The sequence below is a fragment of the Rutilus rutilus genome, assembly GCF_951802725.1.
Source record: "Rutilus rutilus genome assembly, chromosome: 25".
Lineage (NCBI taxonomy): Eukaryota > Metazoa > Chordata > Actinopteri > Cypriniformes > Leuciscidae > Rutilus > Rutilus rutilus.
This window is the reverse complement of record NC_140229.1, coordinates 2009590-2128320: the sequence shown is the minus strand read 5'-3', so window position 1 is coordinate 2128320 and position 118731 is coordinate 2009590. Positions and strand designations below refer to the sequence as shown.

Below are 118731 nucleotides of genomic sequence, written 5' to 3'. Positions count from 1 at the left end.
CGCACAAATGTACATAAAACTAATCAATGTTATATAGCTCAACATGATGAAATGTTAGAATATGATCAGTATGTTATTGTAATGTTGATCTAGCTTACTGCTAGTCTCATATAGCCAACAAACTAACACGTAGAATAACATAACTTTCAACACACTCAAATGCAGTTTAGTGTGATAGTGTATCGGGTTGGGCGATGTCTACCAATTTGTCATCAGACGATGTCTACAGTGAAACATCGCGATGGACGATGACTTCGCGAAGGAGGGGGGGAACGTAACATTCTCATTTTCCACTAGATATTTTCCTCTACATCTCATCAGAAATTTCGATGTTGGCACGCTCTGCATCAGCTGACCACTAAGGAGCGAATGTACAGTGACGTGACATGACTGCCAGATTCAAACTGTGCTTTCGCACTATGACTGGCGTTGAGCCAAAGACGGACACAGGAATCTGATCGATACGGTACGCAGCACATCGCCTGAAACAACGATCATAGTGTCAGGACCGCTTCCCACGTACCGACTAGGACATGAAAAGTTTAGCAGATTATTTGCGCTAAATGAATGGTTAATGTCATGGTGCAATGAGCAGAAACTGCTCTTTGTGAATAATTGGAATCTGTTTTGGGAGCGTCCTAGGCTTTTCCGTGCCGATGGCTTACACCCAAGCAGATTCGGAGCAGATCTTCTGTCGGATAACATCTCCAAAATGTTAAATACCTTTTGACTAGTAACCAAAAGTCCAAATCATAGTCTCTGCTGCACCAATTTAAGTGATATAAATACTAGTGTAGAATATTGCATAGAAACCGTGTCTATTCCTCGTTTAGTGAGATCAAATAATAAATCTACTGCAGGATCTAGGAAAAATCTAATTGTTATTAAAACAGAAAATGTTGCTATTAGTAAACAAAAACAATTTCTAAAGCTAGGTCTTCTAAACATTAGATCACTCACACCTAAGGCAGTTATTGTAAATGAAATAGTCACAGATAATAGCTTCGATGTACTTTGCCTAACTGAAACCTGGCTTAAACCAAATGATTATTTCGGTCTAAATGAGTCTGCTCCTCCTGGATACTCCTATAAGCATGAGCCCCGTCTGATTGGTCGTGGCGGTGGTGTTGCGACAATTTATAGAGATATTCTCAATGTTACTCAGAAAGCGGGTTATAAGGTTATTTCGTTTGAAGTACTTGTACTAAATGTTACGCTCTTAGATGTAAGAAAAACATCCCTATTATCTCTAGCCTTGGCTACCGTATATAGACCGCCTGGGCCTTACGCTGATTTCCTAAAAGAGTTTGCAGATTTTCTCTCAGACCTATTAGTCAATGTCGATAAAGCATTAATTGTTGGAGATTTTAACATACACGTAGATAATCCAAATGATGCGTTAGGGGCTGCGTTTACAGATTTATTAAATTCATTTGGGGTCAAGCAAAACGTCACCGGACCAACTCATCGTCTTAATCATACACTCGATTTAATTATATCACATGGAACCGATCCAACCGATATAGATATTATACCGCAAAGTGATGAAGTCACTGACCATTACATGGTAACTTGCATATTACGTACTGCTGTAATATGTCATGCGGCGCCGCGTTATCAACCAGGCAGAACAATCCTTCCATCCACCATAGATAATTTCTCAAATTGCTTATCTGATCTGTCTCAGCTGCTGCCTGAACCCAAACAAACAGATGAACTAGAAGAACTAACTAGCACTATGAGCACTATTCTCTCTAGAACATTGGATGTTGTTGCACCTATTAGATTAAAAAAGGTCAGAGAGAAAATTAAAGCACCGTGGTACAACAATACTACGCATGTTCTAAAGAGAGAAACCCGTATTTTAGAGCGTAAATGGAAACAAACTAATTTAGAGGTCTTTAGAATCGCGTGGAAAGACAGTATGTCACGTTATAAAAAGGCCCTAAAAGCAGCCAGGGCTGAGCATCTCCGCAAACTAATAGAAAATAACCAAAATAATCCAAGGTTTTTATTTAACACCGTGGCTAGACTAACAAATAAACAGACATCACCCGAACAAAATATCCCGTTACAGTTTAGTAGTAATGATTTTATGAAGTTCTTCACTGAGAAAATAGAAAACATCAGAACCACAATTGTAAACGTTCAATCTTCAGTTGCGCCTTATAATTCAGCCTTAATTATCACCCCGCAAGAACAATTACAGTGCTTTACAACTATAGAACAAATAGAGTTAAATAAACTTATCACTTCCTCTAAAACAACAACATGTTTATTAGATCCGATACCAACTAAACTACTGAAAGAAGTGTTACCTGTAGTGGAAGAGCCTCTCCTTAATATTATTAACTCATCTTTATCTTTAGGTCATGTTCCAAGAACATTTAAACTGGCAGTTATAAAACCTCTCATTAAGAAACCACAATTAGATCATAATAACCTAGCAAATTATAGACCCATTTCAAATCTTCCATTTATGTCTAAAATATTAGAAAAAGTGGTGTCCGCTCAATTGTGTTCTTTCTTGCAAGAAAATGATATCTATGAAAAGTTTCAGTCAGGATTCAGACCGCACCATAGCACTGAAACTGCGCTCGTTAAAATCACAAATGATTTACTTTTAGCTTCTGACCAAGGCTGCATCTCAATACTAGTTTTACTTGATCTTAGTGCTGCGTTCGATACTATAGATCACACAATACTCTTAGATCGACTACAAAATTATACTGGTGTTCAAGGACAAGCATTAAGCTGGTTTAGATCATACTTATCTGACCGCTACCATTTTGTCTATTTAAATGGAGAAAAATCGATCATAACTCCAGTAAACTATGGAGTGCCGCAGGGATCTGTGTTAGGCCCTCTATTATTCTCAGTATATATGATGCCACTTGGAAATATTATAAGGAAACATGGAATTAGTTTCCATTGTTATGCTGATGACACTCAAATATATATTTCATCACGGCCAGATGAAAACGCTAAATTATCCAAATTGACAGAGTGTGTTAAAGATATAAAAGATTGGATGACGCGTAATTTTCTTTTATTAAATCCAGACAAAACAGAGGTACTACTTATCGGTTCAAAAAACCGCCCACAAAACCTCTCGCAATACAACTTTAATATAGTAGGATGTCCTGTTACTTTATCCTCTACAGTAAAAGACCTGGGTGTTATACTCGATTGCAACCTGTCTTTCAAAAATCATATTTCATATGTTACAAAAACCGCCTTTTTCCACCTTAGAAACATTGCTAAGCTACGTAATATGCTATCAGTTTCTGATGCAGAAAAGTTAGTTCATGCATTCATGACCTCGAGACTAGATTACTGTAATGCTTTATTAGCCGGTTGTCCTGCATCCTCAATTAACAAGCTACAGTTAGTCCAAAATGCCGCCGCTAGAGTTCTTACTAGATCAAGAAAATATGATCATATAACACCGATTTTATCATCACTGCATTGGTTACCTATAAAGTTCCGTATTAATTACAAGGTATTGCTACTGACTTATAAAGCCCTAAACGGCTTAGCTCCAGTCTATTTAACGGATCTTCTATCGCCCTATAATCCATCGCGCTCTTTAAGATCACTTAATTCAAGGCTTTTGGTCATACCTAGGATATCTAGAACCACCAAAGGAGGGAGAGCATTTTCACATTTAGCTCCAAAACTCTGGAATAGCCTTCCTGATACTGTTCGTTGCTCAGACTCGCTCTCCCAGTTTAAAACTAGATTAAAGTCGCATCTCTTCAGCCAGGCATTCATATAATATTTTTAATCTTACAGTTCAAATTACAATCCGGCCTCTAGTTAATAAACGCCAGAGGAGAACTGGCCCCCGACTGAGCCTGGGTTCTCCCAAGGTTTTTTTTTCTCCATTGGGTCACCTGATGGAGTTTTAGGACACTATTAGGTCACTTGATGGAGTTTTTCGGTTCCTTGCCACTGTTGCCTTTGGCTTGCTCAGTTGGGGATATTCTGGGGATATCTAATTTGATTTTATCAATAAATTCCACTAGAAACAAACCTTGTTGTATTATTTTAATTTAATACTGTGAAGCTGCTTTGATACAATCTGTATTGTGAAAAGCGCTATACAAATATACTTGACTTGACTTGACGCTCAGCGCTTGTCATATATCACAACTATTCAGTGTTTTTAACCACATAATGTTTATTTTAGGTTTCAGACATTTAAATACATTTTAATGGGGGCGTGTATCGCGATGCCGGCTCAACATCGTGATGTCTGTCAGCCATTGCGATGAACGATGGCATCGTCTATCGCCCCAACCCTAATTTCTATTTCAAATAAACGTTCTTCTTTTTAAGGACTAATGAGAGTTTATTTGACAATAAATAGATCTGAGACTGACACTGAAATAGAATAAATAAATCTATCATAAATAGAGTCATTCACCCATTCAGAGTCACGTGATCCTTCTGAAATGAGTCTCTCTTTTTCTGTCAGGTGTATGAAAGGTGAAGGGTCAGATGATCAGATGACGCTCTGAGCTGCTCGACACGTCCTCAGACAGACACACACAGGTGAGAGTTTCTCCAGCTCAGAGAGACGCCCGTATCCGACTCTCGTGCGCCGTAAATCTGCTGTGAGGACTGTGATGAATTGGTCACAGAAATATCCGGCTGTCTGAGAAACCCGAGAGACGCTTTGTTCCCTGTGACCCCTTTAATGAAATACATACAGTACATGAAAAAATATACATAGAAATAAATACATATACACATATATATATATATATATATATATATATATATATATATATATATATATATATATATATAACAAGTATATTTAAAATAAATACTTTGTATTTATATAATACTGAGGGGTTTGGGGTTGCAACAGGAGAGGCTACAGAGGTATTGGCCGTGTCTGAGGCGGTGTCTGGACTGCTGGGCTACCAAAGAAATAAGGTAATGGTGAATCATTAATAACAATATCACATTACTATGTACATTACAATTCTCATATCAAGTGATCAATAATCAATAACACTTCAGGCTACATAGTGTTGTTAAAATAATTACAAATGCAATTGCAGCTAACCTTTAAACCTTACCATAAGAATTATTATCGGATCAGCATCAGGACCAAACGATGCAACCACAACAGGAGGGTCCATTGAAGGCCTGGCACCCAACACCTCGTGCATGTCCTCAAACAACTGCCATGTGGGAGTAGGGTTGTGCCGATGGACGATATCATCGTCCATCGTGATGGCTGACCGACATCACGATGGTGAGCCACCATCGTGATGCCACGCCCCCCACCCTGTGAGACCAGCCCAGTCTCACGGCAGTTCGTGTTCGTGTGTACACCAGTGGTTGGGAACCTGGCTCGCGAGCCACACCTGGCTCTTAGGCAAAAATCATGTGGCTCGCAAGGTCTCTCACCCTTTACCAACGAACGATAAAAAAATTAAGACGTGCGTGTTCAGTGCTGTTCGCGAGTGTCATGAGTCACCACAGCAATCAACTAACCACTTACGTTTCTGTGGTAACCTAACAGTTACAGCTCCTGCACTGGGATTCAAGCAGCTGCTGCTTGTTTAAGGTGATGGCGAAAATCATCTTAGAACAGCAGAGAAAATGTAAAAGTAGGCTATATAAACTTTAATATATCCTTTTATTGAAATGGGTGCTTTACTGTTCAAAGAGACATTTAGAAACATTTCACCCGCTGGCCGCTGGTACTTTCACTTTTGCCGCAGAGACCCTTTATGTCCTATAAATGTATCGTATTGTTGATAATCCGCGCGGATTTCAGTTGACGATTCTGTTTAAAGTTATTAATAATAAAACATGAATGAATGAGAAAGAAAAGAGCAGGATGTGCTTTATATTGAAAAGAAATATTAAAAGCGCGATAAGTCGCGAAAGAGACCTGAACAGGATGCTGTGCGTGCGCTCTGAGCGCAACACAGACAAGCATATAGTCTTTGTCTTCGGTTGCGAGCCTAAACGGCCAAATAAACATAAATATTTCAAAATGCCAAGCCGAGTATTCCCGTGGCGTAAACACAGTAGAAGTAGCTACTCTCTTTCTCTCTTCGTGATGGTCAGCGCGATTCCGTAGCACTCTGTGACGAGTGAGAACAATTTTTCCTGCTAAAACCAGTGAAGTGAACCTAGGACTTTGCATTTACATTAAACTTATATCACACATCAAACTATTTAACAACTCACCAATTAAAAATTAAAAACATAGCTTCATTAACGTTACCAGGTAACTAACATTAGAAGCGAACAAGCCTGTCGGCCTGGCTACCGAGACAACATGCTAGCGGCTGAATTAACAATCTCTTTTTTTTTTATGATTGTTTTGAAGAAAATCACCATATTAGGCTACAATGACCATAGCATTACAACCATGGTTATCGTACATTTTACGAAGAAAACACTTACATTTGTGACTTTCTTTAGCCGTTTGTGAAGCCATGTCGCCGGAGCTTCGCTATGCATTCTGGGAACTTTCTCGTAGCCCTCCGTTTGGAGTGTGCCTCTGAAAAATCTCCGTTTCGAGGGCTATGTAGCCCTACCCCTTCGCCCTATCCCTCTATCGCAACAAGAACGCGCAAAACAGAGGGGTAGGGGGGCAAGGGGTAGGGGCAAGGGGTGGGGCCAAGGGGTAGGGGCAAGGGGTGGGGCCAAGGGGTAGGGCCAAGGGGTGGGGCAAGGGGTAGGGCCAAGGGATGATTTGGGATTGAGCTTTAGAGGCAGTGTCAGTCTCAGAGGCAGTCTCAGTCTCAGAGGCGGTGGGAATCTCAGAGGCGGTGGACGTGGGAGTCTCCAACACTGGCAAGAGAAGGCAGAATCTATTTATTTTTATCAGTATAATGGTTACTGGGATTAAAGAGGTTCATACTTAGTAGTTGATTTCTATGTTGGGAAAAATAGTAATTCAGTTCATCTTTAAATGACAAGAATATAATAGTATATAATATAATAGTATATAAGTATATAATAATGCCCTTTCATCATTAAATCATAAACCAGAAATTAGTGGTGGGTTCAAGTCCACCTTAGTCGAGTCCTAGTCAATCAAGTTCGAGTCAAGTCTGAGTAAAAGAGGGCCAAGTCCAAATACAACTAAATACTACTATATGTCATTAAGTCAATATCTTAGACCTGTTTTAATCTTAAAAGCTTTTTAAAAGTAAAGTCAATTTAAAAGTAACAAAAATAAACCTCTATTGCATCTTGCCTTTTTGATTTTACATAATAGTATCCTGCTGAACAAATTACAAGGGGAAATTATGACTTTAGTGACAAATTCTAAAAAATTTTACTTTTAAACTTTACGTGGCTGAAAACATGGCTGTGAGAGATAGACTTGCAGTCTTTAAAATAGGATGCAGAGTGTATAAAGGTCATAGATCACATAGCTTTCAAAACTCACAACTTTCAAAACTGTTTTACAGGGTTTTTGTCTACTAAAATGTTTTGGGAAAGATGTTTTGTCTGCTGAGCAATCCATGCTTTTATCCCTATACAGCCTCATTTTAACTCCTGTCAAAAATTAAATATGAATGTAGGCCTATTTATGTTTAACAAATCACATTATTGATAGTTTATTGTATGGATCTATTCTTTCAAATGGGATTTTTTTTTTTGTTAGGACTCTTCCCTGCCTGCCTACATACTAGTGCTTGCAGACTAGTCGAGTAGTCGAGAGATTGCCTACTTCACAGGGCTCGCAAAATTTCTAAATCGCTGGTAGTAGCCCTTCGGCCAGGCACACTTCAGATTTTGGTATCAATTTTTAATGTAGAAAATTGGTTAGGAGTTAAACCATGAATCAAAAACTTTTTCAAAACACAAATATCAGCAATTGGATATAAAATAATCAAATTAGAATCATCAATACAAATATGCATCTGGTTCTAACTGAACTGAAATGTGTGTGACCAGTATGAACATGAATCAGTCTGTGTCTGCTGCTCAGCCCCCAATGAGGGTATGATAAATAAAAATATAAAAAAAGGTAACACTTTAGTTTAGGGTCTAATGCTCACTATTAACTAGTTAACATTAAGATTACATTATTAACATGCAGATGGCAGGTTTTTATCATCACTGAGGTCCAAATGTATAACAATTGGATAACAATAGCTTTAAAACCATATCACGCAGCTGATTTATTTTTCTCTCCTCATCAGCATCACACTCTTTTTCTCTTTGTTTTTCTCTTGCTGTCTCTTCCCCTCCTAAAGCTGAGCTTTGACTGAAATAGGCTTTTCATTTTTGTCTGTCAGTGAAGAAAGTAAACATAGGGAAAGTAAACTGACAGGTTGATTATGAATCATTTTCTCAGACGCGTTCATTTACTGAAAGCTACTAGGAAAGCTAGGTAGCCTAACTAAGTTTATTAAATTCATTCACAATATGTACACATTCATTATTGATCTTATTCCTAATTCAGGGCCATAGACAGGGCTTTATAATCAAATAGGCTAGGTCCTACATTTAAGGTTGTTAGGGGGTTCACATTTTTTATTTCTCTGATATGTGCATTTCAAGACGTTTGAAGGCCATAAAAAGGATAAGAAATAGCTTTATAACCATGTCAGCGGGCAGTAGATGATACCTGCTCTCACTTCTTATCCATCACTCTTTCTTTTTCTCTCAGTCTCCTCATCTTGCCCTGTCTCTTCCCCTCCTAAAGCTGAGCTTTTTTTAATTTACCGAAGGCTACAAATTGTATTATATTAATTCTCAACATGTACACAATCATTATTAATCTTGTGCCTAACATGATGAAAACGGCTTTGTTGATGTTTCTTGTCCCCTCACAATGACAGTAAACTAATTACATTACACGAGTCACGTTACATAGGCCTATTTTCAGTTCAAAATGGCGAAATTCGACAAAAGTATATTCGTTTGCCTGATTATTTTTGTCATTGGTTTAACATTTATGAGGTTTGTCATTCGTTTAACATTTATGACCAAAACCGGTCAAATATGAAATGTTGAGTTTAGCTACTTACATCTTATTTCGCACTTGACCGTAAACCGAAGCGTCGAGTCGCTCTGCTCCAATTCGCGCTCAGCAGCTCCTGTGAACATAAAGCCCGCCTACTTTGATTTGATTGGTCATCTCAAATATTCTGACATTGACAGACCAATGAGGCTCAGATGAACAAACACATACACACCCATCCACCCACCCTGTCCTCTGTTTCTGACGTGCGCTGTGCTCGGCGCCGCTGCGGATTGAAGATGAAGAACGCGTTGCTGAATCGGATTATAACAAGACTGAAGCGAACACTGTTTCAGATAGCCCGTCGGGCAGGCCGGTTATGCATTTTAGTAGCCCGACTGGAAAACACAATAGCCCCGGGACGTCGCAATAGCCCTGCAGTTCAACCACTAGTCGGCTCTGTCAGAAACAATGGTCTACTCGAGCGCCCATTATCCATAAATTAAGTCAAAATGGCGAACGTCACCAACAGACTACGTTGCCAACTCTGTAAGGGGTCGTTCACATATCGCATCTAAAAACGCTCTCCTTCTTTCCACAAGTGCTTCCGCTCCCATGGCGTCTGTCGTTGCTGTGCAACCATGAACCGCGCTCTCCATGATGACGAGGAAGTATCAGTAAAAGATGAATGATTATATATAATGAATATATTTATGGCGATGAGAAATAAAAACCCGCCCTGTACAGCTATGATCAGCAGAAATATTAGATAGAATGGAAGCTTGTCTTGATTGATTAGAAATAGTACATAGAATGGCAGCTGATGGAGTCTAATGAGCCTCTCCAACTGTCAAAATTTGAATTTAGTTTGGAGTTAGAATGAAAGAAAGAAAGAGGGGGAGAAAAAAAGAGCGAGAAAGAGAAAGAAAAAGAGCAAGAAAGAAAGAGAGATGGGAAGATTAGTTAGAAAGAATGATTAGTTAAAAAGATAAATAGATAGATAGATTAGTTAGGAAGAAAGAAAACTTAAATGAGTCTCAATGAATTAGAATTAGTACATAGAGCGGCAGCTGATGGAGTCTAATGAGCCTATCCAACTGTCAAAATTTGAATTTAGGCAGTTCAAGTTTAAATAGTCTTGGCTCAATTTGAACATTCTGCAATGAAAGTCTATGGGATTTTTCCAAGTTTTTAGCAGCAATTTTAGGAAAACAGCAAGTCTGATCAAAATAGATAAAGCAACTCGAGTCAGAACCAGGGTCAGAACAGTCTGAAGGTCTAGTCTGAGTTAAGTGGTTGTAGCTTGAACAGTTTAGGAGGACTTGCGTGGAGAAATTTATTCTAATAATAATAATAATAATAATCTTAAGTACAATATCTTCCAAGCCAACTTAATAACAAACTTGAGCGCGCAAAAGACGCGATATGTCAACGGCCCCTAAAAGCGGACATTGCGTCTGAAATGAAAGGCAAAAACGGTTATTTATTTGGCTCAGTTTGTTTGTTAGCAAGATTTGTTCTGCTTGACAACGTATTCATTCTGCACATTTTGCTCGATTGCATATTCTGTTAGATATAGGCCTAAAAGTCTGATATTTTCAATCTGCAAGATTGTGTTCGAGACTAAGTTTGCACGGTCGTCTTGAAGATTCAGCGTTCTCAGCAAACGCCAAGCCATGCTGATGAACAAACTTTCACCTAATACAATGCAGATGGAGGCACCAAACAGGACAAAATGATCAGGAAGACAACTGGGGTGGCATTTCACAAAATATCAAGGAGAGCGCATTGTTATTGTATCATCTGTCCATCTGAGCATATATCCAAGGAAATAAAGGAAATAATTATTTAGGCAGTAATTATCTCCATTGAATGTGTTTTGATGAGTGCACATTTTATATATTTTAATTTATTTATTTTAATATTATTATTTATTTATTATTTGTATATCTAGGCCTTGCAGTCATTCTTGATGAGGAGGAAGATGCTCTGTTCAGGACGAGCCCAGCTCTGAAAGGTATCGTGAAATACTTCATTTTCTAGTTCTAGTTTTTCTTTTCTTTTTTATTGATATTATTTATATACTGATTATTACGTTTTACTATGGTAAATATGGTTTATGCAGGTGTGTCTTGTGTATATAGTAGGGGTTGCACGACTACGGATTTCAGCTAGTTGATTTCTTATCAAAACAATACTCGAGTTAACTATAGTTGTTTAAAGGAGTAGTTCGCTTTATAATTAACATTTCCTGAGAAATTACTCTCCTCCATGTCATCCATGATGTTCATGTCTTTCTTTCTTCAGTGGAAAAGAAATGAAGGTTTTTGAGGAAAACATTCCAGGATTGTAGTGACTTCAATGGGGTCCAACGGGTCGAAGGTCCAGATGTGAGTTTCAGTGCAGCTTCAAAGTCTCGACACGATCCAGCCGAGGAATAAGAGTCTTATCTAGACAAACCAGCGGACATTTTAGAACAAAAATAAATAAACATTTATATAGTTTCTAACCACAAATGCTCATCTTGCACTAGCTGTGATGCGCCACACATTATGGTCACGCGTGAACTGACTTGTGTGAGTAGTAATTCAGCACGTGTGTGTGTAGTTCAGTAGAATAAATGTCCTTATTCCTTTATATCTGCGGGACTCGCGTGTGGCGCTGATATATCTCTCATTAGCAATCACGCCCTGCTTCATACCACAGTCATTTTAAAAACATCAATGTATTCACTCATAAACGAACGTTAGATCCATCGGCATGACGACAACTTCCACGCTCATTCACTGCGTCATCAATCTACAGCTAGTGTTGTTTTTGGCGGCCTGTTTTAATTTTAGTTTTAGTCTAGTCTTTGTGTCAAGCTGTCGTTTTAGTTTTTATTAGTTTTAGTCACGTTCATACTCTTTTTAGTCTAGTCAAGTTTTAGTCAACGAAAACTGATGACATTTTAGTCTAGTTTTAGTCGACGAAAACTGATGACATTTTAGTCTAGTTTTAGTCAATGAAAATTGTATTTTAGTCTCTTTTTAGTAATGCAATTCTATTTAACCCAGTCAATATAGAATTTCAAACAAGGTTATCTTATTAGTATATTTAGGGCTGTGACGGTGGCAGTTTTTTTTTACCACCGTGGTAATGGACCAACTACCGGCGGTGGTTGGGGGTTATTTAAAAAAAAAAAAAAAAAACTCGTTTTATATTTCCACACAAAGACGCGTGATATACACTCTGCGCTCTGAGAGGGATGTGGGACACGAGCAGGAAAGAGACCATCGATCTCTTCATGATATCTTCGTGTTTTCTACTTGATGTAAATTGGTCTGAAGAGCGAATTTTATCCTCCACAAGGGCGAAATATTAGGCTGTTTGAGATTGCGCTGCCAGAGAAAGTGAAACTAAAAATCACCCGCGCGTGTGAAACTATGGGTTCACGCACAACTCTCTCATTCGTCGTGACGTTATAACATTTCGTCTCGTCTCGTTTTGGTCAACGAAAATGAAGAGACATTTTAGCATAATTTTTATTTTGTAAACCACATTTAGTCTCGTTTTTATTCGTCAACGATATTGCATTATACATGTATTTTAGTCATCGTCACATGACCAGCATTTACGTCTCGTCTCGTCTCGTTTTCGTCAGGTGATAACGGTTCGTTGACGACAATATTTCGTCATAATTTTCGTTGACGAAAGCAACACTATCTACAGCTTTGTTACTGTAAGAGGTTAGCGACCCCTAGCGGTGAAAAAAATTACAGATTGTAGAATGATCCATCACGAAAAACAGTCAACACATACATTTATTAAATATTATAATACAGATTATATCATATGCAGCACGCAGTTCTGACAATATACTATATAGTTTCACAGAGTACAATAAAAATATATAGGTTTCCAATACAATTTCAACAAATCTTTGTGTCTAATGTTGTCTGTAGTTCGTGTCACTGAGGCTGTGAGCCAAATACATTGATCAGTTAAAGTTTTTACAATTCACACGTCCAACATTTGTAGATATTGTTATATTGTGAGCTACATACAGCATCATTCAATGTAAGCTAATGTTACAGGGCATTAAACAGTAATATATAGAGATAGATGATAAAGAGATCATATGACGGAGGGGAATTAGTGTTGATGACACTGGCACTTCATCCAATCGCTCTGGATCACACGTGTTTTAGCAGGTTACTACAATCACATCAAATCTAACAAGTGCTAAAAGTTTGGGACACCATACAAAAGTTCGGCTGCTGGTAGTAGAGCACATCTGTACACACACACACACACACACACACACACACACACACACACACCTATATGGCATATACTGTCTCAGATAAACATGAACTTCATGACAAGCGCCCACCACACACGTCCCTGAACAGAGAAACTTAAGGCAAAAAGATCAATAAAAATGAAAATATCGGTTGTTTTTACAGTAAAGTTGGTTCACTGAGTGAGGTTCGTCATTGTGTAGCAGCACAACAGATTATCTGAGTGACGAAGACGCTGGGGCAAAAAACCTGATGCTAAATGAGTGAACGTGTCCAGGTCACATTTGACCCCAAAATCAAAAGAAATATATATATATATTTTTTTGCATAAAGAAAATTCAGCCTATTTTTAAGACCATTTTACTGTCAAAATAAATATAATCTTCATTACTGCAATATACATTTATGATTTCGATCATTTAAATAAAAAATGTATTACAATAATGATTTACTATAGTTTCGTAAATAAGCAAACATTTTAATGCTCTTGAAAGAATGCAAATTTAATTTCTTAGTTTTTCCTTTGTGTTTATTGTATCATTTATTTTAGGGATGCACGATATATCGGCTACCATATCGGTATCGGACGACATGTTTTAATGTTATAATTTTCTTCCCAATAAGAAAATTTGGCCGATATATTAAAGCCGATAAATAATGTATTATTTCCTTCAGCTGAGACTCTTCAGATGCGCACTGTTCAACATGATGGTTATGATTTGCTTGAAATATGATTAGAATCACTTCAAAAAAGGGAAAATACAGTTCAGTGCAACATGCAAGTCTGTCATATCGGCTACATAAAATTATAATGAGAACATCATAATTGTGTGCTTGGGTCATGGCTTTTAATGGTGAGACTTTTGTTTTTGTAATCAAGCTGATATAAAACTTTGGATTTAGATTTATTGGCCAATATATCGGTTATCGGCTTTCAAATATAAAGAATTATCGGTATCGGCCAATATATCGGTTATCGGCTTTCAAATACAAAGAATTATCGGTATCGGCCAATATATCGGTTATCGGCTTTCAAATATAAAGAATTATCGGTATCGGCTAATATATCGGTTATCGGCTTTCAAATATAAAGAATTATCGGTATCGGCTAATATATCGGTTATCGGCTTTCAAATATAAAGAATTATATGGTATCGGCCAATATATCGGTTATCGGCTTTCAAATACAAAGAATTATCGGTATCGGCCAATATATCGGTTATCGGCTTTCAAATACAAAGAATTATCGGTATCGGCCAATATATCGGTTATCGGCTTTCAAATATAAAGAATTATCGGTATCAGCCAAAATTTTCATATCAGTGCATCCCTGTATAATTTCTTTTTCATTACTGTAATGTGACTATATAAAAGATTATGATTTAGATTTATACATCAAGATAGTATTTATTTGCAAATATACAATAATCCTAATGCTCCTAAAAGTAGAATGCAAATTTAATTTCTTATTTTTTTCCTTTGAATTTAGAGGTCAAATATGAGCTGATTTTCACCCTGCTGGAAATTACAATAATTCACGTTCATCCCCACGCGAGTCTGATAAACCTGACAGAAGGTGCCGTCAATTTGTCCGTGCAAATATCGTGTAGTGATGTGTGAAGTAATTTTCACACATTTAAAAAATAAATAAATATACAGCATTATTTTTTAATACTTTGTGCTTTTAGAAAATCTGAGTCATTGAGTCACACATCACTGCCATTCATAGATCATCTTTATATATTTCATAGCCATGTGTTTACATCCACGATCTTGTATAAAACTATTCTCTATTTTTATTTAATAATCTTCTCAATCTCTGATATATTCTAGTCATATTTACTTTTACAGACCCCATAAAATCAAAATCAGTGTTTTGTGGCTTGCAGATTATGTCTTTGAGTCCATTGCTTATCTGACTAAATAAACTTTATGTATAGGGCATTAAAAAGTTTCTCATCTTACACAAATTTTTTCCAGTCAAATGAGCAAATGGCTGTTTAAACAACACTGATATATCCCGCCCCAACTTCCTATTTCAATATTTATACTCTATATTATAATATTAAGATCTGGGGAGATGAAAACACTGGTTTGGCATTTACCGTAGCTGAAGGTTTTGTTTTCTCAAAATGGCCAAAAACAGACACAGAGCGTCTTTAGATGGATAATGGTAGGCAGAATGATGAGGAAGTTGTTCACTTGTTCTCGATCAGGATCTGGACCTTGTGCACCAGGTCTCGGGCCATGACCAGCAGCTTTGGGACATCATGATGTTCAGCCATTTCTATATATGAAGACATAATGAGCAACAGCATGTCGTTAGCTATGTTTCCATCCAAAGTTGAGAGTGCTTGAATATGATATGACTTTTTTTAAAACTTTAGTTAGTGTGTAATGTTGCTGTTTGAGCATAAACAACATCTGCAAAGTTACAACGCTCAAAGTTCAAAGCAAAGGGAGATATTTGCTTTTACAGAAATTGCTTTGTAAGGACTACAACAGACAGCTGGTAGAGACTACACGCCATTCCTCCCGGGTTAGTGACATCACCAACCCTAAAATTTACATAAACCCCGCCCCCGGGAACGCGATTTATAGATTATCAGGACAGAATATGCTAATCAATGACTAGAAGATAACTACATAGAAGCTACATAAATTCATCAACTAACCAAGTCACTTCGTCTTGAGTCTCTCCATCATTGTCTGACTCCGGTTTGAACATAAAAGACTACATTTTTTAGAAATGTTCAGTGCATGTCTGTGTGAGGTAAAAGGACACGAGCTGTTGAAGCTCCGCCCCCTGTGCCGGGAGCAGCAGCTCATTTGCATTTAAAGGGACAGACACAAATATCTGTGGGGTATTTTGAGCTAAAACTTCACATACACACTCTGGGGACATCAGAGACTTATTTTACATCTTGTGAAAAGGGCATTATACATAGGTGTTGCGACCCAGAAGTATTATTTGAAAATTTCATAATTTCCTAGAATGGGGATATGTTTAGAATTCTGTAAGGAAAATCTCTATAATTTCATTGTAATTTCTTTTGATAAATATTCTGGATATTATTCTGATTTATGTTACTGAAAGGTGAAAGTTCAGTTAGGATGATGTCATAAGCCAGCGCAGTAGTGTAGTGGAGTCAAGTGAAGTGAACGTAGGCTATATCGCTGATGTTAGAAGATGTTGTGTTGCTTCATGTAAGAAAAGATAATTCCAACAGAACTGGCAAAATAAAGTTGCAAAAGAGACGACAGAGTCTGTTTTAAGTGTGCAACATATGCTTTAACATATGCACAAAATTGGAATATCGCAATAAACATTGGAGAAGGAGTTTCAATCCCACGTGTTTAACTACCTGACTATTTTGGTGCAAAATATCTGCACAATATTTTGGTGCAAAAGGCACTGGGGCTATTTTTCATACATTATAAATGACCCGCACATGACATGCAAGAAAAAAAAAAAGTACATTGTGTGCACAATATACAATTAAAAAATTGTGCTCACTATCTTGTGTTCGGATGCTGGTGTTTGTGAACGCAATCGTGTAAGACGCTTCTGGGAGGTAATTATACTAAATCATTCAGATGACAGACTGGCACTTCAGAATGATCAAACCAACATTTGAGATGCTGCAATGCGATTGGTCCGCTGATTAGTCAAGTTATCCAATCGCATCCTCTGATCGCAAAGTTTTATTTATTTTTTTTTGCACATCCGAGGCATTTATTTGGTAAATGTGTTTCAGTCATAGTTTTTGGATAAACAAATTATTCTTCATACATTTTTATGCGCATTTTTAGAAGTTATGCGCATCTTGGCATTTCCATCCTGCAGTTTTAACCCAAAATCTGCACAAAAAATTGGTGGAAGAAAATGTGGGATTTTGCATCACTGCATTTGATAGACGTTTAATAGTCAGCTCACCGTTAAAGAACTTGATGATGTCTGTGAAATCCATGTTGTTCTCCAGGATAATGTCTCGGTACAGCTCAACCAGCGCCAGCGCGATGAAGAGCACAAAGTGCTCGGAGGAAGCGTAACGGGCGGCCCAGATGGTCTCCCACACAGAGAACACGTCATCATACACCATTTCTTACAAAAAAAGAGGTAAAAAAAGGATTCACTCACTTTAAGTGCATCAGTTTTCTTTAAATGGGAAGTTTTGCAGCACTAGTTGAATTGCAAATTTGCAAATTTGATTTAGAGTTAAAGGTTTTTACTGAGGGGATTTTGGGTTTCTCTTTTTATCACTCTATAAATAAGAAAATACTATCAACAGCCAAAAAAACAAACATTTTCACCACGTTTTTATGAATAAAATAAAATAAATAATATCAGGCAAATTATATATGACCAAACCCTCAGTAAAAACAATCAGAATATAGGCTAGATAGGAATAAAACTGTAACGTTTGGTGTGTGTAAGTGCTGCTGAAGTGGAGAAAAAAAAACTCTTGAAAGATATGGCAGAGTTTTTAGTTATAAAATATTGTATAAAATCAGGCAAATTATATATGAACAAACCCCTCAGTAAAACCTTCAGAATTAAATAGGAATAAATCTGTAAAGTTTAGTTTAAGTGCAGCTGAAGTGGAGAAAAAAACAATTATTACCATGTTTTTAGTAATAACATCAGGCAAATAACATGAACAAACCCCTCAGTAAAAATCATAATATAGATAGGAATAAATCTGTAGAGTTTAGTGTAGGGCTGAACGATATTCTGTTTTAACATCGACATCGCGATGTGCGAATGAGCGATAGTCACATCGCCGGAACATGCGATGTGAAGGGTAACGTTAGTAGCACACAGTAAACACGAGATTGTTGTATGGCTTTTTGCTGGGGTGACATACGCGTTCCGCGTGCCTGCACAGTGATTGGTTCGCTGTGCCGCAGCTCACCGCTCACAGCCAACATTCACTGGCAATCCTATAGCTAAAAATGCGCTACGAAGAGGATCCGCCGCAAAAAAGTCAAAATTCAGTCAGCTATTTGGGACTAGCCTATTTCGTCTACAAAAAGGAGGATGTTGACCAAAAAGAGGTAGGCTACTTTGCTGGAGTGTTATAAAGTTGTGGATGTTTTTTTTTTTTTAAAGTCGTTTATTTTTCGTGTTCGCATTTATGAGGAAAAAACAATGTTATTAAGGACGCGACCGTTGTGAAAGCGGCAGTAAAAGACTGCTTTAAAACTTTCACAGATACCTCAAACAGAAAGCACAAAGCCTTTCTTTAAAACGAATTTCGTTTCGTATTAATTGTATCTTAATTTTAATCAGTAGGCCTATTTCATTATCCAATTTCCTGGATTTAATAAATAAATATTAAATAGCAGCCAGCGCCTGAACTGGAGATTATAAACTATCATCCATGAACCGCAACTCAGCATGAAAGGTAGCCTACTCGCCTCACACACCTAATAATAATAATAATAATAAAATAGAAATCTCTACTTTTAAACAGAACCATTAAAAAAATAATAATAGCCTAATCTGTATGAAAAGTGCATTTCTCCCGATCACTGCTGCGAAGATCGCGAGTCAGTATTGTCAACTTAATCTTTACAGAAAACACTTGTTTATTAATAAACAATTAAAATGTCACATTGCAATATTTTACATATTATTAATCATTACTTTTGCTGGTTATAGGTGCCGTTTACATGAACGCGTCACTGAATCAGCACAGAAAACATAATTTTTCGGGTCCTAGAACCTGAAGAACGTTAGGTCCTGTGAAGAACGTTCACCGAATTCTGAGAGAAATATGTTTCTGGAATAAAATATTAAGTGGCCTTTTTTTTTACTTGTAATGAAGCTTGCTTATTAGTGAAATTATTAATAACATGGAATGGTAATTATTGACTTTAGCCTGGATTGATGGCTCGCAATATCGCGATATATATCGTTGGGAAAAAAAATATCGCAATGTAATTTTTTTCCAATATCGTGCAGCCCTAGTTTAGTGTGTGTGTATGTGATACTGAAGTGGAGAAAAAAACGCTTTAAATATAGGCTATTTATGACAATTGAAATCTAGACGCAAATTAATAAAATGCAATATTTTGGATGTTTGCTTTCCATTAGTCTGAAAGTTATGGATGCAAAATATCCCAAAAATCACAAAATTGACCGGTGCATAAACTATGGTTTTGCCTGTAGTGTCTCGCCTTAAAATGGGTATTTTAGTATATTTATTTAGGATTTAATATTTATTTACTAAGCATGTAATATTGATTATTTATTAGTGTTTTCATTTTGTTTTCCAGATGTTTTAGCAGTGTGGCGTTGATGCGCTCACCTCTCTTGAAGTCCAGGAGGAACCAGCGGTAGCAGAAGTAGAAGTGTGTGTAGTCTCCGTTCTGCTGCATCAGCTCAAAGAGCTCCGAGTCCAGGATCTGAAGAGGTGTGACAGAATCATGAAACAGAAACACACACACACACACACACTCACTAAAACATCAGCAGAAATGTGTTTAATAAGTGCGTGTGATTGTGGGTGAAACCTGGATGAGGGAACGCATGTTGGCGAAGTGTGTGTCCATGGCTCCTCCATGAGGGAAGTTCTGGTTCATTCGTTTCATGAGCTCAGTGAAGCAGCTGAAAGCCATGGCCTCTACATTTAAACCAGACGATTCAGAAATATTTTTCACTTGGTAATATAACAGTCACATTGCTTTAGTTAAAGTCCCCCTGTAGACAATCATTTTATCCCTTAAAACTGATCTTTGATCACCAAAATTACATATTAAAAATGTTTTTTCCTTGAATAAAATATTCTTCATGGCTTAAAATATCTTGAATGTAACTCGACACCCTCGCATCATTTAGTATTCGTGGTTCTATGAATATGCAAATGAGCCCCGCCTCCACTCACTCACTCAGCTCAGAGATCCACTGGTTGACGATCACACGTTGATCTGATTGGTTACAAGGTAGTTTGTGACATCAGAAACACCAGCGATTTCAAAGCGTGTTTTTGAGACTGTCTTTGGTTCACTGCAGTTTTAAGGAGGAAATACTCAGCAATGGTGTCGACTTATGAATTTACACATGGTTTGTCTTAAAGCATATTAAAAACACCTCATAGACACATAAACAACATTAAAAGCTGGATTTCAACCACAGGGGGACTTTAAATCACAAGTTTTTTTTAGGCACAGCATGAATCATAGTGCCTAAAACACTTCCAATGCAGGCAACAGCAATATAATAAAATACACCATTGTTCAACAAATAATTAAATTAAAAATCACAATAAATAATTTCCACAACAAGTTATAAATGTCCAATCAGATTTCAGAAGGAAAAATATTCATTTTTATAATTAAACAGAACATATGGGTCACTGGAGTAAATAGGGTAAGACTTATTAAGGTTATTGTACCATCATCCAGGATGACCAGCAGCGGCGCTAGTAAGTCACACATTCCCTGGACGTATCCAATGTCAAGGTGCTGCCACACATAACTTAGGACACAAAAACATGATAACATTCTCATTTGATTTCAGATGAGAAGTAAATAAGTGTAATGCTGCAGATTTATTTCTTACCATTCAAGAAAAGTATTTTTTTCAAAGTAATTAATAATTGATTTAGCAATAAGGATGCAATAAATTGATCAAAAGTGACAAAGGCATTTTTTGTAACAATGTTACAAAATATTTATTTTCTTTTTTTTAATGTTCTTTTGAAGTTTCTATTCGTCAGAGAATCCTGAAGTTTTTATCATGGTTTCAACAAAAATATGAAGCAGCACAACTGATAATAATCATAAATGTTTCTAGAGCATCAAATCATCATATTACAATGATTTCTGAAGGATCATGTGACACTGAAGACTGGAGTAATGATGCTGAAAATTCAGCTTTGATCACAGGAATAAATTACACTTTACTATATATTCACATAGAAAACAGTTATTTTAAATTGTAATAATATTTCACAGTTTTTACTGTATTTTTAATCAAATAAATGCAGCCTTAGTGAGCAGAAGAGGCTTCTTTCAATACACTTTGATCCCAAACATTTGAATGGTATACATTAAACTAAAATATAAAAAACATCACAATCAGCTTTATATTTTACCTGCACATAATGTTACGCAGTTTCTCCAGGTTTGTGGGGGTAAAATACCAATAGTTTCTGTCACATCGCTGGACGTCTTTGTCAATGCGATGTAGATTGAGTGTGTACAGGTCTACCAGCTCCTGCTGTAAAAGAGACGAGAAGAAAAAATGTCTTTGAAGATCGCACACTAATAGTGGAACAGTTCAGCCAAAAATGTATTTCTTTCTTCATTGGAGCACAAAAGGAGGTTTAAATTGTGCAAAAATTTACAAAATGTGGGTCTGTTCCTAACACAAAGCATCTATGACTTTAGAAGACTTGAAATATAGTATTATGAGCCAGATAAGCTACTTTCATGATGCTGTTTTTGACAGAAAACAAACACAACAAACAATAAACAAATACAAAGAAATACAATAACAGTAAACAAACAAACTTACAAAGCAAAAAAACTGTAAACAAATAAATATATAAAGACAAAAAACAGTAAACAACCAAGCATACAAAAAGTAAACAAACACCAAAAATACAAAGGCCAAAAAAAAACGTAAACAAACACAAAATTACAAAGACAAAAACATGGTAAACGAAAACAAACATCGAAAAAAGCAAAAAAACTGTGAACAAATATAAAAATAAAAAAAACACAGTAAAGAAACACGAACATACAAAGACCAGAAAACGAACACCAACATACAAAGAGAGCAAATAAAAAAAACAGTAAACAAATAAAATAAAAATACAAAGGCCAAAAAAAAAACAGTAAAGAAACACAAACATACAAAAAAAGGCAAAAAAACCCCACAATAAACAAACACAAACATACAAGAGAGCAAATAAACAGTGAACAAATATAAAATAAAATAAAACACACCGTAAAGAAACACAAACATACAAAGAAAGACCAGAAAACAAACACAAACATACAAAGACAGCAAAAAAAAAAAACCGGTAAACAAATATAAAAATACAAAGGCCAAAAAAAAACAGTGAAGAAACACAAACATACAAAGAAAGACCAGAAAACAAACACAAACATACAAAGACAGCAAATAAAAAAACGGTAAACAAATATAAAAATTTAAAGGCCAAAAAAAAACAGTAAAGAAACACTAACATACAAAGAAAGACCAGAAAACAAACACAAACATACAAAGACAGCAAAAAAAAAAAAAAAACGTAAACAAATATAAAAATACAAAGGCCAAAAAAAACAGTAAAGAAAAACAAACATACAAAAAAGACACAAAAAAACCCACAATAAACAAACATGCAAGAGAGCAAATAAAAAAAAAACAGTAACCAAATACAAAGACCAAAAACACAGTTCTCAAACATAAAAAAGCACAAAAAAAGTCAAACTAAACTAAAATAATGTTTTGGGGTAAGACCAAGCATTTTCCCCCTCCCTCCCTCCCGATCCCTTCAAAGTTTAAACAGAGAATGTTTTAGATGACATACCGAGTACGTTGTCCCGATGGACGACACTGGAGACGCGATGTCGATCTTGTCTCCCGTGACCGCGAGAGAGTCTGGTTTGGGGAATAAGTTGTCGATCTCCGGTTCCTCGTCCGAGAGCGCGGAGTCTGTTCCCTCGGGAGTGGTGTTGACGCCCGGCTCCATGCAGAGCTCCAGCGCAGGCGTTCCCATCGGAGAGTTCACGGGACGAGCCAGCATCAGAGGAGTCCGGGATATGTGAGTGTCTGAGGACATGTAAACCACGGATGAAGCGATCTCCTCCATTTCCAGAGCCGACGGCGAGTCGTCAGACATGTCTGGAGATTGTTTTGATTGGGAAGTGATGGGACCGCAGCTTTCCGACTCGGAATCGGTGATTTGTTTGATTAATGATCTGTGAATGGTGTGATCAGAGTCCCAGTTGATTGTTTGCGGTGTGCTGATGGTTTCAGCTTCACATTTGGTCACATTCTGTGAACATTCATCAGTTTTTTGATCGGGTTTTGTGTCATCCTGGCCTTCGTTTACTTTCAAATCTGTTTCTTTATCAGTCTTTGATTTTGAGTTTTCCTCTCCAGACGTTGAAGACGCACATCCTTCAATCTCAACCTCCTTTGGCTCTGAGGATTTGGTTGTTATTTCTTCAACAGGATCTTTTAAAGAACCAAGTTCACATTTATTTTCATTTTCTTCAAATTTTCTTGCACTGGTTTGCATTTCAGCTTCTGTGTTTTCTTTAGTCGTGTCTTTATCTTTCACTGAATCGACTTCAATCTCAACCTCCTTTGACTCTGATGATTTTGTCATTTCTTCAACAGGATCTTTTAAAGAACCAAGTTCACATTTTTCATTTTCTTCAGATTTTCTTGCACTGGGTTGCATTTTAGCTTCTGTGTTTTCTTTAGTCGTGTCTTTATCTTTCACTGAATCGACTTCCTGATGCATTTCAGTCCCAGATGTTTCAGAAGTCTCACTTTCTAGAGGCTTTACTGACTCGCCTTCTGAACGGACACTCTGTGTTAGTGAAACTACAGCATCTTTGACCGTATCCCGAGACGTCGAGCTGTTTTCTGGTGGATCCTCGTTGGCCTTCTTCTCCAGGTCAGTCTGATGTTGTGATGGCGGGTCTCGAGTTGTGGTTTTGGGCTCTTGTGTGGACGTCTCCTCTGTGCTTGGAGAGCCGTCTGAGAGCGCTGAAGTCACGGAGAAGTTACGAGACGACGGGTGCCCGGAGTCTGGAGAACTAGTGCAATTCGGGAGAGTGCCGTTTGGGATTTTGGGCTGTGGCTTCTCGTCTTTTGGTTTGGGCTCAGATTCAATCGGGTCGACCTCATCGACAGACCCAAACACCTGAGGATGGTCAAAATGGACAGGAGAAACTAAATCAGAAAGCCTAAAACCAGCACAGCTGAAAGACAGAACAATAATACATAGAGATTCACAGATATAAAATTTTCCGCCGATACCGATAGCCGATTATTCAGAACGATATCGACTGATACCGATAGCCGATTATTCAGAACGATATCGACTGATACCGATAGCCGATTATTCAGAACGATATCGTCTGATACCGATAGCCGATTATTCAGAACGATATCGACTGATACCGATAGCCGATTATTCAGAACGATATCGACTGATACCGATAGCCGATTATTCAGAACGATATCGTCTGATACCGATAGCCGATTATTCAGAACGATATCGACTGATACCGATAGCCGATTATTCAGAACGATATCGACTGATACCGATAGCCGATTATTCAGAACGATATCTACCGATAGCCGATTATTCAGAACGATATCGACTGATATCGATAGCCGATTATTCAGAACGATATCTACCGATAGCCGATTATTCAGAACGATATCGACTGATATCGATAGCCGATTATTCAGAACGATATCTACCGATAGCCGATTATTCAGAACGATATCGTCTGATACCGATAGCCGATTATTCAGAACGATATCGACTGATACCGATAGCCGATTATTCAGAACGATATCGTCTGATACCGATAGCCGATTATTCAGAACGATATCTACCGATAGCCGATTATTCAGAACGATATCGACTGATATCGATAGCCAATTATTCAGAACGATATCTACCGATAGCCGATTATTCAGAACGATATCGACTGATACCGATAGCCGATTATTCAGAACGATATCTACCGATAGACGATTATTCAGAACGATATCGACTGATATCGATAGCTGATTATTCAGAACGATATCTACCGATAGCCGATTATTCAGAACGATATCGACTGATACCGATAGCCGATTATTCAGAACGATATCTACCGATAGCCGATTATTCAGAACGATATCGACTGATACCGATAGCCGATTATTCAGAACGATATCTACCGATAGCCGATTATTCAGAACGATATCGTCTGATACCGATAGCCGATTATTCAGAACGATATCGACTGATACCGATAGCCGATTATTCAGAACGATATCGTCTGATACCGATAGCCGATTATTCTGAACGATATCGACTGATACCGATAGCCGATTAATCAGAACGATATCGACTGATACCGATAGCCAATTATTCAGAACGATATTGACTGATAACGATAGCCGATTATTCAGAAAGATTTCTAACAATACCCGATAATTCAGAACGATATCTACCGATAGCCGATTATTCAGAACGATATCGACTGATACCGATAGCCGATTAATCAGAACGATATCGACTGATACCGATAGCCAATTATTCAGAACGATATTGACTGATAACGATAGCCGATTATTCAGAAAGATTTCTAACAATACCCGATAATTCAGAACGATATCTACCGATAGCCGATTATTCAGAACGATATCGACTGATACCGATAGCCGATTAATCAGAACGATATCGACTGATACCGATAGCCAATTATTCAGAACGATATTGACTGATAACGATAGCCGATTATTCAGAAAGATTTCTAACAATACCCGATAATTCAGAACGATATCTACCGATAGCCGATTATTCATAACTATATCGACCGATACTGATAGTTTACTTTTTCTTATGGGAAAAAAAATCTCTCCCAAATAATGCAGCAAACTATTCAGAGACATATAATAGCAGTTTAATATAATGCCTCTGTTGTTATTTGCAACCAATATTATAGTGCACCAAATGGCAAATGCAAATTATATAATTGATTTTTCATTTTCATTTTGCACCAACGTTGCACAAATGTAATGGAAAATGTAAATTTAGATACAGAAATGCATTGTCATTTTGCATATTACATTTCAAAGTGAATATTGCTACCCATATGCTTCCATAGATTTTTACTATCCACGATACATATTGTTGCAATATATTGTGACACGATATATTGTTAGACCCCTAGTTAATCGTGGTGTTTAATGCGATGCCGTCTCACCCGAGTGCTGCTGTTGGAGTCGCTGTGTGATCCGGCGTGACTCTGTTTATCGGAGCCGCTGCTCTGAGACGACTGGAGAGAGAAACACAGTAAATCTGCATGCAAACATCACTGTGCATCTGATATGCGTAGGCGACTCGAGCGTAAACACTTACATCCGTGCTGATGGTGGAGTCCTGGCGCGATCTGCTGTCCACGTTGGCGCCCGACGCGCATTTGGCCAGAGCGACGGCGTGTTGTTCCTTCTCTCGCTGGCGCACGATGGCTTCACATCCCAACCACTCGCTCATGGTCTGCTCGTAACACGCTCGAATCTGCTCGTCCACCTAGAGAGAGGATTATAGGGCTGTCAATTAAAATTCGATAAAAAAAGAAAAACTGCAGAGAATTGATTGGATGGTTGTGGTTTGCTATTGGCTGATCTCATGTGAGTGACAGGTTGCCCCGCCCACATCATCAGAGAAGAGAAGAGATGCTGCAAGAGGAACTTAATCTGATTCAAGATTACCAGGTAGGGCTGTCAAATAAAAATTCAATTTTTTTTTCAATATTCGTCGAATTTAAAAAACAACAACTGCACATTCAAATGCAAAAAGCGTGCATTCGAATTTTTGCGCGCGAGACATGATGATAGCTTATCCAGCTTATCCAGTGTACAGCGCTGCGGCTGCGTTGCTAATTTGAAAAATGGCGGGAAAAGGCATGCAGACGAAAACCCACTCAGATTGTGGGAAAAATCATGCAACGACACACTTGACCAAACCTGCACATCGGCCAGAGCTGAGCGTGTGTTTTCATCAGCTGGAAATACAGTACTTTTTTTGTTCTCTTAAAATTAAGTATTGCCTTCAGAATTTGAAAATAACTAGAATTTTGCTAATATTTAACAAAGAAATTCGAATTGAGCTTTTCAGCCATTTTGACGGCCCTAATGCACGGTTATGCTGCTTCTGCTCTGGTCTCGTTCTGCCGATCAGAGTCACGTTCGCTCACCTCTTTGCGTTCGTCGAGGCTCATGGTGAAGTGATAGTGGCCTAAGAGAAACGGCCAGACCTCTTTACGCAGAGAGGGATCCACGCCTCCATAATACACCAGCCGAAGAAGTTCCTCCTCCTCGTACGCCTGCACAGCATATTATACTTGTTAATATTTTACATGTTTTTATGGTAACACTTTACAATAAGACTTAACATGAACTAACAATGAACTACTTCTACAGTATTTATTAATCTTAAGTTTTTAAAACATTTTAAAAACAAATTAGACTTTTTATTTTATTTATGCTTATATTTTCCATTTTCACTTTATTTTTAAAAGGGTCCAATTATTATGGAAGCTTGTTCCCACCACAGAATAAAAAAGGTAAGTGCGACTTTTTATCTCACAATTCTGACTTTTTTTTCTCACAAGTGCGAGTTTACATCTTTTGCAAGTTATAAAGTCAGAATTGCGTGATCTAAACTTGCAATTGCGAAGTCAGAAGTGTGACTTTATATCTCGCAGAAGATGCAAACTCGCAATTCCGAGAAATAAAGTCAGAATTGTGAGGTATAAACTCGCAATTGTGGGATAAAATGCCGCAATTATCTTTTAAAATGTTTTATTCTGTGGTGGAAACAAGCTTCCACAAATTATGTTTTTTGCACATTTTTATCTTTCTTTAGTGTATGATGTTGCTGTTTGAGCATGAAAAAGCTCTGAGTTATTCTCTATATCCGTCACGATCACCCATGAGAGTGCCCATCATTACCACCAGAGGGCGCTCCACCCCGGACTATCGTCATTCCCTCACGAAACTACATTTCCCATAACTCACTGCCTGGACTCATCATCCCTGACTGCATCCACCTGTGTCAGTCTCAGCCTATTTAAACCATGTACACTCATTCATTCCCTGCGAAATCTTGTTTAGTGTAACACTGCATTTCTGAGCGTTTCCACTGTTTTCCATGTTCCTTGTTTTCCCATTCCTGTCTCGCCCTCTGGATTTGGTTGTTTGATTGGACTGATTTACTGTGCTCTGACCTTTTGCCTGTCGTTTACTACGATTGTGGATTATCCTTTCATTAAAACACTGCATTTGGATTCTCAGCCTTCGTGTCTCACAGCAGTTTGTGACAATATCAGTGTCAGTGTTTCTGAACTCCTGAAACGCCTCCATTGTAGTCTTGAGTTTCTTCCGGGAACGAACACGTCACAATATTCCTCATTTAAATAATTAATATGCAGAATAAAGGGGCGGGGCCTGGTTGAGTTAGTTAGTAGTGTGTTAAACTGGTGGTTATGGTAAGGCGTGGGACTTTCCCAAACACACTCGAAGCGCTCGACCAATCACAACACACTGGTCCAGCCGACCAATCAGAGCACAGTGCGCTTTTCAGAAGGAGGGGCTTCATAGAGACAGGAACTAAACAGAGCGTTACTGACAGACTGGGAAGATTATATCAACTATAATAGCCCTACTGTACACAAGATATCAGCTGATTATTAATGAGGCTGTGGAGTAAGTACACTAGATAGTGAAGGTCACATACAGCGCTGTCCTGTAGGAACATCTTCCACACTTCTGCAGACAGACCACCTTTGGCATCATAAGGGATGTCCGTCTCAACAATAGTGGCGTTCACCAGAGCCGACAGGTGCGTGCGGACGGTGGACAGGTGACGGCAGTACGCCAACCCTTGAAGATACACGACAGCTCATGAGAAAGTGCATAAGAGAGTGCGTTACAAAAGCATAAAATCTCATGCGATACATACAGCCGTAGAAAGCACGGGAAATGATCTGGTGCTTCATGGTCTCACAGAGTAGCTTCAGCGGCGCCCTGTTTCACACAGACATCTGGAGTCAGTCTAAAACCATATATGTGACCCTGGACCACAAAACCAGTCACATGGGTCAATTTTTTGAAATTGAGATTTTTACATTATCTGAAAGCTGAATAAATAAGCTTTCCACTGATGTATGGTTTGTAAGGATAAGGACAATATTTGGTCGAGATACAACTATTGTAAATCTGGAATCTGAGGGTGCAAAAAAATCACAACATTGAGAAAATCCCCTTTAAAGTTGTGCATTTATGTTCACGATTGTGCTGCATTCACTCACAAAATTATTTAATACAAATAATTTAATACATTCACTCAGAAAATTATATTTACAGTAGGAAATTTACAAAATATCTTCTTTGAACATGATCTTTACTTAATATCCTCATGATTTTTGGCATAAAAGAAAAATGTATAATTTTGACCCATACAATGTATTGTTTGCTATTGCCACAAATATACCCGTGCGACTCGTGACTGGTGACGTGATCCAGGGTCTAGTATAGTAGGTTATTTTATATTGCAAACATCACAAATCCAGACTAGCCTGTCGTGGTTGCATCCGTTGGGAAGTCCACCGTCCGACAAGCCGTTCTGCGAACATGAAGAACAAGACGACTTCCTCGGCGTGGGCTGCCACATGTTCACACTCTGGTCGATCAGTTCTGGTGCAACTTTAATATTGAGAATATCAATTAGCATCATATTGACAGGGTTCGTACAAGAAAAAAGACTTTTTGAAATTTAAGTCCTGGAAAACCCATGAAAACAGCACTTTTTTACGAAAAGGTACTTGAAAAGTGCTTGAAATTATTGAAAGACAATATATGTGGAATTAGTGTTTAATTTTATAGATATAGAGCCATTTTGCATGGCTATGAGTGTGATATTGCTCATATAAATATCCAAGTATATGATACAGCTTGAAAAGTCCTAGAAATTCATTTTACAGTATCAGTACGAACCCTGTATTTAAGACCATCATTACCAGTGTAAAAAATGCCAATCCTGCTTCAGACATTAGTCAGATGTAGAAATAAATAAAATAAAAATGTACAGTATCCAATAAGAAATGCTGTATGGATGTGTTTTTCATAAACATATGAGGAAAGTTTTACTTTTCTTTATATTGCCTTGATTTTTATCTCATACCATTAAAACGAGTCACTTTCACAGTATGAAATTAATATGGATATATGTGCAGGGTTATTATCATTAACTAAAACTAATGGTATTTAAAACATTTCTGTTAATTGAAATTAAGCTAAAATAAAAAATATAAATATTAGTTGAAAAACTTGAACTAAACAAAAATTGGAAATGTTGTCTTGGCAATAAAAAGTTTAAGTTGAAGCATTAACATTATTAACTGGACATAAATAAAACAGTCTTAAACTGTCACTCTAAAACTGTCATAATAATGAATTAAACTTAAATGGCAATATTAAAATAATAATAAAATGAATTACTAAAAATTAAACTAAAATGAACATGAATACTAAAAATATGAAGTAAAGCCAATTCAAAATATTCATGAAATAAAAATAATACAAACACTATATTTATGACAAGATGTATACAAATCTACTATTGGCAGTTAAATCCATTTTAAAATATAAAATATTTATCAAATGTGCATAATTTATTACATTAGAGCAAAAAAACAGGTGTTTTTCTCAGTCTGAAGAGGTGCTTGATGCGTTTGGAATGATATACAAATATATTTACACAAATATCTACTGTATGCCTTGTATTTTTTACGTTTATTATGTTATTTGTTTCTTATGTTCAAGACAAAACAAAAACACAGTAGATGTCGCTTATGGCCTGATGGGAAACTATAAACAGGTCAACTAGGTTATCATTTAAAATTTTGTGCCATTTCAAATTATTTCTTAGTTCTGTTTGTTATTTTGTAAACCCTCTAACTCTGTTTTGTTTTAGTCTATCAGTATATTTTAGTTTTTATTTCTATTTCTAATAACCCTCTGTTGGTTCCCGCGTAGAGGTATTTCAATGAAATGAATGAACTATATTATAGTTTGTATTATTAGGGGATTTTATGGCACTAAATTATATTTATAAAATAGTTATGATCCATTTATTACTGATTATTTACTGTCGTAAATGTAGAATGCTTTGGAGCAACAGACTGAAGTTCGAGCTAATTTTAAAGAAGACACTTTAAAAAAGCATTAAAAAAATAAATAATTTTATATGAAATATATATTTTCCAAAACACATTTTACTCTAAAACTGTGAGAAAATGAAAGCCGTAAATCTAATTTGAGGTTGATATCTCAAAAAATGAGCTTTCAGTGGGATTTTGTTAGGCGCAGTACTAGACGCTTCCACTAGGTGAAATTCGTCTCCCATTGGCTTCCAACGCGCTAAGTGTGGCTGTTCTTTCAGGACCATTTAACCTTTTCGAATCATGTCTGATTTATTTGTGTGTGTTCACATAGCACGTGCCAAAATCGTTACCAAGTTTCGTTCCATTCCATACAAATAACGTACAATTTTTCGATCAAAAATTACCGAATAGGCTAGTTGCACGTGGCCGGCATTTTGGATTTCGGATCAGCGAGTGTGCGCTTAGACACTAACGGTTTCGCATTACGCCCGGTGCAGGGAGCCGGAGAAAGCCGAAATGTGTCTTTTATAGAATCATTTATCACTTAAAATACTACTAAGATCCATATTACTATCACACGAGCCAATGGCAATTAAATGCACAGATGCATAGTCAGATTAATGAATGAAATACAACTGTTCACGAATAGAAGATTGTATTTTGACTCATGCTGCATACGCATACGCAATGACAATTATGCCTACTGTAAATATATCAAAACGGACAGGGAACTACATCATCACGTTGAAAGGTCACGCCGGCGCCGGCGGAAGTACCGCCCCACTTTTTACAATGCGACTGTACGTAGGAGGATAGTTCAAATAGTATTGTTTGCTATTATATATAGTAATAGTATTCAGTGAATATGAATATGAATAGTATATGAATAACATTCTGATGAATATGAATAGTAGTTCAAATAGTATTGCCGGCGCGACCTTTCAACGTGATGACGTAGTTCCCTGTCCGTTTGTTGATCAGCTCAATCCGAACTATTGAAGGTAAAAAGTCTATAAATTATATATATTTTTTAAATGACCTATCGTTTCACTAGATAACCTCTTCTTCAGCTGTGATCGCGTACAGCCCGTTTAAACACTTAAAAGACTTTTGAAACTGCATTGATTTGGACTTAAAAACGATGGTAACCAATGAAGTCCATTGTTAGAAGAAAAATCCAGAAATGTTTTCCTCAAGAAACATAATTTCTCTCCCACTGAGGAAAGAAAGACATGGATATCTTGGATGGCATTGGGGTGAGTAAATTATTAGGAAATTTTCATTTTGGGGTGAACTAATCCTTTAATGAAACACCAACATCACGTTAACTTACCGAACTCCTGACTGCCTGGATATATAATCCGAAACACATAATCCGTGGCCTCATCTTCATCTTTGTCCGAGAATGACTCGCAGGATCCATGTGGACTCCTTTTACGCAGTTTTGGGAACACTTTTCCCTGCGGAAAGAACACAAAAAAAGGTCTGCAAAACAAAACGTTTCTTATTCACACTGCTGAAGAATGAGTTTTTGGCGTACCTTTCCTCTTTGGGACCACAGAGGAGGATCTAACTGGCCATGAGGAAGCAGGCCCGTTTCCAGACACGTGAGGAACTGGAGAATGTGGCCTCCTTTTGGGAACCGAAACGGAGGTCTTTGGATCCCGTCTTGGCTGACCAAAACCACAGTACCACCACTGTCCACTGAACACAAGCAGATTCGGACAAACCTTTAATATTGTATCATATTTGATATGCACATTTCTAAATTATCGACATGATCAGAACTTTGAAAATCCCGTCGCACACAATCTAATACAGTCCTACTGATTGAGAGTTTAGACTTAACCTTTATTAGTTTAGTATAACTGTACAAACATCCATCTTCAGCTCGTTTACTGGTTTTTATGAAGTAAATGTGAGAATAACTTTGATATTGTTAGTAATATTTCAAGATGAAGACTAAAGCTACTTGTGATTATCCATGCATCAGTTTTTGGAGAAATCACGAGTATCAAATATGATCATCAGGCTTTTGAGGAAGGTTTATTTGTTCATCTCTCAATCATCATTGCATTGCATTATATGTTTTAAAACTTAAAGAGCTTTAATCATAAAACTAAGCATTTAAATATCAACTTATAAAGACATTATTGGCAGATAGTGATATCTATATGCATTTTATGTAAGTATCTGCTGTACTGTTATAAAGATCTCATTGATTTATATTACAGGCATCAGACTTTCATCACTTTTTGACCATAAAAATACAAAAAGTTGCACATAATTGCATCTTTTTGGCTCATTTTGAGTCTCTGAATATAATTTAGCTGTTTTTTCCCCTCCATATTCTCACTATATCATACTAAATGAGCCATAAAAGCCTGATGGATCAATTATGATACTCAACAAAAAACAAATGCAAACGGTCTAAATATTCCATGCAAATGCAAATATTTTGTCTGAAGGTTCAATAAACTGATTAATTAAAAAAAAGAAGAAAAAAATGATTTTTTCTGGGTGTTATTGGCTTTACGGTGTTAAAGATGCTCAGCATTGATATATTCACCATGCTGATGACAGTGCAAATAGACGATCTCCTCTAGACGAATGGACATCGCAAAATCCCAATACACACTATGGGAGAAAATAAAGAGACACCAGTGTTGACTTCAAAATCATTTACACAGCCACACAGTCGACGTCACAATCATGACGCACCTTTTCTCATAATCAAACTCCCCCACGTTTCCATTCATCAGCTGGTTTGGTGTCCATTTCAGTGTCATAAGGTCCGCCGTCTGATGTAGAGAGAGGTATCCTGGGATAGACTCAGTGTCGTCTGTCTAAAAGACCAGAGACGATTTATTGCCATTCTTTATTTTAAAGGTGCAGTGTGTAATCTTTAGCAGCATCTAGTGGTGAGGTTGTGAATTGCAATCAACAGAAGTTACGGTGGCCGACAGGAAGTGATGTCGTCGTCTGAGACTGAGTTAAGCAATGAGGTTTCTTAAAGATAAATTAAGAAATTAGGTTTATGTAATTATTCAGTAAAACAATGTTATTGCGAATATTATTGTTACTTGTTCATCATTGTGTCAGTGTTTTATTCGCTGACTTTAGCTGAAGCTTCTTTACACGCGTTTGTCCGTTCAGGGCCACCGTAGAAACATGTCGATGTAAGCGGACCCGCGGTGTGTGTAGACAGAAATGCCCATTATAAGCTAATAAAAACATAACGGTTCATTAAGGTCTTTATACACCACTGAAAACATAGATGTGTATATGATATTGCATTTCTGTCAACAGATCCTCCTATATATTACACACCGCACCTTTAAAACGCCATATCACTACAGTATCGTCACACATGTCAAAGCGATATTTCACAGCTGACGTACCGGCTGCACGAGGACATTGTTCTTCCCGAAGAGCAGCGTGGCTCTGGAGTTCTGATGAAGAGACTGGACGTAATCGCGAGCCCAGAGAGAAGGCCTGTCGTCCATACTGCCGCTCGACTGCCTCTTCTGAATCTACACACACAGAGACGGAGATCAAGGCTCGCTTCATCGCTTTACCCGCTAATAGCTTTTGAGATTTTTCTTTTTTTCTTTTTATTAGAATTTTACATATGCAACAAACAAATAAAAAAGCAAAGCAAAGCAAGGTAGATAGATAGATGACAGATGGATATATTGAACGACAGATAGATGACAGATAGATAGACTGAACGACAGATAGATAGATAGATAGATAGATAGATAGATGATAGATAGACAGACTGAACGACAGATAGACAGAAGATAGATAGATAGACAGAAGATAGATAGATAGATAGATAGTAGATGGATAGACTGAATGCCAGATGGATAGAAGATTGATAGATAGATGGATAGTAAATAGACAACAACTGATAAATAGATAGAAGATAAATAGATAGATAGATGGATAGACTGAACGACAGATAGATAGATAGATAGATAGATAGATAGTAGATGGATAGACTGAATGCCAGATGGATAGAAGATAGATAGACAGACTGAACGACAGATAGATAGATAGATGATAGATAGATAGACAGACTGAACGACAGATAGATAGAAGATAGATAGACAGACTGAACGACAGATAGACAGAAGATAGATAGATAGTAGATGGATAGACTGAATGCCAGATGGATAGAAGATTGATAGATAGATGGATGGATAGTAAATAGACAAAAACTGATAAATAGATAGAAGATAAATAGATAGATAGATAGATATACTGAACGACAGATAGAAGATAAATGGATAGATAGATGGATAGACTGAATGATAGATAGATAGATAGATAGATGGATCGACTGAACGACAGATAGATAGATAGATAGATAGATAGATAGATGGATCGACTGAACGACAGATAGATAGATAGATAGACTGAATGACAGATAGATAGATAGATAGACTGAATTACAGATAGATAGATAGAAGACTGAATGACAGATAGATAGATAGAAGATAGATAGATGGATCGACTGAACGACAGATAAATAGATGGATAGACTGAACGACAGATAGTAGATAGATAGATAGATGGATAGATAGATGGATAGACTGAACGACAGATAGATAGAAGATGAATAGATAGACAGACAAAACAAGAAATCTAAATAAACCGGAGAGCACGCAGTGAGTCTCAGCACACATTAGAGATTGTTCTCTGAGCCGATGGTGTTTGAGTCGAGGTCGAGCGCTGCATGATCTCACGCCGAACCCAAAGCATGAATGTTGCGAGTCTTACGAGCGCGGGGCGTTTAGTGGGAGAGTCCTGCCGGCAGTGTCCGCTGTGGATGCGGTGTCTCTGCACCAGCTCGTCAGCTGACGGGTCCGTCCAGAAGTGATTGGCCGTCTTGGCTTTCGTGTAATCCAGAGCACACGGACCGACTGAAACACACACAGGTGCGGAAAACATCACACACACGCATCTTTACCTCAATGCAGCATAATATTTTCTAAATGTCATAATCATTTGTTAAGTATTCATTACTTCAATGAGCTCATTATATCTGCATTAAATTATTACCAGAGAATGTCTAATATGGCGAGAAGTTTCACTCTCACTACACTTCCGGCTTCTGAACTGGTTGCAGTTCCACTCTGATTCCATATGAGGGCGCTCACAGGACGAGTGCAGAATGAATGGAGGTCAATGGCGGTATACCCCTCAAAATCCACTTTTCTCAGGATATAATTTTTTGTCTAGTAATTTGAATGTTGTATTCGAAAGGAGATGCAAAGAAATTACACATTGCTGGGTGTTAGATTTTTTAGAGTCACTTATTTGCTTTAAAAAAGTCTTTCAAAATGTCAATGACGTCAGAATGCTGACATCATTAGCAGAATGCTAGCGTGTTATGGGCAACAACAACTCAACCTGTAAGAAATCAAAACGACATAAGTACTCGTTCATTCAACTTTCGACCTAAAACCCATGTTGAACTTGCAAAATCTACAATCACATCTGAGATTTCTCAACGGCAATCGGGTGAAAGAGACAAATTTAGCCGTCTAGCCCCATTGACTCCCATTCATTTTGCACTCATGGCGAGCGCCCCCAGTGGAACTCTGGTGGTACTACAACCAAAATTCGGTACAATAGGGCTTAATAAGGAGTGGACAGGCTCTCCGTAGACGGGCTCTGTTATTACATTGTTTAAATGAATAAATGTTTAGCTAACTGTGATTTTGTACATGTACATTTCTGAAATACATAACTTAGACAGTTTCCTCTGATAACAGATCACTCTAAATTGTAATATGGACTCATGCATTTTCTGTAAAGCTGCTTTGAAACGATGTGTATTGTGATATAAAAGTGCTATACAAATAAATGTGAATTGAATATCACAATTACACAAAAATACACAGTAAAAAAAACTGGTTCCACTTTATTTTAAGGTGTCTTTGTTACAGTGTAATTATATATTTAAGTACTGAGTAATATTAATGAACTACATGTACTTACTATAGGGTTAGGGTTTGGTTGAGGGTTAGTTGCATGTAATTATGCATAATTTACTGTTATTACTACGGCAAGTACATGTAACATATGTAACAAGGACACTGTAAAATAAAGTGTTACCAAAAACTACATATAGAAATACACAATTTCTACATGTAATTAGAGCTACATTGTAGTTCAACTATGTAATAGAAATACTATGTAATTGAAAATGTTACAACTATGTAATAGAAATACATAATTTCTATATACATAAAATTTCAGGTACACTTTTCAATAGAGGTTATGCGTGTGACGTCACATGACTGCAGTCACACACTGAGTGGCAGAAACACTGAGCGGCAGCATTTGTTTTCAGCGTGAATGCCGTTAAAAACACACGAAACGCATCTAAAACGGGAAAGAGCTTTGAGATCGACTGTAGAAATAGATTTGAGCAGAAATCTGAGGTATATTTTCACAGACTGCTGAAAGATACAGAACAGAGAAGCAAATAAATCACTGCGATTCACAGAAACAACTGATCCAGGCAGAGAAAGGGGGATTTGCAGTGATTATTGTGTCAATATGCTGAATTATGGGGTAAAATCACACCATATATAGTGTATTGTTATATATTGTATTGACAACTCATCAATTAAAGATTTCCCATCGTATATTCTGCATAATTGGATGATTTTAAAGAACCACTGACAAAAAAACATGGATTTAGACCTAACTATATTATATTTATATAACACATTCACAGGCAGATGTGCTTTATGTATTTGAAATCGTTGAAATCAGGCTCATATAGATGTCAGGAAACACGATACCTGCTGCATGTCAATATCCATGATCACTGGATCTGTGGTGAGTTGTAAGCAACACTATATCCAGTCCAACCTTTAGTTTAAACTGATAATAATTTGTTTTACTGGCGTTTTCTCAGTTTCCTCTATTAAATCCAGTCACTCCGCAGCTCTTCTGCCACTCAGAGTGACGTCAGTGCATAACCTCTACAAGGTCTCGCTTGTTAACATTAGGTAGAACATTAACTAACCTAAACCAACAATAAAAACATCGCAATATACAAATTCTTGAACATATTTAAAAATATCAAAGCTGATACCAAGCAAAGATGCGAGGATTGGGCCGTCAACTGGATCTCTCAGAAGCGCTTCTCTTTCATAAAACTTGCTGAAATACAAATAAAAGTAAAAGTGATGGCATTCAGGATCAGAATAACATACTTCTGCACTTTGCATACTGAGCTAGTCTGTAAATGTTCTGTATGGATGGAATACTCATGGATGTGAGTGTGACAAAGTAACTAGAAGGCTAATATTATTATTTGATCACAGCCTATGAAGCTATAAAATGTGTACACAAAATTGGATTGCATATACAAAATTACCGTCTTCATTTGAGGTGATAATTGAATGGCACTTGCTGAATTAAACATGCAACAAAGCCATTGATGCATTTTTAAAACAGAAATAATATCTGTCATTAATTCATTCTTCACCTGCTGTTCTCCACCATGTAATGTACGATTTTGTCCAGCATCTTCTCTGTGAGCGCAGTGCGAATCCAGAGGTGTTTGATGGCCAGCGGGGACAGGTTGGGCGGCCTGGGATGTTTTCGGACGATCTCCTGACTCACCTGGCTCTGGTTTTGCCTTGTGTTGTGGAAAGTAAAATAATACTGAATGAAAATCAAATATATTTACCCTTTTTACTTTCTTAACTCTCAAATGCACGATTCAACAGTGCACAGTTATCATTTGATTTCAAACCAGCAGAAATATTTATATTACTCATTATTTTATAATAATGCATATAATTAATTGCAATTCATAAAATGAAAATAATAAAAAATATATGAATATGTTATAAATAAATACATTTATAAATATAAATAATATAACTTATTAAAATGTATATAATTATTATTGTTGTTAGAAATAATAATATTATTAGCAAGATTATTATTATTAATTAAACAAATATAATTAAGTACAATTCATGAAATGAAAATAATATTAAATTTATATTTGTATATTATAAAATATAATTATAAAATATATTTATAATTTATAAATATAATTGATCAAATTATAATCTAATATAAATTATAAGAAAATATTTATTATTATTGTCGTTAAAAATAATAATAATTAATATTATTATTATTTATTAAACATATTTTTTATTATTATTGTTTCATTTATATAGCACCTTTCTAAAGAAAAGGAACAAAAATCTGAGAATTTGACCAAAGCTTAAATAATAATAATAATATAAATTTTCAAATAAAATAATTACATTTATAAAATGAATATAATAGAATAAAATGTATAAAATTAATTATATAGTATTATCTTAATAATAATAATTTTTGTAATATTTTTTCATTTAAATACCACATTACAACAAACTCACTTGTTCTCTATGATTTGCTCCAGTTCCTGGACCTTCCTGCACAGTTCCTCAGCTGGTGGAAACATCTTCCCCACCTTCATGAAAAGAGCCGCCAGCTTGTTACTGCGCAGGAATCCGGCGGCCCGTCGCTTCAGCCCATGAAGAACACACGCTTCCACCACACCTGCACAAACCACAGATACATCTCGATTCAATCTGTTTAGTCACAGTGGGCTCTATTTTAAGGATCTGAGCACATGGTCTAAAATCCACTGAGAGTCCGAATCCACCTTTGCTAGTTTAACGACGGGAAAAATGGTCGGCGCTCCCGGTGCATGGTCTAAAAAGGTCGTCCCTATTCTCTTAATGAGTAATGGTTGTGTTTCGGGCATAACGTGCAATAAAGTCTCATCTCCCATTCCCTTTAAAAGCCAGTTGTGCACGCGCCTTGGCGGATTCGCTGTTTACATGGCAGAATTTGCAAGCAGAAAAACTGAACGCTTCTCTAGCGAGGAAACGGATCTGAGGAAACGGACAAAGTGCACGCTCCTTGTGGACCCGCCTATAACGCGCTCTTTAAATAAAAAAAAATAAAAAACGGCGCCATTGACTTTAGACCAGGTTTTTGTAGGTCAATGGCTCAGTCTATTTCAGTTCCTCAAAATAGCAACACTCCAACAATGCGCCTGAACACACACTCGTTCTCAGACCAGCACACCCATGGGCAAACAGATGGGCACAAATGCATTCGCTATTTAAACAACGTGGCGCAGGACGTGAAAATGAAAACTGCGTCGGGCTGAAACTAGCAACACACTTGCGTACGATAGGGCCCTTAGTATTTATCTGCTCGATTACTGAACGTATAGTAATCTGACAGCATCATGAACAGATTGTTAGGTGGAGGTGGTTTGACAGCTCACTGAAGCAAACGGATATGATGTGAGCCATCAGTGATAACCCGAGTAATTAGTGTCCTTTCACCAGCCCACTCACCATACTGACATACCAGATACAACACACTGACGTTCAAGGTGAAATAAGGTTGAGACTAAAATATGCATTTAAAAGGAAAATGCTTTTGTCACACGCATTGGGACCTATTATGCCTTTTTATAAAGTCTTGATGTTGTTTTCAGGCTCTACTAGAACAGGTTTTCCTGCTTAAATGTTGATTATTTTCCCATATTCTCCATTGTTGCAGCTCCTCTCAAAACATTTTTTAATACGAAGAAGGAAAAATTATTATAACAACACCCGTGTACGTGTGGACTAGGCCTCAGAGCGTTTTACACTGAAGCAGTGTTGAAGTTAATGAGATAATTAAGCGAATAATTGAGTGATGATTGACCATTATTGAAGACACCCGATGTTAACAAGCAGAATCACTGAAGGAGAAAATTACAAATTGTAAGTCATCATTATGGTGATCAGTGTTTGCTTTAGTTGGGCTCTTGACCCTTAAATTATTAACATTAGATTTAGTTTGGGTGCTGTAACTGCCAGATGAACAAAGAGAAAAGATGATCAGGGGGTGTTGGGTTGTGTTTTGACATAATCATTTTTTGACCTGAATCACTGAACTCATTTAGAGCCTAATCTCTGAGTTAGGATTACTTTATTGATTATAGCAGCACTGTCCTTATACAGCATAGTATTTTAGCATTTTCAATGTAATCCAAAGGATTTCTTAAAAGTTGTTCTGATACAAAAAAAAACTAAACCTTTAATTTAGACACACAGACATCAAGAATCAGCCAATCTGCCTTATCTGTCCTCAATAATGGTCAATTAATCACTTAATTATCTCATTAACTTCAACACTGCTGCAGTGTTATGTATAACACTCTGCGTGTGGACTCATATAAACACTGAGCAGTGTTAATTTAACACCGGGGATTTTGCTGTGTATTGCACCAAAAAAATATTTATTAAGTCCACATTAAGTCCACGAAACTCGGCTCCTAACCACAGGTCGAGATCTGTCGTTCCAACCACACAACTTTGCGATGCTGTTTGCGAATGTTCGTTTTTTCGGGAAACACCGATTCATTGAACTATGCTGATAAAAACGGAACTTGCGACCATATTGGCTAACGATGCTTTTGGGAAACACATCCGTTTAGTTCCTGTTTCTATGAAGCCCCTCCTTCTGAAAAGCACACTGTGCTCTGATTGGTCGGCTGGAGCAGTGTGTTGTGATTGGTCGAGTACTTCGAGTGCGTTTGGGAAATGTCCCGCCCCTTACCATAACCGGCAGTTTAACACACTACTAACTCACTCCACCAGGCCCCGCCCCTTTATTCTGCGTATGAATTATTTAAATGAGGAATATTGTGACGTGTTCGTTCCCGGAAAGAAACTCAAGACTACAATGGAGGCGTTTCAGGAGTTCAGAAACACTGACACTGATATAGAGAAGAACTGGAGCTTTTTCATGATCAAACAGCAACATTATACACTAAAGAAAGATGAACATGTAAAAAAACACAATAAATCCTCTTTAAAACAGTTTAAATTTATGCAATTTACATTAAGTAAGAGTTCGGCATAGATTGCTGCTTGTAGGCACATGCACAGTCTCATGTTGCCATTTTGATATTTTTCATTGATATTTTGGTAACACTTTACAATAAGGTTCATTACTTAACATAGTTAATGTATTAACTAACAATGAGCAAAACATTTGATACTATATTAGTTATCTTTGTTAATGTTAGTTAAAAATACAGCAGTTCATTGTGTGTTCATGTTAGTTCACAGTGCATTAACTAATGTTAACACATACAACCTTTGATTTTAATAATGTATTAGTAAATGTTGAAATTAACATTAATAAATGCTGTAGAAGTATTATTCATTCTTAGCTCATGTTAACTAAGGTAGATAACTAATGAAGCTTATTGTAAAGTGTTGCCGATATTTTTAATGTTTGAGGGGTTTTGAAGTGAAGATCATCTTACCGCAGAAAGAAAATATGTGACTGCTGTCTTCATGTACGAACTTGCGTGTCACGGCCTCCTCCATGATCTGCTTGACCTGAAAGTCCAAACCAACATCTGAGAATCTCACAGGCATCATTGTGATGATGTTCAACCGCTGAGAATCATGGGTAACGGGGGTGAGGAGACTTCGCGAAGTTCGCAATGAGTCGTGAAGGACGGGGAATAAAACATGCTCTCTTACTCATAGGTTGTTTCTGACTTGCGCTCCATCATAATGACTGGGTGGCGTGTGCAGATGGACATATGTGATGATGATGCGCTCAGAGAAACAGAAGGGAGTGTGTGACTCGGATCAGAGTGGCTTTCACTTCCTGACGCATTATTGAAATTATATTCATATGGCGCATTCAAAACGGCACCTTCACCGGGTGAACAATCATGACAGGGTCATTCAATTCAGAAGTTCAGAAGAATGATTTTTGAGCCCTATAATATGGCACTCCTGAATTAAATGCACCAATAATTTAATCAGGGCAACCATATATGTTAATATGGTGTTGGCCGATATATGTTAATTTTTGATGTTATCGTTATCGGTCCAATAAGTTTCATTACATTTAAATTTCATTACATTTATGCATTTGGCAGACACTTTTAGCCAAAACAGTTTACATCGCATTTAAGGTATGATTTTGATCGGTTAATGCATTAACTGGGAGTCGAACCGATAACCGATAACTCCATGACATTGGCAATGCTCTATTGTTTGAGCTGTAGAAATGATCACACTTGTAATCATAAAATAATATTTCTGCTCCTTTATAAGCTCTTACTATCTGTAAATGATTAGTTGGTTTATTCACCAAAAGTGTCGATTGGGTTGCGTAGAACTTGATGGTTGGAGTAAAAAATTCAATTATTTCCTAAAAGTACAATGGCACTACCGTTCTAGTTTTAAAAAAGCATGTGTCTTTGGCACATGTACCATGGTATACTTATCAAAGCTTCACAAGTATTAACTAGGGATGCACCGATATGAAAACTTTGGCCGGTACCGATAATTCTTTATATTTGAAAGCCAATAACCGATATATTGGCCGATAAATCTAAATCCAAATTTTATTTTTGATATATTATTTTTGAGAGCCTTATTACAAAAACAAAAGTCTCACCATTAAAAGCCATGTCCCAAACACACACTTATAATGTTCTCAGTATGTAGCCGATATGAAGTGATTTCAATCATATCATCATTAACATCTGATACATTATCGTGTCATTGTACCATAACAGTACATGTTGTTTCTGAGCTCGATGGAAACAAAACTTGATATCAATTAGGCTAACGTATTTGAAAACTGGAAGCTTATTGATTATAATTATAGTATTATCATGTGCTGCTATCAATGTACCATTAAAGGACAATAACATTACATTAAGGAGGACAAACCACACTAATTGACTTTCTATTGAACACAGCAGAGTTACGCTCTTAAAGGGACAGTGCACCCAAAAATGAAAATTCTGTCATCATTTACTCACCCTCAAGTTGATATTTTGACACACAAAAGATGATATTTTGAAGAATTTGGGGAACCAAATCATTGATGGACCCCAATGACTTAGTATTTTTTTCATACTATGTAAATCAATGGGGTCCATCTATTGTTTGGTTCCCCATATTCTTAAATTTATGTTCAGTTGAAGAAAGATGAAGTGAATGATGACAGAATTTAAATTTTTGGGTGAGCTACCCCTTTAAATGTGAAAAAAGCGCTGTAAATGTGAATATAATTGACTAAAATGAATGAGTTGTTGCTTAGTACTGTAATAAATAATGCACAAACAAGCTCGTGACGTGACATTTGTGACACACACGTTTTTTGGACATGTGCCATTTAAATACTGTGCCATTATCTGATACAATCACAATACTTCTTATAAAAGGAAATCAATTAATATGACGCGTCTTCTTCATATTGGACTCCTTAGATAAGGCAAATGGCTGATGACATGTGATTCATTCTGGTACTAAGAGGACAAACCAGAATGACCTTGTTTAGATGCTCTTTTAAAAAGAAATAGACCGTACACAATAGTGCTATCTGAATGAGCAGATGATGAACGCTGCATTATCGTCAGTGCACATTACCACCTATATTCCCTGTCAGACTGAGTGATCGACAGCCTGTATTGATCATCTAGAGCAGGGGTTTAAAGTGGGGTCCGGGGGCCACAAGAGTGCTGGGGTCCATGGGAAAAATGTAAAAATAAATATGTAAACATAAGATTTAACTAACTAAATAAATAAACAAATCGACTGAAATAAATGAATACAGTTATATTTAAATAAATAATATGATTCAAATAAATAAATTAAAATTAGTCAAATTAATAAATTAAACCTTGATTTAGTATAAAAATGTAAAAATAATTAAGATAATACTAACTAAATAAATAAATTGTTTAAAATAAACGAATAAAATTCTATTTGAATAAAAAAAACATTTGATTAAAATAAGTAAAATTATTCAAATAAAAAAATAAATAACTTAAGTAAAAATTTAAAAATAAATAAGATTATACTAAATAAATAAATACAATTATATTTAAATAAAAAAACAAATAAATTAAACATTTGATTAAAATAAATAAATATGATTATGATGAACTTGATTTAGATAAATAAACTTGATGTAGGTAGATAAAGGAAAAGCACTGTAAAAATTTACAAAATAAATAAATAAGATTATACTATAAAATAAATAAATGTAATTAACATTTAATTAAAATAGAAAAATAAAAATGATGATCTTTATTTAGATTAAATGAAAAAACAAACAAATAAGATTCAACCAAATAACTAACCAAATGAATAAATTAATGAAATTAGGTTTAAATTAATACATAATGATTAAAAAAGATTAGAATACATCTAACTTGCATCTAACAGTACAGTCCTACAGTGAGTAGAAGAAAACGTACTGATGTAACGTAATAGAAACTACATATTTTACGCATTTTTAATATTAATGTTTCACAGTATTAATTGGGTCTCCATAGCTGCCTTTTAAATTTCAGGATGCATGAGGATGATTATATTTGGGCATCTAGGGCATATTTGATAAACAATGATCCAGAAAATCTCCCACCTCCTTCTTGACGTTGCGCAGCAGCCTCTGACGCGTCTCTGATTCTGCAAACAAACACACAGATTCTCATCCAAACAGGCTCTCTAACTGCTGCATTTCCACAGATGAGGATGAGGATGAATGTCTTCTTACCTCCCATGTCTGATGTGATGTGTGCTGAGATGCTGTGCTGTTAGTGACTGTGAATGTGCGCAGGATGACAGTGTGTGTCCTCGTGAGTCAGAGCTGCGCGCGCAGGGTGTGGCGAGCCGCAATAATAACCGACACCGCGACCGATACTTATATATATCATAAGACTGATATCATCACCTGTCTGTCTCGATCCGATCTCGGCAGGGATGCTGTGATTTAGAGAGACTCTAATAATCTCTAGTACATTAGGATGATGTTTATGATGGGTGTCGGTACAACCTGCTGTGATTGGTCACATGAGAGCCAATCCGCGAGCAGAGAGCCGGCGTGGCCACGCCCACTTTAATGTATCATCAGGAGAAACACGCTAATCACACATGTGGGAGAACATGCATAACACAATATCACTCAATATACCTGCATGTTCTCATTGACTGAAGGGGAGGTACAACGTGATCAGGCTAATATAAGCGCATAAATGTTTTATTTAGTACGTCATGATTATAGGATTAATTAAATATTCAACAATATTATTGACACCATTATATGACAGCTGAACTGAGCTGGACGATGACATCACGGTTTTCTCCAGAGCGGCTGTATATATAAATGAACTAAATTAATAACTTTTTTTACAACAAAAATGAATCATCACTGAACTTATTTGGACTGTGACGCAATTTTCTTCTGGAAACAAACTTTGTTGCATTATTTTCCTGTTATCTCTGTAAAGCTGCTTTGAAACAATGGGCTATCAAAAGATTAATCGCGATTACTCGCATCCAAAATAAAAGTTTGTGTTTACATAATATATGTGTGTGTACTGTGTATAATTATTTTGTATATATCCATACACACACATTCTTGTATATATTTAAGAAAAATGTGTAATTTATATATAAAAAAATTATATTTATATATAATATAAATTATATATAAATATATACAGTATATGTATGCAAATATTTCTTAAATGCATGTGTGTGTATTGATATATACAAAATAATTATACACAGTACACACACATATATTATGTGAACACAAACTTTTATTTTGGATGCGATTAATCGCGATTAATCTTTTGACAGCCCTACGACTTAACTTGACTTATATTATAATTGTATTAATTAAGGTTTATTTATATAGTGACACAAAGTTTTATTTTTACATTATATAGCCTAGTATTATTGCATTGTATTATAATTATTCATAAATTACAGTTTTATTTATATAATGACTCAATGTTTTATTTTAAAATTAATATAATTATGATATATTGTATTACATAATATTTATTATATTATCATTTATTAAGTAACAATGGTTTTATTAATCTCAAGTTTTTTATATGCTACATTATATTATCATTTATTAATTATCAGTTAATTATGGTTTCATTTTGTATGGTATCTCAAGCTTTTATATATTAGATTAGATTAGATTATCATTTATTAATTAATTATGATTTCATTTTGTAGGGTATCTTAATTTTTTTTATATATTACATTATATTATAATTAATTAATTAATTATGGTTTCATTGTGTATGGTATCTCAAGGTTTTATTTTTATATTATATTATAATAACATTTATTAATTATTTATGGTTTTCTTTTGTGTGATATCCCAAGGTTTTATTATATTATATTATCATTTATGAATTAATTATGGTTTTATTTTATATGCTATATTTTTATTTATTATATTAAACAAAAATATTATATAATATTTTATATATTATATTATTACAATAAATTATGTGTCACTGTAAAATTGTGACATACTTTATTATCATTTTAATGTAATCACCTTCTTTTGTTGAAAGTTTTTTTTATCTTCAAAAATATTTAAGTGTAAATGAACATGCTTTCTGCCCTTTTTTAAGATAAATATGAACCACAACTTAAATAATTAAACAATAATTAACATCTTGTAAGTGTAAAATAAAATTATACATCCAGATCATCTCCAGAGGCAGGAGAAACTGGTGACTTTTATTTTGAAACGCAGCAGTGTTGTGTGTGTGTGTGTGTGTGTGTGTGTGAGTGAGTGAGTGAGTGTGTGGTTTCAGCGTGCTTCACACTCACTGCTGCAGCCGCACGCGCTTGGCGGGAGTCATTGAAGTTCACAAACTCACTTCTTTCACTTTCAGCTGATATTTTATGAATATAGTTTCCAGTAAGAGGTAAGATTATTGTGTTGTTGTATGTTTAATCAGAGCTCCAGTAAAGCTGTTCAGAGAATGTCGTCAGTCTTTCGGGCGCTGTGTATTTTGAATTAGCTGTACGGCTAAAGCTAACTTACTCATGTTCAGTTTAAAATAATCAAAACGTGTTTACTTTCAGATCTGGTGAATAAAACCACATTATTTGTGTATTATGTTTGTGTATTATGTTTGGATATGGCTGTTATTACAGTCACGCGTGATTTAGCGGGCTATATAAAGACATTTATATGATGATGACACGACTTACTTTGGTTATTATTTACGTTACTTTCCACACTATATAATATAAGCAGCTTCACAGATTAGGCTAATATATTCTTCATTTTGGGTTTAATCTGTTTGGTAGGAATACAGACATCTAAGTTACCTCCTTGTTTGTGTATATGTGTAACTAACTAAATAAACATTGGTTAAAATAAATAAATACAATTCTATTTAAATAAATAGCAATAAATAAATAAATAAATTAACTTGACTTAGATAAATAAAAATAAGAAAAGCAGTGTAAAAATAAGATTTTACTAACTAAATAAATTAAGAAAATTTTAATTTAAATAAAATAAATTAAACATTTGATTTGAACTTGATTTAGATCAATTAAAAATAAAAGCAGTCTAAAAATAAATAAAATAAGATTATACTAAATAAATAAATTGATTAAAATAAATAAAAATTAATTTAAATAAAAAATAAATAAATGTTTTTACTAAATATGTATATATTTGTATAAGTATATGGTGATATATATGTGCATGCATGTATAATAACACTGATGTGAATGTTCTTCCGTCTCCAGGTGGTGTGTGTAGTCTCTCCAGTGATCATGCCGTCCAGTCTGGGCTCCAGCGGTCCCGCTGCAGTTCTTCAGGAGGCTCTGGAGAACTCGGGCCGCTTGATTGACAGGCATCTGCAGGAGGATCGCTGTTTCCCAGACCTGTCAGAGCTCCTCAATGTCCCGTCACACAGTAAGAGTCACTGTTCCTCCTGTTAAACTGCCTCTAGTTAATGCACTGCATGTTGAGACTGGTTGGGAATTAAGTTAACAAGTATAGAGAGAGTATATATAAAGAGAGAGTGCAGAATAAAGCTAATATCATTGTGAATGATACGAGGCATCCTTTATCTTATGCTTTTGAATTACTGCCATCTGACCGACGGGACTGTGTTCCCAGATGCATGAAAAACAGGTCCAAACTATCTTTTATCCCGCAAGCAATTCGATTTTTTAAATTCTTCTACTAGTGTTGAATGATGGTCAGCTGGTCTGGTTATCTTAAATTAGATTTATTTATTTTAAAGGTGCAGTGTGTAATTTTTAGCAGCATCTAGTGGAGAGATTGTGAATTGCACCCAACAGAAGTTACGGTGGCCGACAGGAAGTGATGTCGTCGTCTGAGACGGCAGAGAGGAGCCAGTTAAGCAATGAGGTTTCTTTTACAAAGATAAATTAAGAAATTAGGTTTACGTAATTATTCAGTTGCGAATATTATTGTAACTTGTTCATCATTGTGTCAGTGTTTTATTCGCTGACTTTAGCTATAGCTTCTTTACACGAAGAACAACAGTGAAGAAACGCGTTTGTCCGTTCAGGGCCACCGTAGAAACATGTCGATGTAAGGCGTGTGTGTGTGTAGAGAGAAATGCCTCATTCTAAGCTAATAAAAACATAACGGTTCATTAAGGTCTTTATACACCACTGAAAACATAGTTATGTATATGATATTGCATTTCTGTCAACAGATCCTCCTATATATTACACACCGCACCTTTAAGTTATAGTTTGTATATGCCAACTGTGATTCTTTAAATGTCTGTGTGAGCTCGCTGCAAACTACTTTCCCTACAGGGACAAATAAACTCTACCACTACTCATGCTTGTGTCTGTTTGGCAGATATGCCTTCTCTCTCGGGGGTGTCGGACATGGATTACCCTCTGCAGGGACCGGGCCTGATCAGCGTGCCGAGTCTTCCCGAGCTCAGCACCATCCGCAGGGTTCCTTTGCCCCCGGAGCTCGTGGAGCAGTTCGGTCGTATCCTACCATCCAAACGCTTATTTATGATGATAATCTCTGCAAAGAAAGTGTCTTGTACAATTACTCAAGTATTTATCATATCTGCACATATTATTGTTTTAAAGTGGCCCTATTGTGCTGTCTTAAAGGGATAGTTCACCCAAAAATGAAAATTAGCCCTTGATTTACTCACCCTCAAGTCATCCTAGGTGTATATGACTTTCTTCTTTCAGACAAATACAATCAGAGTTATATTAAAAAATGTCCTGGCTCTTCCAAGCTTTATAATGGCAGTGAATGGGTATCTGTCTTTGTGTTGACACATCGCTTCACTTCAGAAGGCCTTTATTAACCCCTGCAGAGCCAGATGCACTTTTATCATGAATAGATGCGCTTTAAAGGAGAACTCCGGTCAATTTTAACATTGAGCTCATTTTTTTCATCTGACTGCAGTAGATGTTAGAGATATTAATAAAAATGAAGTTAATTCAGCCAGCGCTCATACCTTTGTTTACATCCTGTTTTCGGTGGAAGGCCATAGTAGTCGATTGTCGAGTTCACGCGCATAGGTTTAGTACCTATGATCACGCGCGTGAACTCGACAATCGACTACTATGGCCTTCCACCGAAAACAGGATGTAAACAAAGGTATGAGCGCTGGCTGAATTAACTTCATTTTTATTAATATCTCTAACATCTACTGCAGTCAGATCCACTCGTGTTCACTCGGAAGGAATCACTCACATTTTCTGTGCACTTGTAATGACACTTAAAGGATGTTAAGAGGCTAAAAAGCAGGCTTACTACTTGCCCCATTGAAGTCAATAGGGTGCAAATTTTAAAAATAGAATAACTCGGTGTAGGCAGCACCGATTTTTGTCGTTGTTCTCTGTATTGACAGCACTCCAAATGTACAAAAAAATGAGCTCAATGTTAAAATTGACCGGAGTTCTCCTTTAATGGACTTCCAAAGACAAACAGCCATTCACTGCCATTATAAAGCTTGGAAGAGCCAGGACATTTTTTTAATATAACTCTGATTGTATTCGTCTGAAAGAAGAAAGTCATATTCACCTAGGATGGCTTCAGGGTGAGTAAATCATGGGCTAATTTTCATTTTTGGGTGAACTATCCCTTTAAAGGCTCCTAATGTTGTTTCCTGCAACAGGTTTACATGCATCAAAAGTAAAAAAACACTTTCATTTTCTCATAATATACATCGAACACAACCACATTGTTCAATGATTCTCAAACGACTCCTCGGATGAATCAGTCTCTCTAAATCCCTCCTTTCCGCGAGCTACTCTGCTCTGATTGGCCAGACAGCTCAGTCTGTTGTGATTGGTCTACCGCTTACACTGGCCGTCGGAAGCCAAACGTATTTGAACTTCAGCTCCGGAGGCTTCCTAAAGCTCAGCGCTTGTACACAGAGTCGAGACCGTAACGATGACATTGACTTTACTAGTAAAATGCCGGTCAAGTTCACAGGCGGACAACATAGACGGGCTTTATATGCAAATGTCTTTTCTAATGACGTAGAACCTTAACGCAGTGGGATTCGAAACAAAAAACACTCGTAAAGGCGGTTCAGAGTTGATTCTTTCTTTTGGGAGACTATAACTTTATCATGCACTGTTGAAAGTGAATATTTGAAAAAAACATAATAGGGGCACTTTAAAATCATGTTCCTGGTAACTCTGATGATGTGGGCGGGGCAACCTGTCACTCACATGAGATCCACCAATAGCAAACCACAACCATCCATTCAATTCCCCACAGACACAATCAAGCCCTGCCCACATTTGTTCTTCATCCAGAAGAGTTTCACTCAGATTTGCGTCACATCAGGGAAGAAAACACTAGTGCAACTTTTGTGTCATGCCGACTTTTAAGTTGTTTGCGATGCCTTAATTGACACTGAACAGATATGCAGTGCAACTGCATGATGGGAGTTTTCCCTGAAATCTCCAGGGCGTGGCTCACTATTGATAATGACATTTTTATGTGGAATTATGAGGATGGGTGAGTATCGACAGGTCGGATATCAGTTAGATATTTCAGATGCATGATGGTCATTGGGATTTGTCTTGTTCAGGAGTGATGTGGCGTATTTTGACGGCCTCAGTGAAACTATACTGTCGGTTGGACTGGTCAAACCAAAGCCAGGTTAGTTGGTTTGTCTGTTGTGCACTATCTAGTGCTCACCTTCAGGAGGAGTTCAGAATATTGTGGATGATGTTTAGAACGTTTTTCCAGAAAACATTCCTGTAATGCATCAAAAGATTCCCTTCTGGAGATTCTGGAAAAATGTTTTTATTTACCACTGATTTATGTTTATATTATAAATGTTGTTGTTACAGGTATTTTTCAGCCTCACATCCACTTCCTGTTAGTGTTGGCCACACCGGTGGATGTTGTGATCCTGGGCTTGAGCTTCCCAAAAGTCCAGACGGGTGAGTGTCATGTTTGGATTTGTTCAACATTTGCATGTTTTCACTAGGATTATGACCAAAATCTTAATTTAACGATATAGATCACGATATATATTGAACAAAGAAAGTAAATTACAAACAATAGGACAAATACATTTTTCAGTTTTATTTAACATGCACTAAGAAATACTACAGAAATTGAATGATCAAATGTAAAAATAAAACGCTGCATTGTCTTCACTGTATGAATTAAATATAAATTGTTTCTTATTAAAAGCTGCTGAGTTATTGAGTTAAAAGCACAAGTGATTTTCTCTTTGTCTTTTGTTGTTTGATTAATATTAATGACTCCATTTTAATGGTTAAATTAAATTTTAGTAATCAAAAAGCGTTATTTTTTTTTATTTTTTTTAACCAAATTCTGTTTTCTCTGTTTTAAGTTTTCTGGATTCTATTTCAATGTTTTTATTAATGTAATCTATTGTCTAATCAATTGAATTCATAAAAACAACAATTTATTAATTTACATTTTTTAATTTCATTCTATGTTTTTTATAAATTTCTCTGGCAATCAAATGTAGGCATAAAACATTAATTTAATTCTTAATCTTTTAATCATATGAAATTAAACAAACTTATTTAAAAAAAAATAATATTAATAGTTAATCATTTCTTCTTCTTATTATTATTGTTAGTGTTATTGTTATTATATTGAGACATAGCTAAATTCTACTGTACAACAGTAATATATTTGTCAAAATTTCAAGTTTTGACGGATTGTTGTGAAGACCTTTAAGTTTCTGTGTGTTTCTCAAATTAAACGGTAAAATGCTCATAAAGTGACTCTGGAAATGAAGTTCATGTCCTCATATAATGAGGCGGCAGAGGCTGAAAACACTGCATGCTTCAGTGTGTGTGTATGTATGTGTTAAATGAAACCGCGCATCTGCGCCATTCATTCACACAGAGAAATGCAGAACATGTAGGATTCATATTTAAAAAGTCTTTTTGTTTTTTAATAGTCACAGACACTTCCTGATTCATTGTAATGTGTCAATAACTTTAGTGCTGTGCTAGGCGGATGTACAGTCGAAACTAAATGTATTCAGACGCCTTCAACATTTCTCACATCATCAGTTTATTCGCTATAGTTTAGAAAATGGTAATAAAATATGAGCAGAACTCAGTTGATATTTGACTGGTTTTGTCCGTCCTTCTGTTAGACTGTCTCACACATGAATTATGTTGAATATCTGTCAGCTGTTAAATTTAACTACACAATTAGATAATACCAGTTTAGCTCAACCAATCACCAAGCAATGCTTCATTTTGTTCAGTCTGTGTGTAAAAAGAGCATTAGCAATTAAAGACAAAACACACTTTAGCAAAACATGATCAGCTCAAAGTGTCTGAATCATTTTTGGTCCCAAATGTTTTATAAATTTTACTGGTCACTGTATGAAGAATTTTTGGGTATAATATGTCACAGTTTACTTTATTTTGCTCTCCTCACTTACATTTAATGAACACATAAAAAAAAAAAAAAAAACATGAAATCTGGTGTCTGGATCATTTTTGGTTAGACTGTATTTACATACTGCATTATAAAGCTTTCAGATTTACTCTCGGCCCCATCTGTGTTTATATTCCAGCAGGTTTGAATGACAGCATGTCAGGAGCGATGCAGCTTTTGCCGGATCCTCTGTATTCCATCCCCACGGATAACACGTACCTGCTGGCCATCACCTCCACGGACGTGGGCCGCATCTTCATGGCGGGTAAAGATGGCTGCCTGTACGAGATCGCGTATCAGGCCGAGGCGGGCTGGTTCAGTCAGCGCTGCAGGAAGATCAACCACTCCAAGAGCAGCCTGTCCTTCCTCATTCCCTCGCTACTGCAGTTCTCCTTCTCTGAGGACGGTGAGAACGCCATTCAGAAGATCAAAACTGGACGGTTTGTAGGGCTGTCAAATAAAAATTCGAATTTCTAATATTCGTCGAATTTAAAGAAAAACTGTAGCCTGACAAACCAGACCCACATCAAGATGGCGGGTCTGGGAACACACCATTGGCAGGGCTCAATCCGAGGTGCGGGATAAACGCTTGTCTTTCAATAGGATAGCGCTACAACCAACCAGAGCGTTTTCCCACCCAGCGGTGCCAGTTGATAGATTAAACTTTTGCCGTATCCGGTCGGCAAAAGTCCAAACACATCTTCCTTTTTTTAAGAATGACTTCAGTGCCATTCTTTGTTCTTTTCTCAAAGAAAAGCTTAAAGGGATACTCCACTTTTTTTGGAAATAGGCTCATTTTACAACTCCCCCAGAGTTAAACAGTTGAGTTTTACCATTTTCTAATCCATTCAGCCGATCTCCGGGTCATGTGGTACCACTTTTAGCATAGCTTAGCATAGATCATTGAATCGGACAAGACCATTAGCATCTCTCTCAAAAAAATGACCAAAGAGTTTTGATATTTTTCCTATTTAAAACTTGACTCTTCTGTAGTTACATCGTGTACTAAGACCGACGGAAAATGTGAAGTTGCGATTTTCTAGGCTGATATGGCTAGGAACTATGCTCTCATTCCTGCGTAATAATCAAGAAACTTTGCTGCCGTACCATGAGTGCAGCAGGCGTAATGATATGACGCAGAGCCTGAAAATAGGTCTAATAGGTTAGACAAACTTAGTCCCGGTCACGTTGGAAGTTACCGAGCTGGGGACTATTTTCAGGCGCTGCGTTCGATAACGGTAAAACTCAACTGTTTTAACTCTGGGGGAGTTGTAAAATGAGCCTATTTCCCAAAAAAGTGGAGTATCCCTTTAACTCCAAGTCCTCCTGAGTCGCAGCCAAAGCCGATTCGAAAGACCGCTGTTCGCCAGTAGCGGAAGCTCTTCTTTGTTTTCAAGTAGCAGGGAATTCACGCGGAACCATCGCAACTCTACCGTCATTATGTTAAGCCCGCCCGCCGACTCTATACAGGATGTGATTGGCCTGACTAGAGTTTGGTTTTTCCAGCTCGCAAGCCAACGGAGAGTTGCTGGCTGCAAAATAAAATGTGCTGCCGCTAGGGTGCGTCTAGATTTCTAGGCTAGAAAAACTGCACATTCGAATGCAAAAACCGTGCATTTTAATTTTTGGTGTGTCAAGAGGTGTGCCAGACATGATGACGCAACTGACGCGGTGTGTGTTTGTTAGCTTATCCAGTGTACAGCGCTGCGGCTGCGTTGCTAATTTGAAAAACCAAACCTGCACATCGGTCAGAGCTGAGCGTGTGTTTTCATCAGCTGAAACACTGTCAACAAAGCGCTCAGCACTCGCTCAGATCAAGATGAGCGTCAGGTGTTTTTTTAAATATTATTACTATTTTAAATTATATTTTATTTAAGTGAAAAGGTGAATGTCATTTCATTTTAATAAAATATGCTTGATTTGGTTTATATTTGCTAATTGCGCTCGCTTGCGCCCTCTTGTGGGCATAGGAGACAATACAGCACTTTTTGCCTTTAGAATTCGAAAATAATTTGAATTTTGCTAATATTTAAGAAGGAAATTTGAATTTAGCTTCTCAGCCATTTTGACAGCCCTAATGGTTTGTGCTTTGATCTCATGTTTCTCATTTGAATCTTGTTGTTTGTTGCAGATCCTGTCGTCCAAATTGCTGTTGACAATTCCCGTAACATTTTGTACACGCGCTCGGAGAAGGGCGTTCTGCAGGTGTGTGCTTCGATAACGAATCGTGTTGTGTGGTGTTCGTGGTTATGAGTGTCGTTCTGATGTGTTCTGGTGTCTGTCAGGTGTATGATCTCGGTGTTGATGGGCAGGGAATGAGTCGAGTCGCTGCCATGTCTCAGAGCTCTATCGTCTCAGCGGCTGGAAACATCGCCAGGTAGAGATTCACCTGTGTTTTCTGTATGGATGCGCTTATAGAAACATATGAATAGATGAATAGATTCATATGATGAATCTATTTATAACTGATGAATAGATAACCAATAACCAATATGAGTTTACAATTTTAATGATTACATTTTGAATATTTTTACATATATATATATATATATATATATATATATATATATATATATATATATATGTGTGTGTGTGTGTGTGTGTGTGTGTATATATATATATATATATATATATATATATATGTATATATGTATGTATATATATATATATATATATATATATATATAATATGTGTGTGTGTGTGTATATATATATAAATAAATAATCAATATAAACTTAAGTTTTTGTCAAATGTAGAACTTTTATTTTATAATATTTATTGAAATTATTAATAGTATTATAATGTTATTATATCAATTAATCATCCAGTATATTGTGCACTCCTAGTTTTTCCGAATTACATTAAATGATATGAATAATAATTTTTAATAACATTGTTTTAATATTAATAATAAATTGATAATTCTCTTTAATACATTTAAAATTCATTTAAAAAATGTAAAGCTTTCAATAATGATGATGATAATTACATAATAACAATAATTATTAATAACATTATTTAATTTTAAAAACAAATCTTGGTAACACTTTACAATAAGGTCTCATTTATTAACATTAGTTAATGTATTAATTAACATGAACTAATTAATTAACATTAATGTAGTTAACTAATGAAACCTTACCATATCTTATCAATAGCTGTATCATTATCTTTAATCAGAATTAAAATGTATTACAAAATACTAATATTGGTCAGCGAGTAATTGTTAATAACATTATTTTATATTAAAATGAAATTTAATTGTATTATTAATAAATTGATCATTATGGTTTAATACATTTTAAATGAATTAAATTGATAATGTGTGTCTACATCTTTTTTGCAGGACGATTGATCGGTCCGTGTTCAAACCCATCGTTCAGATCGCAGTGATCGATCGCTCAGAGTCGTCAGACTGTCAGCTGTTGGCCGTCACTCATGCTGGTATGAACACTTCATTTATGAATATGACTAATGAAGCATTGATCTGAATATATACAGTCAAATCTAAAATTATTCAGACACCAGATTTAATTTGTGCTATTTTTTCACTAGTGTGTGCAGGACACTATAGTTCATTTATGTGAGTGAGGAGAGCAAAATGAAGTAAACTCTGACATATTATACCTAGTGACGACCAGTAAAATGTATACAAAATTTGGGACCAAAAATGATTCGGACACTTTGAGCTGATCATGTTTTGCTGAAGTGTTTTGTCTTTAATTGCTAATGCTCTTTTTACACACAGACTGAACAAAATGAAGCATTGCTTGGTGATTGGTTGAGCTAAACTGGTATTATCTAATTGTGTAGTTAAATTTAACAGCTGACAGATATTCAACATAATTCATGTGTGAGACAGTCTAACAGAAGGACGGACAAAACCAGTCAAATATCAACTGAGTTCTGCTCATATTTTATTACCATTTTCTAAACTATAGCGAATAAACTGTGATAATGTGAGAAATGTTGAAGGCGTCTGAATAAATGTTGGTTTGACAGTAGCTGTATTTGTGTGTGTTGTGCAGGTGTGCGTCTTTACTTCAGCAGCATCCCTTTTGCTCCACCAAACGCCAAACACGTCCAGGCCCGACCCAGCATCCTTTCACTGGTTCATGTGCGTCTGCCGCCCGGATTCTCCGCGTCCTCCACACTCCAGAAGCCAGCTAAAGTACACAAGGCCCTGTACAGTAAAGGTGTTTTGCTGATGGCCTCGTCTGAGACAGAAGACAGCGATGTTCTGTGGTGCATCAACCACGATTCGTTTCCCTTTAAAAAGCCCCTCATGGAAGCTCAGGTCAGAGATGAAGCCACTTGCTGCCTATCGGTTTCTTTTTCTTTATTTTATAAAAAGTTTTAATTTTATTTTGAAAGACGATAACCGATATATTGGCCGATAAATCTAAATCCAATTTTTTTTACTCATTTTTTAGAGCCTGATTACAAAAACATAAGTCTCACTATTAAAATCCATATCCCAAACACACAATTATGAAGCAGACTTGCGCTGCACATGTTGCACTGAACTGTATTTCCCTGTTTTGAAGTCATTCCAATCATATTTCAAGCAATTCAAAACCCTCATGTTGAACAGTGCGCATCTGAAGAGTCTCAGCTGAAGGAAATAATACATTATTTATCGGCTTTAATATATCTGCCAAATTTTCTTATCGGGCCGATAACATAAAAAATGAACATATATCGGCCGATACCGATATGGTGGCCGATATATATCGTGCATCCCTCTCTCAAATTCCCTAACTGGTATGAGAAAATTCTTAAATATCATTTCAAGAGGTCTTACATTTGGAGACAGAAAACCAGCATCATGAAATGGCTCAATGTGAATATTAAACCATATTAAATGAATATAAATATAATCCTTTATAATTTTGACATCCCTTTTCTTAAAAAATGGTTTGAAAACTGAAATGTTAGTTGTGTATCATTTTATGAAACTTTTTGTTCTTGTCAGAATCTGTATGATTTGAACTGCAAAGATGTTTAGATTGTCATTATATGGTTTGAATGTTTCCACAGATCTTGCTAAATACAGTATTAATTTTATTTGTAAAAAAAAGCTCTTAAAAAGCCTTAAATGTGATTTTAAACGCCATGCGGAGATACCCTGTTTAACAATCTCTACAGCATTGAGAATTGTGGAGTTGTATAGTTTAAAATAAAAACAGCAATGCGATGTAAATAGAAATACATGTGCAATATGTTATAACACTATGAATCAGATGTCTTATATGTATATCTACATGCAACCGTCTGGTGGTTTCTTCATTGTTTGTCTGTTTTTTAAGATGGCACTCGTGTTTTTGATCTTTTTCTTCAGATGATCGTGAATGTGGACGGTCACTCATGGGCTCTGTGTTCAATCGAGGAAACGAAATCTCCCAGAATCCTCACCCCTCTGAATAAAGATTTCATTCCGGTCACTGATTCTCCTTTAGTCGTTCAGCAGCACAACATCCCGCCGCAGAAATTTGTTCTCTTGTCCGCTCAGGTGTGCTTTATCTTCCCGTTGATGACACTGTGTGATACTCTTCACGCTCTTCTTCTCTTACTGTTATCTTCGCCGTCTGCAGGGGAGTCACATCTTCCACAAGCTGAGGCCGGTGGATCAGTTGCGCCACCTACTGGTGAGCAGCGCTGGAGGCGAGAGCGAGGAGATCGAGAGGTTCTTTAAGCTGCACAGGGTACGTGTCGTCATGCTTATTCGTTTAATATCGTAACAATGCATTTGTCAATTAATATTATGGGTGTAACAATATATTGCAATACAAAAATGCAACAATATGTATCGTGGATAGTGACAATATGTGACCCTGGATCACGTCACCAGTCGCGAGTCACACGGGTATATCTGTGGCAATAGCCAACAATACATTGTACGGGTCAAAATTATCGATTTTTCTTTTATGGCAAAAATCATGAGGATATTAAGTGAAGATCATGTTCCATGAAGATATTTAGTAAATTTCCTACCGTAAATATATAAAACATGTATTTGTGTGAGTGAATGCAGCACAATCGCCAACATAAATGCACAACTTTAAAGGAGATTTTCTCAATGTTTCGATTTTTTTGCACCCTCAGATTCCAGATTTTCATATAGTTGTATCTCGGCCAAATATCGTCATGTGATGTAAAAATCTCAATTTAAAAAAATTGACCCATGTGACTGGTTTTGTGGTCCAGGGTCACAAATTTATTGTGTATAGTTATTAAAAATAAAACTTACTGTGTGAGAAAGTTTTAGTGTGTCAGTACTACATTAAACTACTATATATAATGTTGAATATAATGTATAATAATGCAATGGGGAATATTTAGGGCTGGGTATCGTTCAAAAAATTTCGATACCGATACCTTGATTTCGATACCGGTTCCTGATCGATACTTTTTTCGATACCAATTTTATGAAATCCATTTTAACAAGATTACATAACACATTACCTCAGAAAAACTTTGGTTTTATTTTTTCAGTTTGACTCATGCTCCTTAGTCAGTGCACAAAGGAACAAAAAAAGCACAAAGGAACAAAATATTCCCTTATACATAAGGTCCAAAATATTTTTTTTATAAAGAGCTCGTGCTCACCAAAGCTGAATTTATTTCATCAAAAATACAGTAAAACTTGTAATATTGTGGAATAGTATTACAATTTAAAATCTTATTTGAATATATTTCAAAATGTAATTTATTCCTGTGTTGTCAAAGCTGAAATATGAAAACAGTTTTTGGAAGGTCATTTTTGATCACTTTAATGCATGCTTACTGAAAAAAAATTCTGACCAACACGTTTTTGAACGGCAGTGTACATTCAGTAGGTCATTATTGCAATATAAACACAGTCAGAGTGATCAACAAGGTATCTCTTCATTTACCAGTCGAAGACGCAGCAACTTTCTGCTCTTATGTTTACTCTGTGCACTGTCAAGGGCTTCATCATATCTGTCGCGGTACCGTACTTTGCAGCCATTATTTTACCACAAATACTGCATCGCGCGCTGTTGGCATCGAGCCTGGAGAAATGTAGCCACACTTTTGATCGACTTTTCCACATCTTTAGGGTATTGTGAGTGTGTGTGCTTGCGTGTCATTGAGTATGTGCGCGAGTTTGTGTGTGTGTGTGTGTGTGTGTGCTCGCGTCCATAGGCTCGCGTCTCATGAGAATGTGCATGGACAGTTTGTGTGCGCGCGCGCGCGTCTCATAAGAGTATGTGCGGAGAGTTCCGCGCGTCTCGTGTGTGTAGAGTTTGTGTGTATGTGCGTGAGCGACTTTAGGCGTGTCTTTGTGCATTTCATATGTATTTGTTTGAGCACTGACGTTGACGAGTTAACCCCTTAGGTATCGAAATCTGGTACCGAAAAACAAGTCATTTTTCGATACTCGATAGTATCGAGGCAATTCGGTCGGTACCTAAAAAGTATCGAACTCGGTACCCAGCCCTAGGAATATTTGTGTGTCCTGATGATGCCAAATGTCTGATGTTACCAGTAAAATGTGGCCTAAATTATTTTAAATATATCTAGTCAAGCATATTTGTCTAAAATAATTCTGTTTTCAGCTTCAGAATCATGAATATTGTTATTCTGGTGTCTCTATTGTCCTGTTCATTGGGTTTCAGCACCAAGTCCAAGCCTATTCATTTACACACACAATGTAATATCAAATTCAGCATTTTAATCAATGGTAATTTTTTTGTTAAACTTGAATCATATGTCTTGGAGTATCGCAATAATACCGTATCGTGAGTTCAGTATCGTGATATGTGTCGAATCGTGACATGAGTGTATCGTTACACCCCTAATAAACATTGATCTCGGTTCACAGGAGGAGCAGGCGTGTGCCACGGCGCTGATCTTGGCCTGTTCCACTGCAGCGTCTGATAGAGAAGTGTCTGTGTGGGCCACTCGAGCGTTCTTCAGGTCAGATATGATTTATCTGTTTTTTTTAATCAGACTAACCATTTTATTTTAACAGTCATAGTAGACAAATATAAAAAATTTGTTAGAATGATAAAAAAAATATTAAGATAAATATCTAATCATTTTATTTACATTTTATTTGCACCAGTATAGCAATAAACAGCACTATAATTACCGCATACACTACTCAGGGTAGCCGCGGGGTCTTAAAAGTCTTAAAAAGGTCTTAAATATCATGTTCCTAAATTAAGGCCTTAAAAAGTCTTAAATTCCGTTGTCCAAGTCTTAATTTTTTAAATGGAGGTCTTAAATTTCATTATAGCCTACTAGCCTATTTATTCAAAGTCAACCTGGCTGCAAACGCAACGTGAAAATTCAACAGGGTTTAGCGTAACGTCAGAGAACGTCTAATTTCTAGTATGCACAAACAATAGTTTGGGTTTTCGCGCCGGCGGCAATTGATCAACATTCTAATCAATCAGTCGAGAGGAGAGACATCATGGGGAAGTGTCGTTCGGTTCGGTGTACGCATTTTCAAACCGAACGGTTCGTTGGACCATTTTTCCTGCCGACCAAAATTTCATTATTTCAAATGTAGGCGCGTTGCGCGTGGCAAGCGCGCTCATAATGTAAGAGACGCCGGCGCGACCACAACATTGTCCAACATCAAATGTGCAAACGTAATGTAAGCGGAACGAAACTGGGCTACTCGTTATTGTGTGGTTGAAGGACCGCTTATCAGTTTGGACCAGTGCAGCGCGAGCGATCTTGATCAAGCGACACTGTTACACAGCGCCACAGAAGTAATAACATCGCTGCGAGATCTAGTGAGAAACATTCACATTTCTCTGTTATTAACGGATCAAACAGCGCGTGGAAGCCAGGAAGAAACATTGTGCCATGAATGAACTATCCAGTGTCCACAGATCAGCAACATTCACCATGGATTTACTGTAGTAACACTAACTGCAACCATGGAAGTTTGGCAGGAATACTGGGCAATAATGCTTTCAAGTAACATTACGTTGGTTTTATTTTGACATTATGAATACAATTGCTGCCCTCAAATGTTAATCTGAACTAAAAATAGACCTTTGTTTATAACTACTACAATATTAGGTTACATTTCATTTTTTTCCAAGGAGCTGTTTTGTTTATGCTCCTAAGAAGAGTCTATTATAGCTCCATCATTGGTCAAAGTGTGTTAGTTTTAATAAATAAAATAATAATAAAATAATTTTTTATCTGGCATTTATTTCTTTTTGCTGTATCGAAAACGTACCAAACCGTGACACAAGTGTATCGTATTGAACCGAACCGTGAATTTTGTGAACCGTTACACCCCTACTATCTATATCTCTCTTACCTATCTGTCTACCCCTCTGAAGCAATGGTTGAAGCAATTTGAATGCTGAGAAACTTTACTAAGACGATTTGAAAAGTTAGTTTATCTGTTTATTGTTATGAATGTTTGATATTTACCAAAAACATCACTTTGCAGTGTGTTGTTGAATGAGTTTTTTTTATAATAAATGTTTTTTTAATTAAAACATTTGTTAGTAATAGTCATTATTGGGATTTGATCTGGTGTTTTACGACTGCATAATGGGTGCGATGTAGGTCTTAATTTTCATTAAAGTGGTCTTAAAAAGGTCTTAAAAAAGTCTTAAATTTGGGGTGATAAAACCTGGGGAAACCCTGCTACTGTCTCTTCCGCTCACTGCATTTATTTAATCAAAAATACTGTAAAAACAGTGAAATATTATTACAATGTAAATCAGCTGTTTTCTATGTGAATATCTAGCAAAGTGTAATTTATTCCTGTGATCAAAGCTGAATTTTCAGCATCATTTCTCATGATTTACTGAAATGCTCTGACGCACATTTACATTACATTTCAATTTATGCCTTTTGGCTGATGCTTTTATCCACAGCGACTCAATCAATGTTTACCGTATTTTCCAGAATATATTTAATCTAAAATGTGCTAAGACTTATTCCAAAGCAACTTGTATAATTAAATTAACATCAAGCACGCAAAACATGCAGATTCATGCGAATAAGAGATACGTTTATTTGTGTAACGCATTTCCCACACTGCACTAGTTTCAGTTTCGCTTTTCAATAAATGTATTTAGTCTAAAAAATGTGACTTATACACAGATGCGACTTCTCTGTGTTTAATTTCTCAGTGTAGTTATTACAGTGTCCAATTTACTTTCTGGAAAATATGGTACATTTTACCAGTTCATTCAATGGCTAAAACAATTTTACTTTAAAATCATTGCAAATTCACGAATTGTGAATATACGGCCAACTAGAGTTGTCAAAAAGTACTTACTTCGGTACCAAGTCGGTACTTAAATTTTAAAATTGTGACGCTTTGAACACTTGAGCGGAATCGTAAACACCTTTAATTGGCCATTGTGTTCCTGCGCTCATCGGATATGTCTGTGATTGGCTATAATGATCAACGCACGAGATCTCTCTGATTGAGAGCACACGGAAGTGTTTGAAAGTGTCCTGCTTTCAAACACTCCCGTCTGAAGAGCGTCATTGATGTATATTTACAACATGTTTTTGAAGCGCTGATCATTGTAGCCAATCACAGACATATCAGATGAGCGCGTGAGCACTCAGAGGAGTTTATGATTCCGCTCAACAGCGCTCAAGCGTCACATTTTTTAAATTTCAGTACCGACTTGGTACGGAAGTCGGTACTTTTTGACAACTCTACGGCCAACAAAATCATCATGGAAATACTTGATTTGGTGATTTGATGTGATGCATGTTTTTTGCAGGTACGGTGGAGAGGCTCAGATGCGTTTCCCATCTGCCATTTCTGCTCCCAGTAACGTCGGCCCGCTCTTCGGCTCCCCCGTACCAGGTGAGAAACATTTCAACCTGCCACACAGATCTAGTTGTAACCATTAACCCTGTCAAATCACACTAGAAGCTGTCAGTGTTGACTAATGTCTAATCTGTAGTCTGCTGTGATTGTAGGATCCCCAATGCCTGTCGGCAGCCCCCTACCAAACCCCAGTTTTCTTGCCACACCTGCCCCAGGTATAAAACTACCCCTCAGACCAGTGAGCACTTCACTAATCTGTGTGTACTGATATATCTGATGTTAAAGAGGACCTATTATTTAGTTTGTGCGCTCTACTAGAACAGGTTTTCCTGCTTGAATGTTAATTATTTTCCTCATATTCTCCATTGTTGCAGCTCCTCTCTTCCCAGTCTGTCAGTAACGCTCTGTTTACTTCCTGTCTCTATGAAGCCCCTCCTTCTGAAAAACAAACTGTGCTCTGATTGGTCGGCTGGATCAGTGTGTTGTGATTGGTCGAGCGCTTCGAGTGTGTTTGGGAAATGTCCTGCCCCTTACCATAACCACCAGTTTAACACACTACTAACTAACTCAACCAGGCCCCGCCCCTTTATTCTGCATATGAATTATTTAAATGAGGAATATTGTGACGTGTTTGTTCCCGGAAGAAATCTATAGAGAAGAACTGGAGCTTCTTCATGCTCAAACAGCAACATTACACACTAAAGAAAGATGAACATGAAATAAAGCATAATAGGTCCTCTTTAAAGCAATCATTCTACACAAGTAAAGAAATCAGTTGTGTGTATCTCTGTCTCCATTCCAGGCCCATAATGCATCTTGTTGTTGTCTTTGTCTTATTGTTTTGCATGTTATTCTAAATAATTTAATGCAATAATATCACAGTCGAATAATCCTGATGAATGCGTCCCATCTTGTTACTTCCTGCTGAATATTGTTTTTAAAGGTGCGGTGTGTAATATTTAGGAGGATCTGTTGACAGAAATGCAATATCACATCTATGTTTTCAGTGGTGTATAAAGACCTTAATGAACCGTTATGTTTTTATTAGCTTAGAATGAGGCATTTCTCTCTACACACACACGCCTTACATCGACATGTTTCTACGGTGGCCCTGAACGGACAAACGCGTTTTGTCACTATGTTGTTCTTCGTGTAAAGAAGCTACAGCTAAAGTCAGCGAATAAAACACTGACACAAGGATGAACGAGTAACAATAATATTCGCAATAACATTGTTTTACTGAATAATTACGTAAACCTAATTTCTTAATTTATCTTTGTAAAGAAACCTCATTGCTTAACTGGCTCCTCTCTGCCGTCTCAGACGACGACATCACTTCCTGTCGGCCACCATAACTTCTGTTGGGTGCAATTCACAACCTCACCACTAGATGCTGCTAGAAATTACACACTGCACCTTTAAAAACATGTGTTTGACTCATCAGGCATGTTCCCGCCAACCATGTCGACCCCTTACATCCCGGTTACTCCCATGATCCCCAGCGGTGCCGGTCTCACAGCTGTGTCCTCTGGACCTGAGGTCATCTTCTCTGGAAAACACAACGGCATCTGTATTTACTTCACACGTATACTGGGGTCAGTCAGCGTTACGCTTAATACATGCTAGCCTTGACATTACGAAAGCTCATAACAGTGTGTTTTGACTGATTCTTTAATAAAGATTTGCTTTATATTGATGCTTTGAAACAGGAACATCTGGGACGGGAGTCTTTCGATGGAGACCATCATTAACAAAGGGAGTCAGACTGTGACTTTTGTGAGTAATGAGACATTTTAGAGTATTTTTACATTTTTTGTAAAATGTGTCATTTGTGTGTTTTATACATTTTTCAATATTTTTTTATTATTATTGTTACTAATGATAGATTTTGGAGCAGTGCTTTTTGTTTATTGTGGGTAATTACAGATTTTAGAGAAATTTCAATGCTTTATTGCTTTTATTTTATTTTATTTAGTTTTTTATTGATTTTGACAGATTTTGGCACATTTTTACAAAGAATGCTTTATTTTGTTTTATTAATTTATTTTAATTTTGTTTCTTTTTTTATTGTGAGCAATGACAGATATTGGATAATTTATTATCCAATGCATTTTTTCATTTTTGTAAAATGTTTGTGCAATAATTTTTTTATTGTAAGTAATGACAGATTTTGGACCAATTTTACAAAAATACTTTGTTTTTATTTATTAATTGTTTATTGTGGGTAATGACAGATTTTAGAGAAATTAATGCTTTATTGCTTTTATTTATGTATTTAGTTTTTATTGATTTTGTTTGTGATTAAAGACAGGATTTTAGAGCTTTTTTATACATTTACATTTATGCATTTGGCAGACGCTTTTATCCAAAGCGACTTACATTGCATTTTCAAGTACAAATTTACATTCTTATCAGTTCTTGCTTTCCCTGAGAATCGAACCCATGACCTTGGCGTTGCGAGCGCCAACGCTCTACAGTTTGAGCTACAGGAAAGAATTTTATACAAATTCTTTATTTTGTTTTATTCATTTTTATTTTATTTTTTTATTGTGAGCAATGACAGATATTGGATCATTTTTACTAAAAAACAAACAAATATTGGTTTTATTTTTGTGTATTGTGAGTAACGAAAGATTTTATTTTTGTGTATTGTGAGTAACGACTTTCCCGCTCCGCTTGCGTTCGAGGTTTTGTAGTGCATCACTTCCAGCAACTTTTTAGCCAATCAGAAAAGTTCTCTGCCTGTCAATCATTTTGTGTGTTTAGGTTCAGGTTAGTTTCGCGTAGCCAGACCTTGACGTCGTAATGTCTTTCATTGGCCAAGGACCGCCTAGAAGCCAGCTAACATACAGTGCAATGCATAAGTGAATACACCCATGCTAAAGTTGACTAAAAAGAGGAATAAAAAATCATATTTTGGAAATTGAACTTAATGCCTTAATTTAAAAAATTAGGAAAAATCCAACCTTTAAGGACACCAATTTTCTTTGTGAATGAATAATGTATCGTAAATAAATAAATGTTCTTCCTTAAAATACATGGTGCATAAGTGAGTACACCCCTATGTTAAATTCCCATAGAGGCAGGCAGATTTTTATTTTTAAGTATTTTTTTTTTATTTTTTTTAAGGATACTATGCATCCTGATAAAGGTATGGTAAGGTATGGTGAAGGCTATGTGATGATGTGGGGCTATTTTAATTCCAAAGGCCAAGGGAACTTTATCAGGATGCATAGTATCCTTAAAAAAAAAAAAAAAAAAAACCTTAAAAATAAAAATCTGCCTGCCTCTATGGGAATTTAACATAGGGGTGTACTCACTTATGCACCATGTATTTTAAGGAAGAACATTTATTTATTTACGATACATTATTCATTCACAAAGAAAATTGGTGTCCTTAAAGGTTGGATTTTTCCAAATTTTTTAAATTAAGGCATTAAGTTCAATTTCCAAAATATGATTTTTTATTCCTCTTTTTAGTCAACTTTAGCATGGGTGTATTCACTTATGCATTGCACTGTATATGTAAAGCAGCCAATCACAGTTCAGCGTCATGTTTAGGGGCGTGAAAATGTAACGTCAATGTTCCTACAATACCAGACTGTCTTGTAAAACTCTTGGATGTATTTTAAAGGGTATAAACATTCTTTACATGCTTTTGAAAACCCAGCGTTTAGTTGATCCCGGTAAGCGCTTATTGTCACAGATGTAAACGCGATATTCAACTTCAAATTTTCCAAAATGATTTTGTGTGCCATATTTATCAGACATTCAGCCAAATCTGAGACTATGTTCAGGTTGACGTGTCTTTGGTGTAAAATCTCAGCTCCTCTTTGTGTGGTTCATTGATAATGTCGTTTGACCTTTAGATGGAGAGCACAGCCAGTTCATCCGATCTGGAGCTCGTCCTCTTGGAGCTGCAGGGTTTGAAGGAATTCCTGGACAAAAACTCCCAGTTCAGTCCGACTTCCCTGGGTGTGGCCAAGTAGGTCCCCATCGCCTCCTCTCATGTTGAAGTAATGCATGTTTCTTGTAGCAATTTGGTTTTCTGACTGACTCGACCTCCTCAGTTTCAGCTCGCCAGCAAACCTACAGCAAAGACTTCTGGGATTCATGCGTCCGGATGGTTCCAGCTCCCAACAAGTACAGCAGGAGCTTCAGCGGAAGTACCACAGTGAGTTTCTGTGTGTGTGTGTGTGTGTGTGTGTGTGTGTGTGTGTGTGTGTGTGTGTGTTTGGGATGGGCATTTTACAAAAATATTGTATTCGAAAATTTGGGCTCATAAAAATCAAATATTCGAATATTTAAATGATTTTTAAACGAGAAATACGTTGGTTTTTTTTGCACCATTTCTGAACAAGCTTATGATTAGTCAATATACACAACAAGCTTACGTTATATCTTAAGGTTTTCTTTTAGTTGAAAACATTAAACAATATGTGTCAAGCATTTAAGCTTTAGCAGTGCGAACGAAAAAACCTCTAATAAAGCAGACTGCCAATTATCGTACAGAACGTACATTTACACTCGAGTCTGCACGTTTATCGTGTTTATATTGTTCCACGTTCATGTCGAGAAAAACTAATATCCACATGCTCGAGTGAGAAAACACACTGCGCTGACAGATGATGCAGAGACACAGATAACTGTGCTGAACGAAGTTTCTAACAGCACTTTGCGTTTTCTGTTCTTAAACCTGTCTCCCTCGACGAAACTTAAAGGAAGCATATGTCTAAAAATTATTTTTGCTGTCAGATAAGGTTCGACTGTGTTTGGATTTCATGTGATTTCTCATTCCGTTACCCTTCAAATTGCGCAAATTGAAATTGCGAATTGAAAATACGCCCAATGGAAACACGTCAATTTCGCAAAAACTCCCATTTATCGCAAAATATTTTTTCCGCTCGCATGAGGTGGTTTTTCAGGCAGTTCGAAAAAGCAATATTTCGCAAAACTGAGATGGAAACAGCTTTTGCGCATTTACAGGTCACCTGACGCGGTATGTTTGGACGGAAGACGAGACTGAGTTCTTTATTAAACTCATAAAAGACAAAAGTATTACAGGAATGCTGGATGCTAAACCTCAAAGAAATGCTTTTTGGTCACATAACATCGGTTAATGGAAAAAAATCGCAAAAGTTTTGCGCAATAGTTTTTTATCGACATTTAGAAAAAAATCGCAAAAGTTTTGCGCAAATCTGTATTGGCCTATTGTGGTGGTGAAATTATGGTAACTCAGTTTCATTCATTAATTTGATAAAGTAATTCCATTTTGTAATATCATTTAGTAAGATCATTTTCATCAAAGTAATTCAAACTTCACATGGCAGACGACGACATTACGTGCTAAAATACAATAAACTTGTTAAACGCTCCACAGCGCCACCCAGTGCATTTAATTATAACTGAGTTTTAGTGCTTGGGATTATAGATTCACTGCATTTACGGCCTGGAAAGCAATGTAGTAAAATTGGAATAGTATTTAATTTTTCTACTATTTCTAATAATAATTACAGGTCGAATATTCGTGCACAGCCCTAGTTGGTGTGTCTGGGCATGTTGATATATTCACCATCTTCTCATGTTTTCCCTTCACCTCTGTACAGATAAAACGTTGTTAAAATGATTCCAGTTCACATCGATGTGCGGAAGCGACAGAAAATTCTGTATTATGAATTTTTAAGGCCAGGCAAGGTCAATTTGTAAAGAAACGCTACACGTCGGCACACATGTATATTCAAACGCGCATACCTATGGACTAAACACATAATACGCATGTACACGCCGACAGCGTTTTTGAAGTTCACGTGGAGATGATAATGTTTTCAAGGCTTGCACCTTGGAGCCTATTTCAGGGTTTGCGTTCTCGAGCACCAAACACTGTTGTTGTGCGAATGAACGGGCCAGAACACTTTAAGGGTTTTCTGTTAGAGTGTCGTCGTGTAAGCAGCCCCTAAGTTAATAACTAATGATCTTTGCAACAGAAAGCTGGACGATAACTTTATTCTAGAGCTGCTGTAAAGCCAAAACAATCTCTGTTACTTGAATTTCCTTTTATCACTAGGCGCATTTCCATTACAGATTTGTGCAAAACTTTTTCCGATTTTTTTCTAAATGTTGACAAAAAACTATTGCGAAATGACGGCGTTTCCGTTAACCGATGTTATGCGGCTAAAACATAATTTTTTTTCCTCTCGCTATAAGTCATTCCAAAAATCATGGCGACGGATGCTGATAGGTTTACGTATATCCCAGCCACCGCACTGGCCATTATTATTAATCGAAAGAGATGTATGTGTGTTATCCAATCATTAATGGTAAAGGAAAGACTCTTATACTTGAGAGCGGCACATATGAGGTGTTTCTGGGTGTTTCTCCCTTATATCTTTGAGGTTTAGAATCCAGTATTCCTATAATTCTTTTTTTTTTATGAATTTAATAAAGAACTCTCGTATTCTGTCCAAACACACCGCGTCATCTAAGTCAGGTGACCTGTAAATGCGCAAAAACTATTTCCATTGCAGTTTTGCGGAATAATATTTCTTTTTTGAATGGCCTGAAAAAAACCCTCATGCGAGCGTAAAAACTTTTTTGTGATAAATGGAAGTTTTTGTGAAATTGACGCGTTTCCATTGGGCGTATTTTCAATGCGCAATTTCAATTTGCGTAATTTGTAGGGTAATGGAAACGCGGCTAATGTAAAGCTGTTTTGAAACAATCTATATTGTTAAAAGCGCTGTATAAATGACGGTGACTTGACATGTTTGTTCCTCAGCGGAGGCTCAAGCGCACGAGAAAGCGTCTCTTCAGGCCATGCAGCAGTTGATTCATCGCTCCTGTCAGACGCTGGCGCTCTGGAAGCTTCTGTGCGATCATCAGTTCAGCCTCATCATCTCTGAGATGCCCAAGGTACGACCCATCGCTCTCGTGCTTTCCTGAATATAAACAGCCTGAGTGTCAAATTCATATTGAAATAGGGCTGCGAGATAATGTAAAAAAAACGTATATTTAGTTTTTCTGCGATATGAAAAGAGGACTTGAATAGCTCTATTTGGAAAGTTTTCATAGGCCACGTTCACAGTGTTTTTGACCAATTCAATGAGACTAAAATAATAATTTATTGTGATTAATGTTAAATTATAATATTATTGTACTGTAAAATAATAAATACTTCATTTTACCGTGAAATGACTGACATGTCTGAAGGTCCTTGCACACGGAGTCTGAAATTTTCGCACGTTAAAAAAATAAATACGACCTCATGTTGTCAATCACGTTTGCACAGTGCCTCCCAAACTTTCATCTGTTATAAAAAATTTCGGATCGAGTTCGATTTTCTTTGTTTTCGCATCTGTGTGTGTGTGTCTCCATACCTTAGACCCAATGTTTCCTCTTTCTTTTTCTCTTTTTAAGAAGAGAGGACAACAATATCATCCTCACTGCTTGAAGAATCCATTTTGTGATGTTTTGCGTTTTTGTGTTTTTTTTTTTTGGCAACGGATTACTTAATACGGATCAGACGAATACAAAAAAACATATGAAAATTTCTGACTCTTGAGTGTGCAAGGACCTTTAATTTCTTAATTATTAAACGGTAAATTATTGAGCTTTTATTTTGACGGGTTGCCGCCAACTAAAAACATGCACTCCTTGTTTCAGAATAAAGCACGGCACTGTGTTCATTTAACTGGTAGCGCATATGTTTATTTCATTAAATTGCAGCCATATTGCATTATATATATTTTTTTAAATATATTTCATGCGGCCCTGTATTGAGACTTGATGCACAAACCTTCCTATCATTTCCATCGCTGGTTTTCTTCCACTACCAGGAGTTTCAGGATCAGATTAAGGCCGTGAGTTTTAAGGACGTGGTTGTTTCTGGACGCGAGCTGAGTGGCGCTCTCATCACCGCACTCATTAACGTGTACATCAAAGACAGCGCGTGTGTAGACACGGTCAGCGTTCACCTGAGGGACATCTGCCCTCTGCTGTACAGCAGTGACGACAGCACCTGCTCCAAGGTACCATTCTCACAACACACACAAACCACACACAGCACGAAGATGGAAAAATAACTTGAGGCAACTGTGGGAAAGGAATTACACAGTTTTATTTAGTTTTTTTTTGTGTGTGTGTGTATGCATTTTAATATTTAGTTTTATTTATTTAGTTTTTTATTTGTTTATTTTTTTTCGTTTTTTAATAAAACATTTTTGTTTTTTATTTATTTTATTAGTTTATTTTTGATTTTATTATTATTATTATTATTATTATTATTTATGTTTGTTTGTCTGTCTGTATTTTTGTTTTGTTTTATTTATTAGATTTTTGTTTTTTATTTACTTTATTCCAGTTTTATATATTTTTTTATTTTTAAACTTTTGTGGGAAAGGAATCGCATGCACTGCTTTATTTATTTATTTATTTTTCATATTTTATTTATTTATTGAAGTTTTTCATTTTATATTTTTTTTTTGTATTTTTTTGTGGGAAGGGAATCATACAGTTTTATTTAGGTAATTTTTTTCTTTAGTTTTTAGTGCACATTTATTATTTAGCTTATTTTTATGTATTTGTTATTTATAGACTTATTTATTAGTTCGTTTTATTTATTTTAGTTTCTTAGTACGTTTTTTTTATTCATTTAAAAAAAATAGTTTTATTGATTTTTCGTTTTTTGTTTATCTATGTACATGTTTTATTATATAATTACTTTATTTATTTTATCTGTATTTATTGTTTTTAGTTGTTTTAACTTATTTATTATTCTTTTATTTATTAGTTTATTTAATTCATTCCAGTTTTTCATTTTATTTTAGTTAATTTGTATTTACATTGATTTAGTGAAATAGTTCAATATTTATTTTTATTTATTTAATTTCAATTTAAATTCTGCATTCAATTATTTCAATAAAATGTAATATTCTCAATATGATCTTAATTCCACTTTGGTTCCTTGCCATGCCACCTCAACAATTCCATGAACAATTCTTGTTACTTTTGAAGTTAAAAATACTTAACGATAATTATGCTTTTTCTAGAATAACTTGTTTTAATGTTTCTTTTTTGTTTGTTTATCCATCTACATGTTGTCATATGAGCAACCAGTCGGTATGCAACTGAATGTCTCTGTGTTTTATAAACTGTAACTGGTTGAGAATAAGGTTGAAATCAAATCTCTGTCCCTCCTCACAGGCCAACGAGCTTCTCCAGAGCTCCAGACAGATCCAGAACAAGCAGGAGAAGGAGCGAACGCTGAAGGAATCCCTCCGTCTCTATCAGCAGATCAGCCACCACACAGACCTGCCACTCGTGTGCTCACAGTACCGGCAAGGTGAGCGTCTGAGCCGCGTCTGCTTTAAAGGGATAGTTCACCCAAAAATGAAAATTAGCCCATGATTTACTCACCCTGAAGCCATCCTAGGTGTATATGACTTTCTTTTTTCAGACGTGTACAATCGGAGTTATATTAAAAAATGTCCTGGCTCTTCCAAGCTTTATAATGGGAGTGAATGGCTGTTTGTCTTTGGAAGTCCATCAAAGTACATCTGTCCATGATAAAAGTGCATCTATCCATGATAAAAGTGCATCTATCCATCATAAAAGTGCGTCTATCCATCATAAAAGTGCGTCTATCCATGATAAAAGTGCGTCTATCCATGATAAAAGTGCATCTATCCATCATAAAAGTGCATCTATCCCTGATAAAAGTGCATCTATCCATCATAAAAGTGCTCCACAGGCTCTGACGGGTTAATAAAGTCCTTCTGAAGTGATGTGTTATTGTAAGAAAAATATCTATATTAAAAACTTGATGGACTAAAATATCTAGCTTCCGGCAGACGGCCTACGCAAGTCGACTTGCACCACAAGAGTAACCCGTGACGTAGATGTAGAGTAGCGTAAGTTTAGACGCCTCTCGCGGTTCAAACACACAGGGCTGGGCAACAAACTCAAGCTCCTCCCACATTTATCTTTAAAGATTATCGTTTTAGACTTCTAATTCTTGACCGGTGTTTTGTTTTGCTTGATCATCTGCGCTTCCGCGCTCGTCATTATGTTGTGCGTCATGTTCAAGTGTTACTCTTCCACCGTAAATCGATGCGTAGGCCGTCTGCTAGTTATTTTAGTCCATAAAGTTTTAAATATGGATATTTTTCTTACACAAACACATCGCTTCACTTCAGAAGGCCTTTATTAACCCCCGCAGAGCCGTGTGGAGCACCTTATATCATGGATAGATGCACTTTTATCATGGACAGATGCACTTTGATAGATTTCCAAAAAAATATACCCATTCACTCCCATTATAAAGCTTGGAAGAGCCAGGACATTTTTTAATATAACTCCGATTGTATTCGTCTGAAAGATGAAAGTCATATACACCTAGGATGACTTCAGGGTGAGTAAATCATGGGGTAATTTTCATTTTTGGGTGAACTATCCCTTTCAATGCAGAGGAACTGAGCAATCTTTATATAGCAAACTGACCCCCTTCTGCTCCCGTTCAGTGCGTTTCTATGAGGGAGTGGTGGAGCTGTGTCTCACGGCCGCTGATAAAAAAGACCCTCAGAAACTGGGGCCGCACTTCTACAGGAACGGAGAACCAGAGGAGGACTCCACCGGCCAGCAGGCCTTCCAGGAGAGGTCGGTACACACACACACACACACACACACACACACACACACACACATATACTCATCATTAGGACTGTCAAAATGGCTGAAAAGCTCAATTCGAATTTCTTTCTGAAATATTACCAAATTTCTAATTATATTCAAATTTTAAAGGCAATATTATGTTAAAGGAAAAAAGTGCTGTATTGTCTCCTATGCCCACAAGAGGGCGCAAGCGAGCGCAATAAGCAAATATAAACCAAATCAAGCATCACATCTTTTATTGAAATGAAATGACATTAACTTTTTAAAGTGCATTAACTTTTGAAACAGTTGTTCTTAAATAAAATATAATTTCCCCAATGTGCATGCAAGGAAAATTAGGTCACAATAGTGCATAAACTGTGTTCGTGCATCAGGAGCCTGAGAAAACACTCGTAATGAAGCGTAATGAACACTAAATAGCAAACTGGCATTCAGAAGCACTCACTTCTACTCACTACATCTACATATAGTTCATCAAAAACACCCGACGCTCTCCTTGATCTGAGCGAGTGCTGAGCGCTTTCTGTTGACAGTGTTTCCAGCTGATGAAAACACACGCTCAGCTCTGGCCGATGTGCAGGTTTGGTCAAGTGTGTCGTTGCATGATTTTTCCCACAATCTGAGTGGGTTTTCATCAACAAGAAGCCTTTTCCCGCCATTTTTTTAATTAGCAGCGCAGCCGTGGCGCTGTACACTGGATAAGCTAACAAAAACACACCGCATCAGTTACGTCATCATGTCTCGCGCACCTCTTGACACCAAAAATTAAAATACACAGTTTTTGCATTTGAATATGCAGGGTTTTTTTTTTTTTGACGAATATTCGGAATAAGAATTTTTATTTGACGGCCCTATTCATCATCCGTCCTTCGGATGAGACGTTAAACCGAGGTCCTGACTCTCTGTGGTCATTAAAAATCCCATGGCATTTCTCGTAAAGAGTAGGGGTGTAACCCCGGTGTCCTGGCCACATTCCACCACTGGCCCTTACCAATCATGGCCTCCTAATAATCCCCTTACATTGAATTGGCTCTATCACTCTCTCTCCTCTCTCCACCTATATCCGGTGTGTGGTGAGCGCACTGGCGCCGTTGTACTGTAGCTGCCGTCGCATCATCCAAGTGGATGCTGCACACTGGTGGTGGTTGAGGAGAGATCCCCTGATATGATTGTAAAGCGCTTTGGGTGTACAGTAGTACATATGAAAGCGCTATATAAAATGCCCGATTCTATCATATAGGATCCTAAGGTGCTCAGGTGGGAGTTGTAGGTTTGAATCCGCTCATAAATAAATAATAAAAACCATTTATTACATTTTTGTCCAGACTGTCCTGTTATAAATGCATCACGGACACCATGCAGGAGTTGGTGAACCAGAGTAAAGCTGCCCCTCAGTCTCCCAGCGTGCCTAAACAACCCGGGCCGCCCGTCATGACCTCTGACCCCAACATGCTGAGCAATGAGGACGCTACCGCCCATGTGAGTTACATGCGACCTGCTAGAACTTCATGCACTTCAGAGTTTAAAACTGTTTGATGCAGTTATTTAAATTTTCCAATGGAAGTACTTGTTAATAGTTTGAATTGGCTTTTATTTTTATATTTTCGGGTTTCATTTTGGTTGAAGTTTTAATAATTTTGCCATGTGCAAATTTTTTTTTTTTTTTTTTTTTTTTTTTGCCTTAATTTATTTCGTTTTTAGAAACTAGAATATTTTTTTATTGCAGTTTTTATTTTATATTTCTAATTTTTGTTGTAGCAATTTAGTACCAATGTTATTATAGTTAACTTAAACTGAAATTAAATAAAAAAAAATATTTTAGGTTTTCGGTTTATATATTTTTGTTTTTCATTTAATTTAAAATTTTAGTTTTTGCTTTTATTTATTTTTAATTCAGTTTTTTTTTTTTTTTTTTTTTTTACTTGGTTGTATTTACTTAAGTTGCGTTAGTGATTTTATTTGTAATGTATATCTATTTATTTTAACTAACAAACAGACTTAGTAAAACAAATTCAAATAAATAATCATTTTACTTTGATTTTCGACTTTGATTTTATTTCACTTTGTTTGCCAAGGCAACATTTCTCATTTTCGTTTAGGTTTTTCCTCTAGTATTTGTTTTATTTTATTTCCAGCCTCATTTCAGTGAAAGAACAGGATTTGTAATGGTTTTAAATGAATGATCAGTAATGGCACTGATTCCTCACACAGTTTGAGCAGATGCTGGGTCTCGCTCAGAGATCTCAAGACGAGCTCTTCCACATCGCTCTCTATAACTGGCTCATTCAGGCCGATCTTACCGACAAACTTCTGGAGGTATGACAAAAATGATGCTGAGTTTTGCAGCATAGATTAAGGTGTCTTTGCGCTGAGTGTTAAGGACCCGTTCTGCTCCGGTCCAGGTGAATTCCCCATACCTCGAGGATCATCTGATGCACATGATCAAACAGGACCAGAGTAAAGTGCGTAACATGGACCTTCTGTGGCGATACTACGAGAAGAACCGAAGCTTTGGCAAAGCGGCGCACGTGCTGGCGCGACTGGCAGACATGCACAGGTTAGCCCCGCCCACTGACATCTTATTGGTTCAAATCACTCTTCATTTACATTTATTACACATTTGTGGGAAAGGAATCACGCACAGTTTTATTTAGTTAATCTCTTCATTTAGGTATTTTTCTTTTAGTTTTTAGTGCACATATTTATTATTTAGCTTATTTGCAATTTATTTTTTATTTTTTTCATGCATTTTTTTATATTTATAAAATTTGTTTATCGACTTTTTTAGTTTTTAGTTTTATTTACTTATTTACTTTAGTTATTTTAGGTTTTTCTATGTTTGTTTATGTATATATTTTTATTTTTTATATTTTTATTTGTTTTTATTTGTTTTTACTTGAATATTGTTTTCTTTTATTTATTTTAGTTTATTTGATTCATTCCAGTTTTTCATTTTATTTTAGTTGATTATTTATTTACATTTATTTAGTGAAATAGTTCGATTTTTATTAACAATTCTTAACAATTCCATGAACAATTCTTTTGTTATTTTTTAAGTTAAAAATGCTTAACGATAATATTGCCTTTTCAAGCATAACTTGATATTTCGTTTTTGGTATTCCTGTTTTTTTTTTTTTTTTTTTTTACATTTATATGAACCCATAAAGGTTCAATTTGCCTCAATCTGGTGATGTCAAATGAGCTTGAGTGGTTAATGTTGGTTTTGTGTGCGTGCAGCACTGAGATCTCCCTGAAGCAGCGTTTGGAGTACATCTCGAGGGCCATTCTCTCAGCCAAGAGCTCGTCCTGCGCGTCTTCACTGGGAGCCGACGGAGAGTTTCTGCATGAGCTGGAGGAGAAGATGGAGGTAATGACACAGAAGCAGCTGCTGATGACCTGAATGAGTTCTCTGAATGAGCCATTTGTGGAATCTTAATTGTGAAGTTTATGGTTAAAATTAAAATTAAATTTTTTAAAGCACGTTAATTAGATTAATTAATCCCGGTAAAAAATAACACGTTAAAACGCATTTAAAGCATTTGCCACAGATCTACGTAGATCATCTGACATTTCATACAGTTGATTGGTGACGAACATGAAGCAGAGCAACAACTCACTGTGATGAAGCCTATAGAATACAGTAAGAATGACCCTAAAATTCAAGATATTGAGGCAAAAATGGCCCGCATGAGTTTTTTTTTCTTCTCATATTTGCAACATATGATATAGTTAAGCAATATCACACGAGCAATGAGCGTAATATCATACGAGTGCAAATGTGATATTGATTTTATATAACTGTTTAACAAATAAAATGTTAATAAAGTGTTATTTTAGACACAATATTGTCTGTTTTGCTCAATTTTGCCAACGAAAATATATAGACAAAGCGTTTCTGAAACTCATTTCTGAATCTGCGTTTTCAACGAATCAGGTGAACCAGTGATTTGATGGACCATTGGTTTTTAAGGACCATTCTTAAAAAGAGCCATTTACTTCACGCCTGAATGAATCAGCTGTTTGAACGAATCAAATCGAATGATTCAATGACTTAATCATTAACCCTCTGTGTGTCAGGCAAAAATGACAGAATTTGTCCACACAGCAAGTGCCAAAACCTTTACCAAGTTTCACACCATTCCGATAAAGTAATTTTTTTTTTAAATATTTCTTTTTGGAAGCTACGACTTTAAATGATCTTTAGGGAGTAATTCCTTTAGATTAATTAGATTAATCGCCACATCATGTAATTAATCATATTTATTTTTTAAATTCATTGCTTGACAGCCCTACTAATTATATATCAATATTGCTATATAATTGCTATATATTATTAAATAAAATGTAAAACAAAATAAGAAATATTGCTAATGTAACTACTGTAAAATTCAAAATGGATATTTACATTTACTTTTTATTAATTTAGCAGAAATATTTAATATTTAAGAAATATAATAATAATAATAATAATATTTAAAGTTATATTAACATTGTAACCTGTATCGTTTAATTTCTTAAATTAAAATTTTGTATATAAATCTGCTACTACATATAGACATAATAGATTGCTTTAAGTTTTTTTAGGAGCTCAGCACATAGTCTGAAGTTCTTCAGCGCACACGAGTCAGACACACACGTGATTACTTGTAAGTGTTCCTCCTGTTAAAAGTTGTATAAATTAGTTTTTGATACTTGTGCAAAATTGATTCCCAGGCCCCAGCGAGGATCGAACTCGCGACCCCTGGTTTACAAGACCAGTGCTCTAACCACTGAGCTATGGAGCCAGACCTGTTCTACATCTGTCCACGTCACTATTTAAAAAGCACAAACACACTTTGCGTGACACTAAGGGTGTGTCCGGCACTTCCTGTAGCTTTCTTTGTTTAAAGTTGAGGAGGAATGATGGATGACTCATTTGTCATAAATGTCATTCTTTTATATGCATAACTTTGTTTGTCCAATCCTAGCGCACACTATTTACAATGATATATATATAGTCATGTGAAAAAGAAAGGACACTCTATTGAATCCTTTGGTATTATTTATCAGGACATAATAAAAAATCATCTGGTCGTTAGCAGGTCTTAAAATTAGGTAAATACAACCTCAGATGAACAATATCACATGACATATTATACTGTCATAATTTATTTAACAAAAATAAAGCCAAAAAGTACACACCTACTGCTTCCATAGGCATTAAAGTCGCCCTGTAGTCAATCATTTTATCCCTTAAAACTCATCTTTAATTGCCAAAATGACATATTTAAAAGTTTTTTCCTTTAAAAAAAAAAAAAAAAAGTCATGCCTTGTAATATCTTGAGTGTAACTTGACACCCTCGCCTCATTTAGTATGCTTGGTTCTATGAATATGCAAATGAGCCCCACCTCCACTCACTTTTCACACAAAAGCTGGATTTTCACCACAGGGGGACTTAAAGATTTTTATTTATTTTTTTGGAAAATTTTTTAAATATGTCATTTTGGTGATCAAAGATGAGTTTTAAGGGATACAATTATTGACTTCACGGGGACTTTAAAACATGCTTGCAATGTGTTAAACCATGTTAACAACATGCTGAATATTTTTACTTTCTCTAAGTAAAACCTTCAAGCTGTTATTTTAAGCTGTCAGACCTGGCTTCGTCAAGCCAACATCAAAGTGTGTCGTCTAGTTTATTCCTTCAAATCTGTTCTTGGTCTTTTAAAGGCCTTAAAACTCTTTAATGCTCCGTCATGAATCCTGCAGAGAGCCGTAATGCTGCTTTGTTCCTCAGGTGGTGCGGATTCAGGTGCAGATCCAGGAGTCCCTGCGCAGACAGTATTCCCAGCATCCCTCAGTGCAGGGAGCCATGACACAGCTCGACTCTGAGCTCATGGACATTACCAAGGTAAGCGAAGAAGACGGTTCGGTTCAGCCAATGTGAGCTTCTGTTGTGTTGTATGAACATTTCCTAGGCGTGCAACGGATCGCAGTTGATCCGTGATCCGTACGGATCGGGTCCCACGGTTCGGCACGCATGTGATTCGTGGATAAGCGGAACAAATAGTGTTATTTTACATTGAGGCTTAATTATTCATTTCTGCACCTCAATACGACTGTTAGACTTTGTAACTTTATTTAGTGTTAATCTCTGCTTGTAATTTGTGTTTGTTCTTATTTTATTACTGACTGTTCACTTGTTTTTAATAATGTTTGAACAGAATAATGTTTATCAGTTAGGCAAGTAGTTTTTGATGTGGTGTTGAAGAACTTCAGGTGAGCTTTAAGTAATAAATGAAAAGCAAATCGATCTGTGGCTCAAAAAGCGTAAGTGATTCGAACCGTGTATTTTGTGATCTGTTGCACCACTAACATTTCCTCTGTTGTTTCCCTCTCTGAAGCTGTACGGCGAGTTTGCGGATCATTTCCGGTTGTCGGAGTGTAAGCTGGCTATAATTCACTGTGCGGGACATTCGGATCCGATCCTGGTGCACTCGCTGTGGCAGGAGATCATTGAGAAGGGTAAAATCACAGATTGTCTTATATTAGGGAGATATCTATCGATCTATTAAGGTGATGATACACAGGGCAACTTTTTGAGCAATGTTGCTGGGCAATCTTGCCGAGCAATTGTTGCTTGAGCACTTTTCCCATTGAAAATGGGCAATACATTTCTATCTGGATAATTTAGATCGGTCATGGGCCCTGTGTCTCATCCGGTTGCCCGTTGACGGCAACATTGCCCAGCAACATTGCTCAAAAAGTTGCCCTGTGTATCATCACCTTTAGGCCGTGTGTCCGCTAAAGCGTTTTTAGCCAGCTGAAAACGCTAGTCTGCTGTAAACGCCTAGCTGTGGGCGCTTGAGAGCGTTTTGGTAGCGTTGCGTTATTTTTCAGTTGAGACGCTTTGCTTGTTATGATACGGAATATCCGCTAAAGTGTTACTAGTATCTCATTTCACACATATTTTGTTTCTGTGTCGATTCTATATTAAAATGTCGATACAATGTAACGTATTTTCTCTGGCTCTTGTTTTAAATGATTTTGTCCCGTTATTATGCGTGTTGTTGTCGTCTGTTGACGTTGTACAAGCAGAATGTGGCGGTTGGTCGGTGCGGTATTAGCCCCGCCCCTCCTCCACTGTGATTGGACGGTTGGGTAAAAAGTGACAGTGATGAGCGCTGCGTTTAACCCAAAGTTGAACATTCTTCAACTCTCGGCGACCTGTAAAAAACGCTTCAGCGTGAAAAAAACGCAGCGCTCCCATTGAAAACAATTGGAAAAATAAGCCAGCCATGTGTAAAAACGCTTTGGTGGACACACGGCCTTACACTTTTTTTGGCTAAAGGTTGCATGCTGCTCATCTAGTGGCTTTGGTAAAACCTCTCCAGTTCGGTCGTGTTCCTGTGTCGTGGATGTGTGTGTGTGACGGCTGCTTGTGTGTTTCAGAGCTGAGTGACAGTGTGGCCATGAGCCCAGCGGACCGGATGAGAGCGCTGAGCCTGAAGCTCGTGTCACTGGGAAAGTCGTACGCTGGAACGCCACGATACTTTCCATTAGGTACCGTTTCCCCGATCAGTTCTGAGGTCGACTTTAGGCCTGGGTATCGAGGTCAAGACTTTTTAGGCACTGACTGATCCTCACTTTGACAACATTAAATTTGAGAGAAACTATCATCACATCACAGAAGTAGTATATTGTATATTTTAATGTAATACTACTACTACTAATAATAATAATAATACAGTTATTATTAAAACAAATTTTCTTCCATGATATAATTTTAACAGTAAAATTGTTGTGTATCACTTGTTTGCCAAAAAAATTATTTTCATTTGAATAAAAGATACATTAATGTTTATGCCTTATTTGATTACCAGAAACATTAAAATACACAACGCAGAATAAAAACTGTAAAATAAAGTTTCATAGGGCCCTATTATTGTGTACAAATTAATAAATCACATTGTTTTTATGAATTCCATTAATTAGATATGTTTTTGATTAAACCGTTAAAATGGAATATAGACTAAATAAAAAGGAAAGCACAGAACTTGGTAAAAATAAAATAAAACATTAAGAATGGAATTTTTGTTAATAACTGTTAATAAATTGCTGTTCAATACACTCTATGCACGAACGCTGCTGACGTATTTCCGGTAGAATCTCAGCCAGCGTCTTTACTTCCGCTTAAGCCAGGTTCACACGGCAGGATAATTAGGCCGATTTTAGCCCCGATTCACCCCTTCCGACAATCTTAAGGATGCTCCGATTATCGTAAAATATCGTGTGTGGTGTGTTAGGACTGCTCTCGTCTGCTCGGAAGGACGTTGGGACCGCTCCGATCTCAAATCGGGGATATCCAACATGTTGGATTTTTTTGGCCCGATTTCTCCTCGTGTGTGGTGTCCCCCGGGGACAAACGAGCACGCAGCCTGTGGACTGTGGCATGTAGCCAATCAGAAAGCGAGGTGACGAGGCGGCGAGGAAAGACACCGGGAAACAAAATCAAAACAGCCGGCGGCAGTCCATGCTCGCGTTGTCTCCACTTCTTTGACCATCGCCTTTTCTTTTGATAACGTTTTTTTTTTTCGGTTAAGAAAAAAACTACAAACTATCGCCACTGCATCCTCTTCGTCCGCCATGATTGTTTACTCTGAAGTCACGTTTGATCTCGAGGGATTTTGCGAGATTTCCCGTCTGACCTGGGAATGCTTGGTGAGTCAAATCGGTTGGTGTGTGATGTGTTGATTTTGCCGTGTGGCGGCACACCACACTGTACGACCAAAACTGTTAGACCCATGATTATCGCCGTGTGTGGGGTCTCTCAGGTTTGGAAAATTGGCCGACAATTTTAAAATCGTCCCGTGTGAACCAGCCTTTAGCGCGTTCTGTAGCGACAACGATTTTAGAAACAATTTCGCTAGTTGGATTTCGCATGATATGAGAGAATACTCACCCTCAAAGTTGTCGATGTAGCTCGAAATATATAATTTAAAGCCCTTCTCTTTCTTACTCTTAGGTGTGACAGCTAGTTATATTATACAGCTAGCCTCACAATATTGTTAACCTCATTCACGTTAACCGCTGGAAGTTCTTGTAAACAGCGAGTGTAATTTACCATTATCTCCACCGACTGCAAAAATGGCTTCCAACGCAGCACTTCAATTAATTACACATGCTGTTTGATTAATACAATTTAATTTAACCACCCAGAAAAATTAAAACGGGGGAAAACAAATATTGTATCCTGAAAAATTTAAACGGGAAAAACGGAATCCTGAAAAATTTAAACGGGAAAACAAAACAAATTTTAAACCCTGAAAAAATAAAACGGGAAAAACGGAATTCAGAATAATTTAAACGGAAAAACAAATATTGAATCCAGAAAAATTTAAACAGGGAAAAACTCATTTTAAATCCTGAAAAAATAAAACGGGAAAAACGGAATCCAGAAAAATTAAAACGGGGAAAAACAAATATTGAATCCAGAAAAATTTAAACAGGGAAAAACTCATTTTAAATCCTGAAAAAATAAAACGGGAGAAACGGAATCCAGAAAAATTAAAACGGGGAAAAACAAATATTGAATCCAGAAAAATTTAAACAGGGAAAAACTCATTTTAAATCCTGAAAAATTAAAACGGGGAAAAACAAATATTGAGTCCTGAAAAATTTAAACGGGACAAACGGAATTGACTCCGATTAAACTAGGTATCTTGTAAAGTGTGCTTATCCTTAAGGTCGGCTGCATTAGCAGTTTAGCTCTCTTGTTTTTTCCCTCTTCACAGTAATGTTACCGCCTCTCCTATAACATTTTCTGTTCATAAAATTGGTATCAATATAAAAGTATCGTTCAGGAAGCGGTACTGAAGTCATATCGGTGTGGAGAACTGTTGAACGATCCCCAGTCCTAATCATGTGAAGCTCAAGTGATCTTTCTAACGCTGTGTGATGTGCTCTTCAGATTTCCTGGTGAAGTTTCTGGAGCAGGAGGTGTGCCGGTTGAACTGGGACGTGGGCTTCGTCACCTTCACCATGCAGGAGATTGGAGTTCAGCTTCCACGACTGCTGGAGGTCTACGACCAGCTCTTCAAGACACGGGTACGAGAACCACTGCGCCGTTCAGATCAAAGTTTATTTACTTACAGATATTTTTGTTTTTTATTATTTAGTAATTAATCCATTATACTTTTAACGATTGCTTAATGATAGTTATATATTTATTTACTTTCTTATTCATTTTTTTTTTTTTGTGGATTTTTTTGTTTATTACTCCATAATCCTTTTAAAAATTGCTTAAAGCTATAGTAGGTGATCCTGTTCAGAAACACTTTTTTTTATGCTGGGTGAAATGGTCCTTCCATCCTGAGAGTAGTCAATACATTATGTGTTCAGAAAAAGGAATGAAAACAATCAGACCTCTGTAGCAGCTGCAGGACAGTAAAAACTCTGACCAATCACTGCCATTCGGTGCGAATGTAAAGAACCAATCAGATGCCTTCAGAGCCAGGAGGAGTGTCTTAGCAGTGTCAATCAAGTTCGCGTAAGCGCTGATCGCCCCTCTCTTGCACAGCGCGTACCGTCATTCAAAATCAAGATTGCCGGTGTGCCGAGCAGCTGTGCTAATGGCGGACAAACAACCAAAACTGCCAATTTCTCGAGTGGAACCTGCTCATACAACAAAGACAGGTAAACGGAAAAAGACCGATGACGATAAACAAGCCCGTCGGAGCCCATTGACTCAGTGTTAAAACTCTAGCCGCATAACATACAGATAAAATGTCACGCACTGTGCAAAGCAACAATTGAAACCTGCTAACCTTATATCTAGCGACCTTATCCGTCGTCATCGGTGACCCTGCATGTTTACTAGCCTGCGCGTTCACGGCAGGCTCCGCTGTGGGGGGAACTTTACATAACAAAATACATGATTAACAGCTAGTAGGCCTAACGTTATATGTTATGAATCTTACACGAAATTCATCTTCATCACAGTGCAACTAATGGAAATGGAAAAACGTGTATCAATGCAACCTGGTTTTAGCTTTGCCTTATAGTTATAACTAGCTCGTTAGCGAATCAAAAAATATATATTTTAAACTTTACCAATATCGATATGATAGCTTGATAGTGAGTAGGCTACTAAAATACATTTTATTTGTTTATATTCATAATGATAAAGTTCGATTTTTTTATTACATGTGATTCTGACATGATGCTACATGCACTGTCTGCGCTCCTTCCTCTCCGCTCGTCTCAGGGAAATAATGCGTCTTCCAGCTCAGCGGGCGGAGTCGCGCGTTCATGTGTTTTGGGGGCGTGGCTTTGGAAGGACCCCAGAAGGGAGAGGGTGGACTGAATGGAAATAATGAGCTGTCTTTAAAACAGTCGTTAGAGGTCTACATACACTCGATTTTTATACTTTCTCTTTCAGAATACTTACATTTTAATTATGTATTGATATACATAAAGTTTAAACAAATTTGAAAAATAAGTTTTTTAGACCATTCTTACCTACCCCAGCTTTAACATTTATTTATTTGTTTATTTATTTATTTATTTATTTACTTTAAAAAATATTTATTTTGTATTATTTAGTAATTAATCCATAATACTTTTAAGGATTGCTTAATGGTAGTTATATATTTATTTAAATATACTAGCTATATATTGTAGTTAAAGTATATTTATTAAGGATTGCTTAATGGTAGTTATATATTTATTTAAATATACTAGCTATATATTGTAGTTAAAGTATATTTATTCATTTATTTAGTTTTAATATAATATTTCAGATTTTTTGCATCTTGCGCTCAAATAGTCATTCATATATATATATATATATATATATATATATATATATATATATATAATTATTATTATTATTTTTATTTTATTTTTTTCTGTGATTGACAATGATTTGTGTGTCTCTGCAGGACCCGTGTTGGCAGCGCCTGAAGAAACCTCTTCATCTGGTGCAGTGCATCCATGTGCTCCTGTCGGGATATGTGGATGATCCCAGCCGTGTGCCCACCTACGACAGGTAAACAACATCTCCAGATCTTCTCTAGATTTCACATCGTCCTGTCCTTCACTCACTCCCTCTCTCTCTCTCTCAGACGGAGGTTCACTAACGCCTGTCTGGATAACATCTGTGGTTATCTGGTGGAGCTGCAGTCCTTGAGTCCAAACGCGGCCCTGCAGGACATCATACGCAACTTTAAATCCCTTCAGGCCAAGCTGGAGAAGCTCCATTGAGGACGGGGAAGGTTGCGGTGTTTACAGTCGGCTTGTAAGAGTTTGAGGACGTCTCATCACACCAGGTCTTCAGGCTTTAGATTTACTGCTGCATTTGTGCCAGACATTGACTAATGTTCACTCATCCGGCCGTGGAAATGCCCAACGGACGGCCGAAATAAACACTTCAGATGTGTGTTCTTTGGTTTGCAGAAGTTTTTGTGCTGAGCATTCCAGATATGAGGGTAAATCTTGCTAAAATTCTCATTAATCATTGATATCTGTACAGTATTTGTTGATAAACTGTCCCGTGAGGCACTTATTCTAGATGTTTTCTACTGCTAAACACTTTCTGAGAGTGCGGAAACACTTTTTCTTACGTGTGCAAACTGGATAAACGCTGAGGATGAAGCAAGCCCATTATAATATTCACCATATCTGTGGCAAATTTCCCATCAATGCTGTTTTCTTTTAAGTGTCTCTGAATGGAAACGTGATGCTCTCGGGCGTTTTGTGCTAGCGGGGCGACTGTTTTATGAAAATTACTCATTTTTATGAAAGTCTGAATCGTTTTCAACCACCATTTAGTTTTGTGTAATATCTATTGCAAATGATTTGAAATAATAAAAGTTTTGTTTTAAATCACAATTGTGTAAAATTTATCATTTTCTGAGAAATTGTTTGTTTTTCTGAAAGCATTTTAAAGATTTTATTATATTCTTTGTAATTTACATAATCTCTATATAAATAATTAGCATTATATATATACATATATGAGAGAGAGAGATATTGTTATAAATTAACCCTCTGGGCTTCTTCGTAAAACGGGCGAAGCCTTAAAATGTTACTTTACTTTTTCCCAGGATAACCAATCAAATATATTTTTGTTCTATAATGTTTTCTGATTATTATTTAGAATTTTTAGAATTTTTTATGATACTTTGCATTAATTATATAATTTTTATGAGCTATTTTTTCCATTAGAATTAATATATAATTTTTTATTTTATATTTATTTAAAAAAAATTTCAATAAATGCAGCATTTCACATCAAAATAGAGTGCCAGCCTTAAAAAAAAAAATGTTCCAGGAGAAGAGCTCCATCTAGTAGCTTTAAAAAATAGCCACTTTTGTGTAATGTCCTGTACCAGCCTGTAGGCTGCCTATAGCTTCCTATATATCCTATATAGAAAGGCTTTTTGATTCCTTTTGTTGTTTTAGACATGATTTCTCTATCTTATTCGGTTTTTTTTTTTAATTTAGATATACATTTAGATATTCTAAAAGACTACTTTATTTTTTTAACAAAAATGTTTAGATAAGTATCAGGTTTTGCATTATGATTACAATCAAACTATAGCATTTGGTTAGAAAGGGAACACAATGCAAACATTTTTGTTACTCAGTATTTGATAATTCAAATAATTGAACAAAATAAGGGATGGTTAGTGATAATTCAAAACACTTTATACAGACATTTAGCAATAAATTTGGATGTTTTTTTTCATTTATTGATTTTATTTTGCATATTCAAAACATTTTCTGTTGCAGTCTTGCCAGTCTCTCTCTCTCCCTCTCTCTCTCTCTCTCTCTCTCTGTGTGTGTGTGAGTGAATGTGTGTGTGTGTGTTTTGTATTTTTTATTTATTTATTTTTGCATATTCTCAAAATTTGCTGTTGCAGTCTCTCTCTCTCTCTCTCTCTCTCTCTCTCTCTCTCTCTCTCTCTCTCTCTCTCTCTCTCTCTCTCTCTCTCTGTGTGTGTGTGCATTTGAGCGAGTTTTTTTTTTCATTTATTGATTTTATTTTGCATATTCTACAAATTTGCTGTTGCAGTCTTGCCAGTTTATCTGTGTATGTGTGTGTGTGTTTGTGTGCGTGTGTGTGTGTGTGGGGGGGGGGGGTCTTATTTGCACTCTTGATGTTTTAGAGTGTCACCCCTTCATTGCTGTACACTTTTTTTCAGCACAGTTGCTGATCTGTAGCTTGTACCACCAAAAGTTTCTCTGAGTTTTCCTATTTTTTCGTATTTCCCATTCATTTCCTATGTCGCCCGTTTTCGGGCGGGAGGAAGCTAAGTGTGACTTTTTTTTTTACGACCCTTTAACATATCAGAATCATCTCCTTGATTTTTTTGTGTGTTCATATAGGTAATACAACAAAAGTCACCAAGTTTCATCCCCATCTGATGAAGCAAAAAAATGTAACATTTCAAAACATTTAAGTTTTCGCCCGTTTTCGGGCGAAGAAGCCCAGAGGGTTAAAAATGTTCTTACAAATGATTTACATTTTTATATATATATATATATACAATTGAAAATGGCAAATAAACAATATATACATATTTAACCAATATATTAACTGTTATTTGTAATTTGCTAATTTTATATACTTGTATAATGTAAATATATTTACTATAATTTGATGTCTTGTATTATCCTTTACTTTGTCTTTAACAGATTTTTATGCTGATGTCACAACAAAAATAACATGATGAGAATTGCATTCATATGCAGATTTATAATTTGTTAAGTGGCATAGCGAACATAATTACAGTGATTGCTGGCAGCAGTTATTAAAGCACTGGAGGGACAATCATTTCAGTGTTTTGCTTTGGTGGTGGAAAAATGATACAGCAGTTATAGATCCTCCTTTTGCTACAATTCACACATGCATTTCATACAAAAATGTGAAATAACAGATGCATTTACATGCACGATTAATTACTCAAACTTTATTTGCATGTTTTTGCCGTTAAGCTACAGGCAAAGATTTTTATTTCAATGCACTGGTCAATTTTTAATGCTTTTCATAACGTGTTTATTCATACTAGTGGAAAGAAAACATTTTATTGCACTTTTATTTATTTGCATCTGTAAATTTCATATGCAAAAAAACATATCCTCCACTTCAGCAGCTTTACACACATCAAACTTTACAGTTTTATCTTTGAAGGTTTTTACTGAGGGGTTCATTCATACATCATTTTATTCCTAAAACATTTAGCATATTTCAGGGTTCGCACAAGGTGCTTTAAGTGCTTGAATTTGACTTTTTGAATTTTAAGTCTTGGAAACCCCTTGAAAACAGACATATTTATGAAAAGGTGCTTGAATTATTGGAAGACAATAGGCTATATTAGAAAATAGTGTTTAATTTTAATTTAACAGCTTTCATTCTTCAGATCTATATATATATATATATATATATATATATATATGCCTATATTCAAAATCAGTTTGAATAAGGAAATGGATTTCTTTGTATCCTTTTAATGGTTAAAGTTACCGCAGTCATTTCATGTGCTGCACTTTATTTGTACCATTTTGCTCTATTATTTTTTTTTTATTTATCTATTGACCTTTTTTATAATTTGAAAGATAATAAAGATGTTGTTTGATAAGTGAGATCTCCGATTGTTGTCCTTGAAAACCAAAAAAGTAGTGCTTGAAAAGTCCTTGAAAATCCTGGAATTTCATTTTACAGTGTCTGTGCGACCCCTGATATTTAACACGCTTGTGCATCAATTAAAAAAAGTGAAACAGGTCCATAGTGGACAAAAATGTGTCAAAAAACTGTCATAAAAGATTAAAGCTTGGGAGCACAGACTTAAGTTTGGTCTCATTTTAAAGGAGACCAATTATTAATTATTCATTTATTATATATTATTAATAATTATTGCTGAAGTAAAAAGATTGTAAAAAGTAAACAAAACAAAAAAAGTGATATACAGTGCCCTCCACAATTATTGAACCCCCTGGTAAATATGATCAAAATTGGCTGTAAAAAATAAATCTGCATCGATTATCCTTGTGATCTTTCATTCAAAAAATGTGCAAAATTCTAACCTTTCATTGAAGTAAAAGAATTGAAAGTGGGGGGAAATCACATTATGAAATAAATGTTTTTCTCCAAAACATGTTGGCCACAATTAATGAAACCCCTAGAATTTTTTACGAGTAAAATACCTCTGAAGTATATTCCCATTAATATTTACCTTTTTTAGTACACCAGGGGGACTAGGAACATGAAACTGTCCAGCTATGACTTCGTGTTTCACAGGAGTTTAAATATGAGGAAACACAAAGGCCAAATCCCCTTAATCATCCATCACAATGAGTAAAACCACAGAATACAGTTCTGATGTGCAGCAAAAGATTGTTGAACTTCACAAAATAGAAAGTGGCTGTAAGACAATAGCTAAAGAATTGAAAATCCCCATTTTGACCATCAGGGCAATAATTAAGAAGTTATAATCAACTAAAGATGTTATGAATCTGCCAGGAAAAGGACGTGTGTCTATACTGTCTTAATGCACGGCGAGTATGAAAGTTTGAGTGGCCAAAGACTCTCCAAGGATCACAGCTGGAGAATTGCAGAGATTAGTTGAGTCTTAGGGTCAGAAAGCCTAAAAAAAAAAATTATCAAACAACCCCTACATCCCCACATGTTGTTTGGGAGGGTTTAAAAAAAAACCTCCTCGCTCATCCAAAAACAAATTCCAGCAAATTTAATTGTCAGACACGACTGGATCTTCAAACAACACAGGGTTCTGTGGTCAGATGAGACTAAAACAGAGCTTTTTGGCAGCAAACACACTAGATGGGTTTGGTGAACACAAGGATAAAAAGTACCCCATGTGTACAATTTAATATACCATTGGATCTTTAATGTTGTGGGCATATTTTTCTGCTGGAGGTCCTGGACTTCTTGTTCAGATACATGGCATTGTGGATTCTATCAAATATCAACAGATAAAAAATCAAAACCTGACGCCTTCTGCTAGAAATCTTATAATATGCCGTGGTTGGATCTTCCATCAGGACAACGATCCAAAACAAACATCAAAATCAAAACAAAAATTTGTTGTGGAGCACAAAATGAAGCTTCTGCCATGACCGTCTCAGTTCCCTGACCTGATGAGTGGGCTGAACTGAATAGGAGAAGCACCAACATGGATCTGGGAATCTGAAGGATCTGGAGAGATTCTGTATGGAGGAATGGTCTCTGATCTCTTGTCAGTTATTCTCCAAACTCATCAGGCATTATAGAAGAAGACTCAGAGCTGTTATCTTGGCAAAAGGAGATTGCAAAAAGTATTTAATAAAAGGGTTTCAATAATTGTGGCCAACGTGTTTTGGAGAAAAACATTTATTTCATAATGTGATTTCCCCCCACTTTCAATTCTTTTACTTCAATGAAAGGTTAGAATTTTTCACATTTTTTGAATGAAAGATCACAAGGATAATCGATGCAGATTTATTTTTTACAGCCAATTTTGATCATATTTACCAGGGGGTTCAATAATTGTGGAGGGCACTGTAGGTTTAAGTTTATGAAAATGATTTATGAACATTATTTTATATAAAATGTATATTTTATGAAACATGTTGAACTCGAAAACGGCTAGAAAACCAAAGCCATAAATCTAAACAAGTTATGTTCCAAATTTGAGGTTGATATCTCAAAAAATGAGCTTTCGGTAAGATATTGTTTGTGCGCAGTAACAGAAACCTGAAAAAAAGGCACCATCTGGTCTTTTTTTTTTTTTTACAAATTTTACATTTTGAAGCCTTGCCAACAGAATGAAAGCCTCTTAACAAAGATTGCAGTTTGCAAAGATTTATAGTTAAATGGCCCTGGGATTAAAAATTGCAGTTTTAATGGGTTTCAATGCAGCCATTTTTGTCCAAAAGGCGCTGAGAGGAAGTATTTTTATATATTTGTGTTAATAGTGCAAAATAGATTTTTTTTAAAGGAAATGGCCGTGAAATAGTAAAATTCCAGTAAAAATACACACATGTGCCAAATGTAATGCTTGTAGCATTAACACAGGCAAAGTGATCAAAAAAACAAAACTGAAAAAGCCAAAATGTCCATAAAGGACACACAAGGGTTAAACACAACATTTCAGACAATTTGCCTTTATTATGTTGCACAGAACATCATTAATTAGTTTTTTCTCTCCGCACCAGTCCTTACCAGCAGGAGCAGTCGAGTTTCTTCACCCCGTACAGGTACACGTACGGGACGAAACAAGTGTAAGATGCTCCTATAAAACTGGTCAACTTCGCAGCCAGGATTGAGTTTCTGAAGGTGCTGTAGATGCGCAGCACGAGGTGAGAGAACCAGCAGATGATGAAGATCGTGGCCACCGCCACCACGCTTTTAGCCGCGCGCACCTGGCTGTTATTCACCGCTTTAGCCTTAGTGGCCGTTGCTTGCGTTCCCGAGTTATTATTTGCGGGATTTGTTCCTTTAGAGAGATCCATAACTCGTTTCTGGCTCTGCAGCAGCACTAAGACGATCCGCACACTGGCGTACGTGATCCCAACAAGAGGAACGGCGTTAGCCAGAAGAAGATACAGCCCGTCGTACGCGCGTTTCTCCGCGAGCGTTGGGAAACGTTCCTCACAAACTTCCAAACTCTCATTCCCATCGTGTTCTGCGATAAAAAAGTGGGGAACGCTGAACATCAACGCCACGCCCCAGCTCCCAGCGAGGTAAACGGTTACGAGTCTCAGATTGTCCATCTGAACCCGACCTCCTCCACGTTTGGTGGATCCCACTAGTTTCTGATGCCAGTACATGCTGATGAACATGGTGGAGAAGATGCTGCTGGTCTCGGAGAGATCGGAGGAAAACTGAAGCACGCCACAGTAGTTTCTACCCATGAACCAGTTGTTCACAAACTGCGCCAACGTGTCGGGCAGATCCACCAGGCAGTTCGTGATGAGATTGGACACGGCCAGGTTAATGAAGAGAAGATCGTTGGGACGCAGTTGAGATTTGGGAAGGGAACGCAAACCCAGCCAGAAGTTCCCTATGATTCCAGTCAAGCAGAAAAACGCTCGTGTAGACAATTCAACCCAGTCTTGAACCTCCATCTCAGAGCTGTTTTCCTCTGGCTCTTGCTTTGCATTTACAGATCTGACTTTATAAGGTGTGTGAAGAACACATCACTGAAATCTCCTCCCATAATGCTGAGATGTGAGAGGAGGAGAGATGTGTGTGAGTGCTGGGATTAACAAGTGTCGCACAAATTAGACCAGGCGAAAGAACGATTTTAATGAGATATAAACGATCATGTGAACTGGAAGATGCTCAGCTTTATTTGCTGATGGCCATTACAGTCGTGCTCAAAAGTTTACACACCCCTTGCAGAATCTGAGAAAATGTCCAGCTTTTAATGTTGTTTATGTGTCTATGTGGTGTTTTTAATATGCTTTAAGACAAAGCATGTGTAAAATCATAAGTCGACACCATTTTTTTATTTTTATTTATCCTTTATTTAACCAGGAGAAGCCCACTGAGATTAAAAATCTCTTTTGCAAGGGAGACCTGGCCAAGATAGGCATCTGAATTACATCACATCATTACATACGTACAAAGACACACGAAAAAAACATGAAAATAAAGACAAATAAATTAATAGAAACAGTTTGAAAGCCAATTATGCACTTACAATGAAATCTCAATTAAAAACATTGACATGTGAGGGAGTTCAACTCAAAACGTCTCATTCTTAACTTAAAAACACTCAAAGGAATCAGTTTACTCAGTTTTAAGTTGTTCTGCAGCAAATTCCATGTAAAGGGAGCAGAATAAACAAATGCCTTTTTACCCAGCTCAGTACCGACATGTGGGACAGAAAGCAAGACAACAGCCTGAGAACGGAGAGAGTAACGACCAGCGCTTTTTTTCATGAGAAGTGAACATAAATAGGATGGAAGCACACCAAGAATAGCCTTATATATAAATGTGTACCAATGACAAAGCCTCCGTGTGGCCAGAGCAGACCACTACACGAGAGTACAGCTCACAGTGATGGCGGCGATCTTTACAATTAGTAATAAATCTCAGCGATGCATGATAGGCTGCGTCAATCATATGAAGGCATTGAGCAGATGAATGCATATAAAATATATCACCATAGTCCAGCACAGATAAAAAAGTGGATGCCACTAACCGTTTTTTAACATTAAAGGAAAAGCACAGCTTATTTCGAAAGTAAAAACCCAATTTTAGCCTCAACTTTCTCACTAGACAGTGAACATGAGGCTTAAACTAGATGTACCGCATGGCGGTACTAAATATGACCGGCGCTCAGGCCTGCACTGGCTTTCCACAAAAATAAATGACGTGGAGCAATTTGGCTGTATTGCGTGTTTATGTATATACCTAAAAAAAGTAGTAGTATGTGCATGTCTGTCTGTGTGTGTGTGTATGTGTGTGTGTTTGTGTATGTGTGTGTGTGTGTGTGTCTGTGCATGTGGATTTGTATGTGTGTGTGTCTGTGCGTGTGGATGTCAGTGTGTGTGCATGCTTGCGTTTGTTTGTATTCCTGCATGTGTGTGTGTGACAGTATCATCCTAAACCAGCAACCCTACGCTCAACAGCACCATCTACAGGCCGATGAGTGTACAGTCACTAAATGTGCACATAAATGAATTTATTTTATACCCCCCCATGGATGAAATTCTACGAAACTTAGCAGAGGATACCCCCAGAGGATGTCAAGTTAATCATACACATGAAATATGGTGCAGTTCTGAACATCTCCACTGAAGATAGGGGCGATTAAAGCAGAATAATATTGCATTTTCATTTTTTATGGGAAGGGGCGCAAATCACAAATGAGTGATTATGGGCTAGGTTGATGTGGGCCCTTAATTTCTTCATCCTCGGTGCCACGGTTCAGGTAGTTATTTAGGAAAAACTGCATTTTTTGGGTTTGGGGGGGCCCAGCTCGGGGGGGGGAGTGGCCCCCGGGGACCAAACGAAATTTTTCCGTAAAAGTCTAGTGGGGCTCACCAAATTTCATGTTCCCCGGTGTTTCGGTGTCCCTGGTATCGTTGACGAAAAATTCAGTAGATGACGGAAAAAAAAAAAAAAAAAAACTTTGACAATCGATTATGGGCTAGGTTGATGTGGGCCCTTAAGACCAACATACTTTGCAAATTTCTTCATCCTCGGTGCCACGGTTCAGTTAGTTATTTAGGAAAAACTGCATTTTTTGGGTTTGGGGGGGCCCAGCGCGGGGGGGGGAGTGGCCCCCGGGGACCAAACGAAATTTTTCCGTAAAAGTCTAGTGGGGCTCACCAAATTTCATGTTCCCCGGTGTTTCGGTGTCCCTGGTATCGTTGACGAAAAATTCAGTAGATGACGGAAAAAAAAAAAAAAAAAAACTTTGACAATCGATTATGGGCTAGGTTGATGTGGGCCCTTAAGACCAACATACTTTGCAAATTTCTTCATCCTCGGTGCCACGGTTCAGTTAGTTATTTAGGAAAAACTGCATTTTTTGGGTTTGGGGGGGCCCAGCGCGGGGGGGGGAGTGGCCCCCGGGGACCAAACGAAATTTTTCCGTAAAAGTCTAGTGGGGCTACATGCCCACCAAATTTCATGTTCCCCGGTGTTTCGGTGTCCCTGGTATCGTTGACGGAAAATTCAGTAGATTGACAAAAAATAAAAAAAATAAAAAACTTTGACAATCCCTATATGACCGCTTTCGCTAGCTACGTTAGCGGCGGTCATAATAATAGGCAATCATCAATAACAATACCAAGATACTTATAAGTCTGTATTTCACGTCCGTCAAGAGTAATCACTGAGGGAACATTCAGTGGTCTATTCCGAGGGCCCTTGAAGAGCACACATTTGGTTTTGTCTGCATTGAGCACAAGTTTCAGCTGTAGCAAAGTGTTTTGGACCACAGTGAGTGAAGGCATTCTGTAAATGTGCAATGGCTTGTTTAAGAGAGGGTGCACAGCAGTAAATAACTGTGTCATCTGCATAAAAATTAAAGTTTGCATCAGACACATGCCGATTAAGGTTATTTATATAAATAGTAAATAAAAGAGGGCCTAACACAGAGCCTTGTGGAACCCCTTTAAGGATTGGTAAAATATACCCGATTGAACACCATCATACTTAATGCACTGGGTTCTGTCACTAAGATAGTTTGAGAACCAAGAGACAGTATTCTCTGAAAACCCCGAATTAAGAAGCCTAATCTTTAAAACATCATGATCAACCGTGTCAAAAGCTTTTGACAAATCAATAAAAAGTGATGCACAGTGCTGCTTCTTGTCACGAGCAACAGAGATGTCATTTATCACCTTCATTGCAGCTGTGATGGTACTATGTTTTTTTCTAAAACCTGACTGAACTGGAGATAAAATGTCCTGTACATGCAAGAAGTCTTTCATCTGATCACTCACCAGGGATTCAAGCGTTTTGGCCAAAACAGACAAATTAGAAATTGGCCTGTAATTATTTAAATTTGACGGGTCACCCCCTTTCAATAATGGACAAACAAATGCAGATTTCCATATTTTGGGAATAGTGTTGCTCTCTAAAGTAAGATTAAAAACCATTGCTGAGTATTTCCTCCTTAAAACTGCAGTGAACCAAAGACACGCTTTAAAATCGCTGGTGTTTCTGACGTCACAAACCATAGATATCATATATAAAGGCTAGATGTCTTATGGCGCAGTCACTTCCGGCATCATCGTTCGGCCATCTTGTGACAGTGCTCTGTGCATTAAGGTGAATGATCAGCACGCACACAAATCCTCTTATCTCGCTGAAATCTTGACGGATTTACAAACGGTTTGGTTTCTTACAAACGTTATTAACGTGGCTATAATTCCGAATGCTTGAACATGTATGTTATAATTTTTCATATGTATGCAGTGTATGTATGCAGTGTCATAACTACATCTCTGACGTTTATAACAAACCAAACCGTTTGAAAATCGGTAGAAAAATGAGCAAGTTATGGTTATTTAAAAGTACATGCACCATTGAAGTAGTGAGCGAGTACACTGTGGCAAGATGGCCGCCACGTGCGGACGTCGACCTCCATTGGCCAGCAGTGCGCACGAGACATCTAGCCTTTATATATGATATCTATGTCACAAACTACCTTGTAACCAATCAGATCAACGTGTGATCGTCAACCAGTGGATCTCTGAGCTGAGTGAGTGAGTGAGTGGAGGCGGGGCTCATTTGCATATTCATAGAATCGCCAAGGGTGTCGAGTTACATTCAAGATATTCTAAAGCATGAAGAATATTTTTTCAAGGAAAAAACTTTTAAATATGTCATGAGTTGAGGGATAAAATCGACTACAGGGAGACAAAATGCATTGTTATTTTTTATTTAGTGCTGTCCAGAATATTATATTTTACATAAAAGATGGTTACATGACAAAAAAATTATAGATTAATTTATAAAAATGTCCCCGTTCAAAAGTTTATGAACCCTTGATTCTTATCGTTCCCTGGAAGAAAAATCCTCCAGTTCCTGAAATTTCTTCAGTTTTCCAGCATCTTTTGCATATTTGAACCCTTTCCAGCAGTGACTATGATTTTCAGATCCATCTTTTCACACTGAGGATAATTGAGCGACTCTATTAAAATTTTTTCAAACATTCACTGACGCTCCAGAAGGAAACACAATGCCTTAAGAGCATTTGAAGATCAAGGTAAATTGTACTTAATTTGTCTTCCGGGAAACATGCAAGTATATCCTGCTGCTTAAAAAAAAAAAAAAAAAAAAGATATATAGACAAAATAAGATTTTTTTTTACATTTTCATCCTGTTCAAAAGTTCATAAGATTTACTACTTTTACTTAATTACTGTTTGGCAGCGATGCAATAGAAATATAAAAACACAAGTTAAAAAACAATTCTAAAGATGAAGACTAATTCGCCGCTGGTTTTCCTATGGGGTTTTATAATGTGAAAAAAAAAAGAAAAAAAAAAGATTCAATTCATATTTTTTTGTATAGCGATTTTCACAATATATATCATTTCAAAGCAGCTTCACAGAAAATCCATGTGTCTTAATTATGAGATAGGAGGAAAAATAATAATTTAATGATTTTGCGTTCTCTCACAAAACCTTTGCGTTCCACCGATAAACTTTGCGTTCGCTCGCAAACGCAAAGAGCTCAAAAAGTTTTTTTGCAAAGTGAACGCAAAGTTTCTCGATGGAATGCAACATTTTGCGATAGAGAACGCAAAAGCATTGAATTATAAAAAAAATTCTCCCATCTCATATTTTTTTTTCCCTTTCACCATGTCCCTTTAGGTGCTCCGTACGTGGTAAACATAACTTGACCATATTATTTATTAATTCAATTCGTTTTAATTAATTCGGTCATTCTTTTTTTTTCAGTCAACCAATCAGATTCAAGCATTCAACGGCCCTGTATAAGCACGCATATTAAAAACGCAGATTTTTATGCAGTTTATTTTTGAAAACGTATGTTTCTAATAAGTTACTAGATAAGAACCGTTGGCGAGTGCGTGTGGTTTACGTTGTAGAACAACACGTCCGTGTATCGTCAAGCTATTTCCACAGACCTTATTTGACTTATAAATAGAAAAAACCCATTATATAAACCAGCGTTGAATTAGTCTTCCGAGATCTGACGTCATTCGAAATAACTGGATTTCTCCCGGTTGGTTTTGAAGGTCCAGTGTAGGCTACATCATCATCTTGGCTGACACAAGCATTTCTGTGCTTATTTGACTGTAAAAAATTACCCACGACAATAATTGCGCTTATAGGCAGGTTTTTAATTCGTCAAGTGGCATAAACATAATTGCAGTGACGTCTGGTCGCAATTATCAAAACACAAGAGTACAATCATTTTCAATATCTTTCCTTTGGTGGCGCAAAGCTATACACCCAAGATATTTCAGTCTGTGCAATTCATTCGAACAAATTTTTCATATCTGTAAGTTTAAAGAATTTCTACAGGCCTAACAACACCTCCGATTTTTATTTATTTATTATTATTATTTTTTTTTTTTTATTATTATTATTTTTTTAAGGCAAAAGCACTGGTCAATTTTGAAATGTTTGGCTATTTTGCTTCCATAACTTGTCCTCCTTCAGAATAATTTGAAAAAAACATCCAAAATACAAATGTAAGTATTCGTTTTATTCATATTTTTTACAGTCTATGGTTTTATTGCACTTCATCTGTAGAAGAACCGTGACCGTCTTCTCTTCAGTAGCACTTACAAACTTAATGTAACCATTTATTCCTAAAAAACAAACAATTTTGTCTGTTGGGAGCATTTTCTGATTCATGAAGATATTCAGAATGTCAACAAAATGAAAAAAAATATTTCGAACCTCCAATCTTCAGATTTCTGTTCCGGGAAATGTATGCAAATGAGTGCATATTTAATTAGACAATGCCTCATTTGCATATTGTATTCACAATCATCTTTAATGTAATTACGTGTTAACTTAAGTATTAAATGTCCAAATATTTCATTTAAAAAATAATGTAGGCCTAATTGATGTTCAATTATTCACTTAATATGCTTATTATTTATTAATTAACAATTTAACAACTAAAATAACCCGTTGCATTTGTTGTATTATGCACTATATAGTAGCCTATACATATTTTAAATTAGTACCGTATGTACTTAGTATAATCTTGATAGTTGATAGAGACCCGATTTGAGTTCTGCGCAAGCGCGAGAAGCCTTCCGTCATCCTTTGATCGCGCATGCGCACTGGCTGCGCTCGCGCTCGAATGCGTCTGCTCCTATGGAAACGCAGTGGGAAGCATGGGATGTTTGAAGTTTGGAAAACCGGAAGTGGAGGGAGATTCGAAACAGCGGATAAATTAGACGCGGAGTGTGTTTATTAAAGTCATGGGATGATGGTAGAGTATAAAGACACTTTAATATCCGTTTAGGAGTGTACAGAACTACAGTGTGTGTGTGTGGGGGGATCATGTTTGATGTTGTGTTTACAAACCGCAGCTAACGGTATTACTGCGCATGCTAATGACAGTTATTTATTTATTGAATATTAATAGAGCTCAGTCGTATTAGTTTCTTCATTCGCAAATGTTGCTTTCATCCATTTCAAACGGATTAAAGGATGTGTTTATACCAATAGTGTAACTTAGCTGTTTTAATACAGTATTTTGGCTGCTGCTTTGATTTGCTGCGGTTAAATTATGCAAAATTATAATAATATGGTTAATTTTAGATTCAAGTTTATTTACTTAAATACCTTATATTTGATTGATCTTGCTAACTAAGTGGCTGTGGTTGAATTTTGTAGTAAATTGTGGTCATACTACAAGCATTCACTTTTACTCATATTAAAATAAGTATGTTTATTTGTACCTGTACTGATAATTTAGCTGTAAACCAGGTTAAAAAAAAAAAATACTGCATATGATTCAAAGGTTGTATTATACTCTGCTTCAATATCTTGTTTAACATGTTATGTGGCTGTAAATAAGAGTAGATTTCACTGCTGTGTTTGATTCTCCCGATCCACATGAAGCTGGATGTTGTAGGAAGCAGAGCCTCTGGTCCTCTGAAACGCCCCGTCAGTGCCGAGAATGGATGTGAAGTTCGAGGTTTTGTTGTCGTCCAGCATCAAGCGCCGGAAGCCGTGGCCCAGGTTCTGCTGGCTTGGCCGGGTGAGATCATACGCATTTTTACTTTTTTAATGCTTTGAAGCTAATGTAATGATTTCAGTCAAACACCAATATCAAAGTCAAAAGTCATTTATTATTGTCATGTTACCAAGTACAATAAAATACTTGAACGCTACTCCACAGACTATATAGACAGACAAAATACAATAAACCTCACTGCTATATAAACACAAAATATGCATATATACAGAAATGACAAAATAAGTGTCAAGCAACAAGATCAGTGGCAAAATAAATCAAATAAAACAATGAGTGACATAAGACAATAAAGTGACTTTTTTTGACACAACCATTTTTTTATCAGTAAGATTGTTGAATGTTTTTGAAAGAAGTCTCTTCTGCTCACCAATTCTGCATTTATTTGATCAAAAATGCATTAAAAACAGTAATAAATTATTATTTGATCATATAATTTAAAATAGCTGTTTTCTACACTGATATTCTTGAGCATCAAATCATCATATTAGAGTGATTTCTGAAGGATCATGTGACACTGAAGACTGGAGTAATGATGCTGAACATTCAGCTTTGATCACAGGAATAAATTACACTTTACTGTATATTCACATAGAAAACAGCTGATTTACATTATAATAATATTTCACAGTTTTAACTGTGTTTTGGAGCAAATAAATGCAGAATTGGTGAGCAGAAGAGACTTCTTTTTACTGATCTAGAAGTTTTGAACAGTAGTGCATGTCACTGTTTTCTTTCAGGAAAAAGAGGGAGTTTTTCTGTTAGATGACAATCGCATTAGTGAAGTACATTTGCCTTCTGGACGGACCAAAAAGAAGATCCCCAAACTTCAGCCGCTGTTGCAGAGGGTGGTGTCCATGTCAGCGTCTCAGAACGGTGAGCGATCGTCACTCATCAGTGTGTGTGTGTGTGTGTGTGTGTGTGTTGTGATGGGATCACACGTGTGTTCATCCGTGTTGTTCGCAGGCGTGTGGCTGGTGGGTCTGCTGGTCTCTGGAGAACTCTTCCTGTGGAACAAAGACAAGGATTTGCTCAAAACGGTCTCAGCAGTTCCTGCGGTTCATCAGCTGGTTTCTTCCATCAAAGGTCTGTGTAAAGTCGGGCATACACCGTGCCATTTCAGCAAGGTTACCTTCTCACACTGTTCGAGTAGAGCGCATGCGATGTAAAACTAAAGCTTGCGTTTTATGTGTTCACACTATACGGTCCGAACGTCGAGCTGTGACTTCACTGCTCACACTATACGTGTGAAATATGCGCGTTGTAATGGCTTTCCAAAGCCTTTGCCGTTGATAATAAGAGTAAAACGCATGCAGACGGATGTAGATGCAAACAAATGTCTTTCTTTATTACTTGTGCTCCATTAAACATGGTCTCAAAACTTCTTGTGGCCTTTGCTTGGTCACACGTACACACAAAGCCATACCTTGTAGACAGCATACGACTAATAATCCACCTTGCGAGCTATTCGGTCAAAAACTGTGTGCTTCCCAATTACCAACACACACACTTGTTGCTCAGGCGCTCTAATTATACACAGTCACAGCGCCACCCAGTGGACAACAACAACTTTACCATACAACAAATGGCTCCTACATGTAATATAAACCAGAAGACCATGATATGTGTATTCAGAGATATTGTCAAAACAAGCATCAGCTATCAATATCAAGAGAAGTTATTTCACTTAAGGACTTATTTAGTAAGATTTTCCTGACGCACATCCAGTAATCATCCTCAAACTAACACGGCTCGTCTTACGCAGGTTCTGCGACTGCACTAGGACTTTCTCTGCTGGTTTCGGAGAATGCGCAGAGAGTTTTCCTGGCCGCTCTTACAGGACAGGTATTCCTCTGGGAGTGTACGACACCTCAGGATCTAAGCGGCCCGCGGGACGCCACCATCACGGGACGATGGAGTCACATATCATGCCATGAAAACACTCAACTGCCCTCCGTAAAGGACAAAGAGGCCTCCGTTCATAGTGTGTTTGTGAAGAACCAGGTAAAAACAGTGAAAAGAGTCTTAGGGCGTCATCACACCTATAGATTGTGTGTTTTGTTCCGAAACAGGGACTTAATTTGTTACAATGTTGCTTTTTCTCCTTGGTTCGGGTCGCTTTCACAAGGCAACCTTTCAAAGCGTACCAAAATGTGTTTATGGAAGTCACATGCGAGTAACTCTCCTCTTATTGGTTAGAGTTAAGTCTGCGTCATCCATCAAGATGATTGACAGGTTCGCTCCATGAGCAAATTCACACGCTCTCTGGATCTCCCAGCCTCAGGCTAGAGGTTTACTGTGTCAAGACACGCACAAACACTGCGAATGTTATAATGCAGCTGGAGCAGGAATCAAGGCTTCGTCGGGACAGTGTTCTCGCACGGAGAAGCGCAAATAAACTACATATTTACATTTAGCAGACGCTTTTATCCAAAGCGACTTACATTGCATTTCAAGGTACACATTTACATTTCTTATCAGTTCTTGCTTTCCCTGTGAGTCGAACCCATGACCTTGGCGTTGCAAACGCCAACGCTCCACTGTTTGAGCTCTACTGTTTGAGCATATTCAAATGAGTGCATATATACAGTGCTATGCATAAGTTTAGACACCCATACTAAAGTTGACTAAAAAGAGGAATAAAAAATCATCTTTTGGAAATTGAACTTAATGCCTTAATTTAAAAAATTAGGAAAAATCCAACCTTTAAGGACACCAATTTTCTTTGTGAATGAATAATGTATCGTAAATAAATAAATGTTCTTCCTTAAAATACAGGGTGCATAAGTCTGGACACCCCTATGTTAAATTCCCATAGAGGCAGGCAGATTTTTATTTTTAAGTTTTATTTTTTATTATTTTTTTAGGATACTATGCATCCTGATAAAATTCCCTTGGCCTTTGGAATTAAAATAGCCCCACATCATCACATAGCCTTCACCATACCTAGAGATTGGCATGGTTTTATTTCAGTTAGCCTAATAGCTAGTTTGATTTGCATTGAGAGATGATCTTATGGAAAGTACTCCATGCCAATCTCTAGGTATGGTGAAGGCTATGTGATGATGTGGGGCTATTTTAATTCCAAAGGCCAAGGGAACTTTATCAGGATGCATAGTATCCTGGATCCATGAAGTAACTGGCCTTTAAAAATAAAAATCTGCCTGCCTCTATGGGAATTTAACATAGGGGTGTCCAAACTTATGCACCCTGTATTTTAAGGAAGAACATTTATTTATTTACGATACATTATTCATTCACAAAGAAAATTGGTGTCCTTAAAGGTTGGATTTTTCCTAATTTTTTAAATTAAGGCATTAAGTTCAATTTCCAAAAGATGATTTTTTATTCCTCTTTTTAGTCAACTTTAGCACGGGTGTCTAAACTTATGCATAGCACTGTATATAGAGATATAGAGATAAATAGATAACAACATTATAAGATGAAGAGGTGCTCTTTTGCTTTTCAGCTGTGATAACTAATGTGCTCACTCACAGAATCAGACACTACTGCTGTTTATATAGCACATTTTCAGTTATGAATTATAATACCATTTGGTCCGTTGGGTCGGATTGCTTCCATACCTCAAGCGAACCGTCCCAGAGTTTGTTTGCTGTCGGGCCGAGACCCTCTCGTTCAGACGATCTCAGAGTGGTTGTTTTGGTGCGGATCCGAGCGCGATTGCCGTGTTCACACATGCCTAAACGAACCGAACCAATGGAGAAAACGCACCTCGTTCTGAAACAGCACCCTTCATGTTGCTTAGGGGTTTTGCATATGTTATATATCGCTGTGTTGTTTTTAGGCAGTCGGTGACGCGTGTCTGAGTGCGTTTGTGTTCACTGCTGATGGGAAGCTCACCGTCACCTTGCTGAAAATCCAGTGGGACTCGACATGGGAAAACAAACTCAGGTCAGATGATGTTAAATGTGCTTTTATTTATTAGAATTCCGGCATAATTTGTTCAGTTGACTTGGAAGTATTGTTTATGGTGATTTGTCATTATTATTATTATTATTAATATTACATTGGGCTTTTTTATTATTTTTATTATAGATATTTTGCACGCTATTAAATATATGCAAGAAAATACAATTCAAATACACTGCAGGAAAAGATTATTTAAAGTCGAAACTAATAAAAACAGTCAATATAATCATAACAACAACAAACATTAAAAACCACAGATAGGCAAAAAGCATGTAAATGTATATATTTGTAATATGTAAGCATGCATATGTACATGCTTGAGTGAATGTGCATACATATGTCTATCTATAAAAAATATGTACGCATATATACATGTTAGTGCCTGCAGAGAGGACAGTAATTTATATATCAGAAATAATCAGTAATAATATATGCATTTATATATAATAATAATAACAAGCTGCTTTTATCCAAAGCAACTTGCATTGCATTCAAGAAACGTATAGTGTTTGTTCAGTTCATGCATTTCCTGGAATCATTCCCTGGCCTCTCGATCTTCATTACTTTATTCTGTTTTGTTTGGCAGTTCAGTAGGTTTCAGTGTTAACTGGTCCTCTAAGTGTTTCCCGTTCAACCAGCTCCTGCCTCCATGTAAACCAGTGAAGTCCAGAGGTGCTCTGGTTCCAGCGTTCTCTCCAGACGCTCAACTATTAGCAGTGGTCCTGAACCAGAGAGACCCGAGGGTAAGCTCACCGCTACATTCAGACCTACAGGCACAGGAATGACATTTGTGCAGTGTTAAAAAGCCTTGTTCTCTGTGATCTGAAAGGCCACGCAGGTGTTGTTCATCAGCACTCAGAACTTTGTGACGGTTTCCAGCCTGTTAGGAGGATGTGGCGTGAAGACGCTCATTATTCCAGCTAAATATGTGAGGTGAGTGTTTTAAAAGTCTCAGCTGGATGGTATCTGATTGGCTGGTTGTATGAACAGGTTTATATTAGCTTGTATGCCAGACTGCTGCCATGAAATATCTGATATTGATGGAGTTTGTGAGGTTGTTTCCCTCCCCATCTTCAAGATTGACCAGTTTTATTTGTCACATGCACAGTTAAATAAACCTATAAACCTGGTTGCTGCTTAGATGCATAAATAAATGGTAGGTAAAAATTATAAAATAAGATGTGCATTAAATATAGTAGGTAAAAATGGTGAAATTAGATGTGCATTAAATAGATGAAACGATATAAAATAAGATGTGCTTTAATTCTGAATAAATAGTTGGTAAAAATGGTAAAATAGGATGTGCTTTAAATATAAATAGTTGGTAAAATGGTAATATAATCATAATGTGCTTTAAATAGGTGAAGATTATTAAAATAAGATGTACATTAAATAAAAATAAATAGTTGGTCAAATAAGATGTGCATTAAATATAAATAGTAAGTAAAAAATATAAAATAAGATGTGCATTAAATATAAACATAGTAAGAAAAAATTGTAAAATAAGATGTGCATTAAATATAAATAGTTGGTAAAATGGTAATATAATCATAATGTTATTTAAATAGGTGAAGATTATTAAAATAAGATGTGCATTAAATATAAATAAATTGTTGGTCAAATAAGATGTGCATTAAATATAAATAGTAAGAAAAAATGGTAAAATAAGATGTGCATTAAATATAATTAAACAGAAGGTAAAAATGGTCAAATAAGATGTGCATTAAATATAAATAGTGAGAAAAAATGGTAAAATAAGATGTGCATTAAATATAATTAAACAGAAGGTAAAAATGGTCAAATAAGATGTGCATTAAATATAATTAAACAGAAGGTAAAAATGGTCAAATAAGATGTGCATGAAATAGATAAAAATGATAAGTTAAGATATTAATTAAATATAAATAAACAGATAGTAAAAAATATGATGTCCAGTGCATTAAATTTAAATAAACAGTAGTTAAAATGGTGTAATAATATATAAATAAGAAATAATAATGAAAAGAATAAGTAGTAGTACTATTTCTAATAATAATAATAATAATAATAAACAAAATAGCAATAAGGCAATGAGTAGTCCAATGTACAGAGAATGTGCAAGAATAGGAAGTACAAAAATGCAGAGTAAGTTGCGAGGGAGTAACAAAACAAGTATAACAGAGAATTATAATTTTGAGAATGATAAATGCAGTGTTTTCCTGCAGGTCGTACTGGGTGTGTTGTGTCAGCTGGACACCAGAAGGGCTTTATCTGGCCTGTGTGCTCAAGAGAGGCTCTCTGCTCATGCTGGCTCGTCTGGGGGGACTCGTGTCCCTGTCCACCACAGGATGTAGTGTTGAGTTCGGTGCCGCCCAGTTCCTGCCTCTTCACCCACTCGTCACCTACAGGTGATCTGATTGGTTCCTCTGGTTGACATTGAAGTTGATATTGTACTCTATCAGATATTGGGTTGTTTTTCTCATACGGTTTTAGAAACACAAATGGAGGAGATGAGCATTAAATATAAATAAATAGTTGGTAAAATGAGATGTGCATTAAATATAAATAGTAAGTAAAAAATATCAAATGAGATGTGCATTAAATGTATATAAATAGTAAGTAAAAATGGTAAAATGATTTAAAATGATATAACCTACATACGTGTTTCTTTTTGTGACAATAAAACATCTCTACAGCTTCTGAAAGTGAACATCAGTGTTTTACTGTTGCATAAGAAGTGTTATTATCATCAGTGTAAACCACGGGGTTCAGGGGTTCAGGTTATCCTACATCAGGTTTATTTAACAGCAGAAATTGAATAATCAAGTGTAAAAATAAAACTCTGCTTAGTTTTCACTGTATGAATTAAATATATATACTGATTCTTATTAAAACTACAAAAGTTATTCAGCCAAGAGCAGTGAGTGATTTTCTCTTTTTCTTTTGTTAATGACAAAGCCGTTGCGATATGCATATCGCGATATATACATTTGCGGTATTTCGATATGTTGTGCAGCCCTATCATGTATGATCATTTTCTTCCAAATACGATAATTTTGAGCTGCTGGTATTATACTTGTACATTTCCAATCAGGCAACACTGTTTTCAATGTCATCCGTAGACCTCCAGTGCCTTTGCAGACACAAGATGGCGGCCTGTCCAGCTCGAGCGTGTCGCTCCGTGACCCCATGAGACAGCGGTTCTCTGTGACCTGTCATCCTCGCCAGCCGTTCCTCATCGTGTCCGACGGGTACATGATAACTGTGCTCAGGATGACCAAACGCCCGTCTGCTGTCGGGATCATGAGCGCCCTCCTGCTGGACTCTGCTCAAGGACTGGAGAACATACGCGAGGTCCTGGGTTCATCTCAGGTCAGCGGAGGGGATGGGAAATCATGTTTGTTCATCATGTTTTATTGCTTTTTTGATGGTTCACTACCAGTGTTGTGGGTAATTTTTCAAGTAACTAGTAAAGTAATGCATTACTTTTAGATTTACAGCAAAATATCTGAGTTACTTTTTCACATTTATTGACTGACAGCTCTCTTGTCCCCATGTTGAGAAAAATTGTAAGTGCAGAGACTGTGTGTGTGTGTGTGTGTAAACATGATGGTTATTGTCGTTCTAGACTAATGTGAGCGTGCATTTACACGTCTCACTTGCACAAAAAAGATTCAGTATTCCTCAAAATGAATAAAATAAGTGAAATGCAAAGTCAGAATAATACGCAAACCTCCAATAATTAAATATGTTAAATAAAACAAATATTTGTATGCATTTAATCTCACTTTATTGACCAATGTACTTGCTGCTGATTTTCGATGATTCAGTTAAACCATAAGCAAAAGTGACTTTAGATTTTTTGTTTTTATTGGTAAATCAGTGTTAAACTTTTTTCTCCTGCATCTATTCTTCCGTTATCCAGAACAGCTGCAGCTGAAAGGTTTGCTTGAGCGGCGCCCTCTACTGTACACGTGTGAATTTGCATTTCCTTCAGCCTTATTATATACATTTTGGTCTGAAAGGGCCTTTACATTTGCCCAAAAATATAACTTTTTTGTTATAAAAAAAAACAAGCCCAGCCCAGATGAGAAAAAGTAACGCAAAAGTAACGTAATGCATTACTTTTCTTAAAAAGTAACTAATTAGTTACTTTTTAAGGGAGTAAAGCAATATTGTAATGCATTACTTTTCAAAGACACGTTCCCCAACACTGTTCACTAGTGTGTTCTGGGTGTTTCAGCCTCAGGTCAGGTCTAGGCTGGAATCCATGTCCACGCTGACGTTCACTGGAAGTCTTCTGGCTCTTAAAGAGAAAGAAAGTCCTCTGACCACACTACCTCTCTACCTGCGAGGTACAGGAGACCTCACACAGTGTACTCAGACAGCTCAGGTAAGCTCATCTCAAACGCTTTTTGCATATAATTGGTCATTAAAGGGGTCATGACATGAGAAATCAAATTTTCCTTGATCTTTTGACATATAAGACATCCTGCAAGAATAAAACATCCTGCAAGTTTCAGAGTTTAAAATGTTCTCCTCATTATAAACAAAGCATTTATTTAATCAAGCTCCAAAAACAGCTCGTTTTGATATTGGGTGATCTATGACGTCACACGGGCAATAGTTATACATCATTGCAGACACTGACAAATAGTTATACATCATTGCACCATAGGCCACTTGCCACATAGGCCCCGCCCACTGGTCACATATGCCCCGCCCACTGGTCACATAGGCCCCGCCCACTGGCGTTCAGTCGCTTAGCAGCTGACATTTGCCTACACTAGATGTGAGCATCGCATCCAAAGGAAATAAATCGCATTATAAAGACTGATGCTGTCTACACTGATACAGTATACAGATGCGTGTTCAGTTTCTGAAGGACGCCACGCGCTTGAGTCTGTCGACAACAGGACAAATGGAAGAGTGAAAGAACGTTTGCATTGATTTTAAACAGCTGGTTTGTGTCTCTGTACAAACTTCAGAAGATCTCAGCGTCAGAAACAAGTGGATGGTTTATTTTTAGTGGCATCATGGATTGTGTTGCAGGATTATATGTTTGTTCGGAGCATTTGACTGCAGATCGTTTTGTAAACGGCACAGTGTAATGGAGAATTCGCAAAGAAACTTTTGTTGACGGATGAAGCAGTGACTGTATTGAATCTGACAGCAGCTGCATCACAAACCGTTAGTAAATTAATTCATAATGCTTTGTCTGTAAATGACGGTTTTGTATGGATAATGTTTTAAAACACTTACTCGCATGCACTATAGTGCGAGTGGGCGTTGATACGGTTCCCTTTGCAATGACGATAGCCAATCATTATAGTGGCTGTTTACTAACAAGCCTTAGTGGAGCCATGCATTAAAAACGGATCATTTCAGACACAGGGTCAGAATGAGGGTTAAAAATCATTTTCCCCTCACATATATATGTTTTTTGAGTGCAACATTTTTTATTAGCATTACAAGTGAACCTTAAGGAACACAAGTTTTTTATAATAATAAAAAAAAAAAAAAAAAAAATCCATGTCATGACCTCTTTAAACAGACTGAACAGCGATGGCAATATGATGCCATGCAAAAAAAGCAATATGTGAAAAAAAATATATATATATATTTTTTTTTACAGTAGCTCAATATTCCCCAAAAAATTCTTTAATAAAAAAAACTTTAACTTTTACAATTTTTTATTAAAATGTGAATAATACAATGAAAATAATGAATAATGTTATCTCTTTAGGATGAGGAAGATCATGACTCTGATGAAGACCCGTACGCCTGCTCACGCATGGAAGATGGAGGCAAGCTTGAGTTTGCGTCGATGTTTGACACTCTTCATGCTCAGGCACAGACAGATCCAGAGTCCACTTCCTCAGATCTGCAGGAGGATCTGAACCGGGTTCACAAGAACCTTCTGAGAGCCTGGGCTCTGGCCGTTTCTCTGGGTGGGTCCATGGAGCAGAGAGAGCGTTTCCTCAAATACACAATCCTGTGCATCGTTCGACTCGTAAAGCTTCTCAGGGTCGGCGACTCGAAGAGTACGGGCACATGGCTCACACACGCCCTTCACACACTCAGGACTCTCCTGTCGTTTCTGCCGTGGGACGCCACACACTCCTCAGGCACGGGCTGTCTGGGCGTCACAGTGGAGCTCACTAGATGTTTCGTAGACATTTTCGTCCCACTTTCATCATCAGGTGTAGCACTTTCCTCACAGAACTTCAGCGCGGCGCTCTTCGTCCTTCAGCAAGCGTCTCGGAGTGTGGATCGGGCCTACAGCCTCCCGTCGAGAGCATTGCATCATGGGGAGGATGGCCAGCGAACATATTCCTCTGACATGTTTTCTGTTCCGATATTACAAGAAGACACTGAGACAGTAACACAGACTGCACGACAACAACCTTCAAATAGGTACTTTTTGGTGTTCTTGAGAAGTAGGGTTTTTCCTAAATTTCTATATTTTTTCTATAGCTATTTTTTTTTTCCAGTTAACATCTATTAAGGTTCATAGTTACCACCCAGAACACCCTAGTAACTTCATAGCAACATATAAAAAACACTCAGACCGTCTTAGCAACTACATAGCAACACCCTAGCAACCATCCAGAACAACACTGTAACATCATAGCAAGATATATAAAAACACTCAGATAGTCTTAGCAACCACCCAGAACACCCTAGTAACATCATAGCAACATAAAAAAACACTCAAAACATAGTAACAACCACATAGCAACACCCTAGCAATCACCCTGAACAACCTTGTAACTTCATCGCGACATATATAAAAACACTCAGATAGTCTTAGCAACCACCCAGAACACCCTTGTAACTTTATACCAACATATAAAAACACCCAGAACATATTAGCAGCCACATAGCGACACCCTAGCAACCACCCATAACACCCTAGTAACTTCAAAGCAACATAAAAACCCTCAGAACATATTAGCAACCACATAGCAACACCCTAGCATTCACCCAGAACATCCTAGTAACTTCATAGCAACATATAAAAACACTCAGAACAGATTAGAAACCACATAGCAACACCCTAACAACCATCCAGAACACCCTAGTAGCTTCATAGCCACATATAAAAAACACTCAGAACATATTAGCAACCACCCAGAACACGTTAGAAACTTCATAGCAACATATAAAAAAACACTAAGATAGTCTTAACTTAAGCAACCACATAGCAACACCCTAGCAACCAACCAGAATCACCTAGTAACTTCATAGCAACATATAATAACATTCAGAACATATTAGCAACCACATAGCAACACCTTAACAACCACCCAGAACAAACCAGTTACTTCATAGAAGCATATAAAAACACTCAGAACGTTTTAGCATTAGTAACCACATAGCAATTCCCTAGCAACCACCCAGAACAACCTTGTAACTTCATAGCAGCATATAAAAACACTCAGAAAGTCTTAGCAACCATCCATAACACCCTATTAACTTTGTAGGACACATAAAAACAATCAGAGCATATTAGCAACCACATTGCAACACCAAAGCAACCACCCAGAATAACCTAGTAACTCCATGGCATCATATAAAAACACTCAGCATGTCTTAAAACCACATAGCAACACCCTAGCAACCATCACACTAGTATCATAGCAAGCACTACTCACAATTATTTATTTATTTTTATAACAGATGTGAGAGAATGTCGACAGCATTGCTGTTTGGCCTGAGTTCCCTGTTGTGTTTTTCAGATTGGTGGTTATTTGGCGTGGGCTGTACAGATTGGCTTTGCGGTACCAGGAGGAGTTACGCCACCAAAGAGGTCAAGGGGTCATAAAAAATGAGTTGGAGAAGATGTCAGTTATTATAGCTCAAGTCCAGCAAGCTTTACAGTCTGCCGGAGATCGTCTTGAGGAGAGCCACACATTGCGTAGTTTCACTGGTGAGCATGTGTAACCATAACAGAAGCGACTTATGTTACACCACCATATCATAATAATGTTTCTCCATCCTCAGGTGAACAGCACTTTATTTTAGGTGAATATGCGGAGAGTGTTCAGGTTTGGAGGGCTGAATTGTTGGCAGAGAGAGAGAAAGGTCAGTCACTGTTTTTATTTCAGCTCACATGGTCATGTTAAATGTCACATGTCACTCACTACATCCGTCCTGCATCCCACAGCAGGTCCAATGACGTGTTACCTGGAGACACGCTACTGTCTGGCTCTTCTCTATGCGCAGCTGTTTCAGTATCGGCTGCGAGAGGCTCAAGGTCTCTGTGACCGTCTGGCACATCAACTACAGTCACGTGCAGGACGAGAGGAAGAGGACATGCCAGGAGGGGCTGGTAAGATTATTACTTCTGTGGACACAATTTCAAAACGCTCAAATATTTTTCAAATAGCCAAGCTATCCGTTCATCACCATAACAAAGTTTGTTCTTGACATCTTCACTTAAAGGTGACCTATTATGCCCCTTTTCACTAGATGTAATAAAAGTCTCTGGTGTCCCCAGAATGTGTCTGTTAAGTTTCTGCTCAAAATTCTCCACAGATCATTTATTATAGCTTGACAAATTTGCCCCCATTTGGGTATGAGCAAAAATATGCTGTTTTTGTGTGTGTACCTTTAAATGCAAATGAGCTGCTGCTCCCCGCCTCCTTTTCAAAAGAGGGCGGAGCCTTTACAGCTCGTGCTACGGATACTCTGGCAATAACAAAACTGGAGAATGTCACGCAGCCAAAATGTCAGAAATGGTCAGTAGGTGTGTTCAGCCTGTTCGAACCGGAGTCGGACGCTAATTAGAGAGACTCAGGAACTAACAGATTTCTCCCATCACTTGTACCCTGCAGATGAGTCTGTGTGTGAGTGCTGGCTCTCGGGGCCGGTGGGGCGTGAAGCGGCCTGCGCAGTGGTTCAGTCTCTCGGCAGGTTTATGGCTGCGTACTTCACCAATCACCCGCTCTGCATCCTCCCGCCACACAATGTGGACGTGCTGCCGCCTCTTCACTTACCAAACAGTGAGTTCAAGGAAAACAATATACCAGTGTGGCTATTTCTCTGCACAGTATGCTAATTTTTTGAACTGCATGGAATGTGTAGTTTACAATCAGAGCACTCATAATGCAATGCATTGCACTTGACCTTCAGTGTCTAATGTGACGGTTGAACCTGAAACGATTTTTAAAGCAACACTAAGGAACATTTTTCACCTTAAAATAATGTTTCCAAAATCGTATCAGTGGTTCATCAAGTCGTAACAGGGTGAACGGCACTTCTGGATTCGCTTTGCAGCCCTATATCTGCAATAACCGCACTATGCAAGTTTGCCAAACCGGGTCGCGTTTCTGTAGTTCGAATGAGACCTCAGAAAACTACAAATTTGACTTGCTTTACGGCAAGCGTTACAATAATCATTATTTAGTTTTTCTTCGTTTCTGATGTCGCAATACATCATACTTTCATGAAATCATGCAACATACTCTTCCTTGACTGTGGACATCATTCATACCAAAGCCGGTGCTGGATACACAGCGAGCGTGTGTTCGACGGTAGGCTGCGGGCGGCGAAATCATTTACGACAGCGGTAATGGACAATTCCGCTTCCAACCTGTAGGGGGAACTAAGGAAAAGTGCCTTAGTGTTGCTTTAACATCTATTTCTTGACTTGACTGCATCAGGCTATTAAAAGTTCAGACATTTTTACACAAAATTGGGTTCAAATGCAAAACATAGACAGTTTTTTTTAGATGATAATCAGACATGCAGTGACGTAATGAGGTCATGTGACAGACAGATGCAGGTGTGCGTGTGGTGGAGTTGATGAGTGTAACTGAGATGCTGTCTCAGACACAGGTGTGTGTGTGGTGGAGTTGATGAGTGTAACAGATGCTGTCTCAGACACAGGTGTGTGTGTGGTGGAGTTGATGAGTGTAACAGATGCTGTCTCAGACACAGGTGTGTGTGTGTGTGGTGGAGTTGATGAGTGTAACAGATGCTGTCTCAGACACAGGTGTGTGTGTGGTGGAGTTGATGAGTGTAACAGATGCTGTCTCAGACACAGGTGTGTGTGTGGTGGAGTTGATGAGTGTAACAGATGCTATCTCAGACACAGGTGTGTGTGTGGTGGAGTTGATGAGTGTAACAGATGCTATCTCAGACACAGGTGTGTGTGTGGTGGAGTTGATGAGTGTAACTGAGATGCTGTCTCAGACACAGGTGTGCGTGTGGTGGAGTTGATGAGTGTAACAGATGCTGTCTCAGACACAGGTGTGCATGTGGTGGAGTTGATGAGTGTAACAGATGCTGTCTCAGACACAGGTGTGCGTGTGGTGGAGTTGATGAGTGTAACAGATGCTGTCTCAGACACAGGTGTGCGTGTGGTGGAGTTGATGAGTGTAACAGATGCTGTCTCAGACACAGGTGTGCGTGTGGTGGAGTTGATGAGTGTAACTGAGATGCAGTCTCAGACACAGGTGTGGTGGAGTTGATGAGTGTAACTGAGATGCTGTCTCAGACACAGGTGTGTGTGTGGTGGAGTTGATGAGTGTAACAGATGCTATCTCAGACACAGGTGTGTGTGTGGTGGAGTTGATGAGTGTAACAGATGCTATCTCAGACACAGGTGTGTGTGTGGTGGAGTTGATGAGTGTAACTGAGATGCTGTCTCAGACACAGGTGTGCGTGTGGTGGAGTTGATGAGTGTAACAGATGCTGTCTCAGACACAGGTGTGTGTGTGGTGGAGTTGATGAGTGTAACAGATGCTGTCTCAGACACAGGTGTGTGTGTGGTGGAGTTGATGAGTGTAACTGAGATGCTGTCTCAGACACAGGTGTGTGTGTGGTGGAGTTGATGAGTGTAACAGATGCTGTCTCAGACACAGGTGTGTGTGTGGTGGAGTTGATGAGTGTAACAGATGCTGTCTCAGACACAGGTGTGTGTGTGGTGGAGTTGATGAGTGTAACAGATGCTGTCTCAGACACAGGTGTGCGTGTGGTGGAGTTGATGAGTGTAACAGATGCTGTCTCAGACACAGGTGTGCGTGTGGTGGAGTTGATGAGTGTAACAGATGCTGTCTCAGACACAGGTGTGTGTGTGGTGGAGTTGATGAGTGTAACAGATGCTGTCTCAGACACAGGTGTGCGTGTGGTGGAGTTGATGAGTGTAACAGATGCTGTCTCAGACACAGGTGTGCGTGTGGTGGAGTTGATGAGTGTAACAGATGCTGTCTCAGACACAGGTGTGCGTGTGGTGGAGTTGATGAGTGTAACAGATGCTGTCTCAGACACAGGTGTGCGTGTGGTGGAGTTGATGAGTGTAACAGATGCTGTCTCAGACACAGGTGTGCGTGTGGTGGAGTTGATGAGTGTAACAGATGCTGTCTCAGACACAGGTGTGCGTGTGGTGGAGTTGATGAGTGTAATAACAGATGCTGTCTCAGACACAGGTGTGCGTGTGGTGGAGTTGATGAGTGTAACAGATGCTGTCTCAGACGCAGGTGTGCGTGTGGTGGAGTTGATGAGTGTAACAGATGCTGTCTCAGACACAGGTGTGCGTGTGGTGGAGTTGATGAGTGTAACAGATGCTATCTCAGACACAGGTGTGCGTGTGGTGGAGTTGATGAGTGTAACTGAGATGCTGTCTCAGACACAGGTGTGCGTGTGGTGGAGTTGATGAGTGTAACAGATGCTATCTCAGACACAGGTGTGCGTGTGGTGGAGTTGATGAGTGTAACAGATGCTGTCTCAGACACAAGTGTGTGTGTGGTGGAGTTGATGAGTGTAACAGATGCTGTCTCAGACGCAGGTGTGCGTGTGGTGGAGTTGATGAGTGTAACTGAGATGCTGTCTCAGACACAGGTGTGTGTGTGGTGGAGTTGATGAGTGTAACAGATGCTATCTCAGACACAGGTGTGCGTGTGGTGGAGTTGATGAGTGTAACAGATGCTGTCTCAGACACAGGTGTGTGTGTGGTGGAGTTGATGAGTGTAACAGATGCTGTCTCAGACACAGGTGTGCGTGTGGTGGAGTTGATGAGTGTAACAGATGCTGTCTCAGACACAGGTGTGCGTGTGGTGGAGTTGATGAGTGTAACAGATGCTGTCTCAGACACAGGTGTGCGTGTGGTGGAGTTGATGAGTGTAACAGATGCTGTCTCAGACACAGGTGTGCGTGTGGTGGAGTTGATGAGTGTAACAGATGCTGTCTCAGACACAGGTGTGCGTGTGGTGGAGTTGATGAGTGTAACAGATGCTGTCTCAGACACAGGTGTGCGTGTGGTGGAGTTGATGAGTGTAACAGATGCTATCTCAGACACAGGTGTGCGTGTGGTGGAGTTGATGAGTGTAACAGATGCTGTCTCAGACACAGGTGTGCGTGTGGTGGAGTTGATGAGTGTAACAGATGCTGTCTCAGACACAGGTGTGCGTGTGGTGGAGTTGATGAGTGTAACAGATGCTGTCTCAGACACAGGTGTGCGTGTGGTGGAGTTGATGAGTGTAACTGAGATGCAGTCTCAGACACAGGTGTGCGTGTGGTGGAGTTGATGAGTGTAACTGAGATGCTGTCTCAGACACAGGTGTGCGTGTGGTGGAGTTGATGAGTGTAACAGATGCTGTCTCAGACACAGGTGTGCGTGTGGTGGAGTTGATGAGTGTAACAGATGCTGTCTCAGACACAGGTGTGTGTGTGGTGGAGTTGATGAGTGTA

General features: G+C 37.2%; 4 protein-coding genes across 7 annotated transcripts in view; 2 read left to right on the top strand and 2 right to left on the bottom strand.

The window, feature by feature from the left end:
- Positions 1 to 12738: 12738 nt before the first annotated feature.
- On the bottom strand, positions 12739 to 46063 carry sgsm1b (small G protein signaling modulator 1b). The gene is made up of 25 exons (XM_084399727.1): positions 45796 to 46063; positions 45664 to 45707; positions 42530 to 42605; positions 39588 to 39750; positions 38672 to 38824; positions 38276 to 38343; positions 35944 to 36086; positions 34560 to 34691; positions 33880 to 34004; positions 33728 to 33795; positions 32699 to 32862; positions 32492 to 32618; positions 29572 to 29698; positions 28956 to 29020; positions 28731 to 28876; positions 27190 to 27318; positions 26352 to 26522; positions 26197 to 26268; positions 22785 to 24131; positions 21342 to 21466; positions 20640 to 20722; positions 19759 to 19868; positions 19554 to 19650; positions 17177 to 17344; positions 12739 to 15526 (listed from the first exon to the last, which is right to left on the bottom strand). The coding sequence occupies exons 1-25, from the start codon at positions 45800 to 45802 to the stop codon at positions 15438 to 15440; spliced, it is 3999 nt and encodes a 1332-aa protein (XP_084255853.1). The 5' UTR covers positions 45803 to 46063; the 3' UTR covers positions 12739 to 15437.
- Positions 46064 to 47818: 1755 nt separating this feature from the next.
- Positions 47819 to 88308, top strand: nup155 (nucleoporin 155). 4 transcript variants are annotated; one of them, XM_084399808.1, is made up of 34 exons: positions 47819 to 47980; positions 48819 to 48987; positions 49915 to 50052; positions 51960 to 52056; positions 52130 to 52200; positions 52395 to 52487; positions 54119 to 54385; positions 56111 to 56184; positions 56265 to 56356; positions 57327 to 57424; positions 58009 to 58277; positions 59322 to 59492; positions 59575 to 59685; positions 61827 to 61921; positions 64723 to 64808; positions 64925 to 64987; positions 66217 to 66367; positions 66482 to 66548; positions 68642 to 68757; positions 68843 to 68946; positions 71548 to 71681; positions 72605 to 72796; positions 73971 to 74109; positions 75287 to 75422; positions 76763 to 76916; positions 77649 to 77753; positions 77840 to 77994; positions 78675 to 78804; positions 81215 to 81328; positions 81822 to 81942; positions 82870 to 82980; positions 85388 to 85524; positions 87360 to 87466; positions 87543 to 88308. In XM_084399808.1, the coding sequence occupies exons 2-34, from the start codon at positions 48846 to 48848 to the stop codon at positions 87679 to 87681; spliced, it is 4179 nt and encodes a 1392-aa protein (XP_084255934.1). In that variant the 5' UTR covers positions 47819 to 47980; positions 48819 to 48845; the 3' UTR covers positions 87682 to 88308. The 4 variants fall into 4 exon arrangements, with proteins under 4 accessions (XP_084255934.1, XP_084255936.1, XP_084255935.1 ...); XM_084399809.1 differs by having other exon boundaries at positions 47855 to 47980; positions 54122 to 54385; XM_084399810.1 differs by lacking the exon at positions 64925 to 64987 and having other exon boundaries at positions 47847 to 47980.
- Positions 88309 to 93636: 5328 nt separating this feature from the next.
- Positions 93637 to 94545, bottom strand: ora5 (olfactory receptor class A related 5; the record flags this gene model as incomplete). Its single annotated transcript, XM_084399967.1, has 1 exon — positions 93637 to 94545. The coding sequence occupies one exon, from the start codon at positions 94543 to 94545 to the stop codon at positions 93637 to 93639; it is 909 nt and encodes a 302-aa protein (XP_084256093.1).
- A 6706-nt stretch (positions 94546 to 101251) lies between these two features.
- cplane1 (ciliogenesis and planar polarity effector 1) overlaps positions 101252 to 118731 on the top strand; it is a 57721-nt gene continuing 40241 nt past the window's right edge. Inside the window, exons 1-16 of the mRNA XM_084399807.1 lie at positions 101252 to 101358; positions 101994 to 102132; positions 102867 to 103002; positions 103093 to 103212; positions 103892 to 104130; positions 105932 to 106038; positions 106643 to 106799; positions 106886 to 106989; positions 108261 to 108443; positions 109158 to 109407; positions 110279 to 110428; positions 111782 to 112452; positions 113778 to 113968; positions 114043 to 114123; positions 114206 to 114370; positions 114876 to 115043. Of these exons, the coding sequence (XP_084255933.1) occupies positions 102052 to 102132; positions 102867 to 103002; positions 103093 to 103212; positions 103892 to 104130; positions 105932 to 106038; positions 106643 to 106799; positions 106886 to 106989; positions 108261 to 108443; positions 109158 to 109407; positions 110279 to 110428; positions 111782 to 112452; positions 113778 to 113968; positions 114043 to 114123; positions 114206 to 114370; positions 114876 to 115043 (2803 nt within the window). The 5' untranslated portion in view covers positions 101252 to 101358; positions 101994 to 102051. The remainder of the gene's footprint in view (positions 101359 to 101993; positions 102133 to 102866; positions 103003 to 103092; positions 103213 to 103891; positions 104131 to 105931; positions 106039 to 106642; positions 106800 to 106885; positions 106990 to 108260; positions 108444 to 109157; positions 109408 to 110278; positions 110429 to 111781; positions 112453 to 113777; positions 113969 to 114042; positions 114124 to 114205; positions 114371 to 114875; positions 115044 to 118731) is intronic.

Excerpts from the sequence above, each read along its gene's own strand:
- nup155 (XM_084399808.1), top strand. The coding sequence starts at position 48,846 with ATGCCGTCCAGTCTGGGCTCCAGCGGTCCCGCTGCAGTTCTTCAGGAG. Across the intron at positions 48,988-49,914 it reads CCTCAATGTCCCGTCACACA|ATATGCCTTCTCTCTCGGGG; the intron begins GTAAGAGTCACT and ends TCTGTTTGGCAG. Across the intron at positions 68,947-71,547 it reads GCTTCAGCGGAAGTACCACA|CGGAGGCTCAAGCGCACGAG; the intron begins GTGAGTTTCTGT and ends TTTGTTCCTCAG.
- sgsm1b (XM_084399727.1), bottom strand. Across the intron at positions 34,005-34,559 it reads ACAATGTCCTCGTGCAGCCG|ACAGACGACACTGAGTCTAT; the intron begins GTACGTCAGCTG and ends CTGGTCTTTTAG. Across the intron at positions 21,467-22,784 it reads CCATCGGGACAACGTACTCG|CAGGAGCTGGTAGACCTGTA; the intron begins GTATGTCATCTA and ends TCTCTTTTACAG.